The sequence below is a fragment of the Anopheles nili genome, chromosome 3 (assembly GCF_943737925.1).
Source record: "Anopheles nili chromosome 3, idAnoNiliSN_F5_01, whole genome shotgun sequence".
Lineage (NCBI taxonomy): Eukaryota > Metazoa > Arthropoda > Insecta > Diptera > Culicidae > Anopheles > Anopheles nili.
The window spans coordinates 36,488,085-36,630,806 of NC_071292.1; the positions used below are offsets into that span (position 1 = coordinate 36,488,085).

Here is a 142,722-nt window from a genome sequence, read left to right on the forward strand (position 1 = left end):
CGAACATGCTGCGAAGAGAATTCTATGCTGGTTGTTCTGTTGCGCGTACACGTTTAGGATGCAATACACGAAAGCAACAATCTACGTTCATCAAGTTCGAATGCTCGTAATATTTTTAGTAACTTTTTACCAGTATTGCTAAATAATTCTCTATTCATTTGAACTTCACAAGCGCGATAATAATATTTTCTGATTCTATTACTTTTGTACCTATTTGAAATGCATTACACCGTTAATTTTGTGATCACTGAGAAAAACCAGCCTAAAATTAAATTTGGAGCAATTACTAAGCCATTTAAAAGAAGTTTCTCCACGTTACAAAAATTTTCCCGCCAACCCCGCTGCGGAGTGGAACAGCTGCTGTAGCAGCGAGTTGAACATTGCTACCGTCAGTCGGCCACTTCATCCAGCATCGGGTTCCTGCGCGATCGGTTCGCTTGCTTCGGTTTGGGGTGGTTCGTTTCAATTCAAGTTTTGCCTTTGGGAGGGTAGCGTTGCGTCGCCGTGTTCTCCGGATTTACGCTGCGTGCGGAAACATCGCGTCTGAGCGCAAATAAGGATTTAAGTGCGTGCCGATTCCTGCCGGTAGCATCTGCATCCGCCTTTAGGGATACGCCAAAGCGCTAGTTGATACAAGCTGTCAACTTTAATTACCGTCAGTCCAAGCCCTCCTTCCAAATCCGAAACCAGTGCTGTGACTTCAGTGACGATATTGCTATTAGTTCGATTTTAGTTCGTCTTTCCCTTTTGTTCCCACGTGCTGGCTCACAGTGTCCAACAAGTAAAGCCCAATGTAGGCACTGGGCATAGAAAGAAGTTGTCCTGCATGCATTTCCGGGTAATTTCGCCGTTGTGTTGTGCAATTCGAAGCTTGCTAGGTCCTGGATTGTGTAGATCTGTGCGGCCGAGCAACGAAATGCGGCTCGTTGTTCTACCCTGCGAATCGTAAACAGTGCATTTGATTATTGTAGTGCTACCAGTAGCAAAACCAAAATGCTGCCACTTTGCGTGAAGCAAGAAAACAAAGGCAAATTTTAGATGGAAATGTAAAAGAAACACCACCACCACCACCATTCAGGAGATCTGGAAAACCTCGTAGAAGCATTCAGTGTGTGCCTTAGGGAATTAGCCCTGAGCGTTCGATCGCGGTACATCTAGCGTGATAGCTACCGGAACCATACATCGGATCAGAATAAAACCGTTCCGTTTCATTCCTGGCAACGGTGGAGCCAGTTGCCAGTACTCGCTGAAAGCGTCCCGATCGCTCAACCACATCATTCCCACCAAAATCATCCTATATGGTAATGGCAGAGATCGGTGGCCCATTGGCACACCAACTACCCTTACACAACCATAGAGGTGGACTGGTGCAACCGTCACTGGTCATGAACCATCACCTGGATCCTCTGGACAGCAGTGGTTGCCATGGACCAAACATTCACCCAAGTAAGTAATGTCGTGTCGAAATCAGAACATTAATTTTCCACATCTCCATCCGACCAATTTTTTTGTCGGCTTGTTACAACAACAAAAATCAAAGGAAAGTGAGCGAGCAGCTCGTAGACAATGGCGCAAAGTTGTACTGTGCGATGGGAATTTAGTCGATATCATTATGTTGTAACATTTATGGGGGTTTTACAGCAATGGTTAAAGATCATCAAAATTCTGAAACTCGCAACGAGACTATTGTTTTTTATGCTACGATAACTTCGCAACGTTTCTTGTAGATGAAAATTGTGAATTTCAAGTGCTAAAGTTGTGTCTTATTCTTGAATATGCTAATTGCTGGTAAGCGATACGATGCAGTCGACCAAAAACCCCCGAAGCCAAGCTCAGTGCACTTTGAGCCCAATTATTAGCTGACCCGCACAAATCCGTTCCTGTTTTTTTAGATCGATTTGCTGGTTTTTTGGTTTTGGGAGTATTAGGAACCTGTTTCAAATCGTACCATGGCGGCGTACGATGTAACATTACGCGTTCACCGCCTAAATGGCTGGTAATTTGCTTTCTAGCAATTACACCTTACCCTGGGAAATCCATGTCAGTCAGCCCGAAACCGGGCAGGTTTCTACTTCCAGTTGTTTCTCAACCGAAATGGTATGGAAATTCCCACACTTTCTACACCACCCGTGTCTGCAAACCGGTACACTTGTGTTGTGTCGTTTTGCATGCCCCCGCAGGCTGGATATTTGCATTCATTTCGATGCGTTTCGTTGCCGACGGTACTAGCTGCCGTTCTCGGGCAATCGGGAAATTGGGATCGCATCACATTTCAACGCCCTAAACCGCCGAGAGGGACTTAATTGCAGAGCAATTTAGTGAAAAACCGATCGCGCTCCTAGCGACCACCAACGAGCATCAGTTTTCCATGGCACACTGTGTCTAGAACGAATGCAAAAGAAAGAGAACGATAGTGTGTGCGAGAGAGAGAGAGAGAGAGAGAGAGAGAGAGAGAGAGAGAGAGAGAGAGAGAGAGAGAGTGGAAATGTCACTAGCAGTTTGGAGCGATCGAAATAACACGCCACACGGCCACACATTTGCCGCCTTTCACGATGATGCCTTTTAAGATAACATTCTTACGGTGGCGTGACGTGCCCACAGCTGGTGTGGATCTTCAATAAACACATTATGCATTAGACGCACAAAAGTGTCAATCTTTGGCCGCGCACCGGCAGACGACTCGTCAAAACATCACTCTTCCTAGGGCAGGAAAGAAAGCGCTCGTGGGGCCTGTTATACAATCGCCCCCATCGCCCCATCCATCATCCACGCAGGGCAAGTGTTTTATTGACGATCGAAGCCGATTTCGAGGCCCATCCGGGCTTCTCCATTAGCCGCGGCGTAATGGAAACACATCCATCGCCCGGGCGAGGTGTAGTAGGACAATGTTGGGATAGTTCACTTCCCGTTTTGTGCCGTTAATGGGATCGACTTGCCGGTGGGCTTCCTCCTTGCAACCACAACTCCTAAATGCACTTCAGTTTCATTACCCCTCCGGATTATTCCAGCCGGACCCGGGCAAGAGCTGCTGCTCCCGGGATCTCGGCTCGGCTCGCGATCGTCTCCCCATGTGGTGGTTCCGTGGCTTTTCCCGTGCACAACGTCACCGTCGGGACATCGCGGCATCGCACTGCAGTCTGAGAAAAGTACCACGATCCGTGAAAAGTGAAAAACACGTGTACCGGCTTGTCCGGGAGTCGAACCTTTTTGCCTTTATAAATATACATCACGCATCCGAGATGCACTACATCACCTCCTGGCATAATGCGTCGGCAACGTCGGCTGTATAGTGTATTTATTCCTTCGTCTGTTGTTGCCTTGGTTGTTTGGGTACGTCAATCATTCGTCGGGTGTATATACATTTTTTGTTGTTCCGTGTGTGTGTTTGATTCTCCCTGCGCGAAACGGCTGCACACGGAAAATCAATTGGAACGATCGCAACTTGCATCGCACTGAAGAAAGCATATTGTCATTTGGTGTTGGGGGTTTTGTGATGTAACGCTCGTCATCAAAACCGTCGGCATTTGCGAAATCATCCTTCCCCGTGTGTGATCGTGCGAGTATTAATCAACCACTGTCACTGTCTGAGCACAATTGTCGGAGCATTCCTCGAGGTGTACGCAATCAGAAACCCACACGAGGCTTGTACCGATGGCTTAACAACTCTGTTTTGGTGTGTCGAATGGACACTCCTATGCGGCGGGTTTAAACTACTCGCACTAGGGTTCTTAAATTCCCGAACGAACGACCTCCGAACGACGGGTACATCATAATTGGACCGACGGAAGAAAAAAAGCCATTCCAAACCATCCGTCAGGTGTTCGTAAAAATCGCATTTCTGGTCGGATGGCTTAAAGCCACTTGAGCAGGGCGGTAAGAAGTCCCTTTTGACCTCGCGATGTCAGCCAGAACAGGCCACAAAAAGTGAAGCATCCAGCGCGTCCTCCGTGTGTGGACCAGCGAACCGTCTCGTGGCGGCACGGTGTCATAGAAGAAATGGGAACCCTAAACAGGAACCTCCATAAAACCCGATAAACGACCAGATAATTTAAGGTGAATATAAAGTTCACACTATTTTACGATCACGCCGCCGTTGGTCCGCGGCAACCCGTATCTCCCTTTTATCCAGGCTCCCTGTCGTGGTGTGTCTTTCGGGTAGCCAAACGATCCCATCTCCCCGTGGATACGAGGTGAAAGATGGCTTGGGCATGTACCGCCGCGAATGACCGACGGAACCAGGACCCTCCATGGTGTGGCGTGATCCTGACGCGTTCGGGCGGCTAGATTTTAACGTTTTTTTTTTATTTTGCGCGTCATCACATCGCGGCGAGCGAAGCCATTAAAAGGCAAGATTTGCTGTTTGGCTGCGATACGATAGCGAAGGAAAATTATTTCATTACCGCCGGTGGCCTCTTTTTCTCGCCCGCTGGCACGTTCGCGCTCTTCGACTTCTTTAACCCGCGATGGCGTAGTTACGTTCGCATGTGTTTTATGCCCGCAACTCGGAATGATTATTTCTCACTATTGCGAAGGTGATGCCATCAACAAAATGTAACAAAAACTACACACACACACTCACACCGTGGGTTCGACTGTTCGGTGAGGTTCACGGTTTCTTCCAACGTCCAACGGCTCAGTGAAACATCCCATGGAGGACACGCATTTGCTCCAAATTCGATTGGATGGATGGTTGTTTTTTTCTCGTCCTTTTTTGTTCTCCATGTCTTTCCTTTTCTTCTTCTTCTTTTCGCCAAACTGCTGCATGGAAAAGAAGCCCGGCAAGATAAACTTGTGACATGCGCCCTGAAGGCGCGCCCTACGAAGGGACACCACCGTTCGTTCGCACGAACCATTCATCCTCCTATGGTGGGGCTAGAGACAAATTATGGCCGCAGAGTCTCACGCCACGGGCCCCTGTTTCCCCGTTCGGAAATGGGGAAAAACCGGGCAACAGCTCGAAAACGTGTACGAATTATTCATACGCATGATTAATAAACAGTAAAATGTAGAATTAGTTAGGAGTATGAATATGGATTATCATAAATAAAGCTTATTCGCCAGTGTGTCTGCGTGTGTCTGCGTGTGTGTGTGAGGTTGAACTGATAGTGGACTGGTTTGAAAAATGTGGCCGTCCATGATGAAACATTTTCCTACCACGAGTCTCACCCGCTCGAGGCAGACGACGGCCAATGAGCAAAGGCCGCATTTCCACACGTCCGTCCGAGCGGACGAGCTTTGGAGTTATTTCCCGTCCTTTTGTGGGCTACTAGAGGGAGTGGGGAAGAAGGGGCTCTCGTCACCAGCCTGGTGTGGACTTTGGCCATTCATCTGCTGCATCTATTTTTCCACTCAAACGAGCACCTCATCCTCATTAGGCCGACAACCAGTAGCAGCAGCAACAGTTTCCCGGTTGATCGTCTTTTTAAACTTCCATTTTCCGTCTCGTTGCTCTTCCACCCGAGCAGTGCAAGGGAATGTTGCACCGCCAGTGCGTCGTTTATCATAAAATGAGCTAAGGAAAGCGCACAACGAGGGAAGCCTCACCGCAAAGCCACACAGAGTGCCGGCGACACAAGAGTTTGTTTTCTTATTACACAATCACGGTTACTCCCGTTGCAACAAATTGAACCAAGGACGATGCTATAACGTGGACGAACGCTCGGCCATCGTTGAATCGGACCGATTTCCTGCATGCTTTTACGACGGCTTTAGTGTGGTGGCTGGTGCCAACCCAATCGCACTAATTGAAATCTATAAATGTTGCGATTCTCCATAAACATTCCGGGTGGTTTACTTGCCTCTCACGCCCGCTCTCAGGGCACGCGTGCACTTGCTGTGCGAAAGGCAAGAGCTGCAGCTGGCACAAAAAAGGGCCTCGAATCCCAGCAATCATATTCCAATTTGTTGTTTCCAACATCTGTTCGGTGGTGGCCGCACAAAACCGGGACACTTTGTACACGGCCGCTTAGCAGACGATCGCAGACAAGTCGCTGCGCTTGTTTATTCAATTACATCGATCGAGTAGAAATTGTTCATCACCGCCCAAGCAGTCGCAGCAGCCACACACGGGAAGAAGAAAGTTCCCAGGAGAATCGATCGATCGCCAAAAGGCTTCGGGGTGCCAGAACCACACACTATTTCCCGCGGGACCCGGCTCGATAAACGGCACGTTGACGGATGCCGGCATTCGATCGCACGAGGGGAAAATCGACCGAACGACCGTTTCGGTGTTTTTACCATCGACGAAGTGTAAACAAACAATCCGATCGAGCGGGGATTTGATTTTTTATTTAGAATGTGGGAACGTATCACACTGGATTCTACTAATTGGCTTCATCGGACTAGGCTGAAAATTATGGGGAGCATTGGTGGGACCGACCCCATCGCTCGGGACTCGCCCAACAAATTGATCCACATTTCTTCCTTCGATTATTTCGAATCGGCATTCGGAAGTACCTCGGACGTAGACTCAGGCCGGTTTACATCCCACCGACCGGTGAAGGATGGCAGGTGCATCCGATTGACCATTTCACTAATGGGCGGACGCATTTTTTATTTACAACACAAATCGAACCAGGGCAAATGGAAATTTGATATTCACATCGGAAATGGTACATTTGCCAGCCCGCCACCGGAACAAATAATATTTCTTTTCTTCCTGCCGTTGTTGTTTACAACACGGCCACATCCTCGGTTCTTGCGAGCCTTTTTTTTTTTGTTTCATTCTTCTCTCCGATCCGAAAGGTCCGATCGGACCGGATCGCAGCGATGTAGCGCACTAGAATTTACATCAGCCTCGCGATGTTGTCACATTGCTACAATGACGCTCGGTTCGGGAGCCCCATGACCTCATGAGCTAATTGGATAACATTAATTGTTGGCTACCGGCAGACCCAGCCTGGGCACACCAGCACCTCAACTCGACGGCTCAATCGGCAGCTCAATCGGCAGCGACAGATCCCATCAACCAACCGTCAAACAACCACACCGAACACGTGGGGCAAGCAATCTGGCTTCGACACAAAATGTGTATTCCAACCCCACAGCGTCTTAGACCGCGCGGGCTTAGGACATTAGTAGCTGGTATTAGAAGAATTAATCAGTGGGTAAATCTGACGTGACGTGAATCCGATCGATTCCACCTCCAAATCCGGTTCAATCCTGCCCATGGGGTGGCTCAAACTACAGGCTGGTCCGGTGAAGCTTTCGAAGCTGTTTCTCATTTGCACCGCACCGTGCCAGAGTTGCGGAGATGACGGACTGCCCATATTGGTGGCCACGTTGGCGTTGTTGTGTAACAGTAGCGTTAATCTCGATCGATTCACTTTCCATAATTATAAACACACACACACACACGCGCGCAAGCTGGCTTGGCCGTGGTTAGTGCAGCGACAGAACTCTACTGTCCTGTCACGCGCTTGTCTCCTTTTGGGACTGTCGTCTGTTTTGGCTTCTCGTTTTGATTTTTGGATTTCTTTTTTCATTTTACTTCCCCCACGGTCTTTATGAGCTCTTCTCGGGCGGTTATTACGATCGGATGGCTCGGTGGGGTCGGAAATCAAACAAACAAAATCGAACGAAAGCAAGAACAAAAACAAAAAAAGGCCGAGCTTCAACAAAATACTACCCAAACCACACTCGGACGCACCTCCAAGCGGCACCGCTAACAAGTCAGATGATCGCCGATAGGGGCGGCATTCTTTTCTGAACGCCGGCATTTTTTTTTGATTTTTTTTCTGGTCCATTTGCGCCCACTTAAGGCACTGCGAAAATCAACACCACCGCTGCACGAGGAATAATAAAACAAAATAAATTTCCCAAATTCCTCTATTAACTTCAAAATAAATTTGCAAAATAATTTATTAAAAACCAATACACACCGCGTACGCGCGGCTTTAGAACTCGCCGGAGCGGACAGAAAGAGACTCCCTGATCAGGGTGTGGAACCCGCGTGCGTGGAACAGAGAGAGAGAGAGAGAGAGAGAGAGAGAGAGAAAAGCCAACCTCGCGCGAGCAACATGACGACACACCGGAGTTTTATGCAAATTTGATTACCATTTCGTTTGGTTCCGTTCCGTTCCAATTCTGTTGTCTCCTTTCGCATTCCGGATCACTGGTGTTGTGTTGTTTAGTCCTTTTACTTATTCTCGCTCCCGGCTTCGTCCGACGTAGCCACGCATACTTTCAAAGCGCGGCCACAAACCGCGAGGGTTCCACCGGGAGTTTGATCCGCCGGTCTCCGCCTTGACCATTTTGGTTAACCAGCGGTTTATGCAGCGCTTATAAGTCACGGAAAGGATGGGACGGCCTGCTCGTTCCGCGTGCAGATCAAGCCGATCTCCTCGGCACACGGACACCAGGGGGCCGGGTTGGCCAGTTTAGTCGCAATTGCTTGTCGGGCGGTGTTTGAAAAGTTTAAAAAGAAAAAAGAGCGTTCCGCGCGAGTCGCATCGCGAAGAACAACGCCAAGCGACAAGCAGCGATAACCAGCGCCGAAGAAGCGAAAAACACAAACGTTGCCTTAATTCACTTTCGCAGGCCCTTGTTGTTTTTAGCAGCCCTCCTTTGTCTGCCCTCAAGGGCTCTGTGCGGGACATAACAAAAATGTCCTCCAGGCGGCAGATGCCTTTGATTGGTTAAGGATCGCGAGAATGAGCGGCTCCATTGCACGGCATCCGATGGAGGCCAATTTTGACAGCAACACTGTCGCTTGCGCTGGTGTGCAGATATCCGAAGGAAAATGATCAAATAATGCTAAACATACGGGGATAGTTCCTCCGAAACCCATAGAAAAATGGTTTCAAAAATGGTCATAATCCCACGGAGGGCAGTTGATAGTTGGTGCGCTTATTTGCAACCCAATTCCCCGTGAAGCCTCCAGCTAACGCGAACCATGTGTGACTGGGTGGGTTTTTTATTTTTACTTTTGTTTTTGGTTACTGGTTCTACTGCTTCTGATCATTGCCGACAACATTTACCCATCTCGAGGGCACGATCGTCCCGCTTGGTGCGATGGTTTGCACGATCGCACCGGCAAAGGAATTGCCGCCATGTTAATGCAAATTAAGCTCCGGAAAACGGCGGCAACGGAAAGGAAATGAGCGGGACAAAATCTCACGAGAAGTTAAAAAATGATGATAAAAAGAACAACATAGATCGAGCTGCGGCTGTAAGCGTACGTTAGGGGTCGCTTGTTGCACGATCGATCCACGGGCAAACCGTCGTTTGTCGTTTTTGGCCAGATTTTACCGCGGAGCTTAGTTGTGTGATTTTTTTCTCGTATTTTTTTTTTTTTGATCTGGAGCACCAGAAACCCAGAGGGACTGAAATTGGCATCGGAAATCTGCCAATCGGAAATGCGATAAGCAGCATAAGATAACGACGCTTCGGCGGCAGCAATTGAACTTTTCTTATTTTCTTTTGTTTCGGTTTTTGTTCGGTTTGTTCCAACACGCTTCGTTTCGTTACCGAACGGGCACCACAACAGCAGGAAAATCCAACAAAGCAGGATCCTCGCAGACACAAAAACGGGGTCGAGCGGTGCAGAATGAGTGGGCAGAATCTATTTGCTGCGAGAGTAACGGGGTCTGTCTGATATAAAATTCGCGCCTACCACTACCTTCGCTGGTCGATCTACCAAATTCCGTTCAATAAAATTGCTGTTGCAAACCCTTTTCGGTGGTGCGCTGCGAATGGACATCCACTCGATCGCGTATGAGTGTGATTTTCAAACGATCACTCAGCTTCCGACCGAAAGTTCGTAGAGTCAATAGCCCCACCGTCGATGGGGAGGAGAGCAAGTCAACGGAACGGAGTTCAGATGACGACGGTGACGGAAACGATGCCAACGTACGACGAAAGCGATATGAGCCGAGATCTTCAAACGAGCGCGAGGAATCGCGGAGAAAGAAGGAATGAACGGTTCCAACGCATCCCGGCGATAGAGTGACAAGAGAAAGAGAAGGAACGAAATCGAACAAGTGCCGCACCACGGTCGTTGTGTGTGGTCGGGTTTTATAGATTTATAAACAAATTATGTATACTTTTCTTATTAGAGTCACATTTTTCATAAATTAGCATGTCGAAGTGTGAAAGCAGTATAAAGCGCAGCCAGCAAACGATGAAACAAAACCTTCAGCCGGAGTTCGAACTTTTGAGGAGTACCTATTGACCACGCGGCGTTCGTAGCGATGGATTTGCTTCCCTCGTGTGACGTTTCGAGCCCTGGCCAGCCCTGGTTAAAGGGCCGTTGGGAACGTGCAGCCTTCGCGCATGAATCTCTGGCGCTCTGGAGCTCCAAGACGAGCCCGGCTAGATGATTGTATCGAGTCGTTTTCTGTCTCGTAACCGTTGGCACGTATCACGCACTGCTAACAAGATGGCAGTCGTGTGTAAAGCATGCTTTCACACTTCCGCTCAAAAAATATTGATCGTTGCAAACAGTGCTACTGTCGTTACGTGAAGAGGATGAAATGTTTCAATGATGATCAATGTGGCTACGCCATTTCCGGACAGTTGATGGCAGTTTCAACTTATGTTGCTCCCCATGGGACTTTGTTTTATTTTGGGAAAAGTCATTTGAATTAAATTGAGTATGTTACACATTTTTTTCGTTTCTATCAAAATTAGCCTCTTTTTGAGCTATACGGTACTCATATATCTTATTCTAATGACGATACAGTAAAAACTCAATGTTACTTTTAGGTGTTATGTCGAGCTTCATCTATTTAATTATATTTTTGCTCCTAAAACCAGCTGGTAATGCATCCTCTGTACATACTTTTTCCAAAATTGATTGCTGCAAGAATTATCATTTTGATACACAAATATCATGAGCCCTTTCGTAGGAGTTAAATAGATCTACTTTTGAAATCAACTACATTAAATCAATTAACATTAAAATTCATATTTTTTTGTGTGGTTTTTTGTGAATATTTGAGGCAATAATTTTTACTCGCTTTATTTCCAAAAGTTTTGGCACAATTGGATTGCAGTCCTTATTAGTTCAGGACGAACGATGCGATGACGAACCGGCGTATTCACTTATCGATACCACCGGTCCCGTTTGATAATGTTGCGGCGTGTCTTCTAAATGTTTCTCCCTTCTTTTTTCTTCTTCCTAAATTGTCGCGTTCCGAAACTAGAAGATTTATATCCCAGCGGTGAGCCGGCCTTTGCCATATACAGTTTCATGCCGATGATGTTTTTGTCACTGTTTTCCGCCGTCCTTTCGCGCCCGAGGAAAACCAACCCCTAAGCCTTCATGTATCTCATCTCTCGCTCTCTCTCACACGTTGTGTCGCGTTTTCTATCTCTTGTTTTCTCTCTGCCTATCGCTCTTGTGGCCAGTCGAATCAACAATTCACGTGGTGCCAGTGCTGTGTGCCGGATTCGGTAATGTTGCCGGTACTTCATCAGTTTTTCCCGGACGCTCACACTCACGCCGCCACCAGAATGATGGAAGACATTATTCATGCCGTTCTTTACTCCGCTTTTCATCATCACCCTTTTTCTTTTGGCCGATTCATCCACCCTTTGCTGTTTGATCCCCTCGCTTGGGGGTTCCTCTTCCCGGCCAAACTCAAGCTACCGCAAGGTTGCTACTCACCGTCACCTTCTTTGCTTCGCATTCCATTCCCGCTGTAGTTGCTTGCCCAAAAACAAAAGCAGAAGAAAAAAAATATACTCCTTTAAGATTACAAGCGACGGAGCCCGCAGAAGATCGACGGTGGAAATGGAGAAAGAAGCCACATGCCCGAATGCCGCAAAATCGTCTGAAGCAAGATCAAAGACACTTTTCGGTTTGGTTCGTCCTGTTTTATACTCGGCTTATCAGTCGTGGTTGTTCGGTTGCCCTTCTCCTGGGACCCACGGACCTGCCACTCGTCGCACGTTCCTTCGCCCTCTCGATCGGTCGATCGGACGCTGCTTTGCATGTCCAGCTATGCAGAGGCCCACAAACGCGATAAATAAAGCTAGGCTTCGGCCGAGGAGTGTTACGATACCGCGTCCACGGAGAACACCGCGGTAAAATAAAAACCGAAAAATAAATGCCCAATGCCGGCCGCCGATCTGCCGTCAGCAAGCGAGCCAGAAGTCTGGCTGCCGTTGCCGCTTCTGCGCTTGATGCTGGACCGCAGGCTGACTTATGGCTTCGGTCAACTCAAGCGAAGACAGAACGACACGACAGCGCGAACGCGACGGCGGAATGACGAAAGCGTTTGCGCGAGACGATCGCAACACGATCACCCGACACGGTGATATTCGCTAATTTATCTTCGCTACCTATGCCCGCGGGTGACCGATGCAGACTGCTGGCTCATTCGAACGTGCGGCTCTGGGTTCGCCCGGCGTGCACGGTGTGTTGCGCTACAGGTGCGTTGCGGCCGATAGTTTGGATTCGGTAATGATCGCACGTGCTAATTGGCCCTCCACACACGGCTAATACCCGCTAATCAGAAAGGCAAACATTAATCGCCACACGAACGCGGCGAGACTCTACGGCATGTATGCGAGCGGCACATGTGGTGTGTCACACGGATGACACCGTCTCGATACCCAAGGCCGTCACAACCTTCGGATCAAGCTGGTAGTTGTGCAGACACGCATCCCTAGCCGGACGCCGCAGAACGCTGCCGAGTGATTGGTGTTTTTTTTTTAGCTCGGTTCTATGCGCAGAACCATAGAACCGCTGGACAATCGGCATCATTCATCATCGACCGCGACCGCAAGGGTGAAAGGTGTTGTTCACACGGCGGAACTGTTTGCGAGGGCGATCGCTGACAATCGCTGTTCGGTGCGGTACTCGTGCACGGAAACGCAACACCGGTTGACAGAAAGACAGCGCGACGACCCACAAACAGCTACTATAAAGTTTATAATTTTACAGCACCCATAGGTGTGAAGAAATAAAAAAATACAAAACAAATTAAAAAAAACTAACAGAACGAACGCGCTGAGATGTGATATTCTAGTGCGGGGACAAGACCGACCGATCAATCCCATCCAAAAGCAGACGTATGAGCACAACGAAACCATCTCGATATGATTTGGTTTTATCGTGGGTACCTTTCACATTGACAGAAATTTCACACCGTTCGTTGTTCGTTAACTCCCTACAAATGGGCTTTTTTACTTGATTGCTCCCCGATGCGACCCAAAACTTACAGCTACAGCAAGCACATCAGATAAGCCCCTTTTTTTCTAAGATATGCGTTTTCCAACATTCCCCTCATGTAAGACAAATCTCATGTACTGGCAAGGTTTTTCCACCAAACACTAACACACACACACACAAACCACCTCGTGAACACTCCTCTCGAAGATGAACAATATTTTAACGCCAACTTACGATCGAAACGCGTTCCCGTTCGGCAATGCGCTTTGATGATCGTTGAAGAGCTTGAACAGTCTCGATGCATTCAAGAGGGGTTTGTCCCGAGAAGTACCCTGGAGAGGGACACGAGAGCAGGGCAAAAGACAGGGGTGTACTTTTTTTCCGACCAGTGCAATATGCACTGAAACATCACCAAACGCCGAGGATATAACGCTACGATCACGCTAAGGTCAATTTGCCGACGGTTGCATCACGCGTGATCGTACCAATGCATATTTATATATGCATCTTTGATCTTGGAATATACCACCTACGCGATCGTCGCAAAAATTTTGCAACTTAACCATGCATCTTAATTTGCACTGAAATGTGTTACTTTTTTCAACATTCGTGGTGTGATCTGTCGAGCGTAGTTCAGAAATATAATCCCAAATAGTACCCGTGTTTTACGGAGCATACGAATTTATTTTGATGCATATTTTGGGATATTACTTTTGTAAACAAAAAAATACCATTTATTAATCGATACGTTCTGTTTCAGCACACATAAGTTAATTGAAATAGCAATGGCTAAGGTTATTTCATTATTTTAATATACTAAACTCATTCGCCATAAATCCTACAGCGGTCGAAACCCCCATTTACGAGTAACAAAAAAAGGAAACCAAACAATTTAGCGTAGAGCCGTCTGTCGTGAATCGCAAGTGTAATAAATTTTGGGCTGATGAGCTCTGCTCGCATCCGACTAGAACTAGATTTGCCGCCTCCAGGCATCGCTTTCTCGCTACGCTACGTTCTAGTTTTCGCCCTACATTCGAAGTGCCTCCGAAATGCGCTCTGCATCTATGCTGTTCCTTCGCAAAGCTCTTCAACGCCACTCACATGATTTATGGGTGCTCATAAAACTAAACCAAACCACCGGCAAATCAGCATAATTTATACCAAATTATTAAACCATTAAACGAGAATTATTGCCAACCAGTCGGGTGGTAGTCGGGCGCACTGCTGCGCTGGTCAACAAACAAGGCGTTTGTCCTGGAACAGAATTCTGTAACAGTGCTGGTAAGCTAAAGCGATTATTGACTTTCTTTCGCTTGAGTGAGCGAATGTCTGTCTTTTTCTGTCTGGCGTCGGAACGTTGCACAGCTTTGTTGTATGTTTTTTCAACAACCCTTAACCCCGAAACGCTTTTCCTCCGCGTTTCTGGTGAGAGTTTCTGGTACCTTTACGGCATGAGCTTCGTGTTCTAGCGAGGAAAAGATGGCGCCAATCTGGAGATTGTTCAAAATATTGTTTACAATTTTAATCATTCCTCGTTCGAGTGGTTTTTTTTGTCGTCCTCCCAACCATTCTCCCTTTCTGTGGGAATCGAGTTCACGGTGAGGATAATTGATCAAGAGCGGTGCGGGACATCGACATCCCGCAACCACTTGATGACAGGCATCCATTTTCGATGTGTCACCCATTCTTCGGTCTGATTGGGTCATTAAGTGCGATTACTCAGACGTCCCGGAAAATTTGCTACCACTTCCAACGCTCTGTTTTGGCAGTTTTTGGGCAAACACCGCCAGATGATCGCAGCTCGATCATCGACTCTTCGCTTGGGGACGGTGCTATCCCGCGGACGAACGGAAGATAAATCGACGCTGAATGGTGTCGCCGGGCTGTCCAATTTTAAAAGAAGGTAGACACAGAAAGTCAAAGATTTCGAAAGCAATGCGTGGTTGTACCGATTCTAGCACCACAATCGGAAAGAGTTTGGAAAGTACACATCATCGGCACGCACAGATCGTCGTGGGGAGCGTTTGCTGCCGCTAAAGGTCAATCATCTGGTGGGGTGTTTTTTTGTCTGTAATTTTCTTTCGTGGCTCAACTAAACCACAAACTCTATACGGTACTGCTAAGAAGATGTTTGGTGTCACGGTTCAAATGTGTTTGCCCCCTCGGGATCCGATGTTGCACATTTCATTAGGTGTTGATGGACGAGAATGCTTGCAAAAATGCTTGATTTGCGATCGTTGCTGATACCTGAGCTCCTTTTGTTTTGGGCACGCTCTGGAAAATTAACAAACCCGATTGGTGTTGCGTTTTCAGTCAGCTGGTTCTGTTTCCGCTCATCAACGTTAGCTATTGCGTGAATGGTCAATAACGTTTTGTTCTGATGCGTGGTTCGATATGCCTTTGGCTTGGTAAATACTGCCATTATCAATCAAATTACAATCATTTAAAGCAACGCTTCCACCCGAACCGCGTCAACGGCGAGCTAGGAATCTAGCCAAACAATATCGTGGCCGCTTTGAACAGATACCGAACGAACACGAACCCGGCACTGGGATGAAAGTTACGGGATGAAAGATAACCATATTCAAATCAATTCCATCCCATAAACGACCGCCGAAGGTGACACGTTTTGTAGGTGTTCGCCGTCATTACCGTAATCGATCGTCTTCATCGCCATCATTAGCATCTAAACCGCGGCCCAGTCAACGGCACAGCCTCGGTTTGTTTACGAGCCTGCGTCGAGGTGCCTAGGTTGTGCCGCAGAGCAGGCACGATCTTCGGAGACCGAAGGGAAAAAAAATGTTCACACACCACGCATCAGCATAGAAAAGAAATGCATCGATGCATAGCCGAACGGGACGTGCAGCCACAGCTAGTTATCGATGACCATGACGGCGCCTGAGTTGGAAGCCAAACCAAACAACATATTTATGGTGCTTAGGGCACCAACCATCATCAACTGGGCTGGCAGGTTTCCTCGGTGACCCCTGGTGATGCTGGGTTTGTTCTCGCGTCTTGGAAGCTTTCCTTCCTTCCTTCCTTCCTTTTTTTCGTGCGTTTTTTGTTCTTTCACCCCGACCATTTGGACAAAACCGCGTGATTGCTCAGGCCGTCTAGTCGACGGACAGGCGTCCGTAATAAACTAGATAAACACTACCGGACCGCTCGGGACGTCTCGGTTTCGGTTGAAGACCTGGCACGGGCGCAGACGACAGCAAGTGTCGGGTCCTGGTTTGCCAGTCCCAGAGGGCAGCGATCGGTTTATCTGGTACTGATCCATCGCATCGCTATTTGCAATCACACAAGCGACGGTCTCTTCATTATCGGAACGCAACTCTCTCGGTGTGTTTTGTTTTGTTTTTTAATTATTTCGTCCTACACACGACCGCAGGTTTGGGCAGGCCGGTTTTACATCATCACTTGACGTGCCAGCCGTCAGTCAGACGGGACACCGACGATCTCGGCTGACCTGTCCCGGGTGTCTGTCTGTCAGCTTGGCAAAAAAAAAAGAACGCACCAGCTGGGATGCTGGGGCACATTACAGCGACAGTGCCAGTAGTTTTGGTGGTAGTAGTTGCCCATAAACATTGAATCTTCGGTAAGATGATTCGAGGTGATAAAAAGCAGTCCGCACACGCGCGATCATCGCGCCAGGCTCTCTCTCTTTCTCTCTTTTTCACTCTCTTGGTTGACGCAACACGCATCTAAAACTATAAAAAAGTGATCATAAAGATGTAATAAAAACGAGACGTCGCCGACGGCACGGGGACCGGGCAGAACAAAAAGCGTCCATGGGACTTTGTGTGTGTGTGTGTGTGTGTGGAAATGAACCAAACACCCATCAAGGACCGTCGGGTGCCGGTCCCTGACTAGGTGAGTTTTGGGTGGTGCAGCAAAATTAAAAACAATAAAACAATACACACCCCACACGATCACACGAATAACAAAACATTCTCAAATTAACCTAACAAGATACCTGTTCGGGGGTTTATCTCCCATTCTCCAGATCGCTTGTTCTGCTTTTCTCCCCTGCATCGCAATCGTTTTCTCTCGAGGTCTATCTTCTTCTTTTTTTTCTGGCTAGATCCCGCCTTGGAACAGTGTGGGGTGATGGTGGGTGGACCGTGCTCAAGACACGCTTGGTGTGCTAGCTCACTTTGTCGATCGCGTGTACGATCTCTGTACACTACGTTCAGGCTATACGATCGCTTAAACCACTCTGCAACGTTGTCTACCATCCCTTTGCTATTTTAGATCACTTGAGAGCACGTCCAGTAACGTCAAGGATGGTATGAATTGGTGTTATGATTGTGGCCCAAATTGTCGCCTAAAATCGTCAAGCGAAAGTCTACCACTTCGATCGAGCCATGAATGTAGAACGAATGATATTTTCCCATTTTGGTATGCATGGGTTTCATTCATCTCCGGTTTGAAAGCTCCTGCCGAAGAGCATACTGGTGACAGCTTTGGTTTTCGCACTTTGGCATTTGGAGCCCCCCCTTTCTTTGTAATAAAAAAAATGCTTCCACCGTCAAACGGGAACAGCGGAGGTGGAAATATAAAATTAATCACCATAAAACAGCTCAACCGCGACAAGCGCACGGACGCATGCGGGGTACATACGCGATTTTGGGACGATCCCGGCTATATACGGATGTCCCATTTTGTAAGCTTGCACGATATGAGACCATGGTCTGTGATACAAGCAGAGTTTTTTTTTCGACCTTGATGTCGATGCGATATGACGAAGCTTCAGACTGAGACCTTACACTTCGATTACGATTTTCGACCATGAACGAATTACATACTTGAAAGACATTAGCCACACAATAATAATTGAGAAAAATTCTGTATTTTGAGGTAGGTTTAGAAATCAAAGATTCTCGGGGCTAAACAAACAATTGTAGAACTTGAATTTGCACCACATTTTCAGTGTACCTCTTCTTTTTTTTTATCGAGCTTCAATTTGCAACTCCCCATCGCGGCAAACTTTAAAGTCCTCGCTTTAAAGTGGGCGCGAGCCACGTTTGCTCCTCGTGGCGGATCGGAAACCGGTAAGATTGTGCCGCGTCGTCCCGGTCAAGTCCTGAATTCTGTCCGATAACCATTCGGTAGCGTGATGGGAACATCGCTTGGTTTGTATCCTTTGCAAACCCATGCCATTACTTACCGCGTCGTGTACCATTCATTCCTGCAGCGTACCGGTTTTTGGTCAGAAACTTTGTTTGAGGGAATAATTTATGCCAGCCGATGGTTCATCATCCGTTTTACGGGAAAAATGGAAACACACATATCGTCATCCGACAAGGGAGCGTTATTTCGAACGAATGTCACACCTGAGAGCGTGCCGATTCACGGTGCTGATGATTGAATCATAGCGCGTTATCCTGCTGCAAAAAAGAAAAAAAACCAAACGTACTCGAAAGTAACAAAAAATCATACATGCTCAAAATGTTTGAAAAAAAAAACTGTTGCTTTTGGTCCGCTCTTGTTTGATGCAAAGCACCCGAGCCCACTTAAAGCTGTCGCTAATTGAACGAATAACTTCAACGAATTAAGTTGTAAATGTGGACCGTTTGGTGCGATAATTAAAAAGGCTTTGCCGTTTCAGCGCAGGTGTCCTAATTTTGGAATTGCTTTACAGTCAGCAATTTGGTGTCAATTAACAACCTGTAGGTTTTGTAGTGCGGATAAAAAGCCAGCTAACCGACACCATCTGCCCGTAAACTTGTTTGCCACACACACACACACACACGCGCCCAAAAAAAAGAAGGACTTATCAAAAGACAAGACCTATCAGGCAAGTCATTTTTTTACGATATGAAGTGTTTCTTTATGCGCTATGCAAAAATGACATCGAGGAGGAAAACTAACGTTAGCCAAGGAGACTTGCGAAGGCTGCTGCTGGTAATGTGCATTGTTGTTGCTGATTTATTCGTGTCCGCATTTTGTCGCACTTCTCTTATGATTTTGTGATTATTTTTTTGTTGTTGTTGTGTATTTTGCTTAGCCAGTGAAAAAAGACGGCGGTCCGGGAAAAGGCGGTCCTCCTCGTTATCTTATCACGGAGCAAAAAGGATCAAAGCTTTTTTAAAAGCTCGCTCCTACCGAGCGCTTGGAAATTGGCACCATTTTTCTGAATCCGCCGCTGCCCGTATGCGTATCCATAGCCCGTGCCTTTTGGGTCTGAGGTTGATTAAGATGCTCAGATATGCAAAATCGTGCGAGAAAGAGAGAGAGAGAGAAAAAAAAGTATATTCACTGCACCTCGCCCTGGAAGCAATCCTGTTCCGAGCGCGTCAATGTTGTTTCCCGACTAAACTTTCGACGCTTGGCTATTGGTCTTTCCGTTAATCAGTGCCGTAGCGCGTTCTGTGGCACCAAATACGAAAACAAAAACGAAGGCAGTTTTTTTGCGTGGTCGTTGAATTTCGTCCTCCCCCCCCCCCCCCCCCCCATGCCAAATCACGCATATTCCATTAGGTGCCGACTCGCAGGGATCCGACGAATCGAACTGGCCATTTTGGGGGGGCCGCATCCATGAGTCCTGCGCTTCATCAATTTCTCATCACCACCGTTCTCATGTGGAATGTCGCTTGCCGAAACGTCAAAAGTACTGAGCACGAAGAGCAACATTTGTAAATGTTAATGCGTCGATGCGTGGTAAGCGGGAGCATCCGAATCCCCTGGCAAAGCAGCTTACGAGAGCACTTCGATTCTGTCGCTGCAGCGTAAGTAGGCACCCAAAGTTGATGGGCATGCGGATGGAAAATCGAGCGGGTGGGAGTCGGCCCTCAGTCGGAAGAAAAATCTTTTCCCCTTCCCACTTGAGGAAAAACCGCAGCAATAAATGGATACCAGTGAATCGGCGACGGATGGAAAGATTTGCCTTCCAAGTGGGGTGGGTACCCCGGTGGGTAGGAATGTGCTACGTGCGTATTTTTCCTGCTCGTTCGAAACGTTCGCCTCCCTTTTGCCTCAACTAGGGACAAAACAGCCATCCCGGGACTGGGGAGTACAGTTTTGAGGAAGGAACGCCAGGAGAGAGCACACGCGGGGACTCGCTGACGGACGAGAGTTTGAGTTTTGAGCGCAATCCCCCGACTAGTCCTTAAGTGTTTTCCGCCATAAAGATAAAAGGGAAAAACGACTAAGGGGGTTATCGTTCGACGGTTGGAAAAATTTCCCAAAATGTTCCACCAACGATGGAAACTTCCATAATCGTACGCTTCGGTCTGATGTGCCGCGTGGTAAACTGCGCGAGCAAATGCCCATCGATTTCTAGCAGAAGTAGCTCTCGCATCTCGCAGACTGCGTTGGGCCGTGTCGCAAAGTACGCAATCGTACCGCATGACCGAAATTAACAAGTATATCCTACCACCGAGAGCACCGGTTTGCGTAGTGCCGTGCAAAACGAGTGCAATTTGCCTCTAAATCCTACGCAATTTCGCAGGTATCGTCGCTGCCCGGGTGACCCCGGTAGGTGCTGATAATGAGCACTGTAAATGCCACAAAACCCGTGAAGCCACGATATGTGACTTTATGCGACTCCGTCTGCGCGTTGCTTTAGGTTTTGAAAAACCTGAGTTTCTTCGCAAAACAAACAAAAGCCATGTATTTTCAAATGATTATCAGTATCGTATCCTGCCAACGGCATCGGTATTCCAGCTATGAAATTTGTGCTTATGGCTTATGTACATAACGCCCCGGCATATCCCGTCGCCATGCGCGCGTATCGTACTGGCAACTGTAAAACAAAGTGCAGCCTAAACTACTATTTATTCTGCTACTATTCCGCACGTTGGCACGAGAAACGGTCACCCCGCATGTGAAGATGTGTGCGTTTGAACGAAACGCTTGCTATGGTTGTGTGCGTGAAAGCCACCACCGCGCAAGCCCCGCCCACAAAGCACACGCGCTGTACATAAGCGCTGCCGTTTGTTGCGAAGTTGCGAAGAAGAACAAAACCGAAGCGAAGCGTTATTTATCCCACCGCGAGTTGGATGTGTGCGTACGGTGCGTGCTGTCGGCATATTCCGTGGCTTCACTAGCATTGGACAATCCACGGGCAGTTCCAGTTCCTATCACTTCAATCAATGTAAAATCTTTCGCAGCCGTTCCTCACTCACCAAACCGGCACGGAAGGGCGGCTGGAGCATAAAGCTTCCTCTCTTTTTTTTTATTTGTGCCTGTACCTTATATTATGCCACAAATTATCCCTCTGATTAAAATGTTGCTCTTTAATGACAGAAGAGGTTCGAGGAACGCTGATAAGATTCAAGCCGTAAAAACACAGCATTGAGCTATGATTTTCCTTTAGCTTTGATTGTGAATTGAAGCTCGCTTGTTAAAGTGTATGTGCCACCCGTGGGATGTGGTGTTCCATTTTAGCACGATACATGCCATACTTCTCTTTTAACAAGTGTGAATCTATGATAAATCGAAATGCGAGAGGCTCAACGGAGGAAGATTTCTTTTTCTCTTGAATACCCTTTTTCTGTAACCGTGAAGCGATATGGAGAGAGTACTAACTATGCTAAAATGGCTTAAATAACTGAACTAAGAACTGCACAATTCGCATGTGTGCCGAAAGCGCATTGCTTCAGAAAACCTTTATTCTCAAAAGCTGCTTCAGTCGTTTAGCTGTGGAAGAAGCCATATTTTTCTTTAGAGAATTTTATTTGTACCTTGAATCGCGGATTACAGCAAATCTTTTAGCAATTCATAAAGAGTATGCCAATGCATTTGTTGTTCATTGTTGTTTGCAATGGACAGCTCTATGAACAAGACTAAAATCAGTTAATTTAAATTGCTTGCCTACGTTTTAAGCGCAATAGAAAAACGTCTTCTAAAACGCATGTTCATGGTTTAATACCTAAACGGCGTTTGTCACAGCTATAGAAATTTGCATGGAACTATTCGCACCATTGTTCACGATCATCGATGGAACATAATATCAACGAAAATGATATGTAAAATAGGAAAGGACCAGTGTTTCTTTAATTAAAAATAATTTGACGGTATACCCTGGCTCTGATAGGATGTAAAAAACATTTCTATATTTTTGGCACGTGTAACTGCATACGGAGGAATCAAAATTGTGAATCATAACCATTGCAATTGCACAAGCAGCTCAAAGAGAAGAAACGCAAATAACCGGTGGTTGGTGTTGATGCTCTTTCCAGAAAAAGAACGCCTGTCTCTGTGCGTTGGATGCGGTGGCCAGATACATGACCAGTACATCCTGCGTGTCGCCCCGGACCTCGAGTGGCATGCAGCCTGCCTCAAGTGCCAGGAGTGTCGTCAGTTTCTGGACGAAAGCTGTACCTGTTTCGTGAGAGATGGCAAAACCTACTGCAAGCGGGATTATGTGAGGTAACGTGGCACGTGTGTATACCGCACCGTTTCGTGCATGCTTTGTAACATGCTGTGTTTCTGTTTTTTTTTCGTCTCTTCGTCGGCCTATTGCCCTCGCACAGGTTATTCGGTACCAAATGTGATAAGTGCGGTAGCTCCTTTAGCAAAAACGACTTCGTGATGCGGGCGAAAACGAAAATCTACCACATAGAATGCTTTCGATGCTCGGCCTGCGCCCGCCAACTAATACCAGGTGAGATTTCGAATGGCCGCGTGAAAAAAATTTCGATTCGCTTACCTCAACATCGCCATATCGCCCGCCTAGGTGACGAATTTGCCCTCCGAGATGGTGGATCGCTGTACTGCAAGGAAGATCACGATCATCTGGAGAAAACGTCGCAAAACGGTCTCGCTCAGGGCGTCGAACCGAACAACAACATCAGCGGCAATGCCAATAACAACAATAACAACATCAGCAGTACCAACAACAACAACAACAATAGTCTAAGCAATAACAACCACTCGAGTGAGCTGGGGTCTATGTCGGGTGAGTTCAGTAAAACTTTTATTCCACCTTTTTACGTGTAAATTTTTTTACAAAAATACGATAGCTTACGATGCGATGCGTGCATGCTAGGCGCGAATGATGCTAAAAAAAGAGCATACACATTGCACAAACCGCATTAGCTTCATGCTATGTATTCCAAGGCCCTTAGGGCGGCTAATCAGCCCTTATCGCTGGCATCAGTAAACGACAAAATAATGCTCGCGCCAGGGCACCGCACGTTTGTGGTGCAAAAAGCATTCCCAACCCCACCAAAAGCTCACGATGGCACGGCGTCAGGTGGCAGCGTTGACAAAAAAAAGCATAAGTTAAAAGTAAATAAATACACCACATATAGACCTGCGCAAGCCAGCCAGCTTTGCGTAAAGGGGGGAAAGAAATCAAGCACTCGGACTCGGAAGTATCAACGGGTAACAGCAACCCAGCGGCATCGCTTTATGCCCATGGTCAAGTGCTTTATGGACAAATATTGTTCACTGGCGTGTCCCTTGTCTTCCAGCCGTCGTTTGGCATATGCTCGACTAAAGAAGGTACCATAAGGTCGTCTCATGTACGCCCGAGCACGTCCGGGTGGACCGATCCGGTACCGATCCATTTGCTGCGGGTGGGTTTGCCCATTTCTTCGCACGGAACCCATGATTATGAGTCGCCGGGGCTCTCTCTCTCTCTCTCTCTCTCTCTCTGCAAACAAACCCCAAACATCCAGCCTGTTTGCCCCCCCGCCCCCCCTCAAAACGCCTCTTGCTCGTGGGTCACATACCGCAAAATGTCCGGTTTCGGTATTTATTTTGTTCAGGGTTCTTTCTTTTTCCAACCCTTTTTCGCCGGACCCGCGTCGCCTTGATTCTCGATCAGCTTGTACCCACTTATGTTCGGTTGTGTAAATACTCTAGACACACGGTCTACATAGGCCAAACTTGTCACACGTCCCTTGTTCGCTCCGTTCGACACCGATGCCGGCGGCATGCGAAAAAGGGAAACAAGCGACGCGGCAACCGGAGTCGGTGTTCGCTTTTTGATGATAATGGCGGAAAAACTTCAAACGATCGGTGGCGGTTTTCTCTCTCTCTCTCTCGTTCTCCCGGTTTCCAGCTCACGGTCGATTGTCCGATCGATATTACATTTCTGTTCTTATTCGCTTGACTGTAAGTTTTTTGTTTTTTATTACTTCGATTGACCAACCGGAAGCCCGTACTGACGCGTTCAGGTGTGGAAAGAGCTCCCGCGGGGACGTTTTCGTGTGCATTAATTATCGAACCCCACGTACCGTTGAGCTGTACGCGATATTTGTAATGCCAAACCAAAGAACGGGCTAGTAACTACCTTCAGGGAGCTGAAAAAAAGGCCCATCTTTTCATAACTGACGCTTGCGTGCTTTCACATTCGAATCACATTCGGCATCGATATTGATTCGTCATTCGGCGGCATTTCCAAGGCAACCGAAAAGAATGCCACCCACCGATGGAGAGAAGAAGAGGGAGCCCAAACCCCCCCCCCCCCACGCACAAAAAAACAGTCCGACTCGTAAAATAGGTGCTCCTGCTTGGTACAAATGTTTCAATTTTAGGCCAACATACCCAGCTCCACCGTGGGCATCCTTGGCTTCATGCACCATCCATCCATCCCACGTATGTCCCACGAAGGCACTGCTTCTACGTCCTCACGCGTCAGTTTCTTCCTGTGGCCGCACTGAAATTGCCCCCCCCCCCCCCCACTCCCCCCTTCCAAAAAAACAAGGTGGAAAGGCGGGGGCGGAAAAAAAGGCATACCACATTGCTTTGTTTGTTTTATGCCGGCTCACGCGCGGGTATCGCGTACCGATAATTGCCGCTGTGCCTGCAATCGCGATCGCGCACCTTTGGATACTTAATATTGCTGGAAACGCGCGCGAGCGGAGAAAATGTTCGGTTCCGCGCGCCTTTTTCCGCTTTCGTTCGAGCATTTGGCTCGAGTTTCCGAATTGTGGGTAACGATTTTCCCCCGCCCGCGTAATTAGACGTGTATTGATCATTATCGGTACTGATCGCGGATCGCTAGTATTCTGCCGAATTTGGCGGTATCGTTTTTATGTGCGCCTTTCTTTTCGGTTGCCACGGTTGGCCATTCAGCCGTCTCGCGTTTTTCTCGCTCTCACGTGCGCTTTATCTATCGTTGATATAGATTCTTGTTTTTTCTTTTGTTTTTGTTTTTCGTTGTTGCTCGTTACTGTTTCTTCCCTCTCTGCGTTGCGGCGGATGTTTTTTTTGTCTCTCTTCTTTCTACATCCCTGCCGCCTGGGTGCGTTTCCCAGACCAAACCACCTTCCAACTGTCTTACACGAAATAATTGACTCACTGCGGTGCGGCGTGAGGCTCCCTTGTACTCGTTCCCGATTGCGGTTTTTTTTTCTTTCGTCTGTTGTTGTTCTCTCCTTTTTCGGTACCGAACTCAATACCGGACTTGCCGATGCGGCGGCAAATCAATAAAACACAAGAAATAATAATAATAGATGTAATCGCGGTTGGAATCGGGGAAGGTTGCACTGCGAACACCGTGCGACGACGAGAACCACGATAGATAGATATGCAGGGCAAGCATGAGTATACGCATGGGAACGGGAAATTGGTCCGGAAGGCCACAAGAAGGGAGCAACCTTTTCGGAACCTTCGGAACGTGAACTTTTGACCACACTGTTACACGAATCGTCAAATGTAATTTGTTTCCGATATTACCCAAATTTTGAACCGCTAGAAAGATAAGGAAATAAAAGATCTATAGTTTCTTCAATGTATAGCCAGCTTTAACATGGTATAATGACTGTTGTTTTTTTTTTGCATCTCTTCACATCCTTCTTCTATAGATTCTGGCAGCGAATCCGGGTCGCATAAAAGTTTACGCGGAAAAGGACCCACCGGACCGTCGGACGGCAAACCAACGCGGGTGCGAACGGTGTTGAACGAGAAACAACTACACACGCTTCGGTAAGAATCACGGGACCAATTACAACGGGGGGCCAATAAGGAGTCGATCAAGGACCTTCTTAGTGCTCACTATTCAAACGCTCAACTCACTACCGCGTGTGTGAGGATTCTCTTTATTTGGGCTTTCCACAATCCGACCGTTTTTACGGTGAATCAGTGTTACATACGAGCCGGTGGGTTGGAATATGGATGAGGAATCGTTCGATTAAACATTGCTGTTTTCGATAAACTGCCCGTCTTGGTCAGGTGCTCACGTTCGCACGTTCATAACCGGTATCACTTACCAGTTTGAATAAGACAATTTTTGAACCTTAAAGTATCGAATCAAACGATTGAAAAAGCACTGCACAGAAAAGCTCCCTGCGTGCAGTACAATTCAACAAAAACGTTACTTTACGACAGCTTTTGGGTTTTTGTGGGGAAGAGCATTTCTTTAGCAAACACAAACAACAATTTCACCCTGCTTTGCGGTGCATTTTCAAAGCGAAACGTGTTATCGCAGACAGCGGACATCATAAATTGCATGCATCTCGTACATCTCAACAGCACCGACTAGGGCCACCAAGCGCCACCAAGTCTCCAGAGTCACTTGAGACACTTGTTGTATGCATGCCGGTGACCTGCCCGTGAACGCACCGTTGCCTGTGAATTATCTCTAATTAGAAGCGCATACATGCACGCGAGCACCACGAACGGCTCGGCGGCGCCCGTTATTAATATTGATTGCTAAGCGAAAATACAAATTGTGCAAATTATTACCATAATGCAGTGCCGCGCGAATGGCAACGGTACGCTGCCGTCTCGCAACGCACGTTAAGAGACGTTATTTACCCAGTGCTCCACGCGAACCACCATTGGAACTGCCGCGCAATGCGCAATGCACGTGCATTTCGGATGCACCGTAGCCCTGTCGAGACTCTTGCGGCAGGCTGAAGTAACGTTTTCTATTTGATTATCTCTTTCTCCCGGGTGCAGGACGTGCTACAACGCAAATCCCCGACCCGACGCACTGATGAAGGAGCAGCTGGTCGAAATGACCGGCCTGTCACCGCGGGTCATACGGGTTTGGTTCCAGAACAAGCGGTGCAAGGATAAGAAGAAAACGATTCAAATGAAGCTGCAAATGCAGCAGGAGAAGGTAAGCCCCAAACTAACTGTCGTGAGGTGTATACATATAAATTTATATGTGTGTATTAAGCGACCCTCTCGTTTGTTCATTTTTCGCCAACAGGAAGGACGAAAACTTGGATATGGCATGCAAGGCATACCGATGGTGGCCAGCTCACCCGTCAGACACGATTCACCGCTGAACCTGCACGGTTTAGAAGTGACCGCGTACCAGCCACCGTGGAAGGCGCTATCCGATTTTGCGCTCCATTCCGATCTCGATAGTAACGGTGCGATCAACACACATACACCCGCGTTCCAGCATCTAGTCAATCAGGTATGGATAAAAAGCCCAAGTATTCGCTATTCTTATCGCATGGCATGAGTACGTTTTCGCTCGGAACTGGGGCTTTCGATCGCAAATGAATAGGAATTGAAAGAGTCGTCAGTTTTCGCGCACCAAAAAGACTTGCCCTTGGCAAGTTTAGCGTGCTTGCAAATTGCAAAACGCAACGTTCCGAAAACCCACCCAGTAGTACGAAGGAACTGAAGGCGGGGTGCGGCTTAAAACTTGTAAAAAACCACAATGCCCCGGTGCATTTGCTAGCAAACACTGGCAACGAAAGACGCCGCGCGAACGGCGGTACAGTTGCAAAATGGAGACTTTGTCGGTTGCATTTGCGCGAACAACGCGAAGAAGACGAAACAGAAGGTCATCTTTTCCGTCACTTTGTTTCGTTTATTCTCGCCTGCTTACTTTGTCGTGCGGCTTAATCCGTTGATTAAGCCGAAAGACGCTGGTCCGCTCAGTGTTGTGGCTTTTGCAGAACTGCATCGAAAGAGGAGAGAAACAAAAAGAAGGTAAACCAACTCAACTCGCCTCGCGCCACCATGCGGCCATAACAATCCATGAAATATACGCCAAATCCTCCTTTTCGATTTTTTCTTATCGTTTATTTCAAACCCGCGGCGATATATATGTGAGTTTGTGTGTATGTGTGAGTGCGAATGAGCATCGTTAATTCCATTGGTTGTCGGGTAGAAGCGGACTGCATGTGGCATACCCCAACGTGTTTTAATTAGTTTTTTTTATATTACATGCCTTGAAATACAGGGATACAGTATTACTTGCGAATTAAAATGCGTTTCTAGGAGAGAGAGAGAGAGAGAGAGAGAGAGAGAGAGAAAAAGCGCGCTTTCAACTAGAGCTTTATACTTGAATTCTACGCTAACGGAAAGGAAGGCCCTGTGATGATGATGATGATGCTGACGATTTGCATATATTTTCCTTCTTATTTTTCCAGATGCATGGGTATGACGTTGGGAATGGTGGAGGAGCTGGCGGTGGCCCTGGTGGTGGCCCCGGTGGTATGCCACCGATGCCTGGCCAAGGAGGGCAAATTCCCCCCCTAGGATCGCACATGGATCTCAGCGGGCACCATCATCCGGACAGCACGGACTCTTACGTGACCTATCTCGAGAGCGACGACAGCATGCAAGGCAGTCCTTAAGGGTTTCGGGCGCTTTTCGGCTAAATGATTACAATGGCAATATTTACCACCTGGCAGTTGTTGAAGCACGTTAAACAGAATCGTACCAGGAAATGATATTTTAAATCGTACCAGAACGCTTGTTTCCTACTTGTTTGCTTTTCAAACGACAAGAAACGCTCGCTTCCATTCAGTTGTTTAAAGAAATATCGCGAGGTTCTCGAGATAACCATTGAGACAGTTAAGATGCAACTTAACGCGAACGCCGTGCGTTTGTTTCTGTTCAAAGTTTATTTACAGTTGGCATTTTATGAATTTAATTTAATTAAACTTAGTGAACAAAAGCATAAACAAAACAATGGGGAACTGAGAAATGAATGGGAGTGGTTCAAAAACAAGGAATAAGAATGGGCTAAATTATTATTTAATTGAACATTAGTTGAATATTTGGGCAAGAATTCTGAGTGCGTGCAAATGAACGAGAGCGAGAGATAGATAGAGAGAGAGAGAAAGAGAAAGAGAGAGAGATAGAGAGAAATACATACACGAGGTATCAAAAGATAGTAAACCTGTTGTAAATACTGTAATATAGTACATTTATAAAACGTCCACTGAAACGCCACTCTACTTAACGACTCACTCACACGCCAACACTAGCAAATAACTGTAGCCTCTTGTCTTGCGAAACGAAGAGTGTTGTATTTATTTGAAGACATTTTACAAAGTAAAATATTACAAAGATCGATTTGAGCAAAAAAAAATCACGATACGACTAGTTAAATGACAGAGTATGTGCAAAGTTAGAAGTAGAGACGTGAACTAAGAAAAAACCCTCTTGGAAGGAAAACTCACACTCCCACACAAAATACATTGAGATTACAAATGAGAACAGTAATTCAGGAACATAAATCCCAAATATTTCAGCGTTAACAAGCAATGGGGTGAAATTGAAACTCAAAAACACGAAATCAACACGCTAATCTGGGTTTTTTTCTTTGCTTCTGTGCGTAATTGAGGCCATTACGTTGGTGCATATAGCAGGACGATCGAGTGATTAAGTTCAGGTAAAAGTAAAGATATAACGATAGGTTTACATAATCTGATCATATGAGAAATATCGGTATTTAAAGAAAACATTAAAAAGATAAACATAAAAAACAACAAAGAAAAATAAATCTAAAATAAGCAAACTGAAATTTCGTATTCTTTTTATCTACAAAGTTTCCCAAATGTTTACGAACAAATCTCTGTATGCGTAATGAAATTTTACAAAATGCATATGTTTTTAATACTAGTCTTCAGTCAATTTAGTTTTTAGTTATTATAGAGAATTTAATTATTTTGCGCTATCGGCTCTTTGGGACCTGTTTTAACAGATTTTTGTTAATGTTACATGTATTTCTAATTGTATGTTTTTTAAAAATTGATAACAAAGAATATAGTTGTCTTTTTTTTTTGAAAAACACATAAATTAATATAATAGTAGATTAAAAACCTTCAATAATTATGATTTTTTCTCAACAATTTCATACATTACTTTTTCTTACTGCCATAAGTGTTATAACTTACTGCTCTAATTTCTTACTACAATTGAATATCAAAATTATTAAGTTGAATATTTGGGCAAGAATTCTGAGTGCGTGCAAATGAACGAGAGCGAGAGATAGATAGAGAGAGAGAGAGAGAGAGAGAAAGAGAAAGAGAGAGAGAGATAGAGAGAAATACATACACGAGGTATCAAAAGATAGTAAACCTGTTGTAAATACTGTAATATAGTACATTTATGATTTTTTCTCAACAATTTCATACATTACTTTTTCCTACTGCCATAAGTGTTATAACTTACTGCTCTAATTTCTTACTACAATTGAATATCAAAATTACCTATTCTCTGAAAGTATGCTTTAAGTACTCTACTGAATTACCGATTCTGTTTAATTTTTATGATTCGATCCGCTCTATGATTGTTGCGCATTCCAACCCATAATGTGCAACAATAATCAACTTATCTAATGTTGCTATTTTGTTCTTTCTCGCCCATTCTTTGTAGATGGAAATTCTAATTTTTACGGGGTAATGAGTAATCATACAGTATTCATTTTTGGAAGATATGATTGTTCTAGTTTTATTTTTTCTATTTTTCATAGCGGTACAATTTTACGATTGAATACATTTGACTAAACCAGCATGTAAAATATTAGCATCACAACACAAGTCTTTATCAATTTTTTAGCATTGGTGGTAAAATAAAACTTTAATATAATTTAGTACAAAACTTCCAAAAAACGATCGTGAATTTGACGGCAAACAATTTCAAATTTAATTGACGTAACGTCTATTTGACTTTTGTTTAATCAAACAAAGTGTGCGCGATTGTTTTGATCGGTATTTCACGAAACCCGGAGTTTTCCTATTTCGACGATTATTATTCAATTGCTATATTTCCTGCATATGCGGATTATAAACCTTAACGTTATAACATCATAGTAGTGTCACCAATAGTGGTACGTTGCATGCAGTTTTGATTTGAAGCTTTCGTAAACATAGTCAATTGTCGTAGAGTTCGTCAAGATGCAGAAGAAAAAGAGGAAATTCATTATCGGTGCAAATTGTATTTTACAGGATTTTTGCAGTTTGATCGGAGCTAAACCATACATTTTAAAATGGGTGACGACTACTTAAGCAAGCCCCTATCTTTCGGTGCACCACCAGCGCCTGGTACGTATAGTGCTGTTGTTAGGCAAGTAGAATTACGCAACTATGTGGTCACTTCACGTGTATATTGGAACAGGAATTGCCGCGAGCCCACAATTGCAACCGCTCTCGCCGTACTTGAACTATGACGCCCGATACTTGCAAGCCCAGCCCGAATTCATTTTTCCCGAAGGAGCTTCTAAACAGCGCGGAAGATTCGAACTCGCTTTCTCTCAAATAGGATCATCTGCAATGATAGGCGCGTGCATTGGAGGAGTAGGTGGATTGTACAATGGCATCAATGCAACACGTGTAGCTAATCAAACCGGAAAGCTGCGTCGAACACAGTGAGTGATAAAATATACTCAACGACCAATAACAATATCTAATTAGAATTCATGTTTGCTCGTCTCCAAGGTTATTGAACCACGTAATGAAACAAGGGGCAGCGACCGCTAACACTTTTGGCACTATTGCGGTCATGTATTCAGCCTTTGGCGTCGTTTTGCAATATGCTCGGGGCGAAGATGATGAAATCAACACAATCGCAGCTGGTGGTGCTACTGGCTTACTATATAAGTCCACAGCCGGTCTCCGTAAATGTGCAATTGGCGGCGGAATAGGTTTGGCGCTTACTTCCTTGTACGTGCTATGGAATGTGGCCGGCGGTGGGTCAAAAAAGCTAAATGATCTTAAGTCGCAGTACTTGTAATACAGCTAAGAGGTAATTTAAAATTAATGGTAAATTTAGGATCGTTTCCAAATGCGCTAGATGTGCTACACAAACAGAGTAAAATTTTTGTCAGGTGTTCCAAACATCTCGTTATAAAATGTAGTTCAGCAACGAGCATCAACCTGGTTGTACATTACTATAGGTTCGTTCTGGCAGCATGGATCTACGGAATGTTAGCATATTATGTTTGTTTTCTGTACCTCAGTAATGTAAAATATACAAATATAACATGAAAAGAGATAATCGTGTTAATGAATGATTGGTCATAAGTGTAGTTAATTGTTGTTTTATTTAGGATTCTCCAATCCATGCAGTATATTGACAAAAATCTATTTCTAATACAAAATACCTACTCTTTAAAAAGTTGTAAAAGTGTTAATTATCACACTATAGCAAGGCATCAAGAGCATATCATTTCTATGATCATTCACAAAGTACAGAATCCAACATCGTAGCATAAACATAAAAAGGAGAATATAAATAGACGTCAAATTTGGCTTCGAAATTTGTTTCCCAATCGAGTTTTAAATTGCAGTTTTGTTTCATACGGAGGTTGTTCATGAATGAGATCGTAAAGTTCAAGTGATCAAAACAAAACAGTGATCAGGTGTGTTATCGAGTGATACACTAACATTTATGTTTTGGCAGCTAAATATTAACGAGACGTTTTAACGAATTGTGCATACGCGCATAACAAGAACGCTTTGCGCAAAGCATCCGAAAACATCATACTTAACCCACGCCCAGTTTTCCAGTTTTGTGGCATATTGATATTGAACCATAAGACAGAATAGTGATATCTATGATCCAATTTTGAGGCTCGAAAAAGCATGAATCAGTATAAGAGTGAAAAACAGCTCGCTTACCTGTATCCGATTATCGCAGCCTTATCTTTTGTGTGCTGCATATCAACAACCGTAGCGTGGCAGCACTGGCGATATGTTTTGGATACCTGTGTTGAAACCAACTGCGGCTGCATTCTGCATGGCCGATCAACAGCAACACAGTTTACTGGAGGCCATGTCGCGTATTGCCATTGGGCAGCTTATGGGCTAGTGTTGCCCATAATATTTTGTTTTATTTTTGGGATATTTCATGTCTTTCGGGTATGTTTTGGTCGTCGTAGACGTTATCCTGGAACTGCCACCACCGTTCGACAAAGGTAAGCATAATTATCAAATAAGATTTATTAGATACAATAAAAAGGATTGATGTAATATTTACCCACCAACATTCAATTATAGGAATTATGTGTAGTAGTTTATTCTTCTTCTTCTTCTTCTTTACTGGCCCGCTCTCCATTGAGCACGTCGTAACGACATGGCCTAGGCCTACCTTTACCTTTACCTTTGCTATGCTTAGCCAAGGTTTTTATTACTTTTTTAATTACTCGTAGTAGCTGGATAGTCAGTCCTGCGTACTTGGTGGGCTCAGGCGAGATTCGATACCGATACTATCGTGTGTTTGTGCCGCACGCTAACGCTTCGGCTATCGAGGTTTAATTATCACATTATCCTTATGTGGTATGCAGCAAAAGATATTTTTTTTGTTTGATATCTCCGTTAAGGTTCAACCCAATGAGATATCTATTTGCTAGAACACTCGTTTGATATCCCAATTTCATGAGCGCTCTAGCGAGGGTATACCAGTTACGTCTTGCATAGTTTTTAATGAATATGACCCTAGGTCAACTGATGAACATTTAAATTATGGTATTTAAAAATTTACCTATTTTCGTTCAACCGTTTTCAGATCCGGGGATGTTTTTGTAATGACTACCAAGAGCGATGTAGAGGAAGACGATATTAACCCATACTATTGGATTCCTGCAAGCGTCATAGGTAGTTTAATGGCAATTCTCACATTGGTGCATGCAGCGATGTACTTGAACGGATTTCTGAATACCTGTAAACAACAACGTAACCAACTAATTAAGAACATGCAGGCCAACGGAAGTATAGTCCCCATCATTCAAAGTCGTATATCATGCCCGTCGGTATTTGACTTCATGGATTATTTGCACTTGGATGTTGCTTATGATAGACGACGAGAAGGGAGAATAAATACCGCAGCTGCCTTGATTATTGGACTGGTATGTTCATGGATATGCGTCGGATTATGGGTTTGGACCATAGTGATTAACGTAAAAAGGGCACGCGCTAGCCAGAAGATGCGCATTTGAAAAAGTAGTTTTAAAAGAAATTTTGGCATGTATCATCTTAAGAAATCGTATATACCAACACGGATATATGTATCATTATGATGTTGAAGCAAGCAGTTCTATGCCATCCATTCCATATGTGCCTCTATTTAAGCAGTATTTTCAATCAACATTATTTTTATATCGTGTATTACGAGAGCATCAAAACAGAAACAATCACACCTTTTAAAATGTAACTTTTTTTAAATAAAAATATGGTATAAATAAACCCGGGAATTTGTGAATTTAAGGTTGATGCGAATGACGACATGGAAAAAAGTGAAAATGTTAAGTAGACTCACAATACAATAATTATTGAGAAAAAAATTTCCCGAACAATACGGAAATTCCGTCCGGTTAGTGAAAAAAAATCAATGAATATGTTCATTTAAATTTGTTTTAAATGGCTAGATGCAATAATTTCGGCTACGGGTGTATGCATATTTTTCCTTGGTTAGTATGTCGAGTTTGAAGTTTCAATTGACAATTCGAGAGAAAACCAAAATTCGGCTGGGTTGCACATGCGAAAACAAACCGCAAATTTTCGCTAAATAATACATAAACCCCTAAAAGGCGTCTCGAATTAACTCAATCAAGCTGTAAAATGGATCTAGAGCTCAGGAAAGTATGTAAAATTATGAGAAATTATAGTGACCCTGTGAATGATTCTTCGTTTTCTGCATCCATTTTAGGCATTTCTTGAGATGCAGGTGAATAAGATTGAATCCACAAAGAAGATTCATCTTCTAGATATGAAAACGGATAGCTTGAAGCTGTCGAAACAGCGTGTCGAGGTAACAAATAGACACATTTCCGGGCTTGCTCCAGATACTAGGGTGTATGCATCAGTGGGGCGCATGTACGTTTTGAACGATGTTTCTTCGCTCACCAGCCAACTTAAAGCTAACCAGGCGTCCTATGAAGAAATGATCGGCCAATGCGAGAAAAATAAAGACTTCCTAATAAAAAACCTCAAGGAGCAGGAAGAGAGTCTCCGTGAACTGGTGCAACAGAAGAAGGCAGAGACACCGGATATGAATGGAAAATCGACAGATTAAACATAGAGTGCTTAATTCGCCTATGAGCAACACATTTATTACGCGATTATTTTTCTTTATTAAAGAAGCTATCTAAATCAAAATTTGCGTATGAACGAAATTCATTACCTAAATTGCGTTCGTGTTCTGGCTTCAATTGACACAGACTTACGCCCATATGTTCCATCGCCCAGTGCTGAACAACGGAGCCAGAGCAGAGGATTATTTTTCCATTCTGTTTCAATATTTTTTTGATAATTTTGCCGACTTTTTCAATGCATTCCTCTGATAAAAATGGAGGATCGGCAATCACTAAATCAAAGTGGTTGCCAAACATATCCATGTAACCGGGTTCATCAGCTTTGTTGTAGTCGTATTGATGGAATCGATCTCCGTAACATGCAAACCGTTCGTCGTATTCAAACAATATAACTGTAATGAAACAGAAAGTCATTCATGCAATTTAACAATAACGCGGCTTTAAAGTTTGCGTAAAACTTTTACCATCATGGTTTTCACGTGAAACATGCTTAAACACTGATGGCACGGACAATAAAGCTACTTTGTATGTACTTGATCCGCTAGCTTCCTGCAAACTTTTTACAATAAAAGCAACTTTTTGTTTTGTAGCTTCGTTGTACCAAAATTGGCTAAGTTGCTGGAAAAAATTAAAAACAAGGATAAATGGTTTATATTTTGACTCTAAATTTCAAACACTGCGCATACCCAATTTTCTTCGAAACATTCGGCTGATTCTGCGTCTATCTCCGTAGAACGATCTTTTAGTGCTTTTTCCTCTAAAAACTGCTGCAAAATAAGCATTGTGTCGGCAGGTAAAACACAAGATTCATCGTCACTTATCGTTTCAGACTCTTCAGATATGTTAGGATTCGTCGAAGTCATGTTTAGGTGTAGATCGGCGAAATCAGCATGGTTGGGAAATAAGATAAACAAAAATAACCAGCAAAAAAATTGTTGACGTTTCTAAATCATATTACCGACTGGTAATGCCGGTTGACAATAAATAAATGTTTTTGATTGAGTTTGTCATACAATCGTTGCTTCTCGAAGTGGACGGTTGTATCCGGTGTATTTCACTGTAAGCCATATGACTCTAGATAGTCGAGCCTGTAATAAAGTGATCAACCTTTGTATATATTAGAAGTGACTCTTTGGAGAATTCAAATACAAAAGGCTACATCCGATTTCGCAAAGAAGAAAAAGAAGAAGATTGAGTTTGTTCATCTCTTGTTAAAAATCTACCTGCAATAAATGTAAAACTACAAAATAGCAATTTTTTCGATTCAATAAAACTTTTACTAAAAATGGGAGCAGAGCTATTTTCAAACTCAATAAACCCTATGCGACTGATGTCCTAATAGGTGAATATATTTCGTTTCTAAAGGAAGTTTTTTGAGTTCTGACGTTTTTGAAACAAAATTATAACAATACCTTAGTTTTCATAACTGTATGAGAATCTCTTTGACAGAGTTTAAAACTGATAAAAGATGTAAAAACTCTAATAGCTTAAATTAATGAAAAATATGTTGAAAAGATTGATCAAAATGATTTTTTTATATTGAAAAGATTGTTATCAAAATGGATATGATCAATGCAATGTTGAAATTGTTGATGTTGAAATTCCAACGGAATTGATAGCTAGGAAAAGAAACTGTAAGTGAATTTCACGACTAACCTGACACCTGACACGACAAGTTAAATCCAAGAAATTACACAAAACAAAAATCATGCAGACTTACGGACTTGGTATCAGACTCCAATGCTAAGTGGTATCAGACTCCAATGCTAAGTGCTATAAGTAACAGGCGTAAGTAAGTAGAGAGGCAGCTAAATACCGGTTTTGTTTGAGAAGTCATAAATAGATAGTTTATTACACTATTTGCAGTGTAGTGGAACTCATGTTATTACATTGCCTACTCCTACAATACTCTTTTCGATCTACTAGAAGCAGAAGAAGATTGTAATGCAAGGAATGTATCGGCGGATCAACTCGCTAAAGAATACTGTGATATGGACAACAAAACTCAAAATTGAAATATGCCCCGAGGATATCTATTGAGATTATTAACAAATCGCTGTTAAACCGATATGTGATACGGAAAGTATAGCTTCATCGAAGAACCAACTTTCTTTTAGTGTAAATGTACCTCACAAGAAAATGTAGTATGCCAAACTAAACATAGATGCAGAAATCATTGAAATGATTTATGTAGATAAGATTAGGCTAATGAATAATGAAAGCAACGTTATTTGCCCGTATTCCCGTCTTCTTTCTAAATGACTTATCAATCGTTATACGATCAAGGCCTGTCTTGTGTAGGCTTTATGACATATTTTTTTTCTTGTAGGCGGACAGTCACTGCTGTGTACGGTAGAGGCTCAATTAAGATTTGAACGCACGCTAAGAAATCTCGTATGCAGGTAATTTGATAAAATACAACTTCAAAATATTCTTGATCATAACTTTTAAACGAAAAATAAGAAGTTGCATAGAACACTCTAACAAAAGTATGTGAAAATAAGTAGATACCAAAAAGTATGATCGGTTTGTGATAACATCAATTTCTGAACGCAAAATAAATCAAACTTGTATAAAAGGAATATCGCCAAAGACGAGAACATAACAATGTAAACACCTAGGCAGAGAGATCTGCTTTTGATTGGCACACATGTATACAAGCAAAAACCCCAAACATGAAAAATTTGAAAAAGAAAATATGGTTTTCAATTTCATGGGCTTAGCACTATTTGATGCTAAAGAGATGAGTTTGCGTTCAAGGATTAATACAGGATAATCTACAAAATAGAAACTCGTTGCGGAATCGCGATACAACGCCAACAAAGAAGAAGAAGCGATCCGATGACAGTACATAGCTTACTATTCGCTCAAACGTCAAACGCATATCAAGAGGAGCGAAGGTGGAAAAGTTAGATGCGTGGAATCTGATTAAATTCAGTCGAATTTTAGATAGTGCAAAGCCTTACCGAGCGGATAGTAACATCATCAATTTTTGATAAGCTGCGTTCTATAGATTAGCAGGTAATGCGTAAAAGTTAAAGTGATTTGGGTTTCCTTCTACGTATTGTGCTAGAAACACTATTTAGCATCGATAAGTCCATAGCAAAACAGGTGAATTTAATGGGTTTGAACGGAATGGAAAGTAGGAAAAGTGTAGCTCCTGTAGCAAAAGTGGATTCCTAGTTAACACATTTTCCGAGATATTCATCAGCAAACCTAAATGGCTCATCATAAATGTGGTTAAGGTTATACGTTAATTTAATTCCCATGCATCATCTTGATGCAAGTGCAAACAAAACTTTCTAAATACGCAAGTGTATTACCGAATATGCGAGTGTGTTTATGAATATGTTCACCTGCCTTTTCTTTTTCTAAATTATTCATAATTGACAATGATTCGAATCAGCGAAGCGTAGCCTGCTTGTATCTCAACACATTTGGGTGTAAAATTTCTACTTTCTTTCGATGGATATATTCTTCCATTAGTTAGTTTTATTTTTAGCAGCATCATTGTGCTGCATTTGCTGAGGTAGCTTCAGATAGCAATATGGGCTATAATTCGCTGGCTTGTAATAACACAGCTGAATACGTTTTAGGAGAAATGTAAATTGTTGGAAGAGCATCTAATTGAGTGACTATAGATTCCATTACTCAAACGTTTTTTGCGGTTTTTATCTCTAATCGCCTTCCAAATAGTCAGTGGTAATATTTAACTAAAACTAGTGGTTTGCAAGCATCAACAAACACATTCACCGTAACGGTAGCTTAGCTTCTAGTTGTTCCAATCTTTCTTTTCTATCATTGAAATTAATTCAGGTTTTTGTCACAATCGTAATTTGAAAGATTTTTAAATAATTAGCTTATCGGTGATCTGCCTTCTTGCATCTTGATAAAATGTCCTATGTGGCGATGATTTAAATGTTGTGTGATTAAAATCGCGGTGTGTCTAGTAACCTTGATGAAATCTCGACCATTTTCTTGTATCATGTGAATGGTTGTAAGTGATAGTAAAACCGACGGGTCTTTGCTTTGGCGACATGGTTCAATAAGCAACGAAATAACTTGCTGATAATAATGATAAAAAAGAATAGGTGTACCTTGAAAAGCAGAAGGGTTACCGCTTCTTATCGCTATGTATGGCGCGCGCATACGCGTGTAAATCGAATCTGCTGAGCTTGTTTAATTCTTATTTCCTTGGTTTTGAGGGCATTTACTAAATAAACATTGCTTTTTTCATGACCCTTTATTGCAGGATGAGTGACAAACAGCGAGAACAGCAATCGCAACCGCGACAAACTGGTTTTGCAGCACTGAAAGAGCATGTCTTGGAAAACAAACTGGAAACGACGCAATGGGTGTCCCGCGTGCTAACCATTTACTTTGCTCTAGGATACGTATTACCATTCCTCTACGGGTAAGTACCTGCATTGGATATCATAACTCTCGCGGTTAACCCAACTGACACTACGTCGTTTGGTTTCTCCGTACGAGCTTACTTGACGCATCATAAGGCAAGAAAACAGGGTGAACGAGAAATAGAAAGATAGAAAGCAAGAGATAGACAAAGAGAGTATGATAGCATGAGAGTAAGAGAGAAAGAGAAATTGATATAACAAAAAAAATTACGCAGCATTAGAGTAAGGGGTACATGTAATACACGCAAACAGTTGGAACTATGCAAACGGTAGAACAAGCGAGATGCATGCTGCAAAATGAAATGCAACTCTCCGCCTTAACAATTGCGCTGATCGTGAAAACGTTTTATACGTTCACACATCACATATCCATCCAATGCCCAACATTCGAACTGCGTGACCCACTCTTACATGCCTACGTACGTTGGCGGTTACTTACGTAATAAAATGCGATGTTACGAGACCCCCCTCCCGCTCTATGTAGAGAAAAGTTGCTAGCAAAGCTTGTGGCTTCAACAGCTGCAAAAAAATACATGTAACAACTGGCTCAGTTGGGATTAATGATTTGGCTGTGATACGGTTTATAAACCATTATGAGATGAGAACCATCGTATAAGCTATTGTTTTTTGTAAAACATAATATAATAGGATAATATCTGATTTTTTTTCTGAAATATGGTTAAAATGGTCGTTACTTACGTATTTCAGTTGAAAGCAATTTCCAATACGATAAACTATCGTAGGAATTTTTTCTTCGATAGGATGCTTTATTTATTTTTTAATAAGATAATTAATGAAACAACTGTAAACCGGTGCTTGTGATGTTTTGGATTGTTTTGAAATTAGAAAATATAGGAAATTACTTATATGCTTGTATTTTTACAGAAACCCCGTGAATGCATACTACAAAGTATTGATGGCAAATGCTGCCACCAGCGCTATAAGGTTACACCAACGTTTGCCACCGTTTACGCTGTCACGGGCCTATTTGAGTCAAATGATGATGGAGGACTCCTGCCACTATCTATTGTTCTCCCTTATATTCCTTAATGTATACCAGATGTTTCTTATCATCCTGCCCATCGTCCTTTTTGCAGTGCTTCATTCGACGAGTTATTCCCTAACTTTGCTTGATGTAAGTAAGATCGAAATGATTCCGGTGAACTCAGTTAATGACATTATTTCTTACTAACAACTCGTTTTCAGACACTGGGCCAAAATTCTTGGTGGGGAGCTCGTCTCTTGATATCGGTGGTTGAATTTCAAACGCGTAATATCCTTAGATTGGCAGCATTCTGTGAAATTTTCATCATGCCACTGTCGGTTTTGCTTGTTTTCTGGTAAGTAATTTATTTTCTCAGAGTTGCGTATGGAATATGACAGCAAACAATGATTGCATATAAATTTCCAGGGGCAAAGCGAGCATTGTGACGCCTTTGGTATACTACCAGTTTCTGGCGCAACGCTACGCATCTCGGCGTAATCCATACACACGAAATGTGTTCTATGAGCTGCGATTGATGGCGGACAATTTTGCTAACGGCACATCCACGCCTCCTGTTTTGCGCAAGGCTCTGCACACGTGCATTGGTTTCATTAGTAGGTTAGCACCACCAACGCACCCAGTTCAGCAGCAGCCGCAACAGCAGCAGCAATAAAAGACACAACTAATCATATGAATTCTACGTTGTTTTGCACCACCTTCGTATACATGAACACGCATTAAAGATCGAACGTTACGGTCATGGATAGGTGTCTTGCTTTCAACCTAGATGTTGAATGCTTTCCACATGAGGAATCACAATGTTGTAGTGTGTCTGTTTTAATTCTCAGAAAATAATTCTGGGTGTTATACTTGCACATAATGGCACCTCCCGCGTTTGGATATATATCTATGGCGTTGAAGGGTCACACATCCACTCATCTGCATCGCATCATAGTGGTTTTCTTCAATTTGTTCCGTTCATTTTCCCATATTCATTTAATTAAACAACACAATCAAGAGCAGTTTGTGGATTACTATCTGTGTTTAGGGTGACTTTAATCGTAAAAAAAGCGGATATGGAAATAAAACTGTCACAAAATATACAAATTTGTCAACTTGTTTTTTGTCTTTCAGCGCCATGTTATGTTTCTTTTTTATAACTAACGATGAAGAGCCAGATTTCAGCAAATGGAATTTTCCTTGAACAGATTTTTGACTGCAGAATCGCACTTAATCTCTAGTTAGCAAGAACATGCAATAGCAAAGTTGCTGTAAAAAATCCGAAAGCAACGTTTTTTTGTCATTTTGCCGGTAAAGTCTATGTTTAGACGTCAAGAAAAGCAGTAAACCGTAACTCTTATTTTCAAGACTTTGTTTAGTATCCAGATTGTTTTTTTTTCCTTCATTTATGTAAATTAGACTGTCCTAAGCTTACGAAACCTTAGCCGCGTTGGTGTAGTCCTGTATGAGTGGAATGACAAAGAAGATGCTCCTACAATTACGGCATGTACTAGAATACGGTAGGTATGACATGCCATAAATCTAATATATTTAAGAAACACTGCAACATGCTTAATTTCAACGATTTAATGGAATCTATGATTCACAAGTTATTAGAACATACTATTATTGTTTCGATTCGGCTAATATATATATATATATATATATATATATATATATATATATATATATATATATATATATATATATATATATATATATATATATATATATTTGTTTGAAAATTACAATATATTTCTAAGATATACTATTACAGTTTACTTGAAAGTGCTTTTCAATTAATAAGATATTTTTATCAATCTTTATTCTGATATGTGCAATAATGAAGACATGTATGTGCACTCTGTTTTCATTAACTACGATTATTCTTGACGACTAGGAGAGACATATTCTCACAAATTAAACAGTTAGTTTTTAACTCTACTTGCGTTCAGAACTATGTGTTACAGCTGTTTGCAAATGTTTTGGAATAAGACAGAACGGCAAGACTAACGCGTCTATTTTATGCGCTAAAACACCTATTCAATAACGGCAACTCAGTCTCATAAGTTCAACAATAAATAAATAATTATAGTTTTCCATGCTTATCTGTTTTGTTATCTGTGCGCTGAATACTTGTTTTCATCTGTTCGATAATCGTTGGTCTTATTTCAACTGAGAAGCAATCCAATCTAAATTTTCGTAAAATCGTGGATCACTCATTTTCAAAGCCGATTTCTTGTACAGGTAGTAGTAGATGGGTGAAACTAAAATTTAAACATTGAAGATGCTGATAAATGCCAAGAGGTATTTTATAAAAATTCGAATTACTTACACAGCCGGTGTATAATGAATAAAGCGGTTAAAGCTTTCGGCCATTGGAATTGATAAGGTTCATTTGATTGGCCAACAACCTGCCATAGATGCAAAGCAATGCTCAAGAAGAAGTACGTCATGCTTATGATGAGCGGAGTGCGAAATTTCTCATACAATAGGTTGGCCATTCCTGCCTGATAGACGTAAGTTGAGTAGAGGCTGAACACAAATGCAGTAAACGACAGCATTAAACAGACGTCCTGGGCACTAAACATATAAAATATTGTTAGTATTTTGTCAGTTTTTACTCCTTGGAAGGATCTTATCGTACATAAAGAGAAAAATGACCGCTGAATGGTGACCACGGGCTAGATACGAAAAGCTGTTGATTCCCAAGTCGGTCATGAGAAAAAACATTTGGAAAAGTAAAACAGAAGCAAACCGCTTCAGAGAAAGCTTGAGCATTCTGTACCGGGTATATAACGAATTTTTTCGATCGAATACTACACAAATGCTCTGGAAGAGATGAAAACAATAATATACGCGAATGACGTTAGAAAGTTATTGACATCCTGGATCACATCCGGCTTACAGCATGGTTGCCAGTTGAATCTGGAGTCTTGTTCATCATGACCTTTAAATATTTCTCATATTTCATTTTTTACAACTCCCGTAAATATCATACTGTATTAATGTACATAAATGATTGTACAACGCCGAATATGTGACAATTATGCGAAGAGGAACTTGCCATATTCAATTCATATGCTGCCCGTCGGCTCAAACAGCATGTTCGAAAAGTTGACGTCCTTTGACACGGCGTTCGAAGAAGTAAGTAAGTTGTTCCGTCAGGTTGGCAGCACGAAGAATTGACGTGACAAGTTCTTTTCAGGCACGTTTTTCGAAGGGAAACAACCAATCGGCAAACGCGAAGTAGAATCGGCTGTTAAAAATGAAGTAATTATTAATATCGGCTCCTTGCGTATCGTTAATGTGTAAGATGTAACCGTAATATCCATTTGTCTGTTGCAGGATCGGACTGTGCGCCTTCAGCGGGTTTAAAATCTACCCTGCAAGCGGCAAGACTCTTGTCAAAGCCGACGGAAAGGTGAGTGGTGATGGACCCGTTGGACGTGCTGTTGCCATGAGCAGAACTGAGTGATCTTATTGGTTTTGCCCGGTTTCGGGGCATTTTGTTGATATCGTTTCCAGACCTTCACCTTTCTGAACAAAAAATGTGAGCGTTCGTTTCTCATGAAGCGCAACCCGCGCAAAGTGAAATGGACTGTTTTGTACCGTCGCAAGCACAAGAAGGGCATTGTGGAGGAAGCTGCTAAAAAGCGTACCCGCCGCACTCAAAAGTTCCAGCGTGCCATTGTCGGTGCATCGCTCTCGGACATTATGGCTAAGCGAAATATGAAGCCTGAAGTTCGTAAGGCTCAGCGAGAACAGGCAATCAAGTAAGTGTGCTATTTTACTTTTACTGGCGAAGCGGGTATTGTTGAACATAAATTTATTATAGACAGTGTTTATTGGCTGAGCAATAAGTTGTGCAATTGTGCCGGTTGCATCCTTCAGCTTACACATTTATTATTCTATTTGCTATTATTCTGGTTTATGCTGTTTAAAGTAATTCATTGTTTGGTCACTCAGTGATTATCAATTTTGAACACTACGTATCATTATCACAAATATCTTTTCCAGTAATTCGAGTTGTAATTCGAGTTTTTGCAAATACGTTGATGTTGAAATGAACATCCTTAAGTTTCTGTTCTGTTACTTTCTCATCAATTTGTCTTTGAATTAACCATAATTAGGCATGCTTGCGCTTTTTTAATTTTCTGAATATTATCTATATTACTTATGTATACTTTTCATTCCTCATACTTCCTGTCTTTACTACACATATTCCGGTTTTTCCGGCCAAGAAATATTTGACAAAGTTGTACCATGCTACTGCTTTGTACAACAAACTCTTAACTTGATTGTGGTATATTCTATGAAAAGTAGGTTTTTGCAATTTATTATCAAATATATTGTTAGCTGTGTGGTATGGAAGCTTCCCATGGCTATCAATAGGCCGAAACTTCTTTACTTTGTGTTGAATATGAGGAAGCTTGTATGCCAAGCTACAGGGCGGCTATACGTATGTTGCATTTTTGGTATTTTTTATATTTAACAAAAGTATTTGCCTTTACTTTTCACTATAGAGAGGAAAGAAAGCGTTTGATCGATAGCGCATCATTCGTTAGATAGTATTAATAATTGAATCTATGTATATTTTCTGAATACTTCGAGAGTTGGCTATTTTTTTTTGCATTTTTGCATAATTAAAGTAGCGGTCTTGTATATCAGACCTCCTATAGAAAAGGTCCGCTAAGGTTTCCGCTTTGCAAACTCATCGGCCGAGCTGTAACTTTTCGATTGTTTGTAATTATATCTGTCAATGCATAGCGGTTTACATTTGCTTCGACTTTAGTCATGATAAAGATACATATGTTTTCATATTGATTGTGTGTAATTTGTTTATTCTAGGGCTGCCAAGGAAGCCAAGAAGGCAAAGCAGACCGAAAAGAAGCCGAAGACCCAGGGTGCGAATCCTAAGCAGCAGAAAACGAAGGCTGCCAAGGTTTCCCAGAAGGCTGCACCACGTGTGGGAGGCAAACGATAAACAAAGGAAAAATGTTTTCTTTTTAATTCATCTTCCTAAAACATGTTTCCGATGTGTTTTGTGTTTGCGTGTGACCGAGCTGACAACATCAATGCTTAGTACGCAGCTTAAAAATCGAAAATGTAATATTGAATCAATGAAACAAGAAAACAACCACTTGTCGTTGAAGACGTATGTGTAACAATCGTGTTGATGTTTTTGTAGTATGGTTTGAGAAATTGTATCTAAATTTTTGTGTTTTTTTTGTTATATGAAAGGAATTTTAAAGAAAACTGTAGTTAAATTTATGAAATTTTTATTTTGCCACCAGTTTTTGAACACAAACACGTCCATAAATGAAATTTGTTTATCATGGACAGTTACTTTTTTGTGCTATAATCATTGGAATTTGTTATTAAAATAGATGGTTCAGAAACGTTTGCACAAAGTCGCAGCCTTGTGAGATTCCGGGCTTTAAAATTACAACACTAGCGTAATCCAGAGTGCTTATTAGAACTTCGTTCAATTTTTTGATGACGAAAGTTATAGACATTTTTCTCGTGTTCATGCTGACAGTGAGATTTATTTCTTACCTTGGCTAAATACCACAGGCTTTAGAAACTGATGGAACCTGTTATTACGCGTTCATAGTAACGGCTATAAAAATGCACGTACCTAATACAAGACACAAAGACGATAATATATACACTTAGTAAATAAAGAACAATTAGAACTTCAAGACAAGAGGTAGAAAGATGTTACTAAACCTAAGAGTTGTGAGAACTGTTAATCAGATTATGTGAGTGACATGGTAGTCTCCGGTATTCTTAGGATGTTACGATAGCGAATTAACAAATTAAACAGAAAAAGTAAACCGTTGATAGCAATTGCGAACTGAATCACAATTCCTCCTTCACATTTGAGCCACTGGACCGGAGGAATTGTAACATATCCTGCGCTGTTCGTTTTCCGTCGTAGTTTCGTTGAAATTGACCTTTGGAATAATATTTGAGCGTGGGATATCCACGAATTTGAAATTGTTCCGCTGTTTTCGTGTGGATCGTACAATCTAGAGCGGCCACTTTCGCTGGCAGTTTCTCTAGAGCCAACAGTTCTGCTACTTTTGCAAATTCAGGTTTCATATGTTTGCAATGGCCACACCATGGTGCGTAGAACATAATCAGTAGTTTAGATTCAAGCTTGACTACTTCCTGAAAGTTGTCGTCTGTTAGGAAAAGTATCTTGTCCGAACCGGGAAAATCTCCAAACGGCTCGGCGGGTTTATCAGTCTTTGCAGGGGCAGCGTTGGGATTTTTTAGGTAGGTAATAAAATCAGTCTCCGTTCTACCACCGTTGTACTCGCGTACTGTCTTAAGGTAGCTAAAGTATTTGAACGTTGGATATCCGCGTACTTCAAAGGAAGAGCAAACTGAACTGTAACGGGTACAGTCCACTGCGGCAAGTTCTGTTTTTGGGTCTTCCTTAAAATGTTCTGCTGCTCGAGTGAATTCCGGTTTCGCGCGCTTACAGTGACCGCACCCTGTATTTGAAAGAAATGATTACTCAAGGATTACAAACATACAATCTCCTGGTTAGAAGTGCTGCTTACATGGAGCATAGAACATTACTAGCACGTGCTTCTTCTTTTTAAGGAACGGTTTGAATGTTTCGTCGTTTAAATGTACTACGTCAGAAGCTTCATCCTCCCAAGGAGCTTCCGGAGCTGGTGGTGGAGGAGGTTCAATTGGTTTCTAAATAATGAACAAAAAAATCAATTATTTTACGAAATGATTGCCGTAATTTTCGCAACCTATAACATGCGTACCTGCATAAATTCAACTATTTTTTCAGCATCTCGTACATTAACGTCGAATTTAAATTCTCCGTTGCTGAAATATTTCACCGTTGGATATCCTTTTACGCCGTATTGTTGTCCCACGGATGCTTCCTTGGTTGCGTCCAGCGCTGCTAGAACGCCGGGGATGTTCTTAGATTTCATAATTTCTGCCGCCTTTTCATACTCGGGTTTCATTTTTTTGCAATGGCCGCACCACGGTGCGTAGAACATTACTAATACAGATTTCTCATCCTTCAAAGCTGGCTCGAAATTTCCCGCCGTCAGGTGCACGATTTCAGATGAGCTCTCCGACGCCCAATCGGGTTCCTTTGGCTTCGTTGGTGGAGGAGCGGCAGGATTTTTCATAAAGGCCACTATTCCGGCTTTATTGTTCTCTCCTTCAAACGTGTATTTCATTCGACCGTTTCTAAACCAGGTACAATATTGATCATTTGTGCGACAAGGAAAAAGATCAGGCGATGTAAAAAATACTTACTCGTAGTAAAGTAGAGTTGGGAAACCGGTTATATTGTATTGTTTGCGGATGATTGAATTTTCCGGTCTGTTCACATCAATCGCTGCCAGCACATAGCGCCCTTTAAGTTCCGTGGCTGCTGCAGAGAATTCTGGTTTTAGCGTCTTACAGAAACCACACCACGGTGCGTAAAACATCACCAAGACAGGTTTTAGTTCTTTCTTTAAAAACTTCCCTAAGGACTACAAATGATCGATAATGATTTCTCTATGCTGTTTTGGTTGAAAGAACCGTCGAAATAATATACCCACCACAGCATCGGGGACATGATGCACATCAACTCCGATCGGATCCTCCTCCCACGGGAGATCGCCAGTAGGATCACGCATAAAGTTAACTATGCTGGTTGACGTCAGCTGACGATCGTAGTCCTTGTGAAAATCGCCATCCTTAAAGTGTTTCAACGCGTATGGGGCAGGATTTGCTTTGAGTTTTTTGCAAATTTTTTTCACCTCCGAATTGCTACAATCAAATAGAACCAGCGTTCCCTGGCCTCGCACGGTTTGTGCAGCTTCCCTGAAAGACGCAAGAACTGCGTTGTTTTCCTTTACACTAGACACGAACATTATCAGTACATTTGTTTTCGTGCGAAACAGCTTTTTCAGTTCTTTCATGTCATTGATATTATCAATAACGGGACTTTTTTGTGTTTTGCAATGAACTAAGCAAACGCTAAACGCCGCTAGCTATAATATAATAATAAAATAATACAATAACATTAATCTTTTAGCTATCGACAGTCGTTGTTTTCCCTACTTGAGCGGAAAAATGACCAACCGGTTAATGAGGCATGGGGTTGATACTTACCATAACGGTAAAATGAAACAGTTTCATTGCGTCCGATCTATTTTCAGTAACCCCAATTCGATGCTGATGATATCAATTTGTTTGCAATGTTAGCTTTAAAGAAAATATTTTTTTGATATTACAAACGACACCGGACACATAGCGACAGCCTTCTCTGATGCTTGTTCTTTTTCCTGATTGAGTCTGGAGTATGACAATTTGCTAGGTCCAGATGGCATTTTGGCTTTGGATGTTTATCATCACCTGCCATGTCGGTGTTCAGTGGAACTGAGAGTTTTATTTATATCTCTAGGTTGCTTTCTTTGTTGATTTATCAGTAATCAGCTGTTTGGTGTGTATTGTTGTCATTATTGAAATTATTCGTTATTTGAGGGTATTAGGGTAAACGCACACCAGTTCATTAGATACAAATAATAAATTAGTCCAGCACCAAGAAAGACCAATAGTGGATTAAAACAAGCCGGTTGTAGTAAAAGTATAATATGCATAGACGCAATTTAAGCTTAAGGGACACGAAGTAAATCTATAAAACTTTAGGGGACAGTGAAAGTTATGGCAGTTGTATTATTATAGTAGTATTTGCATTGATGTGCTATTTTGAATTCTGCTTTACTGTGGTCCTATTTGTTGAACATTGAATGCTGCTAATACTTAAAACCCGAAAAAGATTGTAAATGTTATCATTATTATTGGTAAATTATTTAATTACAGATCAACACCATGTGAAGAATCGAATGTAGTGACATAAAATTCAACGTAGAATTGATAACAAATATGACAGTTCATAGTTGGCAACAAAGGAAAGGGAAGGACCAACGCAAATAAGTTTTGTGTGTGGTTTTGTTTTGAAAATATCGCCAATATTTTCCTCTCGTTTCCTATTTTTAACGAGATTTAAACATCATTTTTATACGTATTTCTTAACTTTTGTTTGCTAAGTCTTTGATCACGGTCCGGTTGTGCAGTTTACGTTTTAGCAAAAATTTGAAAAGGTGTTTTCTATGTGTAGAATAGTTCGGATGAGAATGACTTTCGTGTGCATATGATTCGGCTGAAGGTTGATGCAAATAGTGAAATCGTTTAAACCATAAGCTGAATTCTTAAAAAATCTCAAAACAGTCAAATATCGATGTGTAAAGTTGTATATTTAAAGCAAATACACGAATAAGAAGCAAAGAAAAGCTTAAGTTGCAATGCGAATTAACGTTCTGGCAATTTCACTCTTAGTGGAACATAATAGAAATTAGCTACAAAGGCCAAGAAACGTTAAATTTACACAAATATTTAACATGACTCACTCCGCATACTCACCAATAGCTCAATTAATATAGATTTGAATATCGTTTGCAATTAGGAGTAGTGTAAATTTAATCTATTCCAATGAAATTAGTCATATAACTATAAAGCTACACAAATATTCGTGACGTTTGCATATCAATCGTAGAACGTAAAGCTGTAGCATTATTCTGTACGAAATTATGGAAAGGAAAAGGTGTACTGAGGGAAGCATTAATTAGAGTGAACGAGAGTAGCATCAGAAATAGTACTTGCACATTGATTGACCTCCGAATCGTCAATGATTAATGGTTTGAATGATGGGTAGTCACAAGTTTGAACAAAATCTCGTGTCCTTTTTGATCTTTTCTGGTTTGTAACAAATTAAACAACATATTATTTGTTATTGTACATTATTCTGTACTGAATTGAATACTGCATGATTCAAATGAATAACAGACAAACGGTCATATTTCCTATGGGGTTATTTTATACAGTATATGACCATATTTTATACTATATGCGGATATACAGTCATAGAGTATACTTACATTCATTACCCGGTTTTATGCTTTTGTCAACATACTCGAATATTAGGTGATACAGGATATATGGCAAGCGTTGCTTTGGCAAACTATACAGTAATCTCGCTTTACCTCGTATAAAGTAGAATATCAATTTTACAGGTTGCAAAATTATCGATGATTTAACTAAATTATACAACGAATAATGGAAGTTGTCTGATCTGGCTGTTTGTAAGCTATGAAATGATATCCAACTCTTGTTCGACAAGCGATAACATGTGTTAGCAATATCAAACTAATATTATGAATTTTAGTGCTATTTTGCTTTATACAGAAAGTGCAATTATTAAAAAAAATTGGGACTTCATGCAAGAAATATAAGCAGAACGTTTGAGCGTGTGTCTTGTTTAACGGCGATCGAGTGAGAAAAGATAATAAGTCAAAAATGGATCCAGCACAAATTACAGCCTTGGCAAAACTTTTAAAGACAAGCGGAGATAAAGTACTAAATTCACAGTTCAAATTGTCGCTATCAGGTAAGATATTATGTTAAACTATATTAGCGTTATCTCCTCAATGACTGTTATACTTAATATGTTTGACCTTAATTTTGTTCTATGTAATTTCACAAATATATTCACAGGATCTCTTCTCCGAGCCTTAAATGATTCTTTTAGTTTAATTGTGGATAAAAATGAAATACTTCCTCCACAAAGTTTTCAAGTGGTGAAACCTAACAATGCCAAATCGGACGTGTTTCGGGATTTGCAGTTTGTGTACGATTTTGTTCAGAAAACCGTCATACTTAGTTTAAATCATTTTGTCAACGACGATCCTTATGAGTTTGCGGTGGATATAAGCAAATTTCGAAGCTTGCGTACACTTGAAGTACAGAAAATATCAATCAAGCAAATTGTCGGCATTCAGCACCTTCGCAGTCAGCTGGAGGAACTGACGTGCATGAGGAGCATTTCTGATGTGACGGATGTATTGCTAAGCTGTGGTGGAGACAAAGTATCGGAATCCAAACAGTGGAGATCGTTGAAGAGTTTAAATTTTGCTTACAATATGCTCGATTATGTGGACAGTTCGTTAGACTTTGCACCGTGGCTTGAGGTGTTGAACTTAAGTCATAACGAGCTTGTCAATGTTTCAGCGATACGAAGTCTTCCGAATTTGCGTACGCTCAATCTTAGCTTTAATCGTCTGAACCAAATTCCTGCTTTTCATACAGATGCAATGCGAAAATTGAGAGTCTTACAGATTTCAAACAATTTTTTGGAAGATCTTGATGGTTTGGCCTGTTTATCGTGTAGCTTAAATGAGCTAGATTTATCAGGGAACTTTATTGTGGACCATGGCGCACTGTTACCGTTAAGTACGCTGATAGTACTACGGAGCGTAAATTTGCTGGACAATCCGTTAGCATGTCATCCCAAGCATCGTCACGCAACAGCACGGTATCTAAATAAAGCAGCCTCTGAGGCGAAATTTATATTAGACAACGAACAGCTGTCACGGTACGAAAGGACACTTACCGGTAATTACGATAGCTATAAAGCAATACTGGTGCCGAACGCTATATCCACGGCGAGTTTGCATTCAAGTGGACAGAATACACCAGCTCTGACTACAAGCGTGTTTGCTGCTGACGGAGATGGCAACGTTACGAGTGGAAGTTTTAAGGGAACTATGAATGAGAAAGGTAACTAATGGTTGATAATTTTAATAACTATATCAGTAGAAGTTACCATTATCTTGTTTGTATTATATTAGACGTAATGAACCAATCTGTAATCTGTCAAAAGAAGTTACGCGTGCGACGAGCTGTAATATCCGAAAGTGATAACGAGGATTTAACCATGAAAAATGCCACAGCGGACGTTAACAAAACGATAAGCTCTATAAATTTGGGTGAGTTACTTATTATGAAATGTATCTGATGAATATTTTCGTTATGGTTGTGTATTGCTTATTTTTAGAAAGTAATCTAGAACATTTGGAAACGAAAAAGGCTTTAGAAAATCTAAGAAGCCAATATGGCAGTGAATGGTTGCAAAGTCAAGCCGGCCACATGGTGAAAAATGTAATTGGATTTGATCCTAATACGGAAAAAGAATACGAAAGTGTTGTACACTATCAGAACACCATGGGAAGTAATCAAAACATCAAAGACCACACTAGCGAACACATCATACCAATTGATCAACCAGATCCGCAAATGCAAACAGAAGTGCAGCGCACTAGTACTCCTATTGGTGATGAGCAAATATTGTTTCAAATAAAAACTACACAAGTATCCCCTGTTGGACAGGGAGAATTATCAGAAACCAAAACGACTCTCTCCGATTATAAGAGCGCTTTCAGCGATGATAATAATACTCGATACGTATCGTTGGAACAAGAAATTATTGCTTCAAGTATGAAAGGATCACTGAATTTAACAGATATCTATAAGAATCGGGAGGAAGTAGATGAAGGTAAATATTTGAATCTCATCTATGAAAGTTGTATCTTATTATTGATAGTGAAAATTGAATGAAAATTGATTTCATTATACATATCTTCACACAGAATCTGAAGCTGAAGAAAATGAAATACTATATCATGTATCTACACATGATGGTGGGACGGATTTTTCCATTGTAGTCTCTGACAAGAGTATCAAAGAAAAAGATGTGATCGGAAAGTAAGTGTATTGTACAATCCAAATAATGATTTTTGTTTTCCTAATATGTTTGTGGCTTTATTATTTCGTTTTGTAATAGAACAAAAACTCGTTGGGGTATAAAAACCTTAGAGGCCTGCGAAAGGTCGACATCCTCTCGAATAACATTAACGTTTGATACTATGAAACGAGACAAAAGGGAACGAGTTTATGAGATGGATGCTCACGATTGCCAGTTGCTCGAAAATCGTCTCCGAGATATACTATCCCAAAGGCCGTTGTCTGAAATGAATCAGCGGCTTTATAAATGTGTCGTGTGTAATGCCAAATTTTCTCGTGAAGTAAACACTAAGCGTATATTTGAAGGTACGTTATGGTATTTTTTTTTCATAGCTTAAGGATTTAAAAAGTATGCATGTATCAAAATTGAACATCAGAATTTGAACCTGGAATTTGTATTTGAATTATATGTGATTTCTAACAAATGTTTCAGATCTTCAATGTCCGGAATGCTATGGTGGCTATTGCATTGAAATAAGAGAACAGCAGTTGGAGAAAGATACAAAATCGGTCATTGCAGGCAGTAGTGAAATAAGTAAAGCCTTTGTTCAATCTGTGTTGGCATCCAATAGCAATGTTGAAAGTGCTGTACCCGGAACGTCTGGTACAAATATATTGGAGCCAGCAACAATTCAACATAGTGCTTCGAAAAATAGTATAGGTGGGTATGCTAGTAATAAAACTAAATTCCAATATTTTTAGAATTTTTGTATATTAGGTCTAACGTTAAAATATGTGCTTTTTCATGAATTATTTTAAAATTTGTTGAATATTTATTTGTTTTTAACTTTTAAATCAAAATGTAATGAATTGGTTGTATTGATTTTTGTAACTAACCACGCATTTAACCACATATGATATAATATGGCTTATCAATTAATTGTTTAATAATTTTAATTGTTGTTTTATAGGAATATCGTTCTGTAGAAATTGTGTTGAGATTTCAAATTGAAGCTTTCGGCTTCTACTATTCATTCTACTTTTTGATTAAATTATCCGTTTTTTCATTGCACGTCTTGACGAACAACTTCTCATCAACATTTAATCTGATGGAACTTCGTTGAAACTAACAACTATAAAAACATTTTGCGAATGCTGATATTTTTTTAAAAATTGTATGACGTGTGTGTGCGTATGTGTATGTGTGATTGTATATGCCAACGTAGTACATCCGGATGCATGGAAGTCACCGGTGAAAAGTAATCTAAGTAAGCACTATCATTATTTAGTTCATATGCTATTAACAGATGCGAACTGGCTTTTGTTAAAACAGAATACTTCATTAACGATTTAATGATTCCTATCAAATTATCATCTTACTTGAATCATTACAACATTAAATATGTTGTAATGATTCAAGTAAGATGATAATTTGATAGGATAATTTTAAAAATAAGATAAGAGTTATTAGTTTTACATTTATTTTTGATATCTTGAGCATTATTATTATATTTTTATTCGAAAACGTGTCTTAATATCGCTTCTTCATGCTGTATTCTAACTTTGTAGATTTTATTGTCAATTTCAATATCTATTGAAATAGACTGAAAAACATTTTTTTTCAGCGCAAAACTCCATAAATGAATATGATATAAAATATGGAAAATAGTTATAAAATAAAAAAAAAATTTGGTAGGAAAAGCAACGTAGTTCTAAAAGTAGAATGTTTATGAGATTTGATTTAATGTTATACTTTTGTGATATAAACAACTATGCTTGTTTCATTTGACTAGAATCTACTGAATCTTTTAATGATTCCTCGTCTGTGTCAAGAATATCTCAGCCTGGTAGTTCCTGTGATTCGAACCAGAGTGTGGCAGGCAGTACGAATTCAGAACGAGACCGAGATACGGATTTGTTAGGCAACGAAAGCGACATAGAAGTGTTGAGTAATCCAAGTCAGAGTAGCATTGAAGTTCTTGATCGAGGGTAAGTAGAATATGGTGAAAAGTAGAACTATTTGTTTTAACATGTTGCCTCTTTTTCATACAGATATCATCCTAGCAGGAAAGCCTCCGAAGAGCGCCGAGTATCTAGCCATGAAAATATTAATGATGGCAGTGAAAAGTATATGGGCCAAGAAGCAGTGACCAGCCTGAATGTCGGACAGGAGGCTTTAGATGATCACAAAGGTGCAAATCTAGATGGCAATTTGGACGAAACGATGAAGCATTCTTTTGTAGCTTCTAGTAAAGAGAGTACGAGTACCAAAGAAGATTTGTTGGTGACAAAAGGAACTAGTGTATCGAAGTATCATACATCGCATGCCAACAAAAAAATGTTCTTAACGAACGTAAATCTAACGGAAAGCTCCAGCTCTGGTTCTGTAACAGATAGCGTGTGTACGGCTTACGAATCTAGCCAGGGTATGACATCGGATGTATCGATTTCAAAACAAACAGCGAAAGAGCTCGAAGTGACAACTATTGAACAAGCATCATCTCATGAATTGCACCCTGAAGATTATAAGGAACTTGTAGAAAATGTGCCTGCAGGTGTTGTTTGTACCGGAAAAGCTGATGGTTCCGTGCTTACCAGTGTACTTGGGGGATTGTTTCAATCCACTAACATGCTAATGGCAAAGAATCCCAAGGGAAAATCAGATGAAAATTCAATGAACAAGTTTTACGAACCGATCCGCTACAATTTCAACGACTTCGCCAACGTTGATCATCGATTGAAGTTGTACCTGTATCAGACTTTGTTTGAGGACACTCATGAATCGTTAAAATGGCTTGTGTCGTGTATTGTATTCGATGACAATCATGCTGATGAATGGCCATCGGGTTTTGATGGTCTTTTTATCATGTCGACGACCAAGTTCTACGTAATGAAGAAGGTGGCTGCTGAAAAGTAATATTATATTGATGTCGCTGAAAAGAATAGTGTATTATTGGTATTTTTTTTCTTTTCCTCAGCGATGATCCGTCTACTTGGCTAAAGAAATATATCGCTGGAACAATTGAACGTGTTGGAATTGCTCAGTCACTGCCATGGAAAATAGGCATAAAATTTATTATTAGTGCGATCGGTGGAGTGCATATTATTCTACAGGATATTCTTCGTACGGACAAATTGATGCTGTTTTTTAATGGTACGAACACAGATATACTGATACTGATCGTGAAATGCTCTTATCAAAATGAAACCCGCAGAAATTTCAGTGCATGTGTGCTGTTTAAAAAGCTAATAACCATTAAATTGTATAATAATTAACAATATTTAAATATGATTATTATTTTCTTTCTCAGAAAACCCTCTTCCGCATTACTGTACCCTCGATTACCAGTCATCGGATCTATTAAACGGTAAACTAAAAAAAGTGACGAAGGGTGAACAAGTAAAAATTGTGATGATAATAAATTTTTGCGATGTGCTGCTTAATGATGAACTAGAAAGCGTGCAATTATCGACTCTACTAGTGACGGAGAATAAATTGATGTTGGCTCCTGATATAAAATGGCTCAATGAAAGCTCTGCCTATCCTATTGAGCCCAAATTTTCCCAACTCATGACAAATATTGTTGAACTAGAAGATGTAAATGAGCTGTCCTGTCGACTAAATTTCATGGATGAGCAAGAGGACAAATATGAAACGTGGCGTCTTGATTTTGCTACAACGACGGCAAAGGAAAGCACCGTTGGTACCATTTGCCATTTGTGGGAGAATATATTCGGTGTGCCTTTGGTAAATGAAAAAGCGTCAGTTGTCAGCAACGTTAGCACTACTGGAGATGACAACAATGGCAAAAGAACAGAACAACAGAAGTAGTGCCAACAATAACAGTAATAATCGCTAAATGAATTAGTCAAAATATCTCAAACAGTGGTTTAAGGTGTTTTTAAAAGTGTATGAAAGTTAGTTAAAAAATGATCGATGGAGAATAATCATAAGAATAATAAATTGAAAGTGATATTAGCAATACGTTCCCCAAAACACGCTTGATTATCTTTAAGTGTTGATGACTTTTTGATTTTATTCAATTTCATTCGTATTAATACTTTTTACAGAGAAAGAGATGAAAGTCACTTTTTATATTATGTGTCTATCGAATGCACCTATCGTTCGCTTTAACAATATTTATTTAATTTTTTTTATTTTCCATGCTTATTCTTTTTCAAACCAAATTCTAGTTTAATATTTCTCTTTATCTGTTGTAGTTACCCCTTCTAATCTTATCCACTAATTTTACTTCTCCTTGCCATAACTGTCTTATTCAATTTTTTTTCGAAATTCTCTTTTTCGTTTTTTTTACATACAGGGAAATATTCATACATGGCTCTTTTATCCATACATCATTTGACTAATGTCGTATTCTTTGATCATTCATTGTTCACATCGTTTCGGATTTTTGGAACTATACTTTTTTGCTACACTTAATTTATTTTATGCACTATTTCTTACATGAATAAGCTTTTTCTCTTACATAACAAATTAGACCACCTTATTTGCCTAGATTTATAAAAAATTTCATTCATATTCTACTGAAGAAAATCAAAACATATCCGCATTGTTCATAAGTTGTTATGGTCATGTATGTTAACATTGATTAATCATACACTGTCCAAACAAATAAACGATTGTGAATTATAATATCCGAAGTTTAAATTATAATGATTTATAAGGAGTATGCGACATGAGCCTAACTATTTTACTATTCTTCTAATTTAAAAATTAAGCAAAAACTTAATAAAAAATGATGCAAGATGTTAGTTTTGTCGCAAAAACTTCCACAATTATATGTATGAATCAAAACATAATAAGTACTATATACTTGCAATTTTAATAGCCCTTCGAACTAGAGTATCCGTTTCGAATCAGAGCTCATTTTCTTTTGATTGTTTGTTTTATTTTTGTCTCTTGAACTCAAAGAGTTAATTTCAATTGGTTCAAAATTTAAAAGTAAATTAATCCTTTTTGGTCGCTTGGAATAACAAACTCGAACGGATTCTCACTTAATATGCTGAATTAAAACGTTATTATAAAATGTAATTTATATTAGACAACGAACAGCTGTCACGGTACGAAAGGACACTTACCGGTAATTACGATAGCTATAAAGCAATACTGGTGCCGAACGCTATATCCACGGCGAGTTTGCATTCAAGTGGACAGAATACACCAGCTCTGACTACAAGCGTGTTTGCTGCTGACGGAGATGGCAACGTTACGAGTGGAAGTTTTAAGGGAACTATGAATGAGAAAGGTAACTAATGGTTGATAATTTTAATAACTATATCAGTAGAAGTTACCATTATCTTGTTTGTATTATATTAGACGTAATGAACCAATCTGTAATCTGTCAAAAGAAGTTACGCGTGCGACGAGCTGTAATATCCGAAAGTGATAACGAGGATTTAACCATGAAAAATGCCACAGCGGACGTTAACAAAACGATAAGCTCTATAAATTTGGGTGAGTTACTTATTATGAAATGTATCTGATGAATATTTTCGTTATGGTTGTGTATTGCTTATTTTTAGAAAGTAATCTAGAACATTTGGAAACGAAAAAGGCTTTAGAAAATCTAAGAAGCCAATATGGCAGTGAATGGTTGCAAAGTCAAGCCGGCCACATGGTGAAAAATGTAATTGGATTTGATCCTAATACGGAAAAAGAATACGAAAGTGTTGTACACTATCAGAACACCATGGGAAGTAATCAAAACATCAAAGACCACACTAGCGAACACATCATACCAATTGATCAACCAGATCCGCAAATGCAAACAGAAGTGCAGCGCACTAGTACTCCTATTGGTGATGAGCAAATATTGTTTCAAATAAAAACTACACAAGTATCCCCTGTTGGACAGGGAGAATTATCAGAAACCAAAACGACTCTCTCCGATTATAAGAGCGCTTTCAGCGATGATAATAATACTCGATACGTATCGTTGGAACAAGAAATTATTGCTTCAAGTATGAAAGGATCACTGAATTTAACAGATATCTATAAGAATCGGGAGGAAGTAGATGAAGGTAAATATTTGAATCTCATCTATGAAAGTTGTATCTTATTATTGATAGTGAAAATTGAATGAAAATTGATTTCATTATACATATCTTCACACAGAATCTGAAGCTGAAGAAAATGAAATACTATATCATGTATCTACACATGATGGTGGGACGGATTTTTCCATTGTAGTCTCTGACAAGAGTATCAAAGAAAAAGATGTGATCGGAAAGTAAGTGTATTGTACAATCCAAATAATGATTTTTGTTTTCCTAATATGTTTGTGGCTTTATTATTTCGTTTTGTAATAGAACAAAAACTCGTTGGGGTATAAAAACCTTAGAGGCCTGCGAAAGGTCGACATCCTCTCGAATAACATTAACGTTTGATACTATGAAACGAGACAAAAGGGAACGAGTTTATGAGATGGATGCTCACGATTGCCAGTTGCTCGAAAATCGTCTCCGAGATATACTATCCCAAAGGCCGTTGTCTGAAATGAATCAGCGGCTTTATAAATGTGTCGTGTGTAATGCCAAATTTTCTCGTGAAGTAAACACTAAGCGTATATTTGAAGGTACGTTATGGTATTTTTTTTTCATAGCTTAAGGATTTAAAAAGTATGCATGTATCAAAATTGAACATCAGAATTTGAACCTGGAATTTGTATTTGAATTATATGTGATTTCTAACAAATGTTTCAGATCTTCAATGTCCGGAATGCTATGGTGGCTATTGCATTGAAATAAGAGAACAGCAGTTGGAGAAAGATACAAAATCGGTCATTGCAGGCAGTAGTGAAATAAGTAAAGCCTTTGTTCAATCTGTGTTGGCATCCAATAGCAATGTTGAAAGTGCTGTACCCGGAACGTCTGGTACAAATATATTGGAGCCAGCAACAATTCAACATAGTGCTTCGAAAAATAGTATAGGTGGGTATGCTAGTAATAAAACTAAATTCCAATATTTTTAGAATTTTTGTATATTAGGTCTAACGTTAAAATATGTGCTTTTTCATGAATTATTTTAAAATTTGTTGAATATTTATTTGTTTTTAACTTTTAAATCAAAATGTAATGAATTGGTTGTATTGATTTTTGTAACTAACCACGCATTTAACCACATATGATATAATATGGCTTATCAATTAATTGTTTAATAATTTTAATTGTTGTTTTATAGGAATATCGTTCTGTAGAAATTGTGTTGAGATTTCAAATTGAAGCTTTCGGCTTCTACTATTCATTCTACTTTTTGATTAAATTATCCGTTTTTTCATTGCACGTCTTGACGAACAACTTCTCATCAACATTTAATCTGATGGAACTTCGTTGAAACTAACAACTATAAAAACATTTTGCGAATGCTGATATTTTTTTAAAAATTGTATGACGTGTGTGTGCGTATGTGTATGTGTGATTGTATATGCCAACGTAGTACATCCGGATGCATGGAAGTCACCGGTGAAAAGTAATCTAAGTAAGCACTATCATTATTTAGTTCATATGCTATTAACAGATGCGAACTGGCTTTTGTTAAAACAGAATACTTCATTAACGATTTAATGATTCCTATCAAATTATCATCTTACTTGAATCATTACAACATTAAATATGTTGTAATGATTCAAGTAAGATGATAATTTGATAGGATAATTTTAAAAATAAGATAAGAGTTATTAGTTTTACATTTATTTTTGATATCTTGAGCATTATTATTATATTTTTATTCGAAAACGTGTCTTAATATCGCTTCTTCATGCTGTATTCTAACTTTGTAGATTTTATTGTCAATTTCAATATCTATTGAAATAGACTGAAAAACATTTTTTTTCAGCGCAAAACTCCATAAATGAATATGATATAAAATATGGAAAATAGTTATAAAATAAAAAAAAAATTTGGTAGGAAAAGCAACGTAGTTCTAAAAGTAGAATGTTTATGAGATTTGATTTAATGTTATACTTTTGTGATATAAACAACTATGCTTGTTTCATTTGACTAGAATCTACTGAATCTTTTAATGATTCCTCGTCTGTGTCAAGAATATCTCAGCCTGGTAGTTCCTGTGATTCGAACCAGAGTGTGGCAGGCAGTACGAATTCAGAACGAGACCGAGATACGGATTTGTTAGGCAACGAAAGCGACATAGAAGTGTTGAGTAATCCAAGTCAGAGTAGCATTGAAGTTCTTGATCGAGGGTAAGTAGAATATGGTGAAAAGTAGAACTATTTGTTTTAACATGTTGCCTCTTTTTCATACAGATATCATCCTAGCAGGAAAGCCTCCGAAGAGCGCCGAGTATCTAGCCATGAAAATATTAATGATGGCAGTGAAAAGTTTATGGGCCAAGAAGCAGTGACCAGCCTGAATGTCGGACAGGAGGCTTTAGATGATCACAAAGGTGCAAATCTAGATGGCAATTTGGACGAAACGATGAAGCATTCTTTTGTAGCTTCTAGTAAAGAGAGTACGAGTACCAAAGAAGATTTGTTGGTGACAAAAGGAACTAGTGTATCGAAGTATCATACATCGCATGCCAACAAAAAAATGTTCTTAACGAACGTAAATCTAACGGAAAGCTCCAGCTCTGGTTCTGTAACAGATAGCGTGTGTACGGCTTACGAATCTAGCCAGGGTATGACATCGGATGTATCGATTTCAAAACAAACAGCGAAAGAGCTCGAAGTGACAACTATTGAACAAGCATCATCTCATGAATTGCACCCTGAAGATTATAAGGAACTTGTAGAAAATGTGCCTGCAGGTGTTGTTTGTACCGGAAAAGCTGATGGTTCCGTGCTTACCAGTGTACTTGGGGGATTGTTTCAATCCACTAACATGCTAATGGCAAAGAATCCCAAGGGAAAATCAGATGAAAATTCAATGAACAAGTTTTACGAACCGATCCGCTACAATTTCAACGACTTCGCCAACGTTGATCATCGATTGAAGTTGTACCTGTATCAGACTTTGTTTGAGGACACTCATGAATCGTTAAAATGGCTTGTGTCGTGTATTGTATTCGATGACAATCATGCTGATGAATGGCCATCGGGTTTTGATGGTCTTTTTATCATGTCGACGACCAAGTTCTACGTAATGAAGAAGGTGGCTGCTGAAAAGTAATATTATATTGATGTCGCTGAAAAGAATAGTGTATTATTGGTATTTTTTTTCTTTTCCTCAGCGATGATCCGTCTACTTGGCTAAAGAAATATATCGCTGGAACAATTGAACGTGTTGGAATTGCTCAGTCACTGCCATGGAAAATAGGCATAAAATTTATTATTAGTGCGATCGGTGGAGTGCATATTATTCTACAGGATATTCTTCGTACGGACAAATTGATGCTGTTTTTTAATGGTACGAACACAGATATACTGATACTGATCGTGAAATGCTCTTATCAAAATGAAACCCGCAGAAATTTCAGTGCATGTGTGCTGTTTAAAAAGCTAATAACCATTAAATTGTATAATAATTAACAATATTTAAATATGATTATTATTTTCTTTCTCAGAAAACCCTCTTCCGCATTACTGTACCCTCGATTACCAGTCATCGGATCTATTAAACGGTAAACTAAAAAAAGTGACGAAGGGTGAACAAGTAAAAATTGTGATGATAATAAATTTTTGCGATGTGCTGCTTAATGATGAACTAGAAAGCGTGCAATTATCGACTCTACTAGTGACGGAGAATAAATTGATGTTGGCTCCTGATATAAAATGGCTCAATGAAAGCTCTGCCTATCCTATTGAGCCCAAATTTTCCCAACTCATGACAAATATTGTTGAACTAGAAGATGTAAATGAGCTGTCCTGTCGACTAAATTTCATGGATGAGCAAGAGGACAAATATGAAACGTGGCGTCTTGATTTTGCTACAACGACGGCAAAGGAAAGCACCGTTGGTACCATTTGCCATTTGTGGGAGAATATATTCGGTGTGCCTTTGGTAAATGAAAAAGCGTCAGTTGTCAGCAACGTTAGCACTACTGGAGATGACAACAATGGCAAAAGAACAGAACAACAGAAGTAGTGCCAACAATAACAGTAATAATCGCTAAATGAATTAGTCAAAATATCTCAAACAGTGGTTTAAGGTGTTTTTAAAAGTGTATGAAAGTTAGTTAAAAAATGATCGATGGAGAATAATCATAAGAATAATAAATTGAAAGTGATATTAGCAATACGTTCCCCAAAACACGCTTGATTATCTTTAAGTGTTGATGACTTTTTGATTTTATTCAATTTCATTCGTATTAATACTTTTTACAGAGAAAGAGATGAAAGTCACTTTTTATATTATGTGTCTATCGAATGCACCTATCGTTCGCTTTAACAATATTTATTTAATTTTTTTTATTTTCCATGCTTATTCTTTTTCAAACCAAATTCTAGTTTAATATTTCTCTTTATCTGTTGTAGTTACCCCTTCTAATCTTATCCACTAATTTTACTTCTCCTTGCCATAACTGTCTTATTCAATTTTTTTTCGAAATTCTCTTTTTCGTTTTTTTTACATACAGGGAAATATTCATACATGGCTCTTTTATCCATACATCATTTGACTAATGTCGTATTCTTTGATCATTCATTGTTCACATCGTTTCGGATTTTTGGAACTATACTTTTTTGCTACACTTAATTTATTTTATGCACTATTTCTTACATGAATAAGCTTTTTCTCTTACATAACAAATTAGACCACCTTATTTGCCTAGATTTATAAAAAATTTCATTCATATTCTACTGAAGAAAATCAAAACATATCCGCATTGTTCATAAGTTGTTATGGTCATGTATGTTAACATTGATTAATCATACACTGTCCAAACAAATAAACGATTGTGAATTATAATATCCGAAGTTTAAATTATAATGATTTATAAGGAGTATGCGACATGAGCCTAACTATTTTACTATTCTTCTAATTTAAAAATTAAGCAAAAACTTAATAAAAAATGATGCAAGATGTTAGTTTTGTCGCAAAAACTTCCACAATTATATGTATGAATCAAAACATAATAAGTACTATATACTTGCAATTTTAATAGCCCTTCGAACTAGAGTATCCGTTTCGAATCAGAGCTCATTTTCTTTTGATTGTTTGTTTTATTTTTGTCTCTTGAACTCAAAGAGTTAATTTCAATTGGTTCAAAATTTAAAAGTAAATTAATCCTTTTTGGTCGCTTGGAATAACAAACTCGAACGGATTCTCACTTAATATGCTGAATTAAAACGTTATTATAAAATGTAATTTGGTATAAAATTTTAAATTTCTAACGTTTTTAAATGCTACATGTTAAATACAATTTAAAGAAATAAAAATAACAGCTCGTTCTGAAACTCTATTTTTAGTATTAGTTTCGTTTTTTCCAGAGGGGTTTCTTGGTTAAGTTTTGCAAAAATTACAACGGTAAAACAAATGTATTCAAGTTAGTTGAGTAATGATTTACCAGACAAAATTTCTCCATTAGCCTATTTCCAATTAACAAATTGATCTATCTTTTAATACAAATAAAATGCAAAAAAAAAATTAACTAAATCTGCAAAAGTTGAAAACTCGAAAATCGGAAATTTATATCTTTACTTACGTGAGAAATTTTTGCTTCCCTTTTTTTTCCTTTGCATGTAATGAGATCTACATTTTTATAAATTCGGAAAAAAAACTAATTGAAAATTAGTTATATATCTCAAATCAGTTGCAGCGCTAATGCAACACGCCTTAATTCTCATGTTTGGAATTTTGATCAAGTAGTGGATATGATAAATAATTTAAGGAAAAGAAATAAAACAGATGTGGATGATGGATTCGTCAAAGGAATTTGCAAAGTTGCAGGAAAATGTTGGTTATAGCAAATCTTTTGGCATGTTGTGAGAGCGGGAAAGATAGATGGGTCTTAATGAAGTCTTCATGATGGTTGAATATATTGATGGTAACCGGATAATATATAGTGGATACTTTGATTGGATAAAATAGAATGTATGCTGGAAGAAATTTTTTCAACAGCGAAACATATAGTTTGATTTTATCCGTACAACACCGAAGTATTCCCAAGAATACATACAGTAATATTACAAGATTGATTTTATTCATAGTATATCAATTTCATAATTAAAGGTCATTGAATGAATAAAAAATGACCCGCCATTTATCCAATTTAATTTTTTTATTAAATTATGTGAAATGAATTTGAGATTAACGAACTAATAAAATTATATTCTAGAAATAGATTCTATAAATCTATACTCCCTACTTATGTAATCATCTGATTTATTAATCTATTAATCAATTTTGATCATCTATATAACAGCGTTCATCAAAAATCAATAAAAATGCAACCCAATAAACCTGCGAAAGATAAACAAAGCGAAGAATTTCCTTTAGAAATGATTCATTGTCAGTTATATCGCCATACGAAAAAAAATCAATAAAATCAATAAAATAAGTTTGAATAATCATTTCCATCATATGAATACTGTAATACTGGAATACAGTATTGCCGCAACCCAGCAGACAGACACTGTGCACATACAAACGCATTAAGACCGATAATTAGGTGTAACAAAATTATGAAATACCGATAACGACGTGTCAGAGAAAGATACAGCTCATTGCATCCAAGGATCCTGAAAGCAGGGATTACAAAATAAAGGTGCTCATAATTGCATTTCCGGGATAAGTTGCCATTGCTTCCGGCAGCAAAGTGCTAAGACCAAATATGACGGTGGATTAATAGCAACAGATTACAGGAAGAGACAAACAGGCTATCAGTGGTAGAGCAACGGTTCACGGCTGAAAGCGACAGGATGTCCTAGGTTAATCCACATCCCTACATGGGAGCTATGGTCCTCATGGCTGACCAAGGTGGGCAAGTAGAGTTCACTCTATGACCGGCGGCAGTTGAGCTGTTGAACCACATCATGCGCTTGAGCTTAATAAAATAATAAACGACACCGTTTGCAACCAACACGGATTCGGTTTGTTTCTGACGGAAGCGAAAGACACAAGATTCCCCAACGTGTTGTGTAATAGTCAGCCACATAACAGTGGTAGCTAGCTAACTACTATTAAAGGCACGCGTTTGATTGTGGTTTGTGATCCATGCGGTTGTTGGGCGTGCAAACACTGGACGGAAACTGAACAGATTTTTCGGTGCATGGAATGGAAAACTACAATGGAATGGAGACCTACAATTAAAAGTGAGTCCGCCGGGATCACAATTTACGAGATATTATTGCTAGTCACATGAGAGATGCATACTTTAAATAAATATAAATTGTGCACTGAAGCTGTTATTCCGGTAGTCATTGCGATATTGTATGAACATCGGCTGAAACGAAATGTGGGTGATTGGGGATGACAAGGTAATTACTTGCTTGTTGAGGTTTGGTGAAGTATATTTTACTTTGATATTAAATTCTGTTAGCCTTGTGTTCATCCGCAAACTTGAAAGATGCCGGGAGACACATTTGTCTCATTTATTAACCGCTGTAGGCTCACAGAAACGAAGAACATTCAATTTTTTCTCGTTGAACAAACCATTATGCGAAATCGATTTGGTCGTAGGATTTCGGTTACTTTATACTCAATGTAAATCATATTGAATGCTTCAACACTTTATCAAAAAATCATTCAAACCCATTCCGTCACGTTGTTCAGTACGACTATGTTACATATTATGAGTGTAGGATGCATACGTGTTATCACGAGTTTATGGTTTTACGAAACATCTTTGCCATCATGCACCGTGAACATTGCAATGCTTGTATTCTACGCTACTTGGGTGCCGTATCCAATAGCAGGTAGTCGTGAAACAAAATGAGGAGGAATTCATACTTGACAAACGATGTACTGACCCCATTTATAAGTATTCGGTGGTGTAAACATTGTTTGACTTTGGTACTACGCGACACGGAAGGTCACTTATAATCTTGATGTCGATGCTATGTTGCATTTGCATCATCCATGCTCCAAGCTCCATCATCCAAGCTGTATGTGAAAACATTGCACGACATTAATAGAAAGTGCAGTTTCCAGACTTGAAATTATATCTAGTTTATGTGAATTTCGCGCACATAGCGTAATAGTGGTAGCGAAAAGGTTAGTAAATTATTGAGCAAATGTTCTGTTGAGCAACAACTGCAAACCATTATTTCATTATTGTAGGGCGACGAGATGATTAAAAAAGAAAAAATTAATATATTATTTATATAATTATTTTTAGGGAATGGATCTTCCTTTATGTTATGTTGTTGTATACTATAAACCAATGAAAGTGGCTAACAATTTTTTATATTTTAATATCGAGTTGAGAAAGCTTTGGATTGGTTCGTTTGGGTCATATATGGTTAGTTTTGTTTATTAAAATAAACTATGAACATTTTTATTTATTGAGGATAATGATACCTATCATAGTAGTATAGGTAGTCATAGTAGTATAAGTACATAGACTTATGTTTTGAAAAGATTTAATTTTATATCAATGATAATTGCTTATTTCAAACCTTGATATTGTCATCAACTGGGAAATAAATGGAACAAAAACCTCGACTGACGTGTTTGGTTATATCCGCTAGATAGTATTTTATTGTTTATAAATATATGTACATACACATGATCATCGTTCGTTTGTTATTAAACAGGTGAGAGCAGAAGATAGTAAACTCAGTAGTTGTATTTAATAAACTAAATTGCATAACCTGTTGGTAAAATATAGCTAAGCTGTTTTATGTAAATAGCCAGTGCAGAAATGTTGCAAAACTCTGCAAACTGTAGCTTTTTTATTGCCTTACGGATGCTATTGTTTTTTGTAACTGCTTTGTTATGTTTCTTGTTTGGGAGTAGATTTTGAACCTTAACCGGCATCTATGCACATACAAGAGTTTGGAATATTGCATGCAAGCGTATGTAAGCATGGTTTTGCTTAATAATATTATACGTAGAACACGCTGCCTGAAGGCGAAGAATTTTGTGCAAACACATATCCTAGTTTTTAGCTTTTGCCCGTTTTGCTTATGCTAGGAGCCAGTGGCGGAGATTTTCATATTTTCAGCTGCTGGTACTGCTGCCAATGAATATGAGTCGATGCTCCAGACACTTTCAACTACGCTTTCTTTGTAGAAGGTGTAAGAAAATTATCCCTTCAGTGGGTCAAATTATGTGGATACTTTTGTATGATGTTTGGTTTGTGTTTGTTGTCTGTCGGATTAAGTGTATTATTTTTTCACACCATTTTGATCGCAAAACGCGGTAATGGTTTGTACATAGCGATGCGCTTGTCCTTAATAGCAGTAATTGTTCGATGAAAATGTGTTTCTCTTATCTTCTCTCTTTCTCTCTCCCTCTCTCGCTCTTTCGCAAATACGAGCTTTAATGGATTTTCTCAAACAAATACCATAGATTTAGGTAAAACTAACAACAACATCCACATTCATTCCATATCATTTCTTGTGAAACAGTACGAATATTATTATGCGTCTCTTGCATTATCAGTTTTTTCAGTGCAATCTGAAGGTGTCTTCAACAGCAGCAAAACGTTCAGCGTTTAATGTGATTTATTTCTTTCATTTAGTAGTACTTTCATTAGAAGAGTTCCGGTGCGAGCGTATACCGATGACGACGACTGGATGGGATTCAGGTGGTTAACGGGTATGCTTATTTGTCCTCAACTGCGCTGCTTCCACTTTCCGTCACTTGCGATGATTTGTCCTTAGAGGTGAGTCATTGTAAACGCAACAATGCGAGAAATGAATACGCAGAAGGTCCATTGATTTCTACTACCCGTGACACCATTAAAATTTTGATTATGAATTAAGCGGGTAGATGTTTCAAAATATGTGTACACGTATTACTGCACAGGGACCAAAAGATATAAATTACGATGTGTAACAAAAAAAAGAATGATATTTTAAATTTAAAGTTAAATTATTACACCCGGAGAAAACAAAATAAACCAAACATAAGCTATAATAAATTTTATATTTTTTTACCTCAAAGGAGTTTTTCGACAATGCTGGATCAGACCTCCCCCACCGGAGTCTCTGTGTTGGAGCACGTTTTTCATTTGCTTCATTGTCCAACTGAGCTTGCTGGTCAGTATCAATTGAATGTTCATTGTACATGGCCCAGGAAGGATCGGTTCTACCAAATCGTAATCTCAATTGAGGCGCCCGTATTGCTTTCTGCTGCATAAGATCATCGTTTTGAAACTAGAAACGTTTGAAATAGTAATTATATGGATGAAATAGATATTGGCCTCGACATTACGCAAAGGGGTGCCGCATCGCATGCGATGCCGATCAATCGGTGTGTGTGTTTAAATCGAACTATACCTGATTGACCAGATTGCCGTACAAGTTGGACCGACCCCATCGGAGTCTTTGTGATGGGGCTCGTTTTTCAAAGTTTTCTTCCAGCAGAGCGTTTTCATTGAACGACGTCCACAAGGGATCATTTCTTCCAAACCTCAAGCGAAGTTGAGGGGCCCGGATCGTTTTTTGATCGATCAGTTCTTCCTCCTACCACAGTCAAGCAAATGGGAATAAAATTGGATTTCAAATGTACAGACAAAGTTAAAATGTTATGTTCTGCAAGCTGAGTAACATACATCGGGACGTAGAGCCACTGTAGGGTCGCTCCGTCGCCCGAAACGTAACCTCAAGGATGGCGATCTTACGGCTTTTCGTTTGATTTGATGATCTGCGTACGATACCGGGGCAGCATATTCCCTTTGCAGAAGATAGTCATATAGATCTTTCATAGTACCTGAAACAAGATATAACTTATTTGAGTGCTTAGATAAGCGAAGGATGATATGTTTGTTCAATTGTTGCAATTTGTGATTCAATACATTGATCTTGTCATGAAAATTGACTATTAAATTAACTCCAGTCTAATGCTAAGCAGCAGACACTTTTAAGACAGTTAAGAGCCACATTGTGACGTGGTGTAGATGGTAGTAATGCGATTCAGATTATGCTTTTGTTTCGACACTTGGTTGACTTTCGAAAGGCCAAATCCATTTGGTGTTTATTTACAAAATCCCTGTGCGCTCTCGGAGGCTTTCGTCCGCTAATGCCTGAAGCGAACATTGGACGGAGGAACAAAAATGCGAGTGGTAAATACTTCACTACGATGACACCGTAAAGTTTGAGGTTAAGTTCGCGCAACATTTGTAATTCAAAGACTGTACAAAAGTCAAACACAAAGCCCTTTACCACCTTTCCTGGTACTTCGTTTTCAAGACACCCCTGAAGCACCTGAGGCCACGCACCCGCAACGGGTGTCATGACAAAGCGGGGATCGAACTGATGCTTAGTAATCTTCGTCCTCCAGTAACCATTCCGTTTGGTGCGGTCAATGAAGGGTGTGAGGACATCGAGGGTGTCCTAGCATCCCTTACGGCATTAGTTACGTTACTGAGAAGGAGTTGAAATCGTGAATGCTGAAAATTTCATCTACGAGGCTGCGGAGAATCTTTACGTCGGTAAGGTGGGTTGGTAGTAGAGCAGACAATTTTAAAGACCTAATCTGCTTTTCGCCTTCTCAGTTTTAAGTTGCCTTTTGGTACTGTTTCAGGCAGGCTGTCGGTCATATTTGTCGACAACGGAAGAGTAGGAAAGTAGGGTCGATTATTATTAGGCGGGGACATTTTAATGCTTTATGAGTCATAACAGCGTTCCACATTCAACGGTACATCCAGCTTCTGTTGTCTGGGATGTGCCAGGGGCATTAGATTAGTTTGAATAAAATATCATAAAATTTAGTAGTTACCATCGGATGAATGCAGCGAGTCTGACATCAAACTTCCTACTGTGAGTACTAAAAGTAACGTGAATGTGGTTAAGTTTATTCGAAACATAGCCTGCAAAAGAAAAACAAAAAAATAGCGTGTTAGTGAAAACATTAACGTATTTAAAATATTGGAAAGGTAACTTTAAACTATTACTCATTAGCAAAACTAGGAACAAAATGTTTATTTAATATGTACCCAATTTGACTCCATGGTCGTCATACATATCTTATTGTCAATATATTCCCAATCCCATGTTTCCTTGCACTCAACATTCTGTACCAGCAGTGATTTGCTGAAAAAAGCTGTGGACAAATCAATGGAGTTAACACTACAATAAAACAATAGTTATAGCAATCCTATCGATTTATATCACAAAACACACAAGAGCGATGTTAAATGGTTTAAAAGGATCAAACTTTACGAGCTCTGCTTGGAACATGCATATTTATAGTCGACAATAATTGAGATGAGTAATTTTGTTCCGTTAATAATTGAGACACAAACAGTCTCTGCCCGAAGTATATTTTTTGGCTAATTGGTTTTTTGGCAAAAAACATCGTGGGCAGTATGAAAGGTAGAAAATATTGCTATTTTAGTTTAAAACCCGGACTTGATTTCGACTGCAGGTCAACACATGATATTTATCTCTGTGAGCGCGTATCAACAACAGGTGCTTTTATATAAGGATTGAATAAAACCATTATGTTTGTTTGCTTCCGGTGCAAGCAGGTGGTTTATTTTACAGTCGGCTATTAAACGGTTAGAAAGCCAGATGTTTTTACGAACCTTGCAAGGATCTACTTCAAGGAAAATATTTTTATTGGCCTCACCCTGTACAGCGGCGAGGATTGCTATGATACAATCGAATCGGAAATATTATGTGCATCGAATCAAGGATTTGCTTTTTTTACTATCGGTGTTGCTGCCCTGTACTGCAATGTTCATTAGTAGAATTTTCCGCGAGCGGCACGTACCCGTCGTTATCGAGGGCATTTGAAACGCCAATGATAGTCGTATTTAAGTAGATTACATTGCTTTACAGTTTTTCAGTTCCAGCAGGTTGAATCCTAGCGACAGCATTGTTTGCGATTATATTTATTGTTTTCGCTGTTTATTGTTATTATTTTCCGGATACAAAAACGAACATTCGTTTCTATTTAGCATCTTCTTTCTTAGTTCACATGCTGATACAAGGCAATCACTTTGATTCATTTAAGGTAGGATCAGAAAAGTTTGAAAAAAATGTTAAACATGCTTTTGGATCGATCCTGGTGGCTATAAAATCATCAGGTACTTTTCTCCTGTTGTCGTTTCTATAGAGTTTTGTGACAAATTGCTCCCTCTCTTGCGCGTTTGCTGGTACCCTAGCGGTTGCATTTTGGTCTCGTCTATCCCCTGTATGCAACAGAGCGTCACATTCTTCAACAGTGACCTGACTGGATCAGGCGCGCATATGGACATCAGGCACAACCTTAGTCTCCGATAGCATCAGTATCAGAAATGTGGAAATGATGTAAAATCAATAAAATATTAATAACCCGTAGCGAGCGTTAAGCGCTTCCCCAAACAATCTCAGCCGTAACTGGTATTCATTGTTTTTTTTTGCATTCTATAGAAATTAGCGCATTTTTTAGAGATTTTATTTTTTGTCACAAGCGTAGTAGTGAAAACAAAATTCAAACAGGTAACTATAAATATGATGATACTTTTATATGCAAATAATGCAGTGATCAAGTTTTGTAGCAAGAAAATGTGAAAGAAAAAAAAACATATAACAAAAATTGAAATCCTAACAAAAAAAATATATTGCCATAATATTTTCAGCTTTTAGTGTTATGCTTCTCACTATAATGTAAAGCATTAAATGGTAGAATTAAAAAAAAAATTGAAATCTTTATTGAATTGTTTTTGTGTATGAACATTGCAAAGAACACGTTGATGATGTAAAAATTTTTCCCCAACCAGAATGGTTGTACGCTTCAGGTTGTTGCAATCGTGTGAATAAATTTCCAAATTATCCGCACGCTGCGTTGATATACTCGGCTCGTGCCTTGGTGCTCGTGCATGCAAAGCAATTGAAAGTGTTTATGCTTTGTGCGAAAAGAATTGACCAAAGTTCGTATATTTTGATTGAACTCCTGCTGGGGTAAGATAAAGTAAATGCCAGAAAATGGAAACGTGAATATACAATTTTTGCGTTCGTTAACTCTTGCGCAGCATCTCAAACATAAGCTGTATGGTTAAAAGCCCCTGCTGTGATACGAAACTGATGATTTTTTATTTTACCTTAAGGTACACGAAAACATTTTAAATGCATAGTTGCGGCTAAGTTTTAAGCTTAATTTTTCATAAATGTCAGAGCCCTTGTCATGGTATTGGCATAGCGAACTAGAAATGACTGTATATTACATAGATATAGATAAAAAACTTTGTACTTCGCCAGTCCAGGGCGCTTTGGAATGAGCTACTGTTCATTCTATCATTAGTTGATATTCCATTAGGAAAGATAAACATTCCATCCGCTTTTTAGCGTGCAGCAAAATGATGCTACTCATGATAGTAATGAGCATGAATAGTATATCGTTAAGTGATGAGGTACATGTGGCAGCTTGCATGACGCCGATTAGTAGCATCAAAATTGAGGAGCATAAAACATACAATAGTAACAATGTTTTTAGAGTTTTGAGAAATATTACTATTTGAATATTGCAGATGATTTTCAATGTATTTTCGTCTTAAGGAAGATTAGTATCATGCATTCAATCCAGACTGCAGCTCTGTATTACATTGTTTTACTGTTTTATCATGATGTCTTATCATGATTGTTTGTAAGCATGTTATCTTTACAAGTTGAACGTCAAACTGTTTAAATTATGCACACTTTATTAAATGAGTATCATCAATTAGACACATCGATAGGTTTTAGGAATGAGGTACCCATGGATGGTATCGATTGGCTCGATAACGGATCTATGAGAGGGCGCCTTAGCCTGGATCTTGTATACGGCTAGATTGCACATATGTTGTTTAGATTACGTTAAAAGTCACTGATACTTCACGGTTATATGATGTAGTGAAATAAATGATATTACGAATTAAAATATGTTTTGAGGAAAACTTGATTTTCATGTTTATAAATTTCATTATTTGAATCAAGCTACATATATATGTGTATTTCCAAGATACAAATATACTTGCGAATTTCAAAATTTTCTTATTTTGTAGACTTAATGCTGCAGGATATTTGCTTTGCAAGTAATTAACCTGCAAAGGTTCATGATATATTGATTAAAGGAAACTGAGCAAGTCATTGAAGCATGCCGTTGATTAACGTATCAATGCATTCGACAAACATCAGCTATATACAACGTACGCATATGGCTGTCATTGAAATATGGATTGAAATATGGATATCAATCAATCGTCCACCTAATTATTAAATTTAATGAATAATTTTTGCAGTGTCGCGGAACGACATATGCTTTATATCTTTATACGATTTTAGACTCTAAGCTGTTCCTTGGAAATTTATCATTTCTTTTACTCGATTTATGGTTGTTATCGATATATGGGTAAGACTAATCCTTGGAAAGATATTAAATTCAATTTGTCGATATTCATTTCAATCATTCTTTTTATGTCCAATACATTTATTTGTTTATTCGGCAATTTTTTGCTGAATATAATTAAGAGTAGATTTATTTTCCTTTGATAATTTTAACTTCGACCATCTTTGGCATACTGTTGCCGGTATAATCTAGGTGACAATTGATATTTATTTTGTCTGAATGATGAAGAATAAGAAATATAAAAAAGTGTTAAGCTAACACTAAACGTATAATGGTTAACACTACTGTTTACTTTGAAAATAGATGGCATTAGTAAAAAAGAAACTTTTCCTTCCAATTTAAAGCTATTTTGTTTCTGCAGATAGAAAAAGGCACTCAAATGCGTAAATGCGAAAAGCATTCTAAAAGTCTATTAAAAAGCAAGCCGAGATTTGTTAATACGATACACACCCTTATTTGCTCAGCATTGATATTAGAAGAGGATCGTTAGAGCTTTAGCTCCTATCTTACGATACCCTTAAAGAAAACCTTGAAAGCGTACAGTCCTTCTATGCTACCATGCGTGTTAAGCGGATCAATTTGAATGTAAGTCTTTATCTCCTGAAAGTAGTCTATCAACTTACAAAGTGATTACCTCTTTGTACCTGGTGATATTAATTAAAATGTAAAATTATCGGTTTTTTAAATTCCAATATAAAATACATTGTAAAATGCAATGTAACTACATTACTTTTAAATTTTTTAATGATATTTTCAAAATAACCCCAAATGCTTAAGAATCTGGTGCAATCTATTCCGAAGGATTACATCATTATAACATTATACAACCCCATTTCATATCAGCTGTTTAATTTGAATTTATAACCTTAATTATTTATTATTTTACAAATATTATCCGTTCAAATGAACTAAAGGCATGATATAGGTGAGTTTCAAATATTTATAACAATAGTGAAAATTTAAATTATAGCTTAGGGAAATCTAGATATACTCATATCGTGTTTATCATGTCAGTAAAATGACTAATTTTATTTATAAACATAATTTTTTTCCCTTGAATCATAACTTCGAATTTCCTTGGATTTATGTTAAAGTCAGTGCAATTCAAAGCCGTAGGCCATTTAAGATTTAAGCGATTTAAGAGCTTAATTTATTGCAAACTATGAAATAAAGTTTGTATTGCACCATTGTAAAACTTAAATTCTTCTGTTATCTATTAAATAAAAAACAGTTTCTATAAATAAATTCTTATATAAATATTAGTGCCCAAGATTGATCCGTAGTCGGATACCACCTGGTCGAACGAAGATGAAAGTTATTTCGTAAAACATCATATACCCAGATGAAATTGAGAAAATCATCTAGTTGCAAAATAAAATACAGGCTCTTCTATCCTCCTAATTTTGTTTGAAATTTCCAATTGCTGAACATGATTATTTATACAACCTAATTAACAATATAGTTATTCTATGATAAAACCCATCGCAACGTTTTAAAGCAAACATCTTTTCCATTTATATTTTGTAAACAATAGTTACGTCTGCATAATAAAATATAATAATTTCCCTACTATTATATAAATATAATATTGACTTCTTCACTACTACTAAATAAACAAAATTTTACTATTTTGATAATAGGTTTATAAAAATAGTAAAAAAAAAACATGTATATTCGTTGAATTAAAATTCGTTTAAGCGATGCTTGTTAGTAAATAATCATATTATGTATCACATGTGGTGGCTGTTAACAGGAAACCCTTATCCGGTCCAGAAAAGCATAGAACAAAATGGTAAAATGAACAAAACGACAAAATAAATTTTCATTCATATTAAATGCAGCTAAACGTACGACTGCACGAGCCTGGTAGTCTTGTTTCAGTTAGCACAATATATTTAACCGCTTCCGCAATATCGATGAAAGTAATACGGGCGTATTTAAACAATAAATTTTCAATTGGGACATATTTAACAAACAAACCAGTAATCAACGCTGTTTTTTTCATTTAATACTTACGACAGTGTTGATAAATAAATCAAAAATATTAGAAGAATAAGAACTGTCGTTTTTTGGAACCGTTTGGATATTACGATCCTAACACAAGATAAAAAGAAGTCAATTGCTTTTAACACTATTGCTTAAAGTTGCCTTTTACAGATCTTCACGTTGAAATGCAATTTACTTAGGCATAAAATAAAAAAAAATGTTTCACATGAAAACCAATAATAATAGGTAAACAAGCTTACTTTTCTCATAATTTATGAATTGTTGGTGAAACAAACCTAATGTTTGGTAACATCATGTGAATAATCGTGTTGCTTGTTCTTCACAAGCAAAGGGCAGGGAGCCAAATATTTCACTAAACATGACTGAAAAGGGGACAATGAAATTTGAATGGTGCACATGTAGCCTAAAAAGGGATTAGATTCTCCGTCTTTCTAACCTTGTTTGATATGGTTGTTTCACGAGGAAGTTTTACGTTATAGTTTTACATGATGTTTAAACGTACATGGTAAGATTCTTCTAAATAATTTCATGGAAAAAATATTATGTGAGAAATATATTTAAAAAAAAAACAATAAACATATAAAAAAATAAATGTATTTATTTATCTTTCGAAAAAAGGTTTATTAGCACACGTTAATATTTCGATATACGGTTGAGTTATGGGAAACTATAGCAGATTACTATTAGATAAATTTTAAGCAAAAGACAAATTGCAATCATGGCATGTACTTCTTTCTGATCGTGCATGTCGGTGAGTGTACGTCGTTAAGAAGAATGGTGTAAACTCCATGTAATCCAAAGTATTTTGTTCGTTGCATATGTTCATTCAAGCTGTATAATTCCAGCTGCATACTTCTTCAAACTGGATGCTATGACGGCGAAGGAAATGGAAGGGAAAGTCACACCACCCAAGCCTTGTGCAAGCTTACACCTTAATTCAGATATGGAATCACATGGGGCTCGAAACATCTCATCTTAACTCTCACTCCAGCCGGACACGCTAACATTTGCTACAACATCACTTGAACTTCTGTCAACATTACGAAGCACACTGCCATGCTGAACACAGGAGTACAGGACAATAAAAATTCTTTTACTGCTGTTGTGTACCCCATTGTAAAGGCTCATTTTACAACAATAGTCGTGCAGCCAGTCTGAAACCAGGGTGCAGGAATATGTGGGAAAATAAGCTGAAACCATGGGTGATAAGTATAATATATAATTGTAGCGTAGCTTAACACCAGTAAGGCATCATATTCTTTTTTTGGTCTTCATGTGGTGTGGATTCGCATATTACAGCAAGCCCAACATGAAGCAATAATAAATGAATGGTGCCTTCAATCTTTACTTAGATCTGCTTTTCTTTAGGTAGAGATTCGCATTTGGTAGGCTTCAAAAGGATAGATTATGGGTTGGAAAGAAGATGGAAGATTAAACACTGCTTAATGTGTTCTTAATGTAAGTTTTATTTCTCAATACTAACAAAAATTTGATTATAATACGGATAAAGTATTGAATATTCATTTTGAAGAGACTTAAAAGAACCGTATTTTTTCAAGTACGATAACAACTCATTTTTTTTTAATTTCAAAAATGTTGTATTGCATACGTATTATACGTATATATACGAGTATGTATTCCACAGTTTATGAGACTGATATTATACACGATCAGAGGTAATATTACATACGATCAGAGGTGATTCAAAAAATATGGTCTGTCACGGACTACTAAGCAAGTTAGTTTCTATAACTAAAATCGCTCAAATTCGCTAATTTACTCATATGATTTTCATAGGTTTTAGGTTTTGTAAAATATATTGGCAACAACCTTAGATGACGGAGTTTCGTGAAACAGGCATTAATTTTTCTCACATTGAACGAAGCATTTGAGAGATTTTCATGATTTGATATTGTATATCCATCATTCAAGACCCTGTATAACGATCTCTTAAAAAACGACATTCCTTCTGATTCTGATTCCGTCGAAAAGTACGTGGAAGAGTATCTAAAGAGTATATATAACATATGTTATATAGTGTTATGGTTATTCTTTGAAGATTTAAATTAGTATGATTTTTTATAGCTCAAAGAAAGAGAATGAATAGAAGTGATAGGCATACCTATCGGTTGTTATCATCTCTGATACTAAAATTCGGGAGTTTTTCGTCACAACCACGTGAACCTTATGAGTGTGAGTGCATTCAACCAAGCAGATCTATAAAAATGTTGCGAGCTAATGATTTATAAAATGTTACATCATTGTGCCTTTCCGCAATTTATTATCATTTTGCTGCTCTCAGTGAGAAACCAAGGAAACCGTTATCAAAGAAAAAAAATGCATAGTACCCTATGCGCGTTATCCGATTTGATCTTGTAAATGTAAAAAAAGGAAAACATCAATCTTGAGTAACTACAAAGAAAAGGAATGTTGGTATATGAACGAAATAAAAGTAATCTCGTGTGTTTAAGAAACATATCATATTTCGGTAACTAAAAAAAATATCTCTAATTGATGCGTAGCATGGGCAAGCCAATGATGAGGGTTTTTTAAAGGTAGTACGTATGTTAAGCGACTATCGTTAAATTGAAAACTGATACTAATCGCGGACCATTTTATTCCTTTCTTTAATCGTATCATAATAGTTTACCAATATTATCTTTTTTACCACGATTATTTTAATAGGCAAACTCTTTTGACAAAAATTAAAATGCAAAAATGAAAAAGCATATAGCAAATTGCCCTCGGGATATTACTTTTAAGGATATTGTTTATGAATGAATAAGTATATTTTGGTATCATGGGCACATTGATAAACAAAACAGAAAATTAAAACTTGCATTGGATAACCCAAAAATTGATAAAAATTGATATTCACGAAATTGAACACACAGCTTTTGTTCAAAATAATAAGGTTTACACTACACAAGGCTAACAGAGTTGTTCAAAACGTGAGAAAATTAAAAATAAAATCAAACGGCATCTATTTTACCGAGTTCTAAACCATGGACTGAAGGCTACATTATATCCAAAATAAAAACATGTCTTTTAACGTTTGTATTAAATAATTCCACATATCCTAACACTTATACTATTTCTGTTTCTACTGGTCCTAGATTCTCTCCGTGCAAAACAGATCATAGCATTGTTTCGTACAATGTAGTGTACAGGATAATTGTAGCAGTTTTAGTCTTTTTGTAAGAAGTTGATAACTAATGGAGTTAGCTAAAAATGCTAATGGATGGTTGCTGAACAATGCCTTCGATTAAATTATAATAGGAAACTGTATCCTGTTGATATTTTATGAATAAAATTTTAGATGGACAATTAATTTTAGGGTAATGTCATCTAGGACATCTATCATTTACCAAAATCTAAACATAACCTTTGGTATCAGATGTAGCTTAGGACTTCGATGCAAGCCTTAATGAATCCCTGTCACATTTGATTTAAAGCAATTATCGTTCATGTCAACGCATTGATGAGATATGTTTTATCTCACCCTAGTTTCCATTACTTGTTTGGGTAACGAGTAAAGCGGAAACTTAAATTTTTGGCTAAATATCATTTGAGCAATCGAGAAACTAATAGCTATTTTTTTAGATAGTTGCATTAAATAGATACATATATTGCAGCTTCCGATATAATGATTAATTGAAAAAATTTAATAAGAGTGCAGTATTGCTTATAAAAAAAATTGAACAAAAATTGAGTGCATAAACATGTTTCATATGCTATGGACATCTTATGGTTATGGCTAAGGATGTTGGCAATAAAATGATAGATTTGTTGGATGTTTGTAGTATTATTTTACGTAATTCATGATATGCATGGATGAATGAAAATTAAATTGGTATTATATGTATAGTATATGCTTCGTAATACGGCCTGTTTGGCAACGCAATCGTAGTGTGTAACAAGGGTATACATGCACCTGTTACACCAATGAATCTAATTGCTTCAGTAGCACAAAACGTACTGGTAATCGTGCATACGTAGTATTCTACATTTGCCTTTTGGCATCGGACGAAAATCACAATTAAAAAACTTTGACAAAAAAGGAATAAAGTGAGCGTATGATAGTAAAACGATTAAATGGGGAAAGACATGTGGATTTTGTTTATGAATCGAAACAAAGGAAGAATGAAAAGAAGTTAATTTTGTTATTGGTTTTACCAAATCTAAACATAATGGTAATGAAATAAATACACTCAATTAAAAATAAAAAAAATGTTGATTTGATAAGTATTGCATTAGTTTTGATTTGCATACGGATGAAAGGCATAAACTGTGATATACAGAGCAGAATCTAATAGATGTGACATATATAGCACAAGCCGATACATAACTGCTTGCACCTTTGGTTTTACTTTTATAGTTAATTAAACTAGTTTGATAAAACTATTTAGAAGCTTACTAGTTGGTTTATTTCCCTTTCCATTATATGATAAAAATAAATTACTCTTTAGGATTGAACTGTTCGTATTCACCAGCAGATAATGCATAATATATTTATAATGGCACATTATTTTCTACACCAAAAATGGGTAACTGAGATGCAATGAACTTCTCAGGTTTGACTGAACTTAACTAACAAACAACCTATATTTGATGCCAGAGCAAAATTTAGAAGTAGTTCTTTATTTTTATTCATAACACACGTTACATTTGAATTTGTACAATTTTTACATTCTTTGTTTAGAGTTTTTCTTTTGCAATTCCTTCTAACAAAGCGATTTTTTTTTAGAAAATCACTGATATAGCGCGAAGAAACTTTAGAAACGTTGATTATAATTGGGTCCTATGTTTTGTATTCAAAGGAATAAATTGGTCTTGTTGCGATTGGTCTACAATTCATGGATATTTAAATAAATATGCCAAACAAGTTAACGTTAAAAAAACACTGTTAGAAAGTAAAAATCACAATTTAACACAACATGTTTAATGCTCACCGAAATTTAGTCGAAGCTGTACTGTTCGAAATCACTAATAGTGCCGATGATTTACATAAAACGTTACTCAGCCAATAAACAGTAATAACTTTTGTTTACACACTTAATCAACCCGTTGGATTACTTTTTTCAATCGATAAGATTAATTCAATAGGTTTTCAAACGGTCACACGTGCACTGGTTCGATGGAAATATAAAACTGCTTTTATCTGTGCTTTCATCCACCTCACGATTTCTCTGCACAACAGGTTGAAGAATTAGCGGTCAATAGGTGTTGCTCCACCGCGCTTTGAGAACTTTGTGGCATTAGGAGCGGTGGTACACACGTATTTATAAAGCGTACGCACCCGCGACTCCCTGATACAGGACGCGTTCCTTCATCCAGTCCTTGATGCTGCCTCCCTTCAATTGGCGGGCTCGAATGGAACCGACAACAGGCGGAACTTCCTGTTGCTGGTATTGCGGCGACTCTGTGCAACATTTTCTGGATCTAAGCGTGACATCACACCTGTAGTGTTGATAATAATGACGTCGTACTCTCAAACGTTGAATAGCTACAACCAAATTGTCGATGATAGTTGAAATGTTTGAAAATTGTTATGTAAAAGTAACATTAATAATGTAATATAAAAATTTCATAACGCTGGTAGACACCATTTAAATAAAATCCATAATACGTCAAACATGCGATATGAGCAAGCCACCAAACCCACGTTCCGTATTATGGTAAAAAGAAAATATTTGTTTAAAAATTATCTTTCACTTGTTGCTTAGTATGCTGCTGCACGTGACATTCTTAGTTTCATCGGGTTCACAGACACATTATGAATGTCTTCCAAACCATGGCTTATTTGCTCCTGTGACTCCTTACTATTTAAATAAAACCATCTTTTTAAACTCTAAAATCAACTTGAATCCTGAAACAGGGTTTAATGACTGCTATTTTTTATTTCAGTTTTCATTTTTCATTCGAAACATTTTGGTAATAAATCATATAGTAAATAGAATACTTAGGATAAAAAAAGTATTTTGGTCCATTTCCAGTTGATATCTTTGTTTGTATTTTAACATATATATGATATGACAGTAGCATCAAAATAATGTCAACACAGTGATAACCATTCGAAACACATTAAAATGATATTTGATACGATACGTTATGAAAAGCCGTTGATCGATGAGGTATTGAGATGATTACTGGTATCAAAACAAGCATGACGTATAAGCTTATGCCCAATTGAATTAGTAAATCGATAGCCGAAGGATAGTTGCTTTCCACAGTCACCAATGAATGCTCCTTACTATTGGCTTTACAACGGAGTACTGTATTGGTATTTTCAGAAAATATTGAATTTACTAACGCCTCTACTAAGCAATTTCCCAAATAATGAAATAAAGCTTAAAAGTGTGCTTTAAAGCTTCTTCGTGAAAAGCTGCTTTTTAGATATCCTGGCGCAGCAGAGCAGTGACAAATTTGCTATAATACTTATTGCACTCAATATCAGGAATACGCAGTATGAGAAAGAAAATGGTTTTCAGCCAATATTATTTCTAATCCAGATTTTCAATTATGTTCATCTTTAATTATGAAAGTGAACCCCTATAATATAACACGAACGAATTTTAAACATTATTGTGTACAAAGCACAATAATATTTTACACAATATTATTATTTGCATACATACTTTATTTAAATACCTTAGACCTGAATATTTATATAAATTTATTTGAATTTCGATAAAGAATGGCTGCAAAAAGATTACTTATTCAGTTATATAGCTTCGTAACTGGCGAAACTTTACATGTTTTGTATTGCTCCAGTTTTGTGCGAAATGGAAATGGGTCAACGAGAAATTGGCATTAAATGCTCTAAAATGGAGGGTAGTAAACTACCCTGGAGGCGAGAGGAAAAATAAATTCACCGCCGAAAAAATAACCAAGGGAAAGACATTAGGTTCGAGAAAACCGACAAAGTAAAGTGAGAAATGGCTCAGGAAATAATGTTATCAAGAGGTAGCAGATCATCGAAACAACTGTTTACCAAAAGTCCTGGTTAGCTACCAACCAGAGATCCTCTCACGATAGGCTCAGTACTTTGATGTATTATCAAACGATCCGCTCAGCGAGAATCTAGATACTACACTAGCAGGCGATATGAGGACACAGACAGAATAATAGCTGAAAAGATCATAAAAGTGGGTGCAGAACTAGATCAAGATATTCACCAAATTGATCAATATCAATTGAGGCATGGGATTGCATATTGCATATCCGATGCCTTGTGATTGTGGAAACTTGACATCATCAATCCTATATATATAAGGCTACAGTGGAGTGTTGACAAAGGTATTATGGCTTTGATTAATACCTATAATATCTAGTTCGCTTACTTTTTAAGAAAGACTAGTACTTTTAGTAGTAGTAATAATTAAAAATAAATGGAGAGGATTCCTAAATTGAAAATCAATTGATTCTCAGATGTTTCCCGTTCGGTAGATCTTGGATAAAATGGTGCAGCACCCGCCATTCCATCTCTCCAAAGAATACAAGCCTCATACTATAGCATAGCCAAGATAAAACTTTAAGACGTAATGAGCGCATCTAGAATTCGATCCAAGCTTTGTTAAAACTGCCATAACCAACTCATGTTTGGTAATGGTAGTTGAAAAACTCTTTCTCAAAGGGCTTTCCCTCCCAAAGGAAGAACTACGTCGTATGCGAGGAAAATTATCAGGATTTTTGACATATGTAAGGACAACCAAGACCTTAAAGTTCTTCTACTCTTCACACAGGGCTGCTCAGAGGAGGCATAGTAAGCCCAATGTGAAATAGAGCAATATCGTTGATGCGATCACCAGATGGATAGGGATCAGTGATAGTTAGATGAGCGTTTCTGGTTTCTCCTGAACCGGGCAAAGACCGTGAAGCGGTTGGAGCGCCTGATAAGTAAGAAAATATTTGTTTTGTAGTAATATAAATTATACATAAATTTCTTAAATTGTAAAATTTGATAAATTTTACATAAATCTTGGTGGCTAATGATGAAATGAAATCAACTATAATATACTTTTCATTCTAATTTATAATTTATTATTACAATTCCAATGCTTATTTATTATCACAATTATAACTAATATAAAAAAACTACAATTGTAATTAACTAATTTAATATTATAATTCTAATTGAACAGTTCTATTAAATAAATTCTGTTATTTACTTACTCTATTATTTATTATTCAGCTATTTATTTACTTACATCGAAAGCGTTTTGCTCCCGCTGAATATTTAGATTGCTGCCCATCACTAAGCTGGACTCGAACGACGCAGCTGTCTAAATCGAATTCAAATGACATTTCAGTTTGGCGCGCATTGTGACAACAAACGCGGTAGCGCTTGAACAAGGAACGTCTGGTGCAGAAAATTTGATTGTTTGTAGCGTAATCGTATGCTCAACTGGTGTGTTAGTCTTTGCATTTGAACATATTTTTCGTGTGAGCTTACCATGGATGTAGCAGATGCGCACGTGGGACAGCTGCGCGTACGCGATGAAGTTGGTTTTCGCTGCCAGAAATTATTCCTGGAATTTCTCGAAGAGTGAGTATAACTGGGGCGCTGCGTTGGTTGCCGTGATCCGATAACAGCTCGCGCTCTATCGTTCAACAGGTTCAAAGAAGATGGTGAAATCAAGTACCTGAAAACGGTGGAAGAGCTGGTCAATCCTGACCGATCGACGCTTGAAGTGAGCTTTGAGGATGTTGAAAAATACAACCAAACGTTGGCTACTGCCATTATTGAGGAGTACTATCGCATTTTCCCTTTCCTTTGCCAATCGGTGTCGAACTTTGTGCGCGATCATACGAATCTGAAAAAAGCTAAAGAATGCTACGTATCGTTCGTGGACGTGGCGACGCGCCATAGAGTTCGCGAATTGACCACGTCTAAGATTGGCACCCTGATTTGTATCTCAGGGCAAGTAGTTCGTACGCATCCGGTGCACCCGGAGCTGGTAACCGGCACATTTGTATGCCTCGATTGCCAAACCGAAGTGAGAGATGTCGAACAACAGTTCAAGTTCACCAATCCAACCATCTGCCGTAATCCAGTGTGCGCCAATCGCCGTCGGTTTATGCTAGAGGTAGACAAATCATTGTTCATAGATTTCCAGAAGGTGCGTATCCAGGAGACGCAGCAAGAATTACCTCGAGGATGCATTCCACGCTCTGTAGAGGTGATCCTGCGGGCGGAATTGGTTGAGACGGTGCAAGCCGGAGATCGGTACGATTTCACCGGGACACTGATCGTTATTCCGGACGTCGGAGCACTGCAATTGCCGGGTGCAAAAGCAGAAATAGGATCTCGCCACAAGCATGGTGACAATGCGGCTGAAGGTATCCGTGGCTTGAAAGCGTTGGGCATGCGAGATTTGAACTATAAAATGGCATTCCTGGCCTGCTCGGTTCAAGTTACATCGTCGCGATTCGGTGGCACTGATAGGCCGATGAGTGAAGTCACGTCGGAGGACATGAAGAAGCATATGACTGATGCGGAATGGAACAAGGTTTATGAAATGTCACGAGACCCGCGGCTGTACCAAAACTTGATCAACAGTCTCTTCCCGTCGATCTACGGTAACGATGAAGTTAAACGCGGTATATTGTTGATGTTGTTCGGAGGAGTGGCAAAAACTACCCAAGAGAGTGAGTATTTGTCAATGAGCGGCAGAAATTTTACAGAATACAGCATGATATCTTACTTACTATCACTACCTCTCCACAGAAACTACTCTTCGTGGCGATATCAATGTTTGTATTGTGGGCGATCCCAGTACGGCAAAGTCTCAATTCTTGAAACAAGTATCAGATTTTTCACCTCGAGCAGTGTACACTTCGGGAAAAGCGTCCTCAGCTGCAGGATTGACAGCAGCCGTGGTTAGAGACGAGGAAAGCTTTGATTTCGTTATAGAGGCCGGTGCGTTGATGCTGGCAGACAATGGCATCTGTTGTATTGACGAGTTCGACAAGATGGATCCGCATGATCAAGTTGCAATCCACGAAGCTATGGAGCAGCAAACAATTTCCATCGCTAAAGCAGGCGTCCGGGCCACGTTGAATGCCCGAACTTCAATCCTTGCCGCTGCTAACCCTATCGGTGGACGGTACGATCGTTCGAAATCTTTACAGCAAAATATACAGCTGACTGCTCCAATTATGTCCCGTTTTGATCTGTTCTTCATCCTGGTGGACGAGTGTAACGAGCTGGTAGATTATGCGATTGCACGTAAGATAGTTGATCTTCATTCCTTCGTTGAAACCGAATCAAACGAGGTATACAAGCGGGAGGATGTTCTTCGATACATAATGTTTGCTCGTCAATTTAAACCAGTCATCAAACCGCAAGCTATGGAGCTGTTGGTGGAAAACTACGGACATTTGCGTCAACGAGATACCGGTACAACGGGTAAAAGTACCTGGCGAATTACCGTACGGCAACTGGAAAGTATGATTCGTCTGAGCGAAGCAATGGCCAAGATGGAATGCAGCGAAGAGGTCACTGAGATTCATGTGAAAGAAGCTTATCGTTTGTTGAACAAGTCCATCATAAGAGTCGAACAACCCGATATTCACTTGGAAGATGAGGATGGAGATGAAATTGAAAACGTAATGGATACGGCAGAAGATGGTTCAGAGGAAACAAATGGCACGGCTGGAACGGATGAAAATGGCCATGATACTCCTGCAGTTACCAAGAAGAAGCTTACACTTTCGTTCGAGGAATACAAAAATCTTTCGAATATGTTGGTTATTCATATGCGAAACGAAGAAAGCCGTATGGAGTCGGAAGAAGCGGAACAAGAAGGCATTAGTAAGACACAGTTGATTAACTGGTACCTAGGACAGGTAGAGGATCAATTGGAAACGGTGGAGGAGTTGACGGAGAGAAAAATGCTCATTGAGAAGGTGATCGATCGTTTAATATATCACGTAAGTATATGCAAAGTAATGCAAAGTCTTCGAGGGAATAAAATTATGGGATGGTGAATTTTACGTCTTTCAGGACCAAGTAATCATTCCGTTGAAAAATGCAGAGCTGGATAAAAAGGGCACAAGCGATGACGAAGACATGCTGCTGGTTGTTCATCCCAACTATATTGTAGAAAGTTAGACATACCTAATGCTGCTGAAACCGAATCAGTTGTGTTTATTTAATATATTTCTTTTTCTAATAAAATAACAAGTTTTAATTTTAAATTTGGCGTTTTTTTACGAGTTCTCGCTGACACAACGTAATAAAAATTGACGCGCTAAAGAGAGAATTGTTTAGGTTGGTTTGTATAAATACCGACTTGTTTTTTTTATTTCTGTTAGCTGGCAGGACTTATCACATTTTTTGGGTGCTAATAAAGGAAACTTTTTATCATAAGAAAATAAAATGACTGCCTTACGAAAACTTACTTCTTTGCGTAAGTTACAGTTTTCACTAGTCATAACATGAACGAACATGTCAGCTTTTGCGGTCAGTAGTTAAAGGAAAACATCCAATAAGCTGTTCTGTTTGGTGTAGCAGAAATGTAACGCTGTTATTTATTGCTTTTAAAGTTTTTGATGTTATGCTACCTTTATGTTTTATGTTAGTTGAATTTAATGAGTAAATCAAGTTATTTATGAAGAGCATTTTGAACATAGTGAATGAAAGCAGTAGAAGAGCACATTTAAAACAGCTGCACATAGGAGCAGCATTTTCTTTCGTTCAATTAATTCGAAAGCGGTGGAATACAAAACGCACGTTGTGAAGAATAGATATATTTTGTAAAAGCTCACAACGGAAGTGTTCTTAAATGAATATTTAAATTAATTTTCATCGTCCTCAATTTTAGGGGCCAAATAATAGCGAATGTGTCCCAGATCTGGAATCCGATATTCTACTACCAATGGTACATCCGCGGACATAGACAGCTGCACTTGGTTACAAAGTGGTGTGGCTTTCGTAAAGGAGTTAAGGTAACGACATGCGAAAGTAAGTGCAACCGGCTCTTGCATTTCAATGATGACGGATTCTTCCTCTTTATCGACGGACGCAGTTTGCGCCAATTTGATATTAGCAGAACCAGCGTCACCCGAGGCGGAGAATTTCACACCTATGAAAAACAAATATAATTGATAAATTTTCGTAGCAAATTAGCTTTCTTTATGATTTTCCCTACCTTCTTTGGTACAACAGATGACCACGGATTCGCCAAATTGAGACAGGTCACGGCAGATGCGGGCGAATTCCATTGCAGGCATCCGAATAACGCAAGCATAGTCTGTCTCTGGAATACCCAAATGCTCTTGATCCAGATTCATCAATTTCATTTCGTAATCGGACACTTTTTCTTGGTTTTGTGATTCAAACATAAACGTAACAGTGTCCGCGTTGTCCTGCGCTTTCATGGTCAGTGTATCATCGTTGTTTGCACACTTCATAATCTTGGCCATATTGGCCAAGTTCATTCCCATGGACAGATTTCTGTCACAACGGTACTTGTCGAACCCATCCGAGCGCAACGACAGTGATACTAAGGATACGTGGGAATTATCCATGGCTTGCAGTTGAATACCGGAGTCGCTGCAGTCGAATGTAGCTTCATTCAAAAGGTCCTTGATGGCATCAAGGACCTTTTTGAGGACATTGCTAGCATTCAGTCGTGCTTCAAACATTGTCTGGCTACATACATTGAAACCACGCATTAATTTATAATACTTAATATTAGTACCGTAAACCACGAGTTGTTGGATACAAGGACACTTACCGTTCTTAAGCAGATTAAGGAGAAATGCAAAACACAGGAGGACTGCTGCGCGTGTACTTCACACACCACGAATTAAAGGCAAATAAGCGGAATTTTCGACAACTTGGCGTACCGTCGAGATGCTTACAAAAATTGGCGCGAAACAACAACAGAGTATTGTCAAAGCGCTGCCACAATTCTGCTCCGATGCGAAACGCTCTGCCCGGAGCAAAATGCTCCGACGTGTCCATAAGTCTGTGGTCTATCAATTATGTGGTCTATCAAGCAGTTATGAAATTTTTCGTCATTCACCATCATAAGATTCAATTCATCAACATGAGAAAAAAAATTAAGGATAGAAATGTGAGACTCATTTAGACTTCTAGGTGCCGTATTGAATTTATGATTCTTAATGTAGACCACATCGTTTCGTGATGTAAAAATGTATAAAAGAATGCTTTTGCACTAGTGAGCCGATTATAAGGTCCACTTTACAGTATGCGAATAATGAAAAGGGAACCTTACCTTGACGACTTGCATTCGTGTGATGTCGAATTTTTTTCAAAATTTCTGTTTTCCAAATGAATAGTTAAGTTTTTTCTTCTATTGAGAGCAGTAGATGGAATAAAGTAAGCCTGAGCGTTTTTAATGTATGAAAAAACTGCTTTATGAAATTATTTTTTGTTATTCGCAATATTAGAATTTTGTATGGAAACATTGAAATGATGCAGCACACCATTCCCTACAGAAATGATACTTATAATTGTTTGTTGGTTTTTAGAGAGGCTTGGAGCTTGTTTGCTTCATTCGCCTCTTCTTTTCTTATAATTATAGTTGCACGCTAGTCAAGACAGCTTGATCCTCACAGCATAGCCCCGCTATTTGCAAAAACCTTCGATCTGATCTGAATAGTACATCTGCTCAATCACAAAGCTTCGTAGTTTCATCAGATTTTTTCCTAATTTAAAATAACGCATATTGAAATATTCCCTATCATTCTTTTGCTTTCATTCCCTTGCAGTTTGATCACGGTTCTTCTTCTTCTTTGCGAAATGGGATGTAGCCTTCTATATTCGAATTCTCCAAAGAGTCACTTATAATATATTCAAAGGTTGCCCACTTCTTTATAGGCTCGACTATCTAGAGTCATATGCCTTACAGTGAAATACACCGGATAGAACCGTTCACTTCGAGAAGCAACGATTGTATGTGATCACGGTTCAATCACACTGAATATTCGTGCACGGACGGAATCATTGACAGTGCAAATAGCAGTAATGAATAAACAACGAAAGCTGTCGTAACCCTAAAGTAAGTCAAAAACGAACTTTGGATTACGATTTACAGTCAATCTTGCAATACATGTAACAAATGTAGGTGGAAGTTGTGGCTTGAAGCTAATCCAGGAAGTTTTTACCGAAAGCTAAATCCGCATTTCAGAGTAACGAGTGCTTGAAACGATTGATTTTACCTGAAATACGTTTGCTTAACAACAAATTAAACTAACATGTAAATATTGATGATGCTGCATATTATCATTGCCGAAAACAAGGAATTTTGCCTAAGCTATCACTAACGGTCATTTATTGTAAAGCTGTGAAATAAAGCTTTCGATTTTCTTATCGTCTGAAGTTATATCAATTTAAATTGCCTTTGAAAGCCATTTAAAAGCCATTTAAATTGAAATAAAGCCTTAAACTTAATTAAGAATTAAAAGCATCTAATTACTTTACATTATTATCCGTACTATGTACTATGTTTACGAATCGTTGCCATTATATCACTATTGAAGCAGATAAGTTCGAATGTATACTGTCTATTTCTTTTAACTATTAAAAAATTGCATACATATAACGGAATGTTTAACAAAACAAAACAAAACAAACAAATTGAGCTATTTCTTAATTCATGAAAGAGAGTATGTCTTAATATGAGAAATCGAATTATCATCATAAGCTACAAAATAAATGTAAAATATTGTTTCTCTGTATGTTGAACATGAATGTTGACACTCAGCTAAATAATAGTTACCACAAACTGAAAAAAATAATAATTCAACTGCAACAGTACTTTTCACTGTATATTTATTGATGCGATCATCATTACGATTCCATTTTGTTGAATCGAATGTTCTCTTCTTAATACCTTTTGTCTTTTATGATTTGGCCAATTGATCTTTTAAAGGTCTTGAAGTAACGCGTTGAAGCCAGAAAAGGCGTTGAACTAGACCAAGGATTCAACTTGAGAAATTGTAGATTGTAAGATTCTATTTTAATTTTTGTATTTGTATTTCACTTACATGGAGTAAATTATAAAAACAATTTGCAAAAAAGAAGAAAGAAAACGTAAAGTAATGATTTCAGATAAATTTCATCGAACTACACAAACAGTTTTGTTTGTCAAACAGAAAATAAAACAATATGCGAATATGAAAACGCATTCGCTATCGACGCCATATTTCGATACAAGCGGTTTTGCATTCCGGAATAATGTAGGCTTAGCTAGCTCAAAAATGTTGGGTTTTATTTTACTTCCTGTCTCTTCACGTTACTGTCGACGATAGATTTTGGAACCGTCCACACGTCTTTATAGACATGTTAGCGGGTCTCTTGAGCCGCTGTATACGGTAGCGGTTCCACCTTACCAGATCCTTCCGTGTCGGGTAAAAGAACATTCTTTATCAGATGGATTGCTTTAAGAAGGTACGGATTTGTAGAATGGATAAGCAGACTAGTGCAAAGGGTTAGCTACTAACCGCGGCGGAGCTAAAGGAGCTAAAATTTAGCAAGAAATTAATTATAAAGCTAGCAGCGTACGTGTCTGATGTATGTAAATTTGATTGGTGTTATCTCATTTGCATATAATTGAGCGTATTACGTATGTATAAACCTTTTCCTCGGTGGTGTTGATGGCTTGCGTGAATGTGCTTGAATCTTGTTCACACACCAACGATGCAGAAAATGGCCAGGCCTTCCAGATTGAATGATGGCCATGCGTTTAGGGTGCATCAAGTTCTACGCGTCGGCCAATCCATGATCCAATTGGAAAGAGACTATAGCCCGAAAAACAGGATGGTATGGGAGCAATTTAAAAGTATTCAAATTTAATGCGAAACGGATACAACTATATATTGCACGTTACTATTAAGTGGAGACCTATTAAAATTGATATATCGATAGTTTGCAGGAATGCTACACGTTTGGAACCCTTTATCATATGTCTAGAAATTACGAAAGCATAGATATACGGCAATATTCTTTTAAAGTTATAATTTTCTAAATTTTCATCGTGAATCAACTTTACTGCAATGCAATTTTTTTGTAAAAATGATACAATTTTCAAAAAACTCATAAAATATAAGATGAAATGTCGCGATAAATGATAGAGGAATGCTCCAGTATGGTATCCATCTTATTGGTAATATTATCTAAGTAATTAATACTATATTATTTGCGATTATTTCTAAGAATTGAGTTTTGAACAGAGATTTGAAAAACTGCTTCAATAGTGAACGTCGTTTTGTTAAATCTTTTTGCTTCCACCTGCTGGGATAGGTAAAACGGTATGCAGTGTGACTCCTGTAGGTTGTATATTATTTCCAACATGCGTTCGACTTGCCGCCGGCAATGTTTTCTTATAGTTCTGCATTTGCAAATGGGACGACTCGTTGCCGTTGGCTCATTTCGGTGCATTATGATGCACATACGACGGTATCCAATTCAAATGCACCGTACGGCAAGCAATACTGCCACAGTTCTATGAAAATATTGAACTAAATCATCTCTGAGGCCAACGGTAAAACACGACAAAGACTGCAACGTGTGGTGTATTGTTTATGGATAATTTTTACCATTACTCTCTTTTGCGCCACAGTTAAAACGCAAAAAAAAATATTTCCCGCTATTACTGATTGCATTTGGGATCGGTTAGCAGTTCTTCTATTTGACGCGTCAATGGCCCTACGTACATTCATTTTTGCAGCACCTTCATTCTTGTACCAGGCTGCGTTTTAGTTTATGTTTCACATGCCGGTCATTTTGAAAACACATTCGAATAGGAAAGAGAGCATTTCATGCAAACACGTGTTTTTCTTTCTCGTAAGCATGCGCTGGAAGTAGTTGTTACCGGGCTGAGTTACTCCTCGCCGGAGGAGAAAGTCTCTCAAAAAGACTCTCACGAAAATGGATACATAGTGCAACTAAATTATACTAAAACGTGTTTTTTGGAGTCCGTTGCATATACGTGTGCATAATAATCAATTTTAGTCAATCAAATCAAAGAAAAACTCTATGTGAAGCTGATGAGAGAAGTGATTGATGAGCTTGTTTAAAACCATGCAGAAAATTGAAAAGTGTTTACAGGGAATTGTTTCCTTTTATTAATTAGCAAGAATATTATAGAACGATTCAAAAGCAATTTGAATGTTCGTTAATCATATATAAAAACAAAATAATCACAACCAAACTGTAACTATGTTAGCAGATAACACTAAAACAATTAATGAACCTTGATGGTATAATAAATAAATTAAAAAAAAAGTTGGTATGATGTTACTAGAGAGCTTAAGGAAGTTTGTTTTTGTATATAACTACCGATTGTTTTAGTTTATTATAAAGTTGAAAAAGTCTTGTATGAGAATATAGCCTTTTTTGAACCCATTCGCAAAGAAAATCCGCCAGAAATGATCATCATCTGTTAATCTAGCCACTGTCAACCTGAAAATTCACAGCACTTCATCAGACCAGCGGGAATCAAAGGAACGTTCCGCTGCACTGTGGAGTATGTGAAAATGGCGTGGATGTGCTATTTACCAAAAAAATACAGCATTCTTGCACTATCACCGCCTCGGACTCGTTGGGTCAGTCATCGGGGGTGTTGCAGTGTGTTCCTTAACATGCGGCATATTACAAACGATCCCAACTAGCTCGATTGTTTCTTCTGGGAGCAATACATCACTTTGGAAAGTTTACTGAAAGAACCATGCTATCACCTTAAGAAACAGATGAACCATTTGATTTATAGGGCATTTTTACCGGAGCTTATTTCCTGCCGTATATCGTTGAACACGGTTACAGATTTTGCAACGATGCTTTTCACGATGCTTCGTCGCCAATAGCCTCTTTTTATTATTCACTTGGCTTCTTCTCGACTCCTATCATAATCGGTTGTTTCCGAAATTTGGCCATGAGTAGGAGGACTATATGTATGTATTGCCAAGAGAAAAATTGACGATCCATTTTTTTTTCTTACACCATTCTTACCTGAAACTGAAATGTATCCTATCTTACGTGCCATCAAGCGGGCCAATAGAAATGAATTGCACAAAAAAAAACACTGATCGAGTGAATCGAAATTGCAACGTTGCTTTGATTTCTTCGTAGTATTTTAATACACTATGTCCTCTTACTTTAGAAGCAGATATAAAACACGCTACCATCAAAGCATTAGCACAGCGCAACGTGATGTGCATAGCTCATAGATGGTTGTGCACCGATCTTAGCCGGTATGCTTTCTACATTTCGTTGCAGGTTGATCGACTATTAATGATGATTGAAATCAAGCAGCAGAAATCATAAACCTGGAGAAAATCATTCAGAAAACTATCATTTGGTAATGTTTCACGCACGTATCCGACTTCGTATTAATCAAGTGAAATGTATTTTTGGTGTTCCCCTTACTGATGTTTAGCTTGGGGAAATTCTCAAAAATGAGATATTTGAAACATTGCCGTGCCTGGATTATCGTAGTGAAACAATTTGTCTGACGGATTTGATGGACGACTATAGAAATGGTTCAGAGTGAAAACATTGCATCGATCAGAACAAATTGAACAAATTGGATGAACAACAAATGTTGCATAATAAGTTCATAGTTTCTTTTCTACGGCGTTTAGAAAGCATGACTTAAGTTAAGTTAAGTTGACATTAGGTAGTTAAAAATAGTTTTCATAACACCACAACTAAAGCTTTGGGACAAAATCAAATAAATTTTAACACCGTTAAATTCAATAGATATCTGTTCGAGGTGAGTTAGAGGAGGAAAAGTCGTTAGATATTTTTATTGTTCAGTTATAAACTTAAGTAAACGAAGTGAGCTCGATGATTTAACCGTATTCCAAACCTCATCGGACGAGGCAGTGAAAGCTAAATTCATTGGTACATGCTATTGCATCGTTCGGCATCTACGGTAGGCTTGCACGGTTCAACGATTTTAAGTAGCTATCGAGCGATAGGTTTTTTTGCTATTGCACTTTGACCTGTGTTGGCATCATTTTCGATGACTTGTTGTGGCAGTTACAAATACCGCGTGAATTCGACCGCTAATGCTGCTACGTTCGTTCCGGTGAACATGTGCGGCGAGGTGTTATATTTAGAACGTGGTGATGAAGGAAATTGAAAACGACGTTTGAAAAAGCTCAAATGGGTTCTTTTTTAGGATTTAACGCAACCCTCATGATGCAGAGCTATTTCCAAGAATTCAACACTAAAAAGTAGCGAAAACACTTTTACGAAACGAAGTATGCCGGGAAGTGACATTTGACTAAAGCTAAATAGTTGTTTAAAGCTATGTTAACTCGTATGAGCGAAGGAGCGATCAATAAATTGATTGAGTAATTTTTAAGCAATTTTAAAAAGACGGGATTGACTTATATCCTTATTTTTGAAGATCATTTAATGACTTTGGTATATTATGACTTTAGACATTTCAGTAATTGGTCTCAGTTATTTGCAATAATTGATCGAAAAAAGTACGATCAATTTGACTATACTAAACATTTTATGTAAATGAAAAAAAAAAAATTCTTAATGTATAATCAAAAAAAAACATTCAATTATTAACAAAAGCTTTGTTTAAACACATTTTTAAAATTTACGGCTCTGAAATAAGAATATGTGGTCTGTATTTTCTTTACTTCGGAAGTTATTTTCGAGCTTCTATCCCATCGTCCAGTTGTGAGCAGTCATTCGTTTTGGTGAATCTGGAGTACACGATGGATGTAAATGAATCGAGGTAGCATCACTGCTGCTTAGTGAGTAAATCGTAGCGCAGAATGTTTCGATAGAAACCATCACCATTTATGCTTTTCATTTCTATCATGTCCTTACCGGACCTTTGGATGAGGCTGATTTTATGTGCTGTCTTTTTTCACGACAAAGATGAGCTTACATCTCATTCAGCGCTTACAATCCGGGCTGAGAAGGAAACCCACATTTAAACTAAGACAAAAAAAATAGCACTAGCAAAATGGCAGCGCAAACTTCGCGACGAGAGAGTAGAAACTGCGGAAGCAAGCAACACAAACAAGCATGCCTGCAAATGGAATATTCTGGGCGTTTTTTTTTTTCATATTTTCATTGCTCTACTCATTTTATTAGTAGCCTTTTTTGTATTCATCATTTTGCTCTTTTTCAAAGATTCATTAATATTCGAGCAACCATAAAGCAAGCGGAAAATACTCAACACGAATTCAACTTCAAAATGAATGATCACGGGAAAGCGGCGATAGTGATAATCTGTATGTTAAGGACTAGGAGCTAATTGAAAACTATTCAATGTAAAAGAGACTCCTATACTAGCGGAAATAGATAGCAAAATGCTCTAGGACGTACAAGCGTATTATACTGCTTTATTTTATTCAATATTTTTGAACTGCAATTATTCATAAAGCAGAAATTCAAGTTATGAAACCACAAAGGAAAAGTTGAAATATTTACCTCCTTTTTGATGTTCGACATTTGCTATATAAATGTTATTAATAGCTCACATATCTGCAAGCAATATTTGGTCTAGAAAGTGCCGCCTAGCCAGTACTTGAATTTTGGCGCAAACTTGTCCCTTCTCAGATGGTCATTCCACCACAAATACCAATTTTAAGCCAGACCAGTGTTGATTGAACTTGATTCAGGTCAATTTGATTACTCCTCAAATGGGTTGGTACATTTTCTTCGATACTCCTCCGCCAGACGTCAAACGACGCTTCTGGGCAGAAGCATTGTTTTGAAAGGAGGAATGGGATGCTCGAAATAAGAGTACACTCGGTATGTTTGGTTGTGGTTGCAACAATCTGCAGCATCGAACCAGAAAATGAAGCTGTTGAGTATTGCCATTGTTTTAATGGAGACTGCTTCCAATAAAGCACCAACACTCGCACCTCGATTATGATATCCGAGCTTCAGGAGAAAACGATTTAATAAACTTATGAATTCGATTGTCTCGAGCACATAATTCATGAATAATTGAGGAATGGGTTGGAACATAATGAAATAAGCGTGTCGCGTATTGCATCCCAGATGCCACTATGTTGGCAAGGCGCGTATGGCATATTGAACGTCATTCGCATACCGTGGATCCTTCGTCTATAGTTCTTATTTATCATCCCGTAGAGGGAAAACTCGTGAATTATTAACATTTTGATTTCCAATCAGCGATGAATCGTACTTTATTTTTGAAAGTGTCCAGCGTATGTAACTCAGTGGTCTTAGCATTCGAGTGCAGGTATATTGTGGCACATTTTTATGTTAAATCTAGAATTGCCAATAAATTAATTCAATTAACGTTCAATTGCAATCTTAAAATATGTAGGATTAGAATATTATTATATTAGATTTAGATTAGAATGTTAGAATGTTAGGAATCGTTTGAAATTGTATTTATATTATTATGGTTTGTTGTCTTGCTACTTATGAAATTTTTAGAGTGCACATTTGCCATAAAGACAGTACAGTATAACAGACAATAACAAATCTAAACAGTATGGTGAAGTGGGATCGATAGAATTAAACGAATTCTCTTAATAGAATATTTAAATCATAATTGCAAACTTGTCGTTTTTGCTGCGATCTTTTTTGATGGTATTTTCGTTTTCCACTGTGTCACAAAGCTTCTACATTCTGCAAGTAAGCTAAACAAGCATTCTTCTCTTGATGAAAAATAGTAAGTCAAATACTACTACTGGATTCATTTGTAGCTTTACGATTGCATTTGATAATGACCGTTGTATAGCTGCCATTAATCTATGGAACTTGATGTTTATCTTGCGCATCCTTGTTGATAAAAGGGCGCCGTTAAAATACAGTTTTTGATCGTTTTCAGTTTTGTTTTTGTGTATTTTGCAGCTGCAATATGACTCCGGATGGGCCGATACTTTTCTCGGAGGAAAAGTTTTTCAGTCTCTTGGAAGTTTTCAGTATTTTTTTGGTTACTTTTGTTAGACACCAAGAAAGAACTTTAGGACATCAGCAGCTGGCTCTAATCATAATTAATGTCGCAGAGAGTTAAATGCAATTGCAATCGAACAACATAATTACCACGTTTTATTTGGTTTTGGCAGTCGGTACCGGAATGCTTACCGAATTCCCGGATGCTATGTTTTCGTTTCACAGCTAAGCTCGCAAGAGTGGGGCTGGTTCATGGAATAGTTTAGTTTTCCGGTTCCGTCCCCGTGGGTTAGGAGCCCCGGCTTTCATTGCAGAAAGTGGGAAGTAAAACATATTAACGACGATTTATATGCAATATCATGAATATTACAGCAACAGAGCACTAATAATCGTAAATCGCGAAAAAGGACAATAAACAATGAAACCTTAATGGGAATCAAATCGCGTCGAGTAGCGTGGAACACGACGACAGTGCGGCCGGCCGCAGGTAACCGCAGAATTGACCAGTCCAGGCACGGTGCACCGAAGGACGATGACATTTCTTAAGACGTTACGGAAAATGGCTATGCTGATTGGTGGAAGAATCTAATAAAAATAGTTTCACGTTCCGAAACACCAATGTGACCATGTTCCGCCCTATATCGACCCCACTGTTTTCTCGAACAGGAAGTGAAATGGTGACGGGAAATGTTTTGAGCTGCTAACCTTCGAACGTGTCGCCTGTTAGGGTTGTTTGAAACTCGCGTTCACCTAGCATTGTTGTTCGTATGAAATTAGCATTGCGACATTGGTCAACCGGACATGATGGAAATGAAGTGTCGCGTAAGCTTTACCATGCAGGACACTTTTAGGTGACTGGGTACACTGTCCCGTTCTGTGGCATCTTTTTGCCTGCAGGAAAATCTGCGTTCCAATGAGTAAATAAGGCTTCCAGTTGATTTACCATTCGAAAATGCCTTTGAATGATTCCCGCTACTAAAATAGAATGGTTCGCGCGACAATGCGCAATAGGCGAAAGGAAAACCATATCCGGAAGTCATTGAATTCGAAGGTTTAGTACCTCATGGGGTCAATAATTTCTAGCTGTCTGCATTTGTTAGTTTACCAAGGTAGTGGAGATTGAACCGCTATGCTGCTATTAGCCGTGAGTGTGCTTATTGATCGTCCGTTTGCCAGTTTGATCAAAAAAGGGTTCGTGCTTCCAGCACTACGAACGAATATGTGTTAGAAAACTAAAAAAATGTTTTAATTAAAACAAAACCTTATATTTTTTATAGATTAAATCAATTAAATAAATATCAAATCAAGTTACTACATGTTACTAGCCACATTATAATAATATCTACACAATACAAAATTGCATCATATTTAAAAATATTTTCGCCTGTAGTAACATAATCTATCAATTTTCTTATAAGCTATTATATTGTATTACATGATGCCAGAGTTTTTTATGATAAAAAATATATAGCTGATTTTTTTGTTATCAACAGTATGGGAAGTTCGATTATGGTTTTTCGTATGAAATGGGATTGAAGTTTGTATTAAAATTATTACCTTCTGCTGTGGAACACGGTGTCACAACCGCTGCTTTTGGAGGGTGGCATATATGAAATGAATGAGTAGACCTACTCATTAATTCCCAATATGAGAGCTTAATTACACACCACGCAGCTAGAATCGATGTTTTGTGAGATTTTGCTTCGGTTTTTGTCAGATCGTGTGTTCTATTTATTCTGAGATTCGCCCCGATGCGTGTTATCGATCTTTTGAAAGTGTCGACAACAATCGATCGGATTTGAAATTTGAACTGGTTCCATTTTTACTCGTTCGTTATTCATGCTGATGTGGCATTCATTGGTTAAAGTGTCTTTTTTCACTGCTAGACAAAAGTGATATGTTTCAAAAGTGTATTTTTTTCCCATTTAGTTATAACACATGTCAGCTATCATTGCGAGCTGGCCGGTATATTTTAACAATTGAGATTGCCCAGTGCTCAACATTTGTTCTCAAGAAGCATATGTAGTCCTAATGTTAAGCAAACCAACGGAAGTGTTAGGATTCGTACCACTCGTTGGTCGTTGTGTGTTTATGTAAATTGCTGTTTGAGATTCATTAGGATACTAACAATTCTTAGATATGGCTTAGTTGCAGAAGTATATCATGTCATAGGTCAGAAACTGTCCACCGGATGTAATTCAAAGAGCAAGAGTAGAGAGTGCATCGAAAGAATCGCCTTTGCTTTTATTCAACGAGTGTGTCAACAAGATTCAACCGAATTTGAACGTCTGTGAACAATATTATCGAGAAGAGCAAGGCAGATCGAGATGTTCTGGTTACCGTGAGGGATACGATGCATACGGCATTGCGTCCATTGAATAATGGCAGAGCTCCTTCCAAGGGCTTTGGAAATTTGTGCTTAATCCTGTGACCGGTCGCTCACAGGTTTCCTCATCATTAAATATGTATTATTCATGAGCAAAGTACGAAAACTCTTCCACCTAATCGCCACTTAAAGCGTTAAGACGTTAAAATATTTATTTATTTTCTCACTCAAAGCAAAGCTTGGACTTTGCTGTTATGCTTTGCCTTTTTGCAGAAATCAGAATCGCTCTACGTAGGGCCGCATTGCTCGAGCTCGGGAGGGAAGCCAAAATCAACTTTTCACCTATTAATTGTTATTATAATTTCCGGATTTGAATTTGCTCTGCTCGGCTCGGCGCTGCTACCGGAGTGTAATTTTGGGAACATTCTTCTCATTCTGTTGATGCGGTCGCATAATGCTATCATGCGACTGGCAAAGGAAAAGGTCTTAAGTATCCCGTTATTGATATTACTATTGCTACATTTTCCGTTCGCAACTGAGCCAAAAAAAAAGTGAATACGATGAGAAAGCGCGCAAATGTTGTTGCCTGACGGAAGATTTATTATTATTTAATTCCGAAATAAAATGCTACCGTATGTGGGGCGAGGCGCTGCAGCCCGGGAATGGGAATGAAGAAACGAAACGGTTCGCTGTACGCGGATTGTAGAAGAAGTTTTCACAGGTCCGTCCGGAGCGCGCTAGTGTTTGGAGTCGGCAGAAGCGAAACCAACCCCAACATTCGGAAAACCTGAGCGAAGCAGCAAACGCCGATAGGTTACACAAAACCGTTGACGAGTCGTTTAGGTAGCAACACCCCACATAGGTCCCGCCGGTGGACCGGATCTCGGATCTACCCCAATTTCCGTCAGAAAGGAGTTTTTACAACTGAAATTCCGATCCACTGACGACGCGTGGAAAAGACACGCTGGCAGACTGTTGCCGGTATGAGTTACTGCAATCAGTTGTCTTTTCCTCGATACCTGTGTATGCGACCAAATTGTTTACGTACGGTTGCCGATGTCGTCGAGCTGCAGAAGCAGAACTAAACGATAGTTAACCTGTGTAATAGCAGTAGCGACGTTCTTTTGACCCTGGCATGTCGGAACACTTTGGAGTTATTTCAAATTACCTTTGAAATATCTGGAAAAAATGAGAAATATTTCTAAAGACCGTGCCGATCGGCTCACGTGGTTAAGCAAAGGCAAACTTCGTGCAAGATAAAACTGGTGCGATATGGTATGAATTATGGTGAAATTAAATTAAAATTTTCCTCCATAGATACTATTTCTATTGAATTTGCTGACGTTCACAACCGATCACAGCGCCACTAATATGGAGCATAGGGAAAATAAGTTTTGCACCTGCGGTTTCGTGGTTAGATCGTGTTACGGAAACTTGATTAAGATTCATAAAAATGCCCTCTGTGAATGGAATGCGTGTGTCTGCATGGGTGAAAGTTACAATTTATTTTTAGAGTGACAACGTATTGTTTTCAAACAGGCACAGTAAGTTCAATTTTCATAGTATAAGCTGCAGGAATCGCGTCAATCTGTTGGGATTCAGCACAACCGCATTATTTGATATAGCTCCATTGGCAATCAAACTAAATTTGTTCATAATTATGGGCCTAATATGTTTTGGAGAAAATTCATTATATTGTTATAACAAAAATCAAATTTGATGATTTAAACATTTTTCTTACGATTAGTCACATTTTAACTATTAATTAAGCTATTTAAAAAAATTAGTGCATAAAAAAATAGCATATTAAAATAATTTAGCACTTTGTTATACACTTTTATCATTTTCAGGTATCATATCATATCAATCAAATGCTATTTGGAAGATAAGTTCAACAAAAAATTGCGAGGTTCTAGTAGAATGATTTTCAGTGAAAGATTAGAGGCAAAACTAAATTAACATACCATGCGTTTGCAAACAGCAAAAGAAAACTAAACATTGTGTGTTGTATCTGTGCGGGCGACAGTTTTCGAGGAGTTTTTCAAACTTGCAGTGAAGGTTTTAAATTCAGGCGTCCTTTTCGCTAATAAAAGCAACCAAGCACGTATGTAAACGCATGGCGGAAGAATGTATGAGAATGCTGGAAGAAAGCCGACTGCGTACGGTGCTGCTCCAGTTACATTTGACGACATTTCCATGCTACTGACCCCCTTGGGACGTATGTGTTGATGTCTTTGGCATAGCATCGTGACGGAAAGCGAATGAAATTCGTACATGCTTGCCTCGAGGAAACGTGGAAAATTGATGAAACGCCACATGATTTGGAAGAAGGTAAATAGCAGAGCTGAGAACTACTGTTCTAGTTTATTGTAACCTTCAACGGATCCAGCTGCCGATATTTGACTGGACGAATCGTGTGGAAACGTAACGATACTTTTATATGTTACACATTTTCATTTTATGGCTTTTTATTTCACGATCACACGTTAAAGCCTTCTCTAGCCGTGCCAGATGGAGAAGATCATTCTGGAGTGAATGTGTCAAATATTTTATTCTAAGTCTTACACGCCGAAGTATGCTGGAGAACAGTGAGGTGGGGAACAGAAAAACTCTTTAAATCAATCCAGTCTCGTTCGAAGGATAACATTACGACGTTGGTAACATTTACCCATCACTTTGAACACTGTAATGCTGGTATAAAAATGGAATTCATGTAGATAACAGCACGGCTGAATCGGTGTTGTTTTTTTGGTTTGATAAAAAAAGAAATTTACGATGTAGTGAGAACAGAAAGTAAAAGCAAATATAAGTCCCAACAGCCACGAAACAGATGGATTGGATGAAATGTATTGTTTACGAATTGTTTGTACATGTCACAGACGAACTGTATGGAAAGAAACATCAGCAATAATCAATTTGCAAGGACACGGATGCGCACTCATTACATACGATCGAAACGTGATGGTGAAAGGGATGTTTATAGTATTGTGCGTAGTGTTGACTAAATGGAACCCCAATGCACTCTGTTGTGTTTTCAGGCACAGTTGAACATCGCAGACGGTATTTGTTTATATTCAATAAAATTTGCGAAAGTTGGCCAGTTATTACGAAATTTCTAATTAAAATAGGCACGTCGAAGATATGCACGATTTTTGCAAATGATAGCACATGATTGAGTCGATACTTTTACCACTTTGTTCATGGTGTTTCGGTGTGATATAGTTTTAAATCTATTTGGCTTTAAAAATAATGGCATTATTTTGTGAATATTTTGATTGTTTCAAATTCAAACATCAAACTAATCAAAAGTGTATCATAAAACTACCGTAATTTTTTTACTATTTTGTTTATTACATTGCGCGATGTTATAGTTTAAAATGCATTTGAGCTTGTAACAAACACCATTGGTTTTTAAGTGTAGTATATCTTTATAACTGAAATATTAAGATTTTCAACAATTCATCATGACAAGTATGTTTTATTAATAAATTTGATTAAGGTGCGTGTTATAAATTCTATAATAAAACTAGATTTATCTGTAATTTTGTTGTTTGACATGCATTCTACAATTATACTATCTTTGAAAGAATTTTATGTTGTATAAAATAAAGCATTAGCAAACCGTATACATGTCTGATGTTTCTGTTGCCACCAGTGGATGATGTTGTTGATAAAGCTAATCAGTACGCTTTTTTGGTAATTGGTATACCCATTGTGGATAGCTCGTGTCATCCAGATTCTGAAACTTGTTCTTGCTTCTGTTGACATTACGCAACACAGCTCCACTGTTGTTCTGCATTCGTTCTGATAAACTGCATATATCCGTGCATCCCTTATTTATAAACATAACGTCCAAGGAAACTAAGGCAGGTCCTCAGCAAAATGTAAATAAATCAAAATGCAAATGACAATGAATTTCACCCGACTTCTCTCATGCATTTTGATTCTCAGATTTACATTGCGGGATGAGCTAAATCAAATAATTAGTTTCAGCGCAGATTTCGATCTTTCTCCTACACGTTGCTCGACCATTCGGTTGGCTAGTTTCGGGTTTCAATGCAACACAATTATTGTGCAACGTTGTTTTCCATCTCAGATGTTTTCCGTGCGAGTGACGCGCTTCGTAAAGGATAACTTCATTTGTTCCTCATGCGGGTGGGCGTTGTTGATGAGGACATCGTGTGGGTTATGTTGTTTTGTGCGGTTGCAAATATTTAAGTCGTTGTAGCATATATGCCAGAGACAACGAAGCACTACAAGAACGATAGAAGAATGTTTTGAAAGTCACACAAACGCATTGCTGTCCAGTCCCTAAAACTCAGTCTCGAGCAAAACAGCAAACGATCAAAGTTGTTTAAAACAACGGTTTCGATAACTGGACGAAACAACACAAATACTGATACCTGAGGTGAATCAACGACCACACAGCAAGAGTCACGTCGAAGAATCTTGCCCAAGAGTTTATCTTTCACCGAAATATGTCTACTTGTACGAGGTGGGAGCGAGCTGTGTGAATTCTTACTTACAATGAGTCACCCTAGACTCCAGTTCTGATTTAGTAAACATTACTCTGGACATGATGGGAATGAACAGAGCCTAGCATCGCATGGTCCAACGTTTGATGCTCTTTCTTAATTCCTTGTGTACCTTGCTAGAAGATGAACTCAACACTACTTTCTGCTCTAGTTCTCGAGTGTAAACCGCAAGCTATGCACAGTGGGGAAGCCAGGAACAAATCGCGGTCATAAGTATTTTTTGTCAGAATTTCTTGGTTTTTTCTTACAAAATGTGTTGAATGTTGACCAATTACTCATTTAAGACGATTATTGGAAGTGGACATCCAGAGGGTGCCACTGTATCTACATATACTATGTTGATAGATTGCCACGTTGGGGAAAAGGCGGTCATAAGTTCAATTTTGACATATATGGTAGGGTATTTTTGAACATGGTGATGAATTAAGAAATAATTGACTAAGAAAAAGCCAAAATTACAGGGTTCTATTTTTAGTAGTTTTTGAGATATACGATGCCAAAGTTGAAAAAGTGCAAAAAAACGATGAAATTTCTGGACATTGAGCGTTCTTGTTTAATGGGATGTTTTGCTCTGTTTTTCTACAATATCATATGCAAATTGCATATAGTTCGAAAGATTATAAAGTTTTCATTGTTTTAAAGTTATTTTAATAAATTTATTTATAATAAAAAGAAAAAAAAATATTGTTTTTTGAAAATAAAAATAGGAAAAAAACATGTTTTTCAACTTTGGTAATGAATAAATAAAAAGTATCAAAAAGTACCATCGCCAAATTTTCAGTAACGTTAGTTTAATATTTAAACAAACTTTTAAAGTCATTTCCAGCTGCGCATACTTGCGCACTCGTTTGTAAAATCAAATCTTGTAGGTAAACTTTTTTTACATATGGAGCCGCATGGTACCTGACGCTAGATATGTTAACTTATTGTTATGTAGAAAAATATTTTATAGCGCCCACGCATTGACAGCCGCTCAGCTAGGACATGCAAATGTCATATGCGTGATGCGGCGTGAGTGACTGAGGGCACTGACCGCCGGATCAGGATGGGCGCGTAGACAGGCTAGGGAACGGACAGTGAGAGAGAGCCAAGCGTTGGGTGAGCTGCGTGTGTTGCGGGACACCATATCACAGATACAACATAGTTCTTTTACGTTTTATGTCTTATAAGCATTCGTTTGATTCTATTTTACGTTCTACGTTGATTCCACATAAAATAAACGATAGTAGACACAACACTTATAAACATCACCGCCGCAATAATACTCACTACCCTTGCCACCTGTTTGTAAAATTTTACACCTGTGTTTTAGTTCAATAAAATTATGCTGTATATAGTACAGGTAGCTGCTAAGTTTTTATGCTAGCATAATATGTGAAACCCCCCTCCTAAGGCAAAAAAAGCCGCCTCAATAACAGTGGTTACCCCCATTGAAGGTAACCACTGTTATTGAGGCGGCTTTTTTGCCTTAGGAGGGGGTTTTCACATATTATGCTAGCATAAAAACTTAGCAGCTACCTGTACTATATACAGCATAATTTTATTGAACTAAAACACAGGTGTAAAATTTTACAAACAGGTGGCAAGGGTAGTGAGTATTATTGAGGCGGTGATGTTTATAAGTTAACATATCTAGAGTCAGGTACCATGCGGCTCCATATGTAAAAAAAGTTTACCTACAAGATTTGATTTTACAAACGAGTGCGCAAGTATGCGCAGCTGGAAATGACTTTAAAAGTTTGTTTAAATATTAAACTAACGTTACTGAAAATTTGGCGATGGTACTTTTTGATACTTTTTTTTTATTCATTTCCAAAGTTGAAAAACATGTTTTTTTCCTATTTTTATTTTCAAAAAACAATATTTTTTTTTCTTTTTATTATAAATAAATTTATTTAAATAACTTTAAAACAATGAAAACTTTATAATCTTTCAAACTATATGCAATTTGCATATGATATTGTAGAAAAACAGAGCAAAACATCCCATTAAACAAGAACGCTCAATGTCCAGAAATTTCATCGTTTTTTTGCACTTTTTCAACTTTGGCATCGTATATCTCAAAAACTACTAAAAATAGAACCCTGTAATTTTGGCTTTTTCTTAGTCAACTATTTCTTAATTCATCACCATGTTCAAAACTTCCCTACCATATATGTAAAAAATTGGACTTATGACCGCCTTTTCCCCAACGTGCTATGGTTGCTCTCACCGATAATTTGAATAAACTAAGCATAAATAGTTGCACTTTACAAAGCGTGATGATAGAATATCAGCCATTAGATATATCCACTCGTATCAAAAGAATGGGGTTTCACTCTCAATTCGTGGAAAATGATTAACTGATCGATTGAGTGCATTTATATTATTTTTGCAATGGAACACAATCTATATTACTATTCATTACAGTAAAAGTGATGCAAATATTTTTGTACAAAAGATATACATTTAATATGTCATTTGTTAGTCGCCGTTGATGTATTTATAAGTCTTGCCCATTTTTAACCAATTATATATAATGCTAACATCCTCAAGTAATTGTATTATCAAGTTGTTAGAATTAAACAATTTCAAACAGTTCTTACTAAATGTGGTCAATTAATTCTGTTTTAACAATCCTACATTCTTACATATATGGAAAGTGTGTCAATTATTATGATTTTTAACGAGTTTTGCTACATAGATGAATGGTTGGCGGGTGTGTTGATGAATTTCGACTTTGAAATTGTTTGAGATGACTTCAAATTGACTGAAATAATTTCAAACAGACTAAATTATGAAAAAAATGGGTATCTCAATTATTGATTATGTGTCATGTTTTTATATTCGTATTTCTCGACTGTTCGACTGTTAACAAATTGAGCTAATAAAAAAAAACAGAGGCCGAATGAGCCTTACACAAAATAAAGACATTAAATGGGTCATTAATAACGGTAAATAGGTGTTTGTGGCTGAACATCAACAGTTGTCAGAGGACCGTCCGTGTAAAGTAATCGAATATTCAACATGGACATAATGGTGCTTAAGCACCGACGTTAACTTCTGATAATGGTACTTAAAAAAACAGAACTAAACATATTTGAACTGTGTGATTCGAGTGGAAAACATTCCCAAAACCCTCGCGTTAACAAATCGACGGCGCGTAAATTGCAGAACTTTGAACTTTGATGTTGTATAATTAATCTTCCAAATGTATCGCACCAAAAGAAGGAGACCAAGAAAGCGAAACGAGAAGGTAAAGGTCGACACATTAGAGAGCGGGAGGCATGATTGTTGGAAATTGCGCAACGAAACTCAGCTCCGTGAAGAATATTGATTAACACTGTTACCGAATAGATTGTATTATGTCAAGGCAAATAAATGAAGACGGCACTGATTCCGAGATGATGGAATTTCTACTGCGCTAGCATCACGCGGATTGATTCGCTTGATGGTAATTAATAGATTTTATGATGAGATTAATCACATATGTGTTAGCGCAGTAGCACCAGTAGTGGCATCAGTGATGGTAGCCGCTGGTTCTATTGTTAATGTTCAATCAATCAATTGGTGCTTATCAAATCTAGCAACAGTGATCAAAAGCCGCCACCTGCTTCCGAGATGGAGGCGCATGGTGGCTCATGGGAAGCTATACCCGGAGTGAGGCAAATGTCTGCAAGATTGGTCAATTTTGGCTCGAATGCACTCTAATTTTTCGATCAGTATGTGAAGAAATAACATTAATCAGATCTAACTCGGCGGCGATTGGAGAGGCGAAAAGAAGCGAACATCGAGAATTGGGATTGATTATCCCCATGAGTCATCGTACACTGAAATGTTTGCGATGTGGGAAAGATTATGCAATGCGCCCACAACCAGAAAATGGAACGTTTTCTCGAAGATTGGAGCGGGTACGAGGTAAAGCTGATAAATTTATCCTTTGCAAGAATTTAATAATATTGGTAACGGCCATTGTAAAATAGCATGCTACATTAGCATTCGCTTCGTCTGCGAGGGATAAATAAGGATATCAGGGATTGTCATTTTGCTTGGCGGAATGTTTAGGTAAAACGCCTGCGAATGTGATAATGAGCTGCTCCGGCGAGACCGTGAGGATGGTAGCTGAGAATAAGGACTGTCGGCTTGCATGATTATGTTTCGTTCTACGTTGTCGGGTGCTGCGTAACCAATTGTGTCATCTACATCTTTACGATAGTACGCTCCGGAGTATTGGAAATATTCTTGACGGCATGCTGCAGGCTGGAGTAACAAAATGGTACCATTCTATTTTGATCGTTGCTTACTTGGGTGTCGGGTGTCGCGTTCGTCTTGGCATATGGACAAAAAACTCCCTTTTGTGCGGGAAAGGATGGGAAAGGAAATATAATTTCGAGAGGCAATGGTCTTTGCCACGTGGCTACACGGCGCTACCGTACCAGAGTACAACGAAAGGGATTGGCACCAGCCCGTTCCATAGAATTCGACGTTCTGATTTGACATCAAACTTACGACGTGATGTTATAATGATAATATCAGACGTAATGTAGAATAAATATTTATTCCGTGTCGTGCCACACTATGCCACGTTCTGAGCGCCTTGGCAGAGGCAGTTGGCCCTCAACAAGGGAAGGATACATTTATATTTATTACGCGACTTCTCATGAACACCAAAGGCGGGAGAAATTGAGCGATAAAATTACAAATTTTGATTTAATAACGATACCGCGGGGGGCTCTTGAACTGCGATTATCTATTTTCAGTAAGGGCTTTAAACAGGTCAATAAGCTTTGCATGCAATTTGCTGCTAACACAATGGTATTAGAGAAAATTGTTCGAAGATTTATGCACAATTAAGTGATTTTCATGCTATAAAATCGTACCTTGTAACGCATAGCGTCAGTGTTGGTAAGCTTGTTAGTGTTATTCGGTAGACTTGCTTTTTTTTAATTATATAACATTTTTGTTGTAAAATAGATCAGTCATAGTCGTTTTGGTGTGTGATTTAAATGTGTTAAAAATAATTGCTCATCATCGTCATGATTTCCATCAATGGTTTTCAAAATAGGATCAATTTAAAATAAGAATTAAGATTGTTACTAAATACAATGAAAATTTTTTAGGCTTAACATTTAACTTAACTTTTGTTTATCAAAAAAAATGATTTGTGCATAATATAAGTTGCCTAACAATATTGTATCATTTAATGTTTCTGCGCTTTGATGGTAGTATGTAATGTATACTATAAGAGAAAATCTACAAATTTTATAGCAAAATTCAGTTTAGATAAGTTTTTTTTAATTCATAATAGTGTACACATTTTTACATGCTTTGCAAAATACAATATATATATATATATATATATATATATATATATATATATATATATATATATATATATATATATATATATATATATATACATGCAATATTCGGTTTACATAAGTTTTTTTTTAATTTATAATAGTGTTCACATTTTTACATGCTTTGCCTAAATCAATGAACGTGTTTGTAATTAATATTGTTATACTGGTTAGACTAGCTTTAGACGCAACGTTGATTAAATTTGTATAGATATGCATAGTTTTACGTATTTCATAAACCGCTAGAAAAAAAGAATTTATTTCTTAACGAGTTTCTTAAAACACAGCAAATCCATTTGTACCACTATCCAAACAATCGTAAACCAAACGGACAACAGCGATTGATTCGTTCATATTTTCTTTGTAGCCCAATCCGAAGCCAAAAATTGAATTGTTCGGTTGGAGGCAGGCAAGGTAAGATGGAATTTTACGACAACGTTGGGATCATGGAATGCGAACGATTCCGTGCTTTCTGTGCCTTTGACGTTGTCGTTGGGTACTTAACACTGATTCCGACTGGGTGATAACAATCATGCTTACACTTAGTTTTATATCACCCAACGACGTGTACGAACAAAGGCCACAATGCTCACGATGCGCGAACTCAACCGCAAGCCGTTTGTAAGCAGCGGCAGATGGATGCGGACCGTTGAAGAGCTCATCATGTGGGAAGCCATGCCTACTTCGCTTTTTCCTCCGACGTGCTTTCTTCACTCGCCGTGAAATCCGGCACGCTGAATTGCTTGTTGGCCACAGAACTGATCTGTGTAAGAAAAAGACACAGCACCAAAACGAGGCTAGGAAGACAGTGGAAATAAATAAAAATGGCAAAGCATGGAAGAAAGGAGCTGGTGTCGAAAGAAATACAAACAAACAAAAACACATTCGCCGGCCGGGTACGATGAACGTAAAACAATAGTGTCCAGGGAGGCTCGTGCTTTGCGGTGAAGGATGCCTTGCGGCAGTGGACACCGTGATGAAATGGAGTAATAGAAAACAATAACAAGAACGACTGTAAAAACACTTCACAGCAGCGGCAGTAATGAGATTTAACAGTTATACGGGTCATTACGTGTGTGATACTACATTTATATTGTGTGGGTGCCATATAAAGCGTGGCCACGGAGTGTCGCTAATCCTTCGTCCTTCTGTGCTGCCGATTTTCTTTTCTTTTCCGCGCGTTGCGATGTCGTGTTTACATTTTCTTCGTTTCGCAGTTTCTGTATGTTGTGCATAGTATTTAACCCAGCTATAGCAAAAGGGGTGGAAGAAAGATGAACGTTCGATTGTGTTCATTGTATTTGATTGCGTGTGTTTAGGCAAAACAGTAAGGACAGTAAGGAGAAGCTTCGAATGAGTCATTCGGATTGGTTTATTTATTTTGGTTGCATATCTGTTGCCATGTGGTGTACTGTTAATGCTACCAATCAAACGCATAATTCAACTCTAACGAATTGATAATCTGATTCATAACTGGAGAGTGGAGAGTTTGCTTACAATGTATGCTCTAAGTACTCCACTTTTCAATTTACAGGTATCCTAATTTTTTGCCCAAAATCGTGTTTATATTATTTGCATAGTCAAATTATACATTTTGGAGATTTTGAACTGTATGATATCAGGTTAGCAATATTTTACTAACTTCCTATAGTTGCTATGTATGCAATACCTACAAAACTTATAAGTTGCTCTTAATTTACAACTTTTTCATCGGCACTTTTCATTGAAAAAGGCTCTAACCATCTTCTTGTTTTAATATGCTTCAACAACCTTATGCGGTCAAGGCCTGACTTTCTATGACGTGGAATTGTCTCGTACACGGTTCTTTAGTTTTGCGTACTAGATGGTTAATTGTACATTAGATATTCTCATATTTTGTTTCTAGTTTCGTCCAAGTGTTGAAATCACCGGTGTTCTTGCGTTTATAAACCACGCTATCGATAATTTAATCACTCTTCATGATGCAGTTTCATACGAGTTTCAGAATACCCATAAATGTCAAAGTTCTCCTCCAATTTGTTCCGTAGACATTTATCCCGTTGTACAGTAGGATTTGGTGTGGATTTGGCTGTGGTTGACAGATTTGTATCAAGCCGGCACTGGAACATGCTTGCGTTAGGGGAATAGCTGGAATGCTAAGAATAACCGGCGTGTGTTCTCTCAATAACCCACTAAAGGTGGGGAAATATATAGTTGACAAATGACAGAGAAAATATTTGCTAATCTGGCATCATCGCTGGGTTGTTTGTTAATTACATTTTAATTCATATAAAAAAAACTAAAGGACAAATGATTGAATAGTTTACGACATTAATGTTGAATAAAATTGTTTTGCATTTAAATTCTCTGCTAACGTACTTTGTGATTCTCGTGAGTGTCTTTAAAGCACGCATGCGCTATGCATGCCACCGTTTGTTTATGCCGTTGGAACACTCAGGCTGAATTCAAACCATGAGCGCTTCCACACGCAATGCCACATTTTATCCGTTAGTCTGCGATGCCAACCGTCCAGTCGATACGTGCAAGTTGTCGTGATTGGTGGTAATAGTTGAAGCACCGGGTAGCCCGGAACCGAATAGTTAGAAAACAAAAACACAAAACCAGTGCCGCAGTTACATGTTTAGCTTGATTTTTGCTTTGATCAAGTGTTAGGTTTGACTTGGTTTGGTTTCCGTGTGTATGTGTATGTGTGTGTGTCTGTAATGTGGCGGTTGATAATGCTAAGATGGGTTTGAAATCGTTCCGTGACGTTGTGTGCTGTTTGGAATTAAAGCAAACCATCATAAAAGTTTGTGTCGGTTTCTTATTTGGTTGCGAGGTTGTAATTTAGTCACGAACAGAGGATATTTCTCATCGTTTCTTGTGTTGTGTACTTTCTTTAACCAATGATTTTGGGCTGCGTTTCTAACCCTAGACAAAAGTAAAAGTTTTCTTTTGCTTTTGACCCCTTTTCTATCGCGAATTGTCTGTTGTTTCTGTGAGTTGAAATCAAAGGTGATGTGTGTTCGGAAGACTATCACACGTTGAGTGCAAGCAGTGTATATTTTTTTTTCAACAAAAAATAAACCAAAATATTATCTTTTGCGACAGTGTGCCGGTTATATCAGGCAGATGATGCTCCCATGTGGCTGTTTCTCATGCGTGTAATCTTCCAGGGTTATCAGATGATGTCGTTTATGCGCAACTGACACTCTAGAACTCATAGCACGTTATAGCTAATTTCAATTCACTTAGCAACGATAAAGTGTTTAAATAATAGATTCAACCCGGGAGACTGGTGCCAAGGTGTCTCATTACACTCAGGTGGTATTGGTAAAACGAACAGATATACAATCAATTGATTTATGTTGGAATTATGCCCTACAATTTTGATCGTGCTGTTTATTTCCGGTTAAAAAATCGATAGCATTTTTCTTGTGCCTCCCATTTGGCGCCAGCTGAGCAACTATTGAAGCGTTGGATTTTAAAGGGAGTTTATTGTTGTTCCTTGTCCGCTCGTCCGTTGTCCTTTTCTGCTGTGATGGTCAACCGAAATGCGGGGTGCTAGCCAGTTGGAAAAAGCTGAAAAGCAAAACAGGTACATGTGTGGTTTATTGCACTTGCTTCGAGAGTGCACGGGAATTACACGTCGAATCCGTTAACACGCCATGCTTTCGGTTCGACCATGTTCCAGTGTGTATTTCCGTTTATGCCTCGGTTGGTCTAAAAGATTACTTTCTTTTGCGGGAGGTGAATCAAATTCCTTGGAACTGATCAACATTTTAAAAAGCAATTCATGGAAGGAAAGCCCCTTGGTCTTTTGAAAGTTGTTATGGGTTCTTGATCGTTGTGCCTGTAAGTCAATTATTGCGGGCAATTAAATGTTTTTAATTTATTTGATTCTATTTGGGATGGTGACTATGGTGGTCTTATCTTGAAACAATTATTTTAGTTGATCCATTATTCATTCGGAACATTAAGTATATATTGTTTTGCCTATAGGTGGTAGCAGTTTTATTATACAATATTTTAAAATAAAAACAATTAGAAAAAACAAAGAAGGTTATATTTTGTTCAAAATATATCTTTTCACTTTTGTTACAACCTTTCGCCTCAATTTGGTAATTAAAATTTCAGTTATATTTCGATTGATGCGTCATAAATGAGCAAATCTTTCGCTGCCGACTTGAACATGATTTTTGAACGAAGCTCTTTTCTACTTACAGTCAATTAAGAGCCAGAATGTAGAACAGATCTCAAAAATCATTCCTTACATAAAAGGTGTTGATATGTTTCTGTTTGACATAAATGGAATTGTTTATGATTTCCTTATGTGATTCGGGCAACAACTGCATTGTACTCTTTATAAACTAACTTCCATTTGATGTCACAAGATAGTATGTTACAAAATTCATGTGATGCATCACTCGCTGGAAAGTTCTAATTATACGCAAAATGTAGACAAAGCTATGATAATAGCAATCACTTTGCCTTTTGCGTACGCTAGCCTTGTTTTTCATGCATTAACAACTTTGCTTGAACTTGGGGGCGCCGAAATGTTCCACAGGATCATCGTTCTATAAATGTGTTTCCTAGCACCCAAACCCTCCATTCGGTGGCGTAGTTTGACTTGAGTTCCAGGTTTTATTGTCGGTTCTACGGTTCAGAACAGGCATAATGTTTTGAATATGGTGAAATATTCAAACCCCAAAACGATTATGCATAATTTACATAGTTGTTGGCGCGTTTGGTTGCATGTTGGAGTATAATTGATGCTGTAGTTGGTACTACTGGTGCATCTGCCTTTTGTTATTGCATTTGTATCGTTCTATGACTGAACATGTTGAATTATAATTTACGAAGTGTCAAATTTTTGCGCTATGTTTCAATATCGCGTTGTTGATCCTGGCTTTTGATTTTGTTCAACATTCGTAAGCTTCATCCGAAAGCAGGTAAATATATATATATATATATATATATATATATATATATATATATATATATATATATATATATATATATATGTATATATATATACATATATATATATATATATATATATATATATATATATATATATATATATATGTATATATATATATATATATATATATATATATATATATATACATATATATATATATATATATATATATATATATATATATATACATATATATATATATATATATATATATATATATATATATATATATATATATATATATATATATATATATATGTATATATGTATATATATATATATATATATATATATATATATATATATATATATATATATATATATATATATATATATATATATATATATATATATATATATATATATATATATATATATATATATATATATATATATATATATATATATATATATATATATATATATATATATATATATATATATATATATATATATATATATATATATATATAAACATATATATATATAAATGTATATATATATATATATATATATATATATATATATATATATATATATATATATATATATATATATATATATATATATATATATATTTATATATAATCATATTAATTTATACACATAAATCAATATATACATTCTGTATATATATACATCTAGTCAAATAGAAGTGTTTCTATACACAAATTAGCCTTTATCTGGTGGTCTCCATTCACACATATTGAATGGCGCCTCCGTCTAAGAAGCAGGTAGTGTTTTGAACACTGCATCCTGCTGGCTATTGTATGTATTCATACAGTGATGAATAGTCCATGAAAATCAATAAGCTTCAAGAGAACTAACTATAGTATTAGAAGTAATTTGAGCAACACACCAGATTCCAGACCGCATCAACCTGTGTGGGCAAAAAGGCGTAAGGCCGTTAGTAATATGTTTTTGATTGACAAGCTAGTTGAAATGAGCTGACTGAAATTATATCGATGATGGCTTCGAAAACATAGGTTGGGTTTACATTCAATGCAGTGCGTGCGCTTGGACGCATGAAAACATATCCAACTCCAATAACGAACACAAGCACTCCACCATTGCCCAGATCCGGCACAGCGTTGCTGGTTGCTCCAGTCGTAAGTTTAAACATAGTTTCGAAGAAAAAAAATCAATTTGAGGAACGAGAAACGTAACCACCAGCTGACAAACGATACTCTGAAGACTTGTTCTATTGATTTTGTTGGCACCGCAGGAACTACCTCTCGACTAATCAGCCTGGATGGTATGATGTGAACTCACGCAAAATGCATCGTAACTGCATCTTATCCGTTCCAAGCGTTTATTCAGGGCTGCTTCATTTGAAAAAAGTTAAATAATGAATTATTTGCAAGCAGTTAAGGTGTTAGAAAGCATTTTAAATATTCTGTCAGAAAACTAACCAGCAAAACAACGTTACCAACGGGGAGTAAATTTTACGGTCGTGTATTTGATAGTTGCTACCGAGGTGCTCGGTCGAGAAGGCTCCTATCGAGACAACATTTGGCAATAGGAGCATAGTCGTACAGTAGCACCTTCGGATCTCATCATCATATCCTGCCGAATGTTTGCAACTTTTTCGGTGATTGCGGTGACAAAGTTCAAGGAGAGAGCATTTACCGCGTTTACCTATCGTATCTATGAGTTGTTGCGAACCGGTATCTGGTACGTTCATATTACTGGCGTTAATCAAGTGCTAAAAGTTCGTTCTAGCGTTCCAGTTCACTGAGGCATTCCCACCCTTCCGTATTACACCCTTTTATCCGTCGTTTTTCCTCGCCATGAGCCGTGCCGATCATTCCAGCACAGCATGCCAATTGGTGTCGCTCCGGACCGAGAAGTTTTATGTTGGTGTTTTCGTTTAATATGTGAGTTTCGACGCATCATCATCATCATGGTCACACATCGCCAACAAGGCGACGACAGCACGGAATTCGTATCATGCCGAATGGGATTGATGCGAAAAACAAGAAATTTTGCTCATGCAAAACTCGTCCAACCGTTCAGCAGCCAGCCACCAGACAGATGATGCCCACAGGCGACCGATTATCGACATAGATCGAATTGAACCGTTTGCTCTTGGAACCGGAGGGCACCGTGTTGGCCTCGAGCCTGACCTTCTTATTCCACCTGCAATCACCTTTTCGGATGTGTTGATTGCCATAGCTCTTGGCAGTTAGCTCAGTGTGTCATTTGTGATCCTTCTATGGGGAAGATTTGCACTCGGAAACGCTAAGCTAACGGGCAGATGGTGTAGATCGATGGACCAACGCGCTTTATGCCACGCTCTGTCACACCTGGGAGGCTAGACACCCACAACGCGCCACCTTCCCAAGCTCATTCGTATCAGGCCGGTCTTGATGATAGCGCTCCTGTACGAGGACAGCAGTTTTGCCCCCAGGGAAGATTAGCACTTGCTTTCATCCTGTATTTTGTGTTAGGTTTTTTTTTATTCCACTTTAGTCTACTCTATATTCTCCAGCCTCGAGGTGCTAGAGCCCTTTGGTTAATGTGTGAACGATGAAGAAGCATTTGAAAAGACGTATGAGTCTCACGATATTGGAAATGGAATCATATTAAACAAGCGCAAATTGATAAACGGTGAAAAATTAGCAGCAAGCGAAAATCTTGCAGCACGTAATGTGCATAAGTTAATGAAAATTCGTCCGATGTCGATTGTAATTTCGTATTGCATACTGCAATAAGTGTTCTTATTGTCAACAGATTTTGTTATGTAGTGTCTAACTAACTATTCACTTTGGCGTGGTGGATATCTTATCAACTAGGAAATCGAAGCATGGAAAGTTAAATGAATTGAACATGAGATGCATTTTCGAGCAGCCGCAACCGAAATTATATGACACTCAAAAGACATACACAAATAGTTAATGGTTCAAGATCAACGATAATGAAGCAAACATTTGGTGTACGACATTCGTGTTGAAATTTATGCAAATATAATTATATATATATGTTTGCATAATAAAACAAAACTTTTGTGAGTTCAAGCAATGATCTGTTATAACAAAGCCAAAGTGTTGCGATTAGTTTGGTTGGTATTTACCTATGCTGTCACTGCAACGCTATCGTCGGAGGTTACGGGTAAGTTAATTTCATGAAAATTTTATTAGTTTGACTAATTTTATAACAAATCTAACTACATTTTACGGATATCAATTGTATTGCGATTTCAGTAACCAATATTTATGATTTTCTCAAAGCTGATTCAGCAATCAGTGATTTAAAATTGGCAATAATATATTTGTACAGCTTTTTAAACAATGATTACAGTGAGCTGATATGAGCGGTACTGCACTTTCAATTTCATTTCCATTGTAACTGGCATAATACGGCGCCTGTGCACTATGTTCGGTGTCAGTTACTATTTCAATAATTGATACAAAAACCGAACGAATGAGCCGTGTTCACCGAATTATGTCTGGAATGTTGATGACAGGCAATGGCGATCGAACGGCGTGTCGATAAGCACGATCCTCCGCAGCCATACCGATATACTGAGCGTTGTGTTAAGCTATTGAAACTATAGGAAACGTTGCACATTGTACTGTCATATCATGCCATTCTGTGAAATAATATTGTGAAGTTAATTATAATAGTTCAAGGTGGTATACCATGGACATTAAAAGAATTAAATGATTAATTTTGGTTTAAAAGAAATGCTAAATTAAAGAAAAAGAATGAAGTTTTCCTGGCTGAACAATATGCAGAGAAGTTATTAATCAACGAAAACTATTTCACAATATAATTTTTGATGCCCAAATTATGCCCATAGTGCGGTATTGCTGCAGCGTATGTACAACATTTAGCTTGTAAAGTGAACACTCGGTCATCTGTGAATCGCTTATGCAAAAGTGTGCATGTAAAATAAATGGACAAATCAAATTCTTTCCCTCCAACACTGTGAGATTGATTTCTACCGCCTCCTTTTCGAAACGAGTTATACGTTAAGCGCGAGTTGTAATCATTATATCGATTTGATATAAGTGCTTTATTGAACGTACGTACAATTGTTCAAGCATCCCAAATCGAACGATCGTCCTTTGCTTCGAAGCAATCATACGGATATCCTTACTCTTATCTATTTCGGCATCGAGAGAATAAATCAAAGTTCTGAAGGATTTAACGGATTACCAGTAATTGATAAATCAGAATCACCACTGGAATTAGATGCATGGGCTTATTAAAGGAGAATCTCAATTCGATTCAAGTGGAGACTTTAAATGATGGTAGCTAATGTAGTGCCGACGCAGTCAACACGCAGGCATGTATAATGTCCGACGTGAATTAGCTTTTACGCACTGCAATGTTGCACGCAAGACTGCATCTAACAATTAGGGTGCTGCTGGTCGTCATTTGGCTGCTGGCAGCTCCTTCCATTTGTGTATATCACTTGGAGGGCAGATGATACATTGTCGTGGTTTTCACTGGCTGCTGCCTGATAAATCCATAATTTACCGTGTGTACATCAATCTGTTCATGTGTTCTACCTGTCTATGCCTGATGTGTAGTTACTTCACATCACATCGGAAGCAAAACAGTGAAACTAGCCATGCATATATTGTTATTCGAGTGTTTGGAGTTAGACACAAAAACATTTATCATACCGGTAACAGTGCTCCATACTCTCATTAAAATTGAGAAATCATTGTGTCGCTTTGAAATAAACTCAATGATACTGTGTTATATTGTTTGAAAATTGTATAAATAACGCAAACTGTGTTAAAAATTGAGCAACTAGAAAAAAACAGTGGAAATACTTTATCTTTTACCGTCAAGTTGTATAAAGAAAAAAATCTACGAATATTTTTTTGAAACATTAATAGTGAAACATTAATGATAAATAACATGAAAAGTGATTATTTACTCTTCTGAATGTTTAAAATTAAAGGCATGACTCTACATATCATCAAATACACTTTACAATCAAGAAAACCTAAGCGAAGGCTTCCAACTTCGAATCGTGTTGAACTTCTTTATTCAAAACTCCCGTCGGTTGCCCATAATCTTGAAAAGAGTGTGACAAAGTTGAATGCGTTTTGCATACAGCATCGATTTAAACTTTTTTCTCACCTTGGCGGGTTTTTTCGTTTACATAAAAGCCTGTACCAGAGCATAAAAAATTAGCACTGATCGTGATCACGTGACGTTATAACAAGAAATAAATTGGTGTTGCAAAGGATTTCATCAGTGGCGAGTATGGGTATTTAAGCATTACCGTGAAAAGGATGGTATTACACCTAGGAGTCTAATTAATATGATGAGTTTTATATACTTTATGACAGCATCCCAGAACTTGTGGTGGTGAACTTTGCGCATCCGTGGAACGCCTTGCAGAGGAATACTGTAGGAGTAAGGTTCAGCTATAAAATCGTTCCCGTGAAGTGGCAAGTGCAGTGTCCGGAGGCCATGTCCGTTGTCTGTAGACCGTTCAGGTGATCCACCACTGGTGGCGGATGGGAAAAATCCAAACGCCGCAGATTAGAGTAAAGTTTTGTGGCAGGGATTAAAACTAACGCACGCTGGCCGTTGGCACTCGGAAGGGTTTCGTGTTTAGTGGGAGACGCACGCTAATCCTTTTGGGATGGAATGTGTAGCTTAAGGTACCTCTCTCCCATTCACGCATGATACTGCACCTGACTGCCATAGTGCTGACGTGGTTCTGAAAGTAACCCAGTGATAGGAGCTAGAGTGATGAAATGCTAGCAAAAGTCTCTGCTGAAAAACAACAGACGAATGGAATGCAGAATGGGACTGTAAGGCAGAAGCTGTGGCGACGAATCCGTAGCACCGGGTGCAGCTATCCGGTTTGACCATAGGTCTATCTACCGGTGGAAAAGATGAATGGGCTGACAGAAAAAAGGAAATAGAGAGCAGAGAAAATCCATTACATAAATTGAGGCCAGATTTTTGCTTTCCAGTTTATTATATATTGCTGTTTTTGCACCTTGCACTTCTCTGTGGTCCTTGGTCGGTATACAAGAACCTGGTTTATAGAATAATGCCATCCTGCGGCGTGTGTGCATTGTAGCTGGCTGCCAGTTAGTTCCGATTCTATTTTCATCAAAATGCAAGCGGAAGAGCAGTTTTACCAATCGTAATTCATAAGCGATATGTGTTCGTCTATATGACCGTTGAACAGTCTGGCGTTTTAAGCGATTCAAACGGGAAGTGTACAGCGGGAATGATAGCAGTTTGGGCGATATGAAACACACGTATTGCATTAAATATTTGATTATTGTTTAACAGTGTTACATATATTTATGGCATCAGTATTATCGAGCGCTATGGACATGTTTTTGAACATAAGAAAAATGTTTGAGCATTTTAGCATAAGAAAACACAGCTTACGTGCGATACGATTTTATTGAATTCATGTTTTATAGGAAAGAAATTTGCCGTGTAATATGGGTTTATGTTTGCAATACAAATAATTACGGACTGAATGTCAATAGAGTTCAATATATTCAATGTTTTTGTGAACGAAACTCTGTTTGCTGTTCATATATCCGATTTGAAATTAAATTACGTTTCATACGTATTATTGGTCAGTTCGGTGTTACGTTGTAAAACCATTTGTAAGTAAGACGGAGTTTATTGCGATGAATGAAAATTAGTCTTTATTTGAACGGCTATCCTGAGCAATATACTTGTCGAAACAAAAATGATCGCGTCATCGAGAAAATCTCTTTATTACGAAAGCCTATTCACAAGTATCATTAGTAGATAGCACCCTTTAGCGAATGGAAATGCAATTGATATAGAAGCATATCCAGCTCGTTCCCCAACATCCGAAAATCCGCTCGTCGAAACGATAGGTCGGCATATCGGCGTGCATATTTGCGGTCAAACAAATACGTTCATTTTCTGGAAAAGTCAAATAGGTCCTGGCGTTCAACTGCATGTTGCTGTGTATCACTTCGGGGTGACTTAGTTGTTCGATTCGAACTAGGTTCACAACGTGGAAATTCGAATTACGCCAGACCACTTCGTGTAGAACTGATCATGTTGTGTACGTGATGCTTCTCTTTTTCATACGCTCAAATATTCTGGGGAATCACGGTTGGAGCACCAGCTACGGGAAAGGATACGGGCACGGCTTTGCATTTCTGCTGTGTTTTCCTGGCAGCATCCATCGCACATTCTATTATTTCGCTTAAACGTCGATTTTCATTAGTCGCTTTAAATACACCACTGGATTGATTAATAAATGGTCAGCTCCGTGATGAGGTTCTTTTCCTATTGCAAGGTGTTTTTAAGTCAAAAAGAGTTAGGTCTCACTTGTGGGTAATTTCACATAAGTAGACGCTCAAGAAAAACTTTTGTTTTATATATATATATATGTATATATATATATATATATATATATATATATATATATATATATATATATATAAATATATACATATATATATATATATATATATATATATATATATATATATATATATATATATATTATATATATATATATATATATATATATATATATATATATATATATATATATATATATAATATATATATATATATCTATATATATATATATATATATATATATATATATATATATATATATATCTTACTTAAGAACAATTTTTAACCGTAAAAATCTTTTCTGTATAGAGTTTCAATAGAAACCGCTTGGTATAAAAACTGATTAATGCAAATTACGTTTGTGTTTACGTTTATTCTTTACTACGATTGGCAGAATTAATACTGAGAATTATTTCTATGTATGGATCATCTTCATGACATACATCTGAAATACTTATGATAATTTCTTCGAAGCTTGGCATCTACCGTTTTAGTCCGGTCGATTAAAAAAGGATACGATGTTTGGATAGCAAAGCAAGTAACTAAATCCTATAAATGTTGACGTTCGGATCATTAGGAAATAGAGGCATATGTTAGAGAAGATGATTGCCAAAGTTTCAAAAAGAAGATTCATATTCACACATCATTATCTTAAGCATTTTAATTTCATTCATAATTTATCTTATCAGTTCAATAAAGATGTCGTGTCTTTTTATTTGTTGTACCAAGTGTTGGGCTTTAGTTTTTCTTATAAACCATACGCAAACCTACCAAAATTATATTTAAAAAGATTAATGTTTATAAATTGTATGAGACGTAAAGTTTTAAAGTATGCTACCATTATGAATGAATTTTTTAAAATTTGAAAAAGTGAAAAAAAGAAGAAAAAACTGGAGCAAGGATAAGGAAGGATAATTCAGTGTACAACTGTGTATCATATAAAGTTTTGTGATTTAGCAGTTATTTAGGGGAATGTGATGGTAATGAATATTAAATAAGGATCCAAAAACGAATGCGAACGAAGGGGTTAGGATGATATAATAAAGCAGAGAGGAAAAAAGAATGAAATAAAACAAAATGTGGATAATCTTTGTCGATTATGGCAAGGCTCTTTATTCAATGTAATGAAATATACCTAACGTTCACCAATTACTATGTTAGATAATGTGATTGTCAAATAATATAGGGATTAGAAGAGAAAATCGAAGTTATTTTGATAGTTCGGAAGTACTGAAAATAACATGTATACTAAAAAAAAGCAAGAAGAAAAACGGAATAATCTATTGATAAGTGATAAGCGATGAAAACGGAGCATTGGTTTGAATCGTTGCATATATGATAGATTGACGTGTATTTAGAGGATAACATGTTTAATTAGCGTGAAAGAGAAAAAACATGAATGGAAAGAACATAGAAAGATAAACAAAGAGAGCGAGAGCGACAAGCAATTAGAGAAGAATCGAAGGAAACCGTTTTAATTTAGTAACAAAAGGTGGTAGTGGCTTTGAGTCAAGAAAAAGTGATTGGAGTAGTGATTAGCATGATGGATACGCTAAGGATGAAGTGCACTGGGTTTCTATGATGTGAGGAGTAGCAAATAGGCTATCCGGTTTGGTGAAATTGAACAAATGAACTTGCGCAAACAGTTGAAAAAATTAAAACAATTCGCAGAGTGTTTAAATGCACTTGGTTTGATGGATTTCGTTTCGGTTTCTTTTATTTCCAGTTATCACAGATCCAAAATTCAGCACACCAATCGTCAATGTGACGGCAGCCGTCGGACGGGAAGCGACACTTACATGTGTGGTGCATGATCTAGGTGCATATAAGGTTTGATTACTTTACTTAACTCTTGCTTATCACGTTAGCTCTCAAGATCATATTTACATGTTTTACATTGTTTATTTAGTCGATTGAGTGTTGTAAATTAGAATCTTTTACGATGCATGCGATGCAACTCGATATCAGTTGTATTATGTACTTCTTATCTTTTTTTTCTATGATTGTTCTCCATATTTTCTCTCCAACACTTCGATCTCAGGTTGCGTGGCTGCGGGTGGACACTCAAACAATACTCACCATACAAAACCATGTTATTACGAAGAATAAGCGCATTGGAATCACGTACACCGAAAAGAAAACTTGGCAGCTACGCATCAAGGACATCCGTGAATTGGACCGAGGGTGGTACATGTGCCAAATCAATACGGATCCCATGAAGAGTCAGATGGGCTACCTGGATGTTGTAGGTACATACATACCGATCGAGTGCAAGGGCCACTGCAAAGAGGCTGATTGCATCGGGGAGGACACATGAGGTATAATTAGTTTTAAACCAGCGTTATGGGCCGGTCTCAGACGAGTCATTCATCCATCCCACACACATCCGATGTATAAATAGTAGAGCATATTTTTGGGAATTTTGACCTTCGTTAATCAGCTTGTGCTTTAGCTCACCCATCGGTGCACCGGATGCTCCACGGAACGAGTGTGAGTCATAAACGAAACAAGTGTTTCGGTGTTTGGTCTCGTAGGCAAAACGAATACGATGCTAGTATCGAACCAGAATCGTAATTATGAATGAAAACTCAACTGCACCGAATCGGTACAGCCGCGGTACGTGTTACTACTAGCAGTCACGAGATATTTAAATTGGTCACCTTAGGCTATCGACATGTGGGGAACGGTGTTTTCTTCTTCAAGCCATAGCAAAGCTAACCGGTAGCAGTGTTACGAGGGAACAGCAAAACAAAAATTGCATAAATAGCTTCTAATGCTTCCGTCATGCAGCATAGTCGAGCGAGTTTTAGGGTCGGTGTGGCAATAAAACAATGTTCAGCACGGAATCGGCACCGCGGCCACTTTACCGGAAGGCACTATTGTTTCGTTTTCCACCGTGGTTCGATTTACAGCTCCAGTTGTGCATTGTCATTGCCGTCATTGCATGCGTCATATAATACCTAGCGAAGGCGTACAGTAGTGGTGCCTTTGAACGCGCTTTCTTCTGGACTGTTGTGTCTTTGAGGAGTGAGCCGGGAATGTGCAAGCATAAGCATAGTTTCAGGTGGCCAGTGAAGAAATACTGTCGTTCGGTTTGAATAATTTAATCTGGCCCCGCAGCGCCAGGCAGTCGGGAGCTGCATTTGTATGATGTGGTAACTGTAACGTGTCTGTGTGTGTGTGTGTGTTTGGGGGGTGATTTCAATTCACGCCCATTTGCGGTTAGCCCGAAATCGATCCAACGACATTGCACAAATTTGTGACGCGATCACTCGATGATGCATGGCTGCATCATCAGGACATTTCCTTCCTTTGTGACTGTTGTTTGCTAGTAATAATGTGCGAATGAATCCTACATGGCTACGGCTCTATAGCTGTGTATCGATTCCATTCGATTACAAGTTAAGCTCAACCGAAAATAAAAAAAAGGTCTCCGAAAAAGAGTTCATCTAAATCCTTCGTCTGTCATAAAATCGCTCAAAGTGTCTTGACGTTTCAGTACCACCGGACATTCTGGATTACCCGACCAGCACTGATATGGTTGTACGGGAGGGCAGTAACGTGACGCTTCGCTGTGCTGCCGTAGGATCGCCCGCTCCTGCAATCGTGTGGAGACGTGAGGCTGGAGATAACATATCACTGCAGGATGGAGAGCAAGGTAAGTCTGCGTCGGCCCAGCGTTTGGTGGGCGAGTGATACGAAAATGTATAAAATTGCTTCAAATCCACTAAATGATTTACGAATGTGCTTGTCCGCGTAAATAAAAGCGATAAAACAAAACTCACTTCACTAAGCATGAAGCAAACTCCTTGCGAGCATCCCGTCCCATTAGGCGCTCTAAGTATCGCGTACCGACTAGCACGATTGGTTGGCAAAGGTTTGCTATAAATTTCAACTGCACCCGTACTTTTATGTGCGCAACCATTAAATTTGAAACTTTTCGGTTTTTTTTTGTTGCTAAAAAAGAAAATGATGATACACGTACGACGTGGCATAGTGTGCCGCCATCGTGCAAGCTTTACCTTGCCCTGGACACCGGCGGATAACAGCAGCGAGCAACGAGGTGCAGCTTAAGAATATCGAACTGCAAAGCCGGGCAGCAGCAGCAACGGGTAACAAGGGTGTCGAGATGTAAAGCAATGATATTTGATGGGCTATATAATTTATTGGCCTGCGATGGGAAAGTGATGGGTTGGGTGTACCTCATGCTTGTTTATCTACGGGCGTTTTATTTCCGAACTCCAGCATCCCAGCGCTTTTCCGCAGCGCTGCTTTGGGTCGTATTACCTCCGATATGTTTGCATGCTGTGAATGATATACGGAATGGGTGCGATGAGTTTAATTTCAATAATAGCTCGTTGTGCTGTGAAGTTGTTGCGACTGTTGGTGGAACAGGCGAGTGGTCGCACGGCGGGAGCAACCAGCCAGCCCTGTGTGTGTGTGTGTGTGTTGGTGTATTCGTTTTGCAAACAAATTTCCCTCGACGATTGAATTTTGTTTCCAGCTGCAGCTCTTATTATCTCTCTTTTTAGTAAAAGCTCACAAACGCTGGGGAAGAAAGACTTGCAACGAAAATAAACACCATCGACCACCGAGGGCAAACTCAGTACGCCAATCATGCGAAGCTTGATTTGATTGAGCGCGCAGGATCAGCGGTCGGAAGCGGGAAAACCCAGCCTAATCGTTGTCAGTATGCCGAGCCAAATCGCCATTCCCACCGGTCATCGGATGAGCTAACGAATGGGTGCAAATGAATTATTTGTTTGGTAAACGAAGCGCAAAACTCTACGGACGGTAACGAAAACGAACGGTTTTCGAATGCCATCGATACCCGGCACAGTACCCAGAAGAATGGCAATGTAATTGAGCTAATTTGTGTGAAATTTCAGCAAATATTTTTCACATTTTACTGTTGCCAGTGGCATCACAAGCCAAAGCGGTATGTGCCAATTGAAGGCTACTTGATTTCACGCACAGAATGCTAACTAGAACAACCAGCGTGTTGCGCAGTGAGCGATGCGTAGGCATCAAATCGCAGGCGGGATGTAAGCACGCCAAACAGAAGGTCCCTACTTGCAAGTAGGTTCGTTTTCCTGTTTTTCGATCCTGAATGCTATCGCTTCCCCGGTTCGTTGGATGTAAATATTTGCTCGTGCACGCCGCTAGCCATTGTAGTTCGCATTCGAATGTGTCGTCTACGTCCAGACAGCGAACCGAGTTGTTCAGAATAGTACGAACAGCATGTTCGACTTTGTACTCCATATTCGCTGTTGAAGTTTTTCAACTGGTTGGCTCGTTTTGCTTCAATTAGTTTGTCATTGTTTTAATGTGGGATGCAAACGGTCAGCTACGTTACGTAGAGATCGGTCGAGTTACTTAAAAATAGGAAAATAAACGTGCATTAAAAATGCTATATCAATTCTCATGAAAAGTCATCATCGCTGAGTGTTGGTGACGTATGGTGATATCCTCACAAAACTAGTAAATTGACACAGTTGTAACGTGCTCCCGTGTGACTGTACTGGCTCAGCTTCCGTCTTCTCTGCCAGTTTGTTGTTTGATTCTAAGTTTTGCGAGTGCGACAGTTTGCATAATTTATTCTACTCCAAAGGTTCTATTCCAAACGTTGCGTTTACTAGTGCGAAATCAACCCATCATCACGTTGCGGTTCTATCTTGATTGTACTGAAGCAGTCGGTTCAGTCCGTGAAGTCACAGGTACGGTGACGCCGAATGAACGGGTTAGATGGCGGTCAGAGGCGAACGAAATTCGTGCCACTACCGGGTGCAGGGAATAGAGAGAAAAAAATGATTTTATTTTATGACAACTTTATTTCCCAGATCCAATTTTCCACCCAATTGAAAATTTATCATTCACACCAGTCCTATCGCAGGGATAGCGAAGCGGGATAGCCTTTTAGCTGAAAGTAAAGCGTCTTTCCGGTAGCGGGATGAGTTTCCCCGGAGTACCACATAAGTAACGGGAAAAGAAGAATGTCGTCACGAATTCTTCACCCGAGCGTCTTAGGAATTGCTCAGCGCGGTTCAAATTCCTGTTGTTATCTGCAGCTAGCGCTACACACCGGACGCATTTGTCGTTCATGTGGCTTCATGTGCATGAAGTACCTGAAGACACTGCCTGTGATGAAGAGTGCCAGAAGCACAGCAACACAGGACCGTTTGTTTACGCCTGTGATAAGCTTATCGAGGACGAGCAGGACAAAATTTGGATGCAGCGAGTGGACGAATCTCTAACACGCCGTTTTTTTTTCGTTCTCATCGGCAGTATCATCGGTTGAAGGGCCAACGTTCACAATACCCAAAGTAAACAGACTGCACATGGGTGCATACCTGTGCATCGCCTCCAACGGGGTCCCACCGTCTGTCAGCAAACGGGTAATGTTGATCGTGCACTGTGAGTATCATGCGATCAGCCTCCGGATACCATCTGGATAGGCCGGCAATCGACGGTGCTTAAATGTGAATTGGATACACATAATTTTGTTACATTGTTTGCCTGCAGTCCCGCCGATGATATGGGTACCCAACCAGCTGGTGGGAGCGATCGAAGGGCAACGGATGACGCTCGAGTGCCATTCGGAAGCATACCCTAAGTCAATTAACTACTGGACGCGCGAGAAGGGCGACATTGTCCCGCAAGGTAAGTGATGCGAACGGAATGTTTTCGGATTATTATTTGCAGGGCCCACCACCACAGCCGTCGTCGGGGAGAGGTTTTGTAATGCTAAGCCAACGCTACATGCAGTGTATGGGTCTTGTTTAGTTTCTGCGTGCCAGCAAAACGTCGATACACTTTGTTTGCGCCAAGGAGTAACCTGTAGGCGTGCGCCTTCTGAAGAGAGTTAAAATCTAGCTTGCGCCAGATTATTTCTTATCATAATTTTTACATATCACGTTTCCCTGATTACATCTTGCCTACGTGCTGCGAAGGTAAAAAAAGTGCGGTAGTGGTGGTGTGTGCTCCACCTTTCTTGCAAGCACGCGAAAACGTACGAATGGCACAAATGGTCGATTGCCAACTGCGAGGCTACACTGTGACACTGGAGCTGTTATCAGGGGCAAGCGAACGCCACGCAAATGCTAATGGGTGCTCTACTGGGAGGAGGAATGGAAAATTGTTTGTTTTCCCTCTTAGTGCGCTCGGAAAAACGAAACCGTAACACTCCATTACCATCTACGTGATTTCTGAGCCAGCTCTCTCCGTACCAGTCGGTGCATCGGTATTGCCTACGCTTGAATGTGAAAGCGTGTGAGGCGTGTGAACCGTGGAGTGTCCTTTAAAGGCCTAGGAGTGGTTAATATGTTTGGCTGTGGTGGTTATGTACGCACCGAAGACAGTTTTTTTTTCGAAAAACATGCTTGAAAGGGGTACGATTGCTTGAACGTAATCGTACTGCAAACAAACCCCACATTATCAATTGGAGTTTGAATCACACGTTGGCACAGTTGGCTGAGTGTTTGATAGATATTTTTGATTTGGAAAAAGTTGAAGATAGTAAAAACTAATAACTAGTATGTGTTCACGGTAGTTTGTTGTATAAAAAAATGTGCTCATTGGATTATTCTTTTGAGAACTGCATGGTTTGATTGAGCTATCGCTTACTGGAGGAAAATGTCATGGCTTTAATACGCCAATCCATACACCTTGCGCTTACATTTTTGACTTCCACGAAGCAATTTAATCAAAGCAATTGCCATCGCACCCAACAAGCCTAAGATGGCGAGGAAAACCAAGGTAAAAGATATGCCAACCTGAACTCGCAGACAAGCACAAGCACGAAGGCAAGGCGACAGGATTTAGGATAAATGAATTGATAAGCGTAATTTATGCTCGTTCTGTTTTCCGATATTTTCTTGTGCCCTTTGACCGAGAGATTGTGGTTGCGGTTGGTGGTTTGCTTCCGCAGGTTTTCTGTGCGATAGCCTTTGCCCACGGCCCAGCCAGTACCGTGGAAGTGGTTAACGTTTGTGTCGAAAGTAATATCTTAATTGGGTTGAAATTAGGTTAATGCCATATTATTAGTTTTCTCCGAGGTCGGCGCATGTTGCAGAGCATCGGAACCAATCTTGTTGGACACTGCCCGTCGAAAGACATGATTAATATTTATTTTTTGTTAAGCAACGCTAGCTCCAGCCAGTCGCATTTCGCCGGTGCTGAATAGTGCTTATCTGTGCTGTAATCTGGTTCGCTGTAAGTGGGTGTTCGAGAGTTCGATGGGTTTGAAGCCGGAACGTAATCCGATGCGGTGGTGAAACGGTAATCGTTTAGACCGCTCGGAAAGAATCTTTGTGGGGGTCTCATTTGAGGACTCTTGACGGGTTTGCGTCGTGCTGTATGACAGCAAATGCGAAGGATTTGGATTGTATTGCGAACAAATTGTTCCAGTCTGAGCTAAAAAGATCCTAGTTTAACGGTGCAGGAAAGCATTTCCGTTTCTCATACTTGCATAATTATGCAAATTTAACCGTATGCTCAGGGTGTCCCCTGTCCCAACACGTTTCGTTTCGTGCGTCAGTATCTATTCGTTCACACCTTCAGCCAGTCCGACGGTAGCTTTATGTTTGTGTTTTTCATTCTTTTCCGCTCTAGGTGGCAAGTACGAACCGGTTCTGATAGACAACGCCTACAAAGTGGTGATGAAGCTAAGCATCAAGGTTGTGAGTCAGGCCGATTTCGGGGCCTACAAATGTATCGCCAAAAATTCCCTTGGGGAAACGGACGGAACCATCAAACTATACAGTAAGCCTTCCAAATATCCCTACCCTTTCGGGCGGGGAGCCATCCTCACAGCTCACGTTTTATCGAAAAGCTTGTTATGTGGCTCGTTTGAGCAATTCCTACCTGGTGGAGCCTTTCTTGGCACCTTCAGCTTTAGTCATTTCGGTATTAGAAAAGCATACGAAAGCTGCGTTGCGAAAAATAAAAGACACTCGAGATGGTGTTAGAATGTTCTAGATTGTCAACAAAAAATCGGCAGCATATACGTACGAGAATGCAAGCGTCCTGAAGCACCCCAAATTGTTGTTTGTTTCTCCGATTTGGTTTTGAATAGGAATGTCATACTTTCGTTTCCTTCACTCATTTTTCGGTAAACGATACCACGATTCATTCGCTATGTGTGAAGATTAAAGGTGCCTATTGGAATGGTTTAACTCACGTCTTTGTTCATTTTGTGTCCGTTTTTTCAGAGCTACCTAGGAGTGCAATCAACTCAGTGGAATCGGTCGACGGCAAGCGAAAAAGTAAGTTTCATCATTTTTAACTCTTATCATTGTACTCTCAAAATTTGTGTCGTTTTTTGGGTGTAAAACAAACAATGCGATTGTTGCATGATTTTTCTCGATGCTTCCTCGATGCTAGATAGGCATGTTATTATTTATGTATAGCCAATTGGTTGTTTGAAAGCTTCGTAGAATAAAAGGCTATAAATAAACATATTTCGTCAGTTGAAGGATTGACACTATCGTGCGTAGTTAGCATGTGGTAAAGTGCAAGAAAAAAACGTGTTAATCAGCGTTAAAATAGTCATTAACCAAATAAAGATTAATGATGATAAAACACTACAGTGATTGAGCGATCAACCGAGTTAATCGACGTGCCTGCGGGTGGTACGCATTTTCTTGTGTAATAATTCAAAGCAATTATTCTGCCATCATATCCGATGTTACTCCCTGGGGCCGAATGATGAAAATTAGGTTTAAATTACGACAAGCGTGTAGAAGAGGAATCGTGCGAATGTTCAACTGACGTTTGTTTGTGTAACGGAGAATGCGATTTTGGACCCCGGCGTCTGAGGGCATTAGCGCCGCGATGTGACCACCAAATCCATCATTAATCACAATAAAAATATAATTGTGAACTGTGAAAATGAGCCCCTCGTTCCAATGCGCCGCGAGTCTACGGAGCGAGCAGGAGCGCGCATATGGTACATTGTTGGCCCAATGGTTCTAATGTTTGGGCGATACAGTGTTTATGATCTGCATGACGTACGCTGGGGTAGATGTTCGTTGAAAGTGGTTTCGGCTTTAGTTTTACGAGATTTTCGGGTATAAAATATAGCCACCTTAATGAAATGCCGCCCAGCAGTGCCACACTTCCAGCAATCATTAGGCGGTGTGCTTCAATCAGACCCGGCGCCGCAAGCGCTTTCAGCTTTAGCCATAAATCAGAAGAAAAAAAAGGTGGAAATAAAATAAATGCTCCAACCGATCCACATTAGCCCGTTGTATAGTTTATCGTTGCAAAAATCGGTGAAAGTAAAACGGCGCGTAAAAAGGCTTATTCCTATGTGGCCACGGAAAGTGAAACTCAATCCGACGGCATCGTTGGGACCAACCGGGCGCGCAGGAGTGCTACATTGGGGAATTAGTGAAAATTTACTGGCCACCGGTGGTCGAGGTAATGCACGAGTGATGGGAAATAATACACCCGAAGCCGCAACCTCTTTCAAAATAATGAAAGGCTTACCTCTTTCCGTGAAGGTGTCAATGTCAAGTAGAAAAGGCGTTTAAACGATACACCCCTTGAGGATTGGCTATTTTTTGTCATGTCGCTGCATTAGGCACAATATCGTACAGTGCAGCAATAAGGCAATCGACCGACATGTAAAGAAATAGGACGCCAGTCAATAGGATTGGAACGGATTGTGCAGTTGTGTTTGAAAACAACAAATGAGGAGTTCATTTTGTGAATAGTATTCAAGAGCATGTAAAGTACCAAAACTATACTAAAGTTTTGAGCGTATACTGCAGACCATAATCGTAAAATGATATTTGTTGTCATCGAACTGACATGTATTGGACTGCAATTAAAGCAGTAACACTGTTTGTCGTGAGGGACTTCTTGCACCTTTTTCTACACCGTCAAGAAACAACCATGTAAATGACCTGTAAAATCCCGTGAACTCTGTCGACTTACTGGTTGTGCGAGGGACGGCCTAATTATATTTACTGAAGCAGATCGCACGGCAGGGTACCGGTTGGCTGTTGGAATGGGATTCAATACATTTCCTGTTTCCTGCTTCGTTTTTGTTTTATTGGAGCTTTGGTCAGCAAAGAACATACGCGCACTTTCGGTGGCAAAATGATGATGGCTAACAATTAGGTACACGTTGGCTGTTCGGTACGATTGTACAAAATTACAAGTTATTTGTGATTGCCGCCGCCAGAAATGGCTTTCCTGGACGCTTTGTGGCAAGAGAAAAGCAAGCCCAGGACACGGACATAGTAATTCCTCGAGCGGTAAGGTCAATCTGGTTTCCGAAGTCGAATGGTGCAAGACGCCAAACCTCATTTGTGAAATAATACTCATTAGACACGGCTTTACACATGTGGAGCATTTTTTATGACTTCATAGGTCACAAAGGCCTTCCGTCAGTATTAACTTACGTATCTACACTCTTCGGGGCTAGGGCTTTTTCATTTGTTTGTTTCCAAGTCAGAGAGAAATGAACAGAACAGAATGCAAAATGCAGGCAAGAGACAGTGTAGAGCGAAATTGTGCTCGAAACTATAGTCTAATACAGCAAAAACATTACATTTACAGGTAGTAATTTGTAATTTGATTTATTTTAGAGGAAACGAGTCATAAAATGAGTAGGTGTGCGCCTGAGTGAGAAATAATTTGTACATTATAGTTAGTGGGAATAAATGTAATTTCAGACAGCAAGCCAGTCGATAGATTTTCAACTGAATAAAAGCTTATAGAAATTATAAAAAAAAGTGTTCACAACGTATCAAGCTAGTTTTTGTCAAAGTACCAAATGCATGAGCAGAACTGTAGTTTTCTCTTGTTGCGGTACAATTTTCGCTGGAAGCAACGATGGAACAAAAATCACCGTTGCGTGCATTTCTGTTTGCAAAAAGAAATGACGGCGCCGTTCCGAGGAGAATTTTACCATTTCCTCGATCTTCGTATGGCGACTCTAAACAACTCCCTCGAGACTTCTAGGGGTTTGCGTTGGGTATTGTAGTGTATAGGCCTCACCTAGCCTTTGGCCCATGCAGTAAAAGCAAAATTTGTTTTTCGCCCGTCGAATGAAACGAGACATAAAAACCATACGAACCCTTCATAGTTTGCCGAGGAAGAGAATCTAATCGGGAAAACTGGTTGTGCAAACCGTTAAATGAAAACTTGAAACCTGAGACGAATTCAATTGGAGGACCTTGAACGGAAAGATGTGTGTAGCAAATTGGACGATAATTTAGAACATTTCCCTAATCAACATTAGGTTACTACCAAAAAGTTAAATCAAAAACTCTATACAATAATCCAAAACCAAAATAAAACAAATGTTATATATTTATATATATATATATATATATATATATATATATATATATATATATATATATATATATATATATATATATATATATATATATATATATATATATATGCAAATATATATATATATATATATATATATATATATATATATATATATATATATATATATATATATATATATATATATATATATATATATATATATATATATATATATATATTCAAATTTAAAATTAAAAAAAAATACAATTACCAAAATTGGATTTTTATTACAAAATGCTAGATTTTTTTTCACAAAAAAACAACCCTTTTTGTAAATGGTACACATTGGCTGTTTTAGGATTGATGGTTGAATTAACGCATGTACTTGTTTGTTACACTGATACATGGGTTTATTTGTTAGTCTTCATTAAGTTTTTATTAGAATACTAGCTGATAAACCCGATTTCATTCGGGTCGACGTAGTTTGAGGAAAAAGAAAGGGGCATTTTTACGTATGCTTGGGTAATTCAATTTTTGATGTGCATTTTATTTTTTTCTTATTTAGTTGTATTCATTCTATAAACGTTATTCCTAGCTTCGTCTTTGAAGGTTTTCTATTTCAATCAATTCATCTCTCGCTGGTCCTCTAGGCATATCCCTTCCAATTGGTTGTACCTGTCTTTTTCAAAATATCGTTCACTGTTTTATAACAAATCGAGCCTTTTAACCATCTTAGCTATGAAGAAAAGGATTTTTTTCAAGAAAAGGATTTTTTTTTATAAAATCCTTTCTTCTCTTGTTGTTTCACAACTTCCATTTAGCTTCATAATCTTTCGCATTTTGCACGTCATCAAATTAGTAAAACATATTTTTTATGCCTTGTGTTTTCCTCTTTAATTCTTTCGGAAATACTTTTTTATACAGTATCATTTGTCTTGGATCCGTCACATAAATTTATTTACATAGCAATAAGGAAATGTAGCATGTTGTTCCATCCTGAGCATGTATGACGTTCAAAATCTTTCTACTTTTCTAACACTTATTCTTATTTTGTCACTGAAGCTACCTGGAAACAGTTTTCCATTTTCCTTTATATTTGATCTGTATTGCTGTTCTCTTTCAAAACTTCATTTCATGTTTGTAAGCATTACGCTCTGAAATCGATATTTAAATTTATTACACCAACCACATTTCCAACGCTACTCAACACAATTAAAAACTGAATCTTACTGAATAACGGCATAGCGCTATGTGTTGCAAAATATTGTACACTTTTAAATGTAAACATGCATGAGAAGAAAATGAGTTGACTTTCTAAGCTCAGTTTAGTGTCTAAATAAATTTTTGAAGAGAGAAAAGTTGCAGGAAACTGGACTGTTTGTTGACGACTTTACATTTTTGTTAATTTCTTTTATTCTGATAATGGAAATTCCTTTCCCGACCATAATGTAAAAGTCACTTGTAAAAAAGAATAAACAAAAAACCATTTTTATCATTGAGCGATATTTGAACATAACAATAAATTAGATTTCCATCCACCCATTTCCGCATTGCAGAATATAATATTTTATAACTTGTTGTATAGACTGTGTTAAGGCGTACATGAAAAGTTGTTGTTAAATTTGACGATATTTGTTACTTTGGGCATTTTTTTTTCAATATTCCGAGCAGGGATTGACATTTTTAAGAATTTGCCTCAATTCATTTAAATCAGACATGATTGCCATGCTTGACCATATCTTCCAATACTCTAATAAGAAGAGCTCGTATGGGAGCTCTTGTTTTTAAAATTTTGTGTAAACAGAATCATCCTCACCTAAAATCATCCGGACCAAGCTTTATTGCTATGACCGAATTATTTTCTTGGTAATACAGACAGGAGGTTCTTTGGAAACCTCCCTTTGTTTCCCACTGGCGTAAATAAATCTTCGTCGCGTTATGAATAGGAAAAAGCATTTGTAGCGTGTTTCAATCGAATTGGATGCCATGTGTATTTTTCAATATTTTTTATGTATTTGGTAGAGGGAAAGGGACAACCATTTGGTTATCCGCTTGTAGAACTGAAATTTAGAAAGTCTTTGTATTAAGTGATAAAATTATAGTTGATTTCGACTACATATGTACTTCAAAGTGATATTTTATGATTTGTTAAACGGGGTGGGGGTGGGGGGGGGGGGTTGTATGACAGCCCCCCTTTGTTCTTCATTGAAGAGGCTGAAATTTTGCCGGGGTTGATTTAAACTAATATAACATCTATGTACCAAATTTCAGCCAATTCGGGCGCCATTTATAATTTTAAGCGGATAATATTCATTTTTTATAGGGGGAGATTGTATGGGAGCCACCCTTTGTTCCTCATTGAGATGGCTCAAATTTCGCGAGTATAACTGTTTAGTAATGAAACGTTTATGCATCAAGTTTCAGCCAAATCGGGCAACGCCTATAATTTTAACGGATAATATTCACTTTTTGGAGGGGGGGTTGTATGGGAGCCCTTTGTTCTTCATTGAGGAGGCTCAAATTTTTCCAGTATTTGTTTGAAGCAATGAAACATCTATGTACCAAATTTCAGCCGAATCAGGCGTCATATAAAATTTTAAGCGGATAATATTCATTTTTAGATGGGGGGGTTTGTATGGGAGCCCCCCTTTGTTCCCCATTGAGATGGCTCAAATTTTGCGAGTATTGATTTTTAGTAATGAAACGTTTATGCACGAAATTTTAGCTAAATCGGGCATCATTTGTATTTTTAAATGAATATTCGCGAATTGGGGTTGTATGGGAGCCCCCCTTTTGGGGGGCTCTAAAAAAAAACAAAAATCAAACGCCTAAATCCGAGACCATTATGCACCTATGTACCAAGTTTGGTGCAAATCGGTTCAGTGATTTAGATTTAGTGATTTAGTGATATAGATTTGTTAGTTCGGGGGGGGGGGGGGGGTAGAGGTGGTTTATATGGGAGCCCCCCTTTTTTCTTCATTGAGGAGGCTGAAATCTTGCCAGTATTTGTTTAAAGTAATAAAACATCTATGTACCAAATTTCAGCCAAATCGGGCGTCATTTTAAATTTTAAGCGGATAATATTCATTTTTGAAGGGGGGGTTTGCATGGGACCCCCCCTTTGTTCCCCATTGAGATGGCTCAAATTTTGCGAGTATTAGTTTTTAGTAATGAAACGTTTATGCACCAAATTTCAACAAAATCGGGCTACGACTATAATTTTAAGCGAATAATATTCACTTTTTGGAAGGGGGGTTATATGGGAGCCCCCCTTTGTTCTTAATTGAGGAGGCTGAAATTTTGCCAGTATTTGTTTAAAGTAATGAAACATTTATGTACCAAATTTCAGCTTAATCGGGCATCATTTGTATTTTTAAATGAATATTCGCGAATTGGGGTTGTATGGGAGCCCCCCTTTTGGGGGGCTCTAAAAAAAACAAAAATCAAACGCCTAAATCTGAGACCATTATGCACCTATGTACCAAGTTTGGTGCAAATCGGTTCAGTGGAAACCCCATTGAAGCGCGCGCATAGGCACATATATATATATATATATATATATATATATATATATATATATATATATATATATATATATATATATATATATATATATATATATATATATATATATATATATATATATATATACATACAAACATTCATTTTTATTTATAAGATTTGAAGTTAAATAGAATATTTGGAGGTTTCAGTTTTTGTTGGCAGTATGTTATATAATAGCTGAATGCAAATTTTAAAACAAATACAGATTCAAACAAGTAATTAACGAATGTGTTTTTCATACTATATACTAACTAATTTTCCCGATTTCATTCGAGTCGTTGTTATTCTAGGGAATTATTTTTTCTGTGAAATGAGAATTATTTTTTCCCGTCTGTTGAGAAACTTAAACAAAATCCTTTCCCGTCTTTTATTAAAATCCCGTCTGTTGGGAAAAAAATCAAAATTAAGCATAATTATTGGATAAAGTGAGCAAAACATTTGCAAAGTTTGATACGAGAGAAATAGTTCTGGAGAATGGCTTGTCAACTTATAAGTCTAAATATGAATAAAAAAAAGTACATGCATTATTAAAATTTTTAAATTTATAAAATATTTGATTGTTACGTATTTCCTTGAGTATTTGTAGTTTCAGTTTAGGGGAGGAGAATGTGAGTTTATTGAGGAAGAGCATGGACTAAAAGGTAGTGCAAAGCGTACAGTTTTTGAGATGTTTGTAACATTGTACAGAAAGGACAATGTGAATCAATGTAAAAGGTTATTCTTTTTCTACTATCTATTTCTGCTTAAATGATTCGACAACCTTTTCACGAGCAAGACTTGCCCCGTTAGGGCTTTCTCTGACTTGAAATTGTTCACAATGGGCTAATTGAGATAGGGTTACGACAAGTGAGAACAAATAAAAGATTCAAATGCTAAAGCCATCGTCGACTACCAGATTGTGGATTGGAATAATGCAATTCCTCTCATTATGACAGAGTATGAGAAAAAATTTGGAGAATACGGGTGAAATGATATCGAAAATAACAAATTCGAATATCGCAATACTCGAATGGTATACAACACAATGGTGGTATAGGAATAGAAAAAAAATTGTGTATTGAAATTGTAAATTTGATCAGGAGTAGAATAAGATAAGTGGTTGAAAAATGCGTGAATGGTGGATTGCAGGGAAGTTATAATAGGTGAGGTGCAACAAAGAATCACACTAGTTTGTTCAGCATGAAGAACAACAAGGTCGTTGAAAAAACGCAGAGGAATTGGCAGTAGCTATGTGTACTGATGATAATTGAAAGAACTATATAGTGTAAGCTAGGAAAGAATATTATTCGTGTAAATACTGACAGACGTTTGAAGAAAAAAAATGCAAATTTTTTTCAAAGTTTTATGGTGCTTAAATGAATGACCATTAATAATCTTGAAACAAAATTATCTGTTCGATTGTCAATTTTTCAGATCAAACATAGCTCAGACAGATTCTGACAAAATATTAAAGTAACGTACGTAATTGTGTTGAATTTTCTAGTATCTGACTGATGTAATGTGAGTCCTGCATGTTTCAACATTTCATTTTAAATTGTTTCAAACCACCCGATTACGATATACAATGCTAAAACTAAAAAAAATGCTTTTCAAGTATAACAAGCAAAGTTTACTTTATTTCGTTTCAGATAAATCCCGCAAAGGAAGTAATTTCTACGAAAGCAATGATTTCACTGATGAAGAAATGGATAGCACTAGCAAGAGAAAAGGTAAACAGGCATTTTGCAATCGTTCAAACATTTTATCATGTTTCTTTCATTACCGCCTCGTTTTCTTACGATTGTGCGATATGAATGTATAAATTAGGAATGAATGGAATCGTAGTTTAAACTTTAGAATGAAATGATAAAGATATGTAACTACTCTTTTCTTTACATTTTATGTCGGCGGTTCGTGCTTTATTGGTATTCTTCAGATTTGATAATTGGCGGTAGCCGGAACGATGACATCTATGAAATATCAACGACGGGAGTTAATGCAGCCTCTTCTTCGCTGGAAGTAGTATTTTCTTTCTATCTGTGTGCAGTTTTAATTCCAACTGTACTGAACTACATTTCGAAGCTTCAAACAACATGACGCTTATAATGATTCGGTAGATGTAATTAAACAAATAGTAATTAGTTATTTTGCTAGTTTTGTTTTTAATTTTGTTGTTTAAAGCTTAAAATTTATTAAAATAATGTAAACCATGTATGAAATGTCTCTTAATCAGTTGCTGTTGAAACATGTTTTTTGTTAAAAAGTTTATTTAAGCTTGCCAAGAGCTAGGCTGCTAGGAGTTTAAGCATAGTTACTAGCATATATTAGGGAAGCATACGCTCTATAATCTAACACTAGCAATACAATGTACATATGATCCTTAGGGTAATTAGTATAAACCAAACCGACAAACAAAAGCAACATCGATACATATCCCTAGACAAATTAGTAATATAAGATAAATAAGTATTAGTTTCTAGATATGTGCTTAAGCCAAGGCTTACATAACTACATGAATAAGCTTAATGCAGACTTACAAAAAAGGCTAATTCAGAAAGAATGTGTATTGGATTATGTAGGCTGTAAGAACTGCAATACAATACAAGCGAATGATAACGCTTATTGTCAGGTAATATGTTATAGAGTAAATTATTTTGATGGGAACATAACAAAAAACATGTGAATAAAAAACTGTATCCAATTCGTTATAAGAAGCTTAAGGCAGTTGATGTTGATTATTCAGCGTGTTACTAGGAAGATGTCTTTTCCTCTCAACTAATGTGGTATCAGTGCACGAGGAAAAGTGATTTTCAAGAAAAAAAATTGTACCAAAGAAAAAGCGCGCCAATTTGAAATACGATGTGCTGACCATATTTCAACTTTAGTAATTACACAACAAAGCTCATTTTTAAATTTTGATTAGATTGACAATATATTATTTTGATTGCGTTGACAAGAAAAAAAAATCCTAAAGTTTCTGTTATGAACAACGATAGTTAAGCTCTTATCATTAACTATCGTGTGCGAGTGAAATTGTCAATGCGCTGTATACTTAACAATGAAAGAAGAGTACACAAAATGCGCGAGAAAAGATCTGGAAATAAAAGCAGTCACAGGTTACACGGGATCGAATGAATAAAAATATCTTCAAAAAGGCTCTGAATGTAAATCAGGGTATTTGTTACTATACGATCAATGTTTCTATCCATGTTGACCAACTTCTAGAAAAATAAAACATATTTAATTCAAACACACTACATTTCCCCGTTTTGCTCCGCTTGGAATGACAGTACGTAGCGTGCTTAAATTAAATATGTTTGATTTCACTGGAAACTGGTTCTTTCGTATGATTTTCTAGCGCATGGTATAGATAACCCCAATTTTTATCTGTAACATTTTCTGAAAATAACAGTTCCTTTTCGATTCCACACCATCTGTAGCCAAGCCTTATGGAGGAACGATATGATTTTCGATCGCCTTGACCTCGATCAAGGACGATCGGATCAAGTCTTTAAACGTAGCAGAAATAAATTATGTTCATTCATCTAATCCCTTACATCAAAAGCGCTATAGCTAAAGATATTTGTTGGCTTCTCATTTCTGGTGTCTCATATACCAGTGGAAAGGTCTGAACATTCTCACTATGCACGGTTTCTAATGCCATGGTTTGTGAGATGTGTTGTGATTATGTGATTGTGTTATTTAAAATATCCATTAAAAGTTGCTTATCAAAATCTGGGAGGTGTTGTAAAATATTAACAACATCGAAAATATAATAAAACTCATTTT

At 38.6% G+C, this 142,722-nt stretch overlaps 15 protein-coding genes across 15 annotated transcripts; 10 read left to right on the plus strand and 5 right to left on the minus strand.

The window, feature by feature from the left end:
- The first annotated feature begins 1,298 nt into the window (after nt 1-1,298).
- Nucleotides 1,299-29,785, plus strand: LOC128722877 (insulin gene enhancer protein isl-1). Its single transcript, XM_053816561.1, has 8 exons — nt 1,299-1,446; nt 22,303-22,492; nt 22,597-22,727; nt 22,800-23,021; nt 25,879-25,999; nt 26,975-27,137; nt 27,231-27,443; nt 28,411-29,785. Exons 1-8 carry the CDS (start codon nt 1,299-1,301, stop codon nt 28,615-28,617), a joined length of 1,395 nt encoding a protein of 464 aa, XP_053672536.1. The 3' UTR covers nt 28,618-29,785.
- A 1,474-nt stretch (nt 29,786-31,259) lies between these two features.
- Nucleotides 31,260-32,222, plus strand: LOC128725100 (mitochondrial import inner membrane translocase subunit Tim23). Its single transcript, XM_053818821.1, has 3 exons — nt 31,260-31,314; nt 31,388-31,637; nt 31,708-32,222. Exons 1-3 carry the CDS (start codon nt 31,260-31,262, stop codon nt 32,000-32,002), a joined length of 600 nt encoding a protein of 199 aa, XP_053674796.1. The 3' UTR covers nt 32,003-32,222.
- Nucleotides 32,223-32,580: 358 nt separating this feature from the next.
- On the plus strand, nt 32,581-34,392 carry LOC128726138 (uncharacterized). Its single transcript, XM_053819928.1, has 2 exons — nt 32,581-33,185; nt 33,776-34,392. The coding sequence occupies exons 1-2, from the start codon at nt 32,854-32,856 to the stop codon at nt 34,203-34,205; spliced, it is 762 nt and encodes a 253-aa protein (XP_053675903.1). The 5' UTR covers nt 32,581-32,853; the 3' UTR covers nt 34,206-34,392.
- Nucleotides 34,393-34,723: 331 nt separating this feature from the next.
- On the plus strand, nt 34,724-35,358 carry LOC128727290 (prefoldin subunit 1). Its single transcript, XM_053821184.1, has 2 exons — nt 34,724-34,848; nt 34,916-35,358. The coding sequence occupies exons 1-2, from the start codon at nt 34,828-34,830 to the stop codon at nt 35,279-35,281; spliced, it is 387 nt and encodes a 128-aa protein (XP_053677159.1). The 5' UTR covers nt 34,724-34,827; the 3' UTR covers nt 35,282-35,358.
- LOC128724170 (protein-lysine N-methyltransferase CG9154) lies at nt 35,328-36,163 on the minus strand. The gene is made up of 3 exons (XM_053817935.1): nt 35,987-36,163; nt 35,765-35,918; nt 35,328-35,692 (listed from the first exon to the last, which is right to left on the minus strand). Exons 1-3 carry the CDS (start codon nt 36,161-36,163, stop codon nt 35,328-35,330), a joined length of 696 nt encoding a protein of 231 aa, XP_053673910.1.
- Nucleotides 36,164-38,184: 2,021 nt separating this feature from the next.
- On the plus strand, nt 38,185-41,797 carry LOC128727288 (Krueppel homolog 2). Its single transcript, XM_053821183.1, has 5 exons — nt 38,185-38,321; nt 39,553-39,714; nt 40,601-40,850; nt 40,922-41,055; nt 41,127-41,797. The coding sequence occupies exons 2-5, from the start codon at nt 39,554-39,556 to the stop codon at nt 41,371-41,373; spliced, it is 792 nt and encodes a 263-aa protein (XP_053677158.1). The 5' UTR covers nt 38,185-38,321; nt 39,553; the 3' UTR covers nt 41,374-41,797.
- Nucleotides 41,798-42,811: 1,014 nt separating this feature from the next.
- On the minus strand, nt 42,812-43,481 carry LOC128726717 (transmembrane protein 138). Its single transcript, XM_053820539.1, has 3 exons — nt 43,348-43,481; nt 43,036-43,283; nt 42,812-42,967 (listed from the first exon to the last, which is right to left on the minus strand). Exons 1-3 carry the CDS (start codon nt 43,479-43,481, stop codon nt 42,867-42,869), a joined length of 483 nt encoding a protein of 160 aa, XP_053676514.1. The 3' UTR covers nt 42,812-42,866.
- A 424-nt stretch (nt 43,482-43,905) lies between these two features.
- On the plus strand, nt 43,906-45,861 carry LOC128727591 (60S ribosomal protein L24). Its single transcript, XM_053821521.1, has 4 exons — nt 43,906-43,973; nt 44,049-44,124; nt 44,229-44,476; nt 45,552-45,861. The coding sequence occupies exons 1-4, from the start codon at nt 43,969-43,971 to the stop codon at nt 45,685-45,687; spliced, it is 465 nt and encodes a 154-aa protein (XP_053677496.1). The 5' UTR covers nt 43,906-43,968; the 3' UTR covers nt 45,688-45,861.
- A 136-nt stretch (nt 45,862-45,997) lies between these two features.
- LOC128725238 (protein disulfide-isomerase A5) lies at nt 45,998-48,963 on the minus strand. Its single transcript, XM_053818963.1, has 6 exons — nt 48,846-48,963; nt 48,290-48,724; nt 48,000-48,220; nt 47,492-47,930; nt 47,276-47,417; nt 45,998-47,206 (listed from the first exon to the last, which is right to left on the minus strand). Exons 1-6 carry the CDS (start codon nt 48,870-48,872, stop codon nt 46,566-46,568), a joined length of 1,905 nt encoding a protein of 634 aa, XP_053674938.1. The 5' UTR covers nt 48,873-48,963; the 3' UTR covers nt 45,998-46,565.
- A 2,114-nt stretch (nt 48,964-51,077) lies between these two features.
- Nucleotides 51,078-57,299, plus strand: LOC128723380 (uncharacterized). Its single transcript, XM_053817113.1, has 12 exons — nt 51,078-51,180; nt 51,288-52,349; nt 52,421-52,558; nt 52,627-53,124; nt 53,219-53,333; nt 53,413-53,678; nt 53,806-54,033; nt 54,539-54,580; nt 55,106-55,301; nt 55,365-56,225; nt 56,291-56,466; nt 56,624-57,299. Exons 1-12 carry the CDS (start codon nt 51,090-51,092, stop codon nt 57,142-57,144), a joined length of 4,194 nt encoding a protein of 1,397 aa, XP_053673088.1. The 5' UTR covers nt 51,078-51,089; the 3' UTR covers nt 57,145-57,299.
- Nucleotides 57,300-58,371: 1,072 nt separating this feature from the next.
- On the plus strand, nt 58,372-63,529 carry LOC128723667 (uncharacterized; the record flags this gene model as incomplete). The annotated part of the gene is given in 12 exon segments (XM_053817429.1): nt 58,372-58,579; nt 58,651-58,788; nt 58,857-59,354; nt 59,449-59,563; nt 59,643-59,908; nt 60,036-60,263; nt 60,769-60,810; nt 61,336-61,531; nt 61,595-62,455; nt 62,521-62,696; nt 62,854-63,356; nt 63,358-63,529. Coding segments are annotated over 12 exon segments (3,276 nt in total), but the record flags the coding sequence as incomplete, so codon positions are not given.
- A 1,349-nt stretch (nt 63,530-64,878) lies between these two features.
- On the minus strand, nt 64,879-71,202 carry LOC128724171 (short neuropeptide F). The gene is made up of 5 exons (XM_053817936.1): nt 71,115-71,202; nt 69,949-70,106; nt 69,674-69,859; nt 69,332-69,550; nt 64,879-64,884 (listed from the first exon to the last, which is right to left on the minus strand). Exons 1-5 carry the CDS (start codon nt 71,200-71,202, stop codon nt 64,879-64,881), a joined length of 657 nt encoding a protein of 218 aa, XP_053673911.1.
- A 13,966-nt stretch (nt 71,203-85,168) lies between these two features.
- On the plus strand, nt 85,169-87,828 carry LOC128726094 (DNA replication licensing factor Mcm6). Its single transcript, XM_053819883.1, has 4 exons — nt 85,169-85,260; nt 85,330-86,363; nt 86,443-87,647; nt 87,721-87,828. Exons 1-4 carry the CDS (start codon nt 85,169-85,171, stop codon nt 87,826-87,828), a joined length of 2,439 nt encoding a protein of 812 aa, XP_053675858.1.
- Nucleotides 87,829-88,514: 686 nt separating this feature from the next.
- On the minus strand, nt 88,515-89,363 carry LOC128725156 (proliferating cell nuclear antigen). Its single transcript, XM_053818880.1, has 2 exons — nt 88,868-89,363; nt 88,515-88,801 (listed from the first exon to the last, which is right to left on the minus strand). Exons 1-2 carry the CDS (start codon nt 89,361-89,363, stop codon nt 88,515-88,517), a joined length of 783 nt encoding a protein of 260 aa, XP_053674855.1.
- Nucleotides 89,364-118,775: 29,412 nt separating this feature from the next.
- Nucleotides 118,776-141,030, plus strand: LOC128724172 (opioid-binding protein/cell adhesion molecule homolog). The gene is made up of 10 exons (XM_053817937.1): nt 118,776-118,866; nt 124,826-124,929; nt 125,141-125,348; nt 126,599-126,757; nt 129,385-129,513; nt 129,622-129,759; nt 131,710-131,859; nt 132,309-132,362; nt 140,583-140,663; nt 140,870-141,030. Exons 1-10 carry the CDS (start codon nt 118,776-118,778, stop codon nt 141,028-141,030), a joined length of 1,275 nt encoding a protein of 424 aa, XP_053673912.1.
- Nucleotides 141,031-142,722: the final 1,692 nt, after the last annotated feature.

Coding starts and splice junctions, on each gene's coding strand:
- LOC128722877 (XM_053816561.1), top strand. CDS start 1,299: ATGGTAATGGCAGAGATCGGTGGCCCATTGGCACACCAACTACCCTTA. Junction 1,447..22,302: donor TGGACCAAACATTCACCCAA/GTAAGTAATGTC, acceptor TGCTCTTTCCAG/AAAAAGAACGCCTGTCTCTG. Junction 22,493..22,596: donor TGCAAGCGGGATTATGTGAG/GTAACGTGGCAC, acceptor GCCCTCGCACAG/GTTATTCGGTACCAAATGTG.
- LOC128725100 (XM_053818821.1), top strand. CDS start 31,260: ATGGGTGACGACTACTTAAGCAAGCCCCTATCTTTCGGTGCACCACCA. Junction 31,315..31,387: donor CGGTGCACCACCAGCGCCTG/GTACGTATAGTG, acceptor ATATTGGAACAG/GAATTGCCGCGAGCCCACAA. Junction 31,638..31,707: donor GGAAAGCTGCGTCGAACACA/GTGAGTGATAAA, acceptor CTCGTCTCCAAG/GTTATTGAACCACGTAATGA.
- LOC128726138 (XM_053819928.1), top strand. CDS start 32,854: ATGAATCAGTATAAGAGTGAAAAACAGCTCGCTTACCTGTATCCGATT. Junction 33,186..33,775: donor GCCACCACCGTTCGACAAAG/GTAAGCATAATT, acceptor AACCGTTTTCAG/ATCCGGGGATGTTTTTGTAA.
- LOC128727290 (XM_053821184.1), top strand. CDS start 34,828: ATGGATCTAGAGCTCAGGAAA. Junction 34,849..34,915: donor TGGATCTAGAGCTCAGGAAA/GTATGTAAAATT, acceptor CATCCATTTTAG/GCATTTCTTGAGATGCAGGT.
- LOC128724170 (XM_053817935.1), bottom strand. CDS start 36,163: ATGACTTCGACGAATCCTAACATATCTGAAGAGTCTGAAACGATAAGT. Junction 35,919..35,986: donor AATGTTTCGAAGAAAATTGG/GTATGCGCAGTG, acceptor AATTTTTTCCAG/CAACTTAGCCAATTTTGGTA. Junction 35,693..35,764: donor TTCACGTGAAAACCATGATG/GTAAAAGTTTTA, acceptor GTTTCATTACAG/TTATATTGTTTGAATACGAC.
- LOC128727288 (XM_053821183.1), top strand. CDS start 39,554: ATGAGTGACAAACAGCGAGAACAGCAATCGCAACCGCGACAAACTGGT. Junction 40,851..40,921: donor ATTCCCTAACTTTGCTTGAT/GTAAGTAAGATC, acceptor ACTCGTTTTCAG/ACACTGGGCCAAAATTCTTG. Junction 41,056..41,126: donor TCGGTTTTGCTTGTTTTCTG/GTAAGTAATTTA, acceptor ATAAATTTCCAG/GGGCAAAGCGAGCATTGTGA.
- LOC128726717 (XM_053820539.1), bottom strand. CDS start 43,481: ATGCTCAAGCTTTCTCTGAAGCGGTTTGCTTCTGTTTTACTTTTCCAA. Junction 43,284..43,347: donor GCGGTCATTTTTCTCTTTAT/GTACGATAAGAT, acceptor TTATATGTTTAG/TGCCCAGGACGTCTGTTTAA. Junction 42,968..43,035: donor ATTCATTATACACCGGCTGT/GTAAGTAATTCG, acceptor TTTAAATTTTAG/TTTCACCCATCTACTACTAC.
- LOC128727591 (XM_053821521.1), top strand. Junction 44,125..44,228: donor TTGTCAAAGCCGACGGAAAG/GTGAGTGGTGAT, acceptor TATCGTTTCCAG/ACCTTCACCTTTCTGAACAA. Junction 44,477..45,551: donor CAGCGAGAACAGGCAATCAA/GTAAGTGTGCTA, acceptor TGTTTATTCTAG/GGCTGCCAAGGAAGCCAAGA.
- LOC128725238 (XM_053818963.1), bottom strand. CDS start 48,872: ATGAAACTGTTTCATTTTACCGTTATG. Junction 47,418..47,491: donor AAATAGTTGAATTTATGCAG/GTACGCATGTTA, acceptor TTCATTATTTAG/AAACCAATTGAACCTCCTCC. Junction 47,207..47,275: donor AGTAATGTTCTATGCTCCAT/GTAAGCAGCACT, acceptor TTTCAAATACAG/GGTGCGGTCACTGTAAGCGC.
- LOC128723380 (XM_053817113.1), top strand. CDS start 51,090: ATGGATCCAGCACAAATTACAGCCTTGGCAAAACTTTTAAAGACAAGC. Junction 51,181..51,287: donor GTTCAAATTGTCGCTATCAG/GTAAGATATTAT, acceptor ATATATTCACAG/GATCTCTTCTCCGAGCCTTA. Junction 54,034..54,538: donor TGCTTCGAAAAATAGTATAG/GTGGGTATGCTA, acceptor ATGCCAACGTAG/TACATCCGGATGCATGGAAG.
- LOC128724171 (XM_053817936.1), bottom strand. CDS start 71,202: ATGTTTCGAATAAACTTAACCACATTCACGTTACTTTTAGTACTCACA. Junction 70,107..71,114: donor CTCGCTGCATTCATCCGATG/GTAACTACTAAA, acceptor ATCTTGTTTCAG/GTACTATGAAAGATCTATAT. Junction 69,551..69,673: donor ACGGCAATCTGGTCAATCAG/GTATAGTTCGAT, acceptor AAACGTTTCTAG/TTTCAAAACGATGATCTTAT.
- LOC128726094 (XM_053819883.1), top strand. CDS start 85,169: ATGGATGTAGCAGATGCGCACGTGGGACAGCTGCGCGTACGCGATGAA. Junction 86,364..86,442: donor GGCAAAAACTACCCAAGAGA/GTGAGTATTTGT, acceptor ACCTCTCCACAG/AAACTACTCTTCGTGGCGAT. Junction 87,648..87,720: donor TCGATCGTTTAATATATCAC/GTAAGTATATGC, acceptor TACGTCTTTCAG/GACCAAGTAATCATTCCGTT.
- LOC128725156 (XM_053818880.1), bottom strand. CDS start 89,363: ATGTTTGAAGCACGACTGAATGCTAGCAATGTCCTCAAAAAGGTCCTT. Junction 88,802..88,867: donor CATCTGTTGTACCAAAGAAG/GTAGGGAAAATC, acceptor TGTTTTTCATAG/GTGTGAAATTCTCCGCCTCG.
- LOC128724172 (XM_053817937.1), top strand. CDS start 118,776: ATGATCTGTTATAACAAAGCCAAAGTGTTGCGATTAGTTTGGTTGGTA. Junction 118,867..124,825: donor GCTATCGTCGGAGGTTACGG/GTAAGTTAATTT, acceptor TTTTATTTCCAG/TTATCACAGATCCAAAATTC. Junction 124,930..125,140: donor ATGATCTAGGTGCATATAAG/GTTTGATTACTT, acceptor CTTCGATCTCAG/GTTGCGTGGCTGCGGGTGGA.